This window comes from Ambystoma mexicanum, chromosome 2p, assembly GCF_040938575.1.
Source record: "Ambystoma mexicanum isolate Mex_15411 chromosome 2p, UKY_AmexF1_1, whole genome shotgun sequence".
Taxonomy (NCBI): Eukaryota; Metazoa; Chordata; class Amphibia; order Caudata; family Ambystomatidae; genus Ambystoma; species Ambystoma mexicanum.
In genome coordinates, this window is record NC_090923.1 from 664,700,083 (window position 1) to 664,844,261 (window position 144,179).

The 144,179-nt window shown below is 46.9% G+C and overlaps 2 protein-coding genes across 3 annotated transcripts; both read left to right on the forward strand.

The window, feature by feature from the left end:
* The first annotated feature begins 30,622 nt into the window (after window positions 1-30,622).
* Window positions 30,623-91,809, forward strand: NCCRP1 (NCCRP1, F-box associated domain containing). 2 transcript variants are annotated; one of them, XM_069644238.1, is made up of 6 exons: window positions 30,623-31,249; window positions 70,867-70,941; window positions 72,548-72,644; window positions 88,247-88,342; window positions 88,819-88,957; window positions 91,551-91,809. In XM_069644238.1, the coding sequence occupies exons 1-6, from the start codon at window positions 30,847-30,849 to the stop codon at window positions 91,686-91,688; spliced, it is 948 nt and encodes a 315-aa protein (XP_069500339.1). In that variant the 5' UTR covers window positions 30,623-30,846; the 3' UTR covers window positions 91,689-91,809. The 2 variants fall into 2 exon arrangements, with proteins under 2 accessions (XP_069500339.1, XP_069500341.1); XM_069644240.1 differs by lacking the exon at window positions 88,247-88,342 and having other exon boundaries at window positions 30,716-31,249.
* On the forward strand, window positions 41,166-43,175 carry LOC138566094 (protein IWS1 homolog). The gene is made up of 3 exons (XM_069643105.1): window positions 41,166-41,228; window positions 41,983-42,512; window positions 42,700-43,175. Exons 1-3 carry the CDS (start codon window positions 41,166-41,168, stop codon window positions 43,049-43,051), a joined length of 945 nt encoding a protein of 314 aa, XP_069499206.1. The 3' UTR covers window positions 43,052-43,175.
* Window positions 91,810-144,179: the final 52,370 nt, after the last annotated feature.

Below are 144,179 nucleotides of genomic sequence, written 5' to 3' on the forward strand. Positions count from 1 at the left end.
AAGTATGCTGAAATGTGGGCATTCAGTAAGAGGGAAAGTATGTGGGAAGCCATTGATTAATGTAACTCGGCAAATAAAAGGCAGTAATGTCAAAATAAATGCTGCCTGTCGATTAAATCATAGGTTCTCATGGTCTGCACAAACGATGCTGGGGAAAATGCCAGCAGGCAATCTACTGTGTGCAGCTGCATCACTTTTTAGTGGCTCCAGTTTTAGAAAGTTAGAGGCTTTCTTTCAGTTTGTGGGACTCCATTTCATTTCTAAATCGCTGTACTACATATACCAACGTGATTATCTGTTTCCGGCCATTAGTGATGCTTGGAAAATTGAACAATTGTCTCTAGCAAGTACATTCGAAGGGAAACGTTTCAGGCTAGCCGGCGATGGACAATGCGACAGCCCTGGATTTTCTGCCAAGTACTGCACCTACCACTTTCAGGACATGGATAGTAAGAAAATTGTGAGTTTGGTGGTCGTGCAGGTAACACAATGTACATCCTCAGTGGCCATGGAGAAACTAGGATTTATAAAATCAGTGGAATATCTACAATCAAGGGGAATGCACATCGACCTCATAGCCACGGACAGACATGTTTCAATTGCCAAGACAATGAGAGAGCAGTTCCCGCTTATTAATCATCAATTTGACGTATGGCATCTTGCTAAATCAATCAGTAAGAAAATCTCAGCTGCAGGAAAAAAAAAAGGTTTTGAAAGTATTTTGCAGTGGTCCCAGTCTATCACCAACAATCTTTGGTGGAGCTCAAAAACTTGTGAAGGGTCAGTGGAAATACTACTTGAAAAATGGCGGTCACTGATGCACCACTGTACTAACGTTCGCCGCTGGTCAGAAAACCTACATTTCCACCAATGTGAACATGACCCTTTGTCCCCAGAGGAGGCAAGGAAGAAGAAGTGGTTGATTCCATCTTCACTGACACACAAAGCCATAGAGAAGATTGTTTTCGACAAAACTCTATCAAGAGATTTGAGAGGACTGACAGAATTCTGTCACAAAGGAGATTTGGAGGTGTTCCACAATATGTGCCTAAAGTACAGGCCAAAGCGCTTGCATTTTAGCTTTCGGGGCATGAAACATCGCACTCTACTAGCGGTCTTGGCCCATAACAGCAATGTCGGACGTGAACAATCTAGGACTAGGGGTAAAGTAAGGATGCCTCGCTACACTAAGGTCTTTTCAAAACGAAGTAAGCAATAGGTGATCAAACCAGTCTATGATGAAATGCAGTTCGACTTTGTGAAAGGCCTTTTTGTTGCTGTGTTAGAGAAGCACAGATATGGAATTTTGGACGTTTCTGTGCAGAGCAGTGATCCATTGCCACAGAACATTGCAAGTGTGCCATGTCCACCAGAAGCACAGCTGGTTGTGAAGTACAAATCCCGGTTTAAATAATTGCAACACGATTGTCTTTTTGTAAATAAATGTTATTGTACAGTGTACCTGTAACCCTAGCCCCTACCTTCACCATCATGGGTGGCGAACAAGCTGGGTGTCATCTTTGAATTCTCTCTATTCACCTCATATATGTGTATGTATATATTTTTCTCATGTCTCATCTCATGTAAATGTAAATGCTGCGCACTGTTGCGCACTGTTAACGGAGGGGAGGCTTGCGTATTGCAAATAATAAAACAAACAAACAAACAATAAATCTCACTTTTAACTCATCTCCTGTGGTACTTTATACTTTCCCTGACCTTCCGCCAAAAATTAAATGTCTCCATAGTTATGATTCTTTGGGGCTGCAAAGCTCGCAGACAACAGGGACAAAATTGGGGGCCTTAGAACGCGCCAAGCGGGCCGTGGCATTTGGGAGGGAAGCCAGTTCGCATTTGCACATTGTGGCACACGACATAGAGGGATTCTAAACTTCAAGTTCTCACAGATGCCTTTACTACGGGATGTTGCAAATAAAGAATGCGAAGGACAGCGGCTTTGATTTTCAGCTCACGCCCAGAAGAGGCCCACAAGTTACACTGGAAGTATAAGGGTCTATTGTTTTTTGACCTTGAGACAGGGACCATGCCGAAAGACCTTCATTTGAAGGGGGTGCGCAATAACGTAAGAGACGATAAGGCAGAAAATTCAGAAACTAGACCGAGTTTCCTTTTAGTTCAGTATACGAAAAATCCTTGTCAAGAGCACGGTCAGATTTACAGATTGCATTACCCAGAGACACAATGGAAATTTCAAATATAATGTGAGTAAATCTTTAGACGCTTTTATACCGGAATGAAGAATTAATGAATGGATGCATGAATAAATGAATGAATGAAGAGCTAGGAAAAGCAAGGAACACGTGTTCGTAGTGGGCACATGGGCATGCAGGTCCACAGGTCTCACCGATCTCGGTCCTTGGCACAGCCACTTTTCCCTGCACTGCCTACCTGCACTACGGGACTGTCTCTGTATCCTTCAACCCCTTCTCCCGGCATTTACCTTGCACTTGCCACCAGCTGGCCCTATTATTTATCTTGTATTCTACTAACCATGTACCGCACTTTTACCCCCCTCTCCCCTTCCCCTTGCGTAATCTGAAAGACACCTGGCCTAGTAGGATCGTTGTCTGTCTGCCCTTGTTCCCCCCCTGCCTCGTAGCGCCTTGAAACACTTGTGTATAGGCGCATTACAAATGCCATATCATATATCATATCATTCCACACGCATGTAGACTAACTGTTGTTTCTCATTGTGTGTTGGCCTCGATTTATTTTGTTACTTTTCGCATTGATTTCATAGCCGAACATACTCCATTGAACTATCTTTGCAAGCAAATAGTTTCTGATCGGCCGTAATAAATAAAATATTTTTTTTGTTTTCATAACAGGTATTTGATCCCGTTCTGCTACTGTCATCGGTTTGAGACACCGGCAGACGGATTCTTCAATAGACACCTGCAGATTCGTGTGAACAACTGGAGCACGTTAACCATATTGTGGGACGATCGCCAAGGGCCCACATGCCCTTACGCTGTACTAGTGGCTAGAAGCAACATATCAACCTTTACGGTGGACTAGTGCCTAGTTGATGGAACAGCCTTGCGGTTCACCGTGCTTCCAAAGTGCTTCTTTTAATGAAAAGCAACACCCTGTGTACCATAAAGGAACAGCGCGTGACTCAATATAAACTTAGACGGATTTGCGGATACAGATGAAAGAAAATAAATGGCTTTTGGAGTTCATATGGCAATTGCTGAATATTCTCTAAACATTTAATGTCAAATAAATGTACTTTACCAAATGTACCGTGTTGCTGTTTGATTTTAAAGTACAGTTTCATATTCCGAATTGTGGCGCGCTGTGTTGTGAGATGGTCTGTGTTGGTTTCCGGGTTCTGTGTGGAGTCGCGTAGAAGACGACTGGGCGCGTTTGCCTACGCAGCACAGTAACGTCACGGAGAGAGGCGGGGAATATGAATGTTTTGATAATGTCAGGCTCAGGGGAGGGGGATTTGATTTAGTGCCGCAGAAGCAGGTCAGCCAGGGCGATGTGGCAAGTGATAGCATTATCACAAAATGGCGGCTCCCTGGTGCCTGTTTTCACGTGCGTTTAATAGACGAAAACTCAGGTAAGGTCCATAGGAAAGTTTTCTAAAATCGAGCCACTTAGGCTTAAAAAAACATGGCCGACCCGTAGGGACAATACACATTTTTACTGGACCATGCCTTTAAGCAAGCTGTGCCTGGTGCTAACACCCCGCACCCCTTCTATTTGTTATTTGTATCCCCCGAGACTTCCCTCTAATATTGGTTTCTAGAGACGCCACTGACTATATGGCAGTGCCAGACTGTATGCTAATGTGTGTGTGTGTGTACAGGTGTGTGTCACTGCGCGCGTACATGTGTTGTGGTGCCTGTGTTTTTTAGTGAATGTCTCTCTGATTAAGCAAGCCCGTCTCTGTCTGAAAGCCTGCTATGCTTCCCCACCCCACTCTCCTTTTAACGTAACTCAGTGTCTGAGAGTGCTTTTCTCTCTCTGGCCTAAGCATGTCTGTGTGAGTATGTTATTATATACCCCAGGGGTATTCCAGAGAAGGTGAGTCAGAGCAAGAGTATCAGTGGGGCTGCTGTGATGCATGCCGGGACATGTCGGTAATCTCTGCCTGTGTAGAGTTTCGTGTCGCCCACAGGCTGCTTCAGGGTGCGGAGGTGCCTCTCCGAGAGTAAACAGGAGTGTCCTTGGGAATGCGTGACCGCAGTGGGAGGCTTTGTCCGCCTCTTCACAGCGGCAAAGGTCTTTTTAGCTGCTGTTAGGCAAGCGTGCCCCCTGCATCCACGCCCTCAGCGTAGAGCTCGTTTGCGCTCCTGTATGGAGATGCTGTCATTATTTATGAGTAACCCAGGGGATGCTGGGTAGCACTTAACTGCAGCCGGTCAGAACCAGAAGCCGAATGCATTTGCAAGGGAGTGTCGGAGCGAGTGCGGACTGGGAGAGGGGCATTTGTGGCGCGGGGTTAGGGCAGCGCACCAACATGCATTTTTTTTCTTGTCCAGCAAACTCTAGATGGATTTGTACACCTTTTTATAATTCCATGTTCCTGCCGCTGGGGAAATACACATGCCAAGTATACTGGCAGAAGAGCAGCACAGCACACTTTTGCGTTTTGCCTATTAGGTGTCGTCGTGTCGAAACAATTGGAGTACAGATAGAGAGGAATGGCATATGTGGAGGGATACACAGCCTGTATGTGTTGTTGGTCATGTGCCCGCTCATTGCCATGCAAATCCCTATTGCCCTTCCCAACCCAGTTATTGCCCCCCCAAAACACCATCTGATGGGAACTCTTTGAGCTCCCTTTAATCAAGCCTTACCATCAAACTTTTCATTCGAAGTACCTGCCAGTGTTTTTTCTAAGCAGCCTTCTGAGAGTTAATGACTGAATTGGAGTTGTTAACCCACTACTAGTGTAATATAAATGTCTTAACCATGTTTGCCTTAAACCACTCGATTTATAAGCACTATGTGTGCCCTTCACTGAAGTCCTGTTAAAAACAAGGGTTGGTTAATCCACCAGTTTTGGCTTGTTTATAAGTATTCAGCACTTGCCAGGCAATGGTATTAAATGTATTGATTTATTTATTTTATTTATTTATTTATTTATTAGGCACCGAATGTCCACAGGTATCAGGGGCGCCACGAGAAGACAGGAACATAACCTAAAGTATCAGACGATGATGAGACAAGACTCTTAGCAAGCCAAGAACAAAGAAGGAGCTGCCACATAACTACAGGGCTATCTTCATTTGAATAGGATCCTTTTCAACTTCTTTCTGAAAGTGAGGTGGTTGGATTCCAATCTCAAATTCTGGGGAAGTTTGTTCCAGCTAGCAGCTGCGCAATTTGGAAATGCTCTTCCCATGTTGGACTTGTGGGAAAATGTGTCCCCCCAGTGTACTCTTGATATTCTATCCGCGAGGAACGAGGTCAACCAGCCAATTGCCTCCTTAGAACAGTTGGCAACTTTCTCCACTGCCTGTTGCAATAGCTGATGGTCCACCAGATCGAAAGCTGCGCTGAGGTCCAGTGGAACCAGGAGACCGGCCTTGCCTTTGTCCATGATTCCTAGCATTTTAGTGTGTAAGTCAAGCATGGTAGTCTCAGTGCTGTGACCAGCACGGAAGCCTGATTTCTGAGGATGCAGAATCTCGTTAGTCTCTACATATGCCTGTAGTTGTGCAGTAGCAATTTTATCAATAACTTTCAAGGTAAAATTGCAGTTGGTGATAGGTCTTAGGTTACTTGGTTCGCGTTGGTTGAGGTTGGGTTTTTTAACCAACGGTGTAATTGTAACCCTTTTGATGTTCTTATGGACCATTTGGTCCCGAAAAGAAGTGTTGACAATTCTTGTAAGCAATGGAGCAAAGATATCAGAGTTTTCAAGAATTATTTTGGGAGGGAGTTTGTTCTCAACACATGAAGATGGTTTCATTGAGGCCAGCATGAATAGCATGTCCTTTGTGGATATCTCATGCAAGTAGAATTTGTCTGTGTGTTCATTTGGCCTACTCGGAGATGGTTGGTTTTGTTTGATCTTATTGAGTTGGGCATGAGCTATCTTTTCCCTTTCTTTGGAGATATTATTAGTGAAAGCTGCCTGGGTGTTATCGCACTCTACTTGGGATGGTATAAATGTACAGACTAATGCCGTAGGTTTGTCAATGGATTTGAGTATCTCAAAGACTTTACCTGGTGCGTTTGAAGCTGACTGTATTTGGGCACTGAAGTAATTCTTCTTTGCCTCAATGATATTCTTTTTGTAGGACTTCTCAGTTTCTTTCCAGCTTTCCTTGTTGAAAGTGGATGGATTCTTCAGCCATCTTCATTCTCTGTGCCTTTTTTCCTTTTTTTGCATCGATAGGTCAGGGGTGGACCATTTTTGGTGTTTAGGGCTGGGTATGACTAATTTAGGTAAGAGGGGAGCTTTCTGGTCTATTAATGACGTGAAATGCTGATCATATAAATGACGTGAAACGCTGATCATATTTAGTTATCATGGTCTCGCATGTATCCTCTTCCTTGAGGTCCGCCAAGATTTAGTTCCAAGTGTGGTCTTTCAATTTTCATAAAGTTTCGGGATAGAACTTTTTTTGCCTCATTTGCGCATTTCTTTACTGGGGTTGGCACAGACAGTGTGAATGTCACTCTGTAGTGGTCTTTCCAGATACATGTGGTAGTCACATCATTATTTGTCTACAAGTTGTTAGTTAGAACCCAGTCCAGCTGGTGTTCATTAGCCATGGTGGGGCTAGAGTTCGTAACCTGGTAAATGCCCATGTACTTCCACCATTTTGCCCCTGCTGCCAGCAATGGCCAGTTAATACCACTACGGCCGTGCCTGGCAAGTGCCTCTCCCATGCCTACACAGAAGCCCAAACTGTTGGCAATGCTTGTTTTCATTCTCCTTATATGGACGAATATAATTCACTTTACTTTGGGAGCACAGACTTTAAAGATTGCCAATGAACTTTTGCAAAACATATATATTATGATGATGGCCTCATTATTTATAAAGTGCATAAGCACTTTAAAGATCTAAGATTCTGAGACTTGAAACTGCCTTTTTCACATTGGGGTGTTGTATAGAATGCTCCTGTTCACTGCCTTGGTGCCCAGATTCATATATGTTTTAACATAATCTTCGTATGGAGAAAAATAAACTACAAATGTCATTAGTCTCAAAATCTTCTTTTAATTAAACCACTTCTAAGTCTCATCTCTCTGCGTGGCTGTGTAGCGCCTCAGTAGGGGCAGCCTCCGCCTCCCACAGAACTCGATGGGCAGTACAGGATGGAAGCACAGGATCACACAGGGCCCCTGGGCAGCCCTTCGATTGTGGGCCTATTGTACGCCATCTTTCTTGTGTTGGTGTTGAGTAGGACAATGGCCCTGCGGCTGCGGCTGGGGGCCACAGCAGGTCCTGAGCAGTGTCGGTGTGGACACAGTTTGCATTTGTCTATGAAGACTCGAAATGCCAGTCCCCTCTTAATTTTCAAACGTGCAATGTGCTTATGCTGCTTGTTGGTTCTCTTGGATGTGGGGCCGCAACGGATCATGTAAATCATTGGCATTCCAGTCTGGGAACCACCTATTAACTACTCAAAACCTTGAAATTTCAACACTGCAAACGAACAGGTGTGTTCCAGTCTGCACACCACAGGGCCAAACAGCGGGCTGTCCCAACTCAGAAAATTCCGGGATCAAACAGGCCAGTGGCGCGGCTACAGGACAAGAAGAACACATTTTCTTCATCTTCCTCCTCTCCCACATCATATTGCGTTCTCCTTTGATCTTCCGCCACTTGGATCACAGCCACTCTGGGGGCCTTTCTCCCCTTCGACTGACTCCCCCCCGATTCTCCCGCCATGCTGGCTGGAGTTGGGGCGAGGCACACCCGTGCAAAGTGGTCCACTTTCCAGCACCTTCCACAGATGTGTCCTTTCGCAGGGCACTTCTGCGGGTGTGGAAGATCCCACCTGCACTGATGGCACACTGTGGCACTGGGGTCTCTGCTTGGCCAGTCTCCCCTCCTCATCGTCTTTCCTCCTTGCCACTTGCCGACAGCTACCACCTCCTCGAGCTTGACCCGCTGCATGGGGGTCTCCAGCTTGAGGTGATGTCTGGATGAGTCCATGACGGAGGCCTGCTCCTCTGCCAGTTCCTGAGCATGGCCAAGGTCTAGTATCCGGTCGAGGGTCAGTGCGGGGTCCCTCAGGACTTGCTTGTGCAGCTTTGAAGAACTGCAGCCATAGATGATTTGCGCCCTGATTTCGTCCTCCTCAAAATTGCCCAGGGCACAGGACAGTGGATGCCGCACAGCTTCCCATGAAATGCATCAAGGCTTTCCCCTTCCTCTTGCCTCACGCACCTCAGCCTGAACCGTTCGTAGTCCTTGTTGAGCATTGGTCGGAAATATTCGTTCAGGGCCGCGATGGCGGCATCATAGGACTGATTTGCAGGCCTTAATGTCTTGAATAGCCTCTGAACAGCCAGTCCGGCAGAGTAGAGGAGGGTTGGGCGTTTGGCTGTGTCCTTGATCTCCACCACCTCAAAATACAGCTCCAGTTTCTCTACCCAGGCTCTCCACTGGGGTCCCAAACTGGCCGGCGAACCCACCACGTCAAAGTGGTGTAGTGGCGCGAGCTGTCCTCGACATACCCCGTTGTTGTCATCGTCCGTCATGATGGGCACTGGGCGGGCACACAATGTAGGTACAGGAGGTGGGTCTTAGAGTGCCTGCCCCTTATGGACGCCTTTGAGGGTGCACGAGCACTCCCTCTGGGGAGCTGCTACCCTTGGGGTAATGTAATCGGTCCGTGCACGTGGTGCACTCACCGGTCTTTGGCCCTCTTGTGCCGAGATTCCAGAGGGCGCACAAGCAATCCTAGTGGAGCCACTACCCTGTGGGACGTCTGGGGCGGGAGTGGGGACTCCTGGAAGTGTTAGCAACCCCTGAGCCCTCCTGCTTATTGCCACACCATTGCAAAATTGGGACCAAGAAGGAACATGAGAACCAGCACAATGACTTCCTTTCTTTTCTTTGCCGCCTGGTACTGCTGGGCCATACACAACCCGCTCTTTTTCAGGCTCAGTTGGCTGCTTTTGTTCACCGCCGCAGCTCAACGGGCCGATTACGAATGGCCCGTTGTTAGCTCCCTGGTCCCCTCACGGGACCCGGTAACGATGCCTGGTTTTGCCAGGTGTCCTTCCGGGTCCCGCGAGGGGACCTCGTAATCGTGCGGAATGGTGTTAACAGGTACGCATCCATTAGCGGAACCCGTTTACCCATTCTACACGGGTCGTAATGAGGCCCAAAGTCTTTCTTCTAGTCGGTACAAATAAATCCCCAAATCCGACATATGTCATTGCCTAGAAAACAAGCACAATCAATGCATATCTGATGGAAGATACTTCTTCAGGGAAATGGCTGCAAGTTACAGCCAATGCAGGACATCAGAATAATGTGACAAAATGACCTTACAGAAACATTGACATACCGTATGTGTAGAAGCAATTGTGATGAAACGTGTAAAAAATAAAAGAAAACAATGATGGTAAACAAACAATGTCCTATTAAGAAAAGGTCACTTCAAGAAAAACTCGACCTGCTCATTGCGACATTGCTTCTAATAATGTGTGTGCAGCTAGGGAAGAGATCAAACTATCTGAATGACAAGAGTAACTGAAAAACACAAAGACATCAAGTAATAGAAGTAGCACCACTGTCTAAAACGTTGTTGCTGGATAGTTATGTCATGTTGGTAGTGCCGGTTCTGATGCTCCACTGGCTCCTTTATTGAACAATGTACAGGACACTATCCCACATCATATACCGACACCGGATGTTGCTCCCCATCATATTGGGGATTGTGAGGGAACCATTGGCTCTAACTCATGCTGCTTAGGTCTGAAACGTGTCCTACTTAATACTAGACCCCTAGTGTTGCATGCTATAGAAATATCAGATATGATATCTACTCTGAACGTGGACTGTTTGAAACATGGTTACATGAGGCTGCCACACATGTAGCACTACTGGCCACACCTCCGGTCTTCAAGACCTTTAGAGCAGATCGCAGCAGCTGTAGAGGAGGGGGCGTTGCCATTATTGCTAAAGAATAGTGGAAATGGCATTCATATAACACAGATGAGCTCGATAGTTGTGATTGCTTATACCTTAAGCTTAGCGTCAACTGTAATACCACTGTAGCATCGATCGTTCTCTATAGACCACCTCAAACACACCTTGTTTTGAAGAACAAATCTTGTCACTCCTGAGTAACTCACTGAAGGCCTCTTCGCATATGTTGGTCCTTGGCGATTTCAACCTTTGGGCACATAACAATGCTGACTTGGAGGCCACAACATTAATGTCAACCCTCTCTGCTAGTGGCTTTAGCCAGCGTATGGAAGTCCTAACACATATGGATGGCAACATACTGGATTGGGTGCTTAGCCATAACTTTTGTATTTCGAATCCGATTTGTACCATCTGCCCCTGGGCAGACCATGTTCTAATCTCCTTTGATATCTCTCCTCTCAGTGCTCCTAGTTGGGTCAACTGTCATCCTAGACTAACCCAGAGAGCACATGATCTAAGAAAGGCTACCCCTGAAGCCTTTGCTGACCTTGCCACACCATTGCTCATGGGTAAGCCTCCGTCTCCGGATACCGAGATATTAGTGGTGCAAGTTCAGGAGATTACTTCCACTATAATTGACACTCTTGCCACAGGAAAAAAAACAAGAATTGTTAAAAGTGAAGTTAAAAACAAGACCTGGTTCAATAGCAAAATTACATTGCACAGAAAATTGAAAAGGTCCTGTGAACAATCATGGCCTAAGGACCCCTATCCAAGACTAAACTTACTTACCAGCTGGCCGCTGCTGCCTATAAAAAAGAGATCTTAATGGCCAAGAAGGATGGTTACAATAGCAGAATTGCAGGGTCTAAACCAGGACAGGGGGAATTATTCTCGATCCTTAAAGAGCTTGAGGGTAGTCAACAAAATGACAATGAGTGTCACTGGAGCAATAGCACACATCCAGCTTGAATTTGTCAAAAAAAATAGTCGCACCAGCATAACATCAAAACCCCACAAATATAACTTCAGACTAACCCCTTACTGTTATATACATGGCTAAGGCAAAAGGGATACCACTCCCCCGTTCGACTTTCAAGTTAATTCATCCTTTGCCACCTCCAGTGTACCCATGAGTCTCAAAGAGGTCTGGGTGTCCCCCTTGCTCAAGAAGGTGATACTTGATCCTGGTAATTACCATCCAATAACCAAAGTCCCTTTTCTCTTAAAAGGCGTGGACAGGACGGCTTGCCTGCAGCTTCAGGAACACATTGAATACAACTGTCTGCTCGGACAATGGCAATCGGGTTTCAGGAAAGCTCATGGAACTGAGACTGCATTGATTTACCTCAGGGCAAATCTCACCAAGATCATAGCTAGGGGTCGAAGTGCTTTACTCATGTTACTCGATCTGTCTGCAGCTTTCAACCTTGTGGACCACTCACTACTGCTTAAGAGGCTTACTGAGCTTAGCAACTGCTCTGACTCACCTACGGCTTGGATTAGCTCTTTTCTTGGTCCAAGAATTTCTAGGGATCGGTAGATCGGTAGCAGATTTCAAGGCACGACCTGTCTCAGTGTCATGCAGTGTTCCACATGGATCATGTTTGTACCCCACACTTTTTGATCTGTATGCTCGCCCATTGTTCGATCTTCGTGATGATGCGGGGCTGAAATATGACACACAGTTGATTTTTGAATTGATTGAGAATGATGACACTAACTCCTCGGTTATTGAACACATCGACTCGCTGGTACAGGCCTGGATGGCCTTTAACTCCTTGGCTTTAAATGCCAGCAAGAGAGTGCTGCACATAGTTGGGTCTGCTCATCGCTTGAAGAAAATGGAGGAAAGAGACGACCAATTTGTAATTGCTGACTGTAATTTCCCAGCGGTATCATCTGTTAAAACACTGGGAGTTGTTCTTCATGCAAACCTAACCATGGAAAAACATATTGCACACCTTAGATCTACCTGCGCATACACTATTAAGCTAGCCAAGAAGATTAGGCCTTATATTTCTATTAACAACTTGGCCTTGTTATTGATTGCTGGTGTATTGATCAATCCAATTGATTACTGCAATGGCTTACTAGCCAGTACTTCCAAAACTAATGTGAGGTCCCTACAGGTAATTTAGAATGGAGCAGTAAGAGCTGTGAAGGGCCTCAAGAGGATGGAACATGCCACTGAGGCCAGGAGAATGCTTCATTGGCTCCCTCTGTGCCATAGAGTCTAGCATAAAATCATGACATTGACACACAAATGTCGAACAGGTAGAGCCCTGAGCTATCTTGTGAATTGTTTGGAGGAAGCTTTGGCACCAGGGTGCTTAGATCTAGTGGAAACAATAAGCTCCAGCAGGCATGCATCAAACGTAAGGATTTTGGTGGTACGAGTTTTGGCTATTGTGCCCCAGAGCTCTGGAATCAACTTCCACCCAATTAGCCGGATGCTATGAATCTTATCAGCTTTTAGAAAGCGATAAAAACTCACCTCTTCAACTTGAATGATGGAGTTGCATTTTCCGGGAATTCTTAGTCTCTCCCGGAGTTAGAAATATTTTTTCTCCTAACGGATGTACTTTTTGTTGTTTTGTTTTTGACTAGCTTTATGTGGCACTGAGGCATCACGGCAAGTGGCACGTTATAAGAAAATAAATAAAGACTTTTTATTGGGGGCTTCTACCGCGCACCGCTGCCACTTTGGTAGTCTCTTGGTGCCCTGGTGAATCCTAAAAGGAAGAAGGGCAGGGAGGGCTTTTTTAGTGGGATTGAGATGGAAAAGTACAAGTGAGCTTTGATGTGCTGTTGGTAGCTTCAGTTCGGAAAAACTGGTCACGGTGTGCTGGTTTGTTTTAAGTTGTTAGCTGCTATTTGGTGCTTGGTGTGTGTGTGGAGATTTGCATGTGGCTGGCTTAGTTTTTTGTTTGGTGTGTAGTGTGTACAGTTTGTTGTAGTTTGTGGTGGTTTTATGTTTTGCTGTGGTAGAGGTATGGCATATTTTGTTCTGTGTTTTAGGGTGAGTAAGCAGAATATTTGAGAGTTGTTAGTGGGTTCATGGACAGTTGCATCACGTGCAGCTAAGTTCAATGCATTGGCTACCCTCAATATTCATCTCTATTCAATAAATTGGCTACCCTCAAAATAACATCTAGGTTCAATACATTGGCGATTAAAAGGGTGCAGAGGTAAGGCTCGGACACAAAGGTGGGGTAGTGTAGGTTATACACCTTTATTAACCAGTAAAAGGGTTGGGAAAACAGCCTCTCTGTCCCTAAAGCTAAGAGGGGTTTCCCTGCCTCAAGGAAATCTAAGAAAAACTTCAGTATGTCAAACAAATAGTCATTGTCGTGTCCCAAAAACCCTACTTCTGACCCTAACACTAATAACATAAATCTAATGTGCAAGGGTATTCCTTTCCAAACTAAAGTGGTAATGGCAGTTCTTGCCAAGGAAAACGTTCCCTTTGTTTCGGGTGGTGAAAATGAAAAAAAAGAAATGTTCCAAGATATAGTACTCCAAAGATTAGGGGTTAGCTCCTTTCCCCAGGATTCCTTCTGGTTCTATTTTAGGAGCTTGTCTCATCCTTATATGGTCTCTTGTCCCTTTCTTATATCCTTGGGTCCCAGACCCCATATCCTCTTGAATGAACTTCAATGTACTATTCGATTTTCATACTAGTGCGAGCCCCAGACTCGCACTACTGTATTATAGCAGCTTGGTGTACTCTCCTGCCTGGCGTATGCTTTCTTCGGATCCGTCTCTTTTGCTTTCAGGGTCCCAGACCCTCTTATTCTCCGATTCTCATATGGGTCTGGGTCCCAGACTCGCAGTGCGTGGTTGCAATAACTTGGTTTACTCTCCTGCCAAGTATATGCTTCCTTCTGTACTGTCTCTGTTTCTCTCAGGGCCCCAGATCCTCTCGCTCTCATATGGGTATGGGTCCCAGATTAGCAATGTGCTGCTGCAATAGCTTGGATTACTCCCATGCCAAGCATAGGCTTCCTTCTGTATGTCTTTGTTTCTGCCAGGGTCCCGGACCCTCTTATTCTCTAGTTTCTGCAGTTGTTCCCCTATTTCTCCTGGATCTCTAGCACCTCTCAGTCAGTCCACACACATGTTTGTGTGGTTCACGTCTTCCGAGCACCGCTGCATTGTTCTGAGGCTCCAGTAGCATTTGGGCATTCTCTCCAGTCAGCGGCGTCTCAGCCTTCCAGTTATTCTTCCTCGGGTTGGACCTTCTGTCTCCAGCTGCTTTTGGGTTCCCCTTCTAGTCAGTGGTTGCCCCGCCAGTCTCTGCTCCCTTCTCGGTCTACGTTTTTGCTTTCTGGTGGCTTGTTGGACTTTGGGACCCCCAGAGGTTTGTACGGGCAGCGTGCAAAGTAGCTCCTTTTCCATGGACTACCTTTGCGCTCCCGTTTGCCTCCATGCACAGCATCTCCTGCTGCAGTCCCCTGTTCACCGGGTCAGCGTCTCCTGGATTTTTCCGTCAGAGGATGGCTCTATCCATGTTGGTTTCCCTCTGATATTTTATAGTTCCTTTGACCAATCAAATGATGTGAGAGACTAGATTGTTCACTTCGGTTCTCTGGAGTGATCTTCATACTCCTGGTCATCTTCTTCACAGTGCTTGTATTGGAGCTATATGGAAAGCAGTTTGTATTTTCAGGGTCGCTAGTCGGCCTAACACACTAGGTTGGTTGACCTTACAACAAAGGACATTGGCACTGGTTAGGAGCAGGGAAGGAGAGTTTGGCGTGGGGAAAGAGGGAGGGTGTAACCAAGCAGAGGTATACCGCGTTATCTGGGAAGGGTCGATCCTAATCCCATAAGGGGCTTCCTCTCCCATGTGATCCTCCCCTGGTGCACCGCCCCCAGGGGGATTATTGTACTGTGGATGCACCTACCTGGCCCCATGGGAAAGATCTTCCCCTAGGGGAGAAGGGACGACATCCACAGATTCGCCACACTACCCTAAAAAAACATCTAAATTCAATGCATTGGCTGAACTCAAAAAACATCTAAACTCAATACATTGGCTACCCTCATAAAGACATCTAAGTTCAATACATTGGTTACCCTAAACAAAATCAAAATTCAATACATTGGCTACCCTCAAAATTCTAAATTCAACTCATTGGCTACCCTCAAACTGCATCTTACCTCAGTACAAAAGGATAGGATGTGCCTATTTTATTTTTTGTTTCATTTTATTTATTTATATAGCACTAAAGCCCATGGGCATCAAATCGCTGTATCATAGAAACAGACATCGATAGGCAATGATAAAAACAGTGCAGTAGAGCTAGGATATCAGGAGATGGGTTCCTAACTCCAAGACAGTGGCTATGCTCTAAGTATGCATCTAGTTTTGGTGCAGTGGTTGTACTGTACATGTGCAATTGTATTCAAAAGGTTGCTATACAGATGAGTGCTTTAGTGAAAAGCAGGCATTAACAGTACTACATTTGTTATGTAAATCAGAGGGGAATAAGAATAAAGTTGTCGTCTCTTACATGAAGGTTGCTGCAGACAGTTTTGGGCTTTGCTGGGGTGTCCCGGGTGAACACGGAAAACAGGGAAAGGGGATCTGCCTAAGGTAGCTGCCCTTTGCCTTTGGCCCTTCACCGGCTGACCGGACAAGACTGCCCTGAGAGGGCCTGTGAAAAGGGCTCTTCCGGTCATGTGGCCTTCTCTCACGGACCAATTCCATGTGCAATGGGCGGGCAGGGGAAGGCAGGCGGCAGGACTGGGAATGAACTGGGTCGGGGAAGGGAGAAATGGAAGAATGGTCAGAGGAGCTTCAATGGATTCCAAAATAACACTAAAATGCAGCAGTCACTTAAAGAAGCGTGGTATCATGCCTGAAAGCAGGCAGGATTGGGGTTACAATCTCCTCAGCACAGGGACACACAACCGTGATCTGTGATCCTTCCAGTCACGTGGACTTCTCGCATGGACCAATCCCTGTGTAGTGGGTAGGTAGGGTGATGTGGGAGGTGGGATTGAGAAGGTGCTGTGTCGGGGACGGGAGAAATGGAAGGAGTGTCGGGGGAGCGGTGAGGGATTCCAAAATAACTCTAAAAATGCAGCGGTTGCTTACCGGTGTGTGCTATCACAGCTGGAGGCAGGCAGGAATGGGCTGAAGGTTTCCTCAGCACATGGACACACACCCATGATCTGTGACACTTCCGGTTATGAGCATTCTCGCACGGACCAATCCGTGTGCAATGGGCGGGCAGGGGGAGGTGGGATTGGGAAGGCTAAACATAGGCTAAAATCATAGAATTAGGTTTGTACCTTTATGCCGGAAATAACCTCTCTGGCAATAGTTTATTGCATGCATTTAGAGCACGAACTGCTAAAAATGTAATGAAACAGTGAATAAAAAGTACATTGTTCAGCAAGACAAATAAAAGAATGTAAAAAAGTGAATTCACTTCAAACAGCAAAAAGTACATTTCTTAAGGAGGAGGATGCAAAGAATTGAAGAAACAAAATTGTCCCTACCTCTTTGCTTAGTGGCTATCCCACCGAGGAAAAGATGATAATAATGGTAGCTTACGGCGAAAAACAAACCCGCAGGACTGTGTTCAGAATGCTAATGAAGTAGAAAAATGCTGGTAAAATGTGAGGTCAATGCCTTAAAAGCTACTGTGAAAGACAAGATTACCTGGGAGTTGTTCTTCCTATAATTGACCCACAAAAATTGGAAAAACCTTCTTTAAACCCTGACTTCAGAAAAACGTGAAATCGTGGAGGTGACCGCATTGATGATGTCAAAAGGTCATGACATCATTGTGCGAACCAGAAAACTGTAATCAAACTGTGAGCAACAGCCTGTGCACACATGTAATGGTAAACAAAATACGATAGTAAAGGCAGGTTATTTGGAAATAACTAGGTACACATTAAAACATTATGCATAAGACATTAACAGCATGTCAGCATTATTGCTTAGGAAGGTATATGAAACACATTATATGTATGATAAAACACCGGTAGCCAGATCAAGCCAACAAATTACTCTAATAGTTGCATTCCTTAAATCTGCATCCCATTTTTAAACAACATGCATTAAAAAAGATTACAAAACAAAGAAATCAGCATGGTACGACGTCCTTTCATCGCCTGCTTTTACATCCCCAGGCTTTTAAACGTGCACATTACATCGAATGTGCTCATCGAATTTTTTTAGGGGGGTGGGAAAGGGCAAATAAGGATTTGGGTGGGTGGACAATAGTTAAAAATAAGTGTGGGTGGGGTGTTTCGGGGGGACCCCCCAATTATTATTATTTTTTTAAAACGATCAGCACATTCGATGGAATGTGCACGTTCAAAAGCCTGGTGATGAAAAAGCAGGCGATGAAATGAGACTCTTAATATATGTAAAATAGCGTTGTATGTGCTTAAATGTAATTCTACATAAAGTCACAGACAAACAGCACTATGGTACGTTCAGGCTTGAGGCCACGTCTATCCCACTTCTAAACTTTACACCATGTAGAATACTGGCCATGAAACAATCTTTTAAATGTGGCGAAAGAAGTCCACAATTTTATGGCAGAAAAAATTCAAAGCAATCATTCAAAGGTAACAATGTGGATTGCTTCCTCGCTCATTCCACCTGGTATGACAGCATATCATTTGTCAATCCAGTATGCTTCTCTTAGACTGAGCAATTGAGATGCATTAGTATTTTGAGAATGTGATTGCACAACCTCTAAGAACTGAAAATATATCTGAGACATTTGATGTTTACACACAATAAAATGTCTTGTAAATTATGACTTAAGGTTCTTGGTTCAAATGTTAAGAGTGGTGCTCGTTCTGTCACAACCTATCCTGCATGCTAGATTGACCAACACAATATAAACCACAGTGGCAAAGCTTACTTTAAATGATATTGGATGTTTTGCAAGTTGCATAGCGTTTTGTGATGAGATGCCATCTGTGAGGATATGAAAGCCTCAGCAGTTTTGATTTTGTGATTAAAATGATGCAGGTAATTGTGATGAATCCTGCAGAGTCTTCACTGATCCCCACGTAAAGTCTCCTCCCATGTGGCCAGGGGAAGGCAGCTGCTACCTGATACTGACCCTGGGTGTGGTATTCGGAGGGTGGATCAGATGGGAGGAGATAGCTGTCAATGTGGAGTGGTAGATCCTACAGGAGAGAAGCAGTGTTCATCCCTTTCTTGTTGTGAGAAGAATCCCTCGATTCCAGAGTTTTTGATGGCATGTTGTCATTATTCAGAACCATTTAATTATAAAGACCTGAAACCTACTTTTGTCAAGTCTTTCAAACAAAACTCTTCTCTCTTGATATGTGCATAATAGGTCTAAAACACATTTAACATCTAATGTTTATGATGATTGTTGTTTAAATAAAACTGTCCAACAAAGTAACTTAAAACCATTTGAAATTTCCCTTGACTCCAGTCTCAGAAATTACTGAGACGAGGAGGAGGAGCAAGGAGTCAATGTGGAGTGAATGTGACATCAAGAACAGTGTGCAGTCTAATTGTCAGGATCAAAGCCAGCTACGCAGGACATTTAAATTTGGAAATCATCTGCAAGTATCAGATAGATGAGAGGAGAGAAGCTGCAAAGTCTGATGGGGAGAGCAGGAAATGTTTGCCAGTAAAAGTCTGGAGGCGATTAGGACCAGAGGAGAGGAACTCCAGTGGAGCCATAGTGGGTGCCCTGGAGGGTCCGCTGAAGGTGAACTGTGCGCATTGGTTCCATCGGCGAAAGAATGTAAAGCCGATGCGGGAACCGAAGGAGACTCTGCCAAAAAGGGGAAGCAGCAGTACGTTACACCGGTGAGTCAACTTAGCAGAGAAGGGGGCCCCGGGACGTGCCAACACATTAATGCACACTGTGATGAATCCTTGCGGAGTCCTCACAAAAACCCTACCTAAAATCTCTTCCCAGGTGGTCAGCGGAAGGCAGACACTTCCTGACCCTGGGGGTGGTATTAGCCAGGAGGATCAGCTGGGAGGAGAAGGGCCCCAGGGAAACTGGAGGACTTTGTAGGATGAGAAGCAGTATTTGTCGTCCTCAAGGAGAGGGATATCATTAACACTGGAATATATAATGGCTTGCTGTCAGAGGGAGCTTTTATTTTCTCAAACTAACTTGTCGGAATGTAGGTGAAGACAATCATAGCCAGTCATATATTGGGAGTAAGAGAACCCGTTTTAAAGTCACTGACACTCACATATATGAAAGCTCTTATGAATCCCAGGGAAATAATAAAGAGGAGTCTTTAAAAGATACCAATTTAGACCCTGATAAAAACATTATTCTGTGAAGCCACATACCTCATTGAATCCTTATAATACTGCTTTAGGGAATATGTATAAGGAGGGAAGTGAACTTTGTGATGACAAATCATTAAGAAAACTGAGTTTTATAGTGTGGACTTCAAGTCCCACAATTTCCAAAGTAGTGGGATGAAGAAGAGGACTGCAGAGGCACAAGACTGCAAGTCGCAGTCTATTAGGGGTAATGACCAACACCTGAGGGAGACTGAGAGGCATAAGAGGCCCCCTCAGATGCAGACCATTAAGAAGAGCCGTAGTAGATGGTGGAGTAGTTTTGACACCTCCACAGGGCAGCAGAATGTAGATGAGAGCCGGGACGCTGGGACCATCATGGTGTGTTAAATGGCTACCAGTCCCTTATGCTGTAATCCTTAGCTGAAGAGGTTGCACAGCAGAAATCGCATCATTTAAACGTTTTCCTCATTGTCAGACAAGCACCATTGCAGGCGAGCAACAGAGAGCTGTGGGAGTCAGGAGAGCTCTGCTGTTGACAGACAGGTGCTATGCAAAGCTGTTTTGGAGAGGTAAACAGGCAAAGCGGGAGAACCAAAGCAGAGGACCTGGAGGCAGTGAGGCGAGCTGACACGCACACCAGACCCGATGTGTTTACTGTTAGATTGGGACCCCGGAGTCCACGGGCCTTAACCTCAGAAATAATATAAACTAAGTAAAAGTGAAGAAGAGGAAAGGATTTGAATACTGAATTAATGTAAATCAGGCTAATTCCTCTGTTGCAAACTAAGCTGATTTAAAAAGGAGAAGATGGGAGAACAAGAACCTAATTATCAGACCCAGAGGCTGTGATTATAACATTGTGGGTCATGTTAAAAGGCAACAAAAAGAGAGGGCAATATCCCAAGAAGAAAATAAAAATCACTATTGCCAAAGTCAGAAGAGAAACACACCAAGGCCAATCATAAAACACCAGTATTGCCCAAGCCAAAATAAGGCAATTGAGAATTTCAATGTTTGTAAAGACTATTGCCCATATGCAAAGGAAGTCATAAGAGGAAATGACATAAACCCGCATTACCAAACCCAAAGAATTGTGCAAGTAAGACAGAATCATTATCATCATTTGGTTAGTACTAAAGGGGAGAAACAAGAGTGGCAGGAAGGTTACCCTTCTGATAGAAGGTATTTAGAAGGAGTGGAGCTTAACCTGCATTGTGTGGGACAATCACCAGGGTGTACCAACTAGCACTGATGTCTTTCTTGTTCTCCCAGAAATAATACTTGAATTTGATGTTGTGGAGCAGAAGTGGGGAGAAACAAGAGTAGCAGGGAGGCTGCCCTTGTAATAGAAGGTATTCAAAAGGAGTGGAGCACAACCTGTATTGAGTGCATCAATCACAAATGTGTGACAGCACCAGTGTGATTCTTGTTTCCCCTGAAGAAATTCTTAAACTTAATGTTGTGGGGCAAATATTCTTTGCTGATGAAAGTAAGTTATTTTCAAGATCTTTGTCGAAAAAATGGAAAAGAGGAAAACTTTGTTGAACACTTTTGAACTGTTGGTTGAATTCAAGTTGGAACTTTGGGTTATCAAGTTGGAACAAAAATAGAACTGAAATGGAACTTTTGGAATGAGACAGTATTTCCTTAACCTTTTGGAACTGCTGAATACAATTCTGCTTGAATGTGGGAAGGGGAATTCGCCCAGATTACAAGGAGAAACAGTTATCAGATGTGAACTTAACTGTTACATTTGTTGCTTATGAATTGGCATATAGAACCTTGTTAAGTTGATGTATGTATAAGTGTGAGGGAAAGAACGCTTTTGTTAGAGTGTTTCCTTTCGTTCACTTTAGGTAGGGAAATCCTCATCAGGGTAGGGATAGTGAGGCGTTTATCCAACCTTTTGATGTAATAAAATGACATATTTGAAAAACCTTCAGAAGGTTGTCCGCCTCACATTTCTGACTCCTCACAACACTTGGGAAGCATTTTTGAATACCGCCCAAATAGAACTGAAAGGCAAAGGCAAACATTGTACAATTCTCTTAATATGAGATGTCAATTGGGGGAAACCTGGAACCAGCATTGCCATAAACCAAAAGAAATTACAGAAGAAACAGAAGGGAAAAAGTGGTACAATTCGCCTAATATGAGATATCAATTTGGGGAAACCTTGACCAAGCATTGCCAAGAGCCAAGAGCACCTGGGTTTTGCTGTTAACAAAGGTTTGGCAATTACTAACGTGAAGCATTTCACTATTAGTACCTGCATTTAAATGCATAATTCTTTAGGCAAATGAAATCTTGATGCAGATTTAGTACTTGCATGCCAGGGAAGTGATTGTAAGGGTATAGAGGGGACAAGAGACCGCTTATTCTCACAGCAATCCATAAGTGGGTGCTTTCAGACTTAAAGGAGAGGGTTAACTGCTTGCAACATTGAAGCTGCACTAGAATAGTCTCATTAGAATGCATAAAGAAGTTAGATGTCCCCACACAAATAGGTTTGCCCCTCCCCAACCACCTGTGAAGTTAGCACCTCTCCCAACATTTAAAGGGTTAGCCACCCACCGGAAATCTAGGTTTTCTTGTGCCCCTGCACACAATCACACACACTATTCACCATACACATACACATACTCCCAACCACCCATACATTTAAGTGTGCACCCTTTCACCATACAGGCACACCCAGGCAGCCACCCATGCATTTAAGTGTGCACCCTTTCACCAGACAGGCATACACATCCGGGCAGCCACCCATACATTTAAGTATGCACCCTTTCACCATACACTCTCGTAGGCAGCCACCTATACATTTAAATGTGCACCCTTTCATCATTCAGGCACATCCAGGTAGCCACCCATAAATGTAAGTGTGGACCCTTTCACCATACACTCACACAAGTAGCCACGTATACATTAAAGTGTGCACCCTTTCACCATACAGGCACACACAGGCAGCCACCCATACATTTAAGTGTGCACCATGTCACCATACACTCGATACGCCCACCCAGCCACCCATACATTTAATTGTGCACCCTTGCATCATACACTCACACAGGCAGCCACCCATACATTTAAGTATGCACCCTTTCACCATACAGGCACACACAGATAGCCCGCCATACATTTAAGTGTGCACCATTTCACCATACACGTGACACACACAACCAGCCACTCATACATTTAAGTGTGCACCCTTTCACCATACACTCGCACACGCACACGTCATGGGGTTGAGGGGAGCACTATTACTTCAAAAAGAAATGGTTTCTTTTTGAAGTCACTCCGACTTCATAAATAAATTGTTTTCCGTTAAGGACTGTACCATAATAGAAATAATTTATTTATAAAGGCAGAGTGACTTCAAAAAGAAACTAGTTATTTTTTAAGTCATAGAGCTCCCCCCACCTCATGACATGGAGGCCTACAGCCTAGAGGCTTCCATGTCATGGGGTGGAGGAGCCCTCGGAAATCAAAAAGAAATAGTTTATTTTTGTAGTCGCTCTGCCTTCACAGAGACATTATTTATAATATTATTGAAGAGTGACTAAAAAGAAAAATCGTCCAGAACATGTGGTAGCGGGGCGCCCATTACGCCAGTGATTGGCCTACAGGGCAACCAGGAAATGACTGGAAATGGAAATGACTGAAACACTGCCCCAACATGCTAGTGTGGGAGTGTTCTGTGGGCTAACGGCGGTCAATGTGGTCATCCAACTGATAGTTTTCACAAATGTTTATAGTTCTGTGAGCCTTAACCTTTACCACTGAGCCACATTTTTCCTCAAATAGAGACCCCAGTAAAGCTTAAACAGCATGTTGCTAAAAGACATGAATTTTGATTCACAATTGATAGCCACTTCTTATGTTGCACTAGACTACTGTTTGGACTAGCCTCACCCTTGGTTTACCCCCCTCCCCAACCCCAATTAACTTTAACAGACACATACACATGGTAGGTTTGCTCCACAGTTCACAGTTTGCATATATTCCATTTTATGTTTTGGCACATGTGATGGCTATTTAGCACTTCCCTGTGGCCAAAACAATGCTACAGGTAAGGATAGAAGAGAAGGTATGTTGAGAAAAGGACTATAGCTTGGCATTGCAACTGGCAATGCGCGTGCCATGTATAGCCCATAGAACCATTTGTTAATTTCTGCTTTTTCTGACAATAAATAATAATAATTCTATTATAGTAATTTGTTTTTTTATATAGCGCCTTAATCTAAAGCGCTTTACATAGGACATATTTACATGCATGACTATTATCACCCAATCGAAATTGGTACTAATAATACAATAAATGAGGGGTTGTTTTACTAAATGAGCCTCAGACCCGAATTCCTGTGGACGGATTGCTGGTGCCAGAGTACAAATCCCGGTGCCTACCTATAATGTATTGAGTCTCAGTCACAGTGCCTCTGTAAGTGTGTCACTAATGTCTCGGTTTAAATGCCTCAGTCTCAGTGTCTCTGTGTCAGTCTCTCAATGTCTATATCAGCTTCTCAGTCTCATTGGGCCTCATTACACGTTATGCGGTAAACCATGGTGCTATTGGCACCATGGTTGCCGCCGGTACCATACCGGTACCACCATGGAGAAAAGGGGAATTACCACCCCATTCCAAGGTTGGCGGGGCGGTAATTCCCCCTTTCTCCATGGCCCTTCCCCATTCCCATTTTTGCCCCATAGGGCTCAATGGGAATGGGGAAGGAGCTAATTACGGTACCACAAATTGTGGTACCGTACTTAGCACCAAGGTCCCTTTGCGGGTCCCAACTTTAACGGCTGGTCTACATCAGCCGTTAAGGTCGGGTCCTGCAAAGGGACCTCGTAGTAAGGCGGTAAGGGTTTACCGGTACCGGTGCCCTTACCGGTACCGGTAAACCCTTACCGTCCAACCGTGTAATGAGGCCATTGTCTCATTGTGTCAGTGTGTCAATGTTAGTGTCGTAGTGTCCACTTTCGGCCCCTGTGCCAGTTTTTCAGTCAATCTCAGTATGTGTGTCAGTCAGTGTTAGCGCCTCAGTGTGTTAGGGCCTCATTACACGGTAGGCGGTAGGGATTTAACGTTACCGGTAATGGAATACCGGTAACGTTAAATCCCCATGCGAATTACGACCCGGCTCACCGCTATTAGCGGCACCGCTAAGTACGGTGCCACTAATAGTGGGCAGTCCGTGTGCGCGCGACCCGCCATCCCGTTAATAACGCCATGCCGCTAATAGCACAGCATCATAAGGCAAGTGGACATGCCAATAGCGGCATGGTAAAGCCCCCAAAACCCCTTACCGCCATGGCGCTAATACCGGCATCGCGAACCACCCGTTAAGAGAACTGAGCAGTGTTCCCACCTGCCACAGGTGGACACAATCAGCACAGGTGGAGGCAATGGAGACTGTGGCAGCTCAAAAGGAGCACACCACACCACTTCCCACACCCCTTTCCACACCAAGATGGTTCCAATACTAGCAGCATTACATGGGCAGGAGGACATGATTGCTGCGCAGCAGCAACCACAACAGGCAGCACAGAGGAGACGCAGGAGGAGGAGGAGGAGGAGGGCAAGACAGGCACAGCAAGCACCACCACGGCACCTAATCATACCACAGAGGCACCCACCAATCCCCAGGATCAGAGCCAGTCCATTTAACCTAACCCCTGCGCAGATACACACCCTGTACCGTCTGGACCGGGATACCATCACCAGCATCGTGGTCATGATACACAACGACATTGTGAGCCTCATAGACATCGGAACTGCCATGCCCCCTCTACTCAAGGTGGTGACTGTGCTCCACTTCCTAGCCACAGGCACCTGCCAGCATACAGTGGGGCAGATGCATGGCATCTCACAACCAGTACTCTCACGCACGCTGAACCAGGTACTCGATGCCCTCCTGAAGCAGGCACCTGAACACATATTCATGCCACGGACTGGCCAGGAGATTGCAAACACCAAAGTTGGGTTCTATTCACTGGCAGGCATCCCAAGTTGCATCGGGGCCATCAACTGTACCCATGTGGAATTGGTGGTCCCACATCACAATGAAGTAGTCTACCGAAACAGGAAGCAATTCCACTCCATCAATGTCCAAATGGTATGTGACGCCAGCAAGATAATCACACATTGCTGTGCCCGATTTCCCAGATCAACCCATGATTCCATGGTCCTGCAGAACTCAACTATCTCACGCTACATGGAGCGACAAGCCGGACAACGTTCGTGGCTACTTGGTGAATAGCAGGGCAAGCACATGGCAGTGTGATTGGGGGGGGGGGAGAGATACATACGCCAACTGGGTGTGATTGGGGGGGAGAGATACATACTCCAACTGGGTGTGATTGGGGGGAAGAGATACACACTCCAACTGGGTGTGATTGGGTGGGGGGATACATACTCCAACTGGGTGTGATTGGGGGAGGAGAGATACATACTCCAACTGGGTGTGATCGGGGGGGGGAGATATACATACTCGAAATGGGTGTAGCTTGTCGTCCGTCGGACAAATGCACATACAGATGTACGCCAATGTCCATCTGGGAAGGCCACAACGTACTTGAGATGAACAAACATGCAAGTATAAGCTACACAACATAGATGACAATCCAGGTCTAGAAACGTTAAATATCCATCCACATCCCACACCATTCCACGCCACAAAATACACAAATGTCATACATGCCGTCAAGATAGTCATACAGAATTAGTCCAGCACAACATCAATAATGCAATGTGCCCTTGAATGCATGCAAAGGGATCACCCCTAGCCATAGCATTGCACCACGCATCAATAGCACCACTCTCAGCATGGCAACATCAATGTTGGAATGGCAGTACACCAGCAGTGTGGTACCAAATCTGCCTGGGCCCAGGGACACCTAAGACCTGGCCTCACCCAGGACATGTCAATTACTGTTGGAGGCATTAATGGGGCATGTCTACTTGCAGGGTCGAGCTCACCTTTGCACATTGCAGTCACACAGACCATCTGCATGTACGCTGTTAATTGTGTACTTCAATCACAATGCAAAGTCAATTTGTGTGATATGAACAGGCTGCTCTTGAGGTGAACAGTAACAGGACCCCATTCGTCCCCCCATACAGGTGATGCCGGTTATCCCCTGAAGAGGTGGCTCCTCACACCTGTACGGAACCCACAGAACAGGCACGAAGAGGAATACAATCGTGCACATACCCGTACCCGCATCGTGATCGAGCAGACTTTTGGCCTTTTGAAGACACGGTTTAGGTGCATTAGCAGGTCTGGTGGTGCTCTCCTGTATGGCCATGAGAAGGTGGCCAAGATCACCATGGCATGTGCCATGCTGCACAATATGTGTATCAGACGGAATGTGCCACTGCCCCCTGACGTTGAAATAGAAGCACCTGATGAGGATGATGATGGTGATGCGGACGGAGGTGAAGGGGATGCAGGTTATGCAAGAGGGGATGGCCAGGAGGGATGTGCTGTGAGACAGCATCTGATCAACCAAATATTCTGAGTAACATGGTTTCGTACTGTCACATGGATATGGGTAGTAATGCACTGGTGTCTGTTTTATGGGCGAACCAGATCCACCTGCTGTGGCAATGTTGTGGTTTTCTGCAAGGATGCTTCTCACCCGGAGTCTGAGGTCATCCCACCTCTTTCGGCACTCACGCACATTGCGGGTGGTGGTGCCCACAGCACTGACTTTCAAGGCGACCTCAGCCCAGATTACCTTCTTTTTGATGAGTGTCTCCCGCCACATGTCGCTGGCAAAGACCACGGCGGCATTGTCAGCTAGGGTCTGGGTGAGCATTAATAGCTCCTCTGTGGTAAACTTTTCCTTCCGCTGCCGGTCAGTGTTTTTTTTTACTGCCTTGGGCATGTCGAGGGTGTCCCTGTGGATTTCCTACTGCAAACTACTCAGAACAGGTCCAGGGGGCAGAGGATGGCAATGGATTGTGTTTTTAAAGATGGCCGCCATGCTCTTTCCCGTTCCTGTGCGATGACGCTGTTTCCGGTTCCGCAATTTAATGGTGATCGCTAATAGCGGTGACCGCTATTTGCATGCAGCGTGAGGGCGGAGGTGCTATCTGCACTTTCGTCGAAGCCGGTAAGAGACTTTTTGGGGACTTTAGCTGCATGGCGGTAGGGTCATTACCAGCATGGCGCTATGCTCATGTCCGCGTACTCGTACGCTATTAGCACCCTCTTGCGAGGGCGGACACGTTAAGAGCGCCATGCCGGTAATTTGAGATTTTTAGCGCACAACGTGTAATGAGGCCCTTAGTGTCCATGTTACACGGGGGGGGGTGGAAGGTCAGATTGTCCATTTCAGACTCTTAGTATCTGAGCCCAGGTGTCTCCTTTTCTCCCCGTCTATCATCCTCAGTGACTGTGTCTCTGTTTTACAGACTCCAACTCTGTCTCAGTCTCTCAATGTCTGTCACAGTCACTCAGCTACAGGCTAAACCTCAACCAAACCCTCGTCACAGTCTCTCATTCAACAAGTCTCACAGTGTCTCTCTCTCTCTCTTCTCTCTCCCTCTTTCTCCCTGTCACACATACCCTGTTACCTCTCTGCATTGCTTCCTCTGTCGTCTCTTTTTCCCTGCATATGAACCTCTCTCTTTCTCTCTTGCTTGGTCCCCTCTCACTGGTGAGTGCGGTGCCAGGAGGGGTGGAAATGGTGCAAGCTAAGGCTGAGAATAACATAAATGCCTCATGGAGAGATTGTAAGGGGATGAAAGATGAACGCATAACATGTAATGTCATCTGTGAAGATCTTCTTTCTGCTTTGCTTTAACATCCCCCCTTAGCCTGCATAAGGATCTGTGCATGCGAGTTCTACATGACATAACTAGGGGCCTCACTTGGTTGGAGGGTTCGAGATAGGCGTGGAATGTAAGCTCTGTTATTAAGCATGAAACTTGCAGCCTGGCAAACACTGAGTAGAGGAGCTGCTTCATGTGTGCCAGGTGGAAACGGTGAGGCATTCAGGCTGCTCCAATGTGTTTCAGCCAGCAATGGGCATACACTGCATCTTCCGTACATCAGTTACACCGCGTTGTTTATATGAATGATGCTGCCCTGTTGCAATGCTGCTGGGTCTTGGTGCAGTAGCATATTTTGTATCTTGTAGCAAACGGTAGTTATCAAGCAGTACGTGCATGCCTTCCTAAACATGGGCTTCTATATCATCCACACCTATGGTGAGTTTTGGAGTGGGGTGATCCCAGTGCATGGCCCTGCAGTGATCGGATTGTTAGGGGTTACAGCATTCTGTTGCACAGCCATGGGTAACTGGGTTGTGTATCTATGTCTATGTGCTGCCAGAATAATGCTGCCTGCACTTAATGCAGGCCTCATTCCATTGGCAGAATAAGATAAGCCTCATTGCTCCTCAGCCAGAATTCCCCTGGGTCTGCATGCCACTGGTGCATTCCTGTCATTTGAATTCCTATCGGAGCACACCTGCTAAAACGCCCACCCTTTCTTGTTCTCACTTTCTTTCAAGGTTGGTACACACTTCTGAACCCTCAATCAGTGGTGGAAATTGACTTTTATTACTGGGCATCACACCTAGCGCTGATGTACATGGGGGAGGTGGGCCAGCATGGGGCGAGTTGGGGGGAGGTTATTTTAGTCACCATAAATATTTGCCCCTCAAAAGATGAATCATGAACACCTCGGAAACAGACCAATTTCTTCTAATGTTGTCAGCGAAGTACAAAATGGACACACCTATTAAACTCCACAAAAATGTGCATACATATTTCCTGTACAGTGCAAATTTGACATTTATTTTATTTTTTATTTATTTACTGTGCATTTGTAAGGCACTTATAAAGCAAATAAATTGCGTTTCAAAGCGCCCACAGGGCAACAGGGAGGGAACATGGGAATGAAATGAAAATATAACAAAGAAAAATAGAGGCGGCCCTACTGGGCCTTGGGTGCATTCAAAACATGCAAGTGTAGAGAGAGAGAGAAGGGAAGAGGGGGGAGAAGTGTTAGTAATAACACGGGGGGAAGTGCTGGGGGTAGCAGCTGTTAAGTGACTTGTGGTCAACTGCCAGTAAAATAGTAAGTGCCGGCCTGTGATAGCAGGATTTCAGAGCACTCCAGTTCGCACCCTCAAGTGGTCTCATGGGGAAGTGTCTTGCCTCTCATCCTATCGACCACGGTTCAAATCCTGGTCTCAATACAACTGCACAGCAGCATTTGAAAGCAAATGTAGAGTGCACATGGATTGCTCAGGATTGGGGGGCTGGATCTGGGGAGAAATGTTTTGCCGGATCCCAGATCCGGGAAGATCTGGCCCAATGACAGCACTGCCCACAATGCTATCTTCCCCATCCCCCTGCTGCCCTGTGCTTCCTCTCCTTTCCCCTTCTCCCCGCTGCTCTGCTCTCCCATCACCACGGGAAACCCTACTGCTGAGGGCCACCTCATCTCACTTATGGCCCCATGTTAGCCTTGTCCCTAATTCCTATCTGGGGATGAACAAACTGCTCCTGTGAATGCCAGCAGCATTGGTGTCCATGGCATGCACTACACGGTTGCTTTACTGCAGGTGGCATGCCTCGGTCTGCCTTTAGAACGCCTGCATTCTAGCTGTGGCGTTTAGACTGTGTGGGGTGTTTGGTTGGTACAGAGATCAAAGGCATTTTACGGCCCACCTGTAAAATGCTGCCTACGCTTGGGGCTTCGTGCCTCACCTGCCCCGAGAGCATTTTAGAAGTATGTATTCAGTCATCAGAGGTCGCAGCTCGCGTAATAACCGCCACTTGCTGACCAGGTCCTTCCGGGGCATGTTCTTTGAGCTGGGCAGGTCCTCTGTGCTGCTGACAGAAATGCATCCATATGCATTCAGGCACATATAGAGGCTGCATTCCTTAGTGTGGTGTCTCTGATCACAAAGTATGCATGCAGATTCTGCTAACTGCACCCTTTTGGATCCCTACAAATGTAAAATGCAAGAGAACCTGCAAAGGCCAACGCTTTGCCAATGCTTGTTTTCGCCCATGCACACTATCGCTCTGAAGCGACGCTATACAACAGGGAAATGCAACCTTTGGCTCCCCTGATATTTTTGTACACCTCTCATAAACCCTTTCCAGCATGGGCAATGGTGAGGGGGTCACAGTCCAACTCATCTGGCGACCCCAGGTGGCAGACCCCGGGCACTGCAGACCCCTTGGATACATAAACAGTCGCTTGATTTCCCTGACTCTTGGAATGCGAATGGGCAGTGTTTCGGCTTTAGAGGAGCCCCCGCCTGTGGTAGCGGTACTTCCTCCTTAAGAGAGAGAGCTCCACCTTTACTGGGCAGCGCCGTCGTGCGCAGGGTGGGGCACCGAGCAGGAATAAGGAGTGCGCCGCCCTGACTTGCTCTTATCTTTTAGGAAAGCTCCGAGAGCACCGACAGTCAGTTCTCTCGCCCTGTCTGCAGAATGAGTGCACCAGAGGGAGAGCCGCAGGGGGGCCGGCAGACCTGTTGGGAGACGGGGTGTGAGTCCGAGCAGGGAGAGGAGCCAGGAAGCTATGGAGAGAAGCAAGTGTGCGACAGAGGGAGCCAGCAACCTGTGCGTGAGAAAGGGCGGCAGCAGCCGCCTGTGCGTGAGAAAGGGGAGCAGGGTCCTGCGTGCAAGAAAGTGGAGAAGTCTGCGTGTGAGCAGAAAAAAGCTTCGGTGAGTGAAGAAGGGGAAGAGGGAGAGACTGACTGGAAACTCAAGTGTGAGCGCGCCTGGAAGCTGAGGGAAGACGGCATCCCCACACCAGAGAACCTAGACTGGAAAGACATCTACCACAAGAAGCCCTTCGGCAGAAACCTTCTAAAGAGCTCCAACCCCGAAGGTAAATATACCTCCACTGGCTGCCGCCCTCCACTCGCCCCTCACCCTAAAATACCTTTCCTTCCCTTCCCCGTGCCTGCTTCAATACTTGTAGCCCCCCTGAGCCTGCTTCCTTGCCTTTCTCTTGCCTCTGCTTGTCCCTGTCAATTATCTGCTGTAATCCTCCCTCCTCTCTTTCCTCTTTGTTTTCTTCTAACTGCCTGCTTCCTTCTCACTTCCTGCTTCCTGTTTCGTCTGCATGCTTCTCCTCTCAACACGCTTCCTCGATTCTTCTCTCTCCTCGCTTCTTCCACTGTTCTCCCTTCCTGCATCTTTCCAACTTCCTCCACTCTCCCCTCTGCCTGCTACCTTCTCTCTTCTCACTTCCCCCACTCTTCCCCCTGACTGCAACCTTCTCACTTCCTCCACTCTTCCCTCTGACCGCTACCTTCTTTCTTCCCCCTTCCTCCACTCTTCCCTCTGACTGATACCTTCTCTCTTCCCACTTCGCCCACTCTTCCCCCAGACTGTTACCTTCTCACTTTCTCCACTCTTCCCTCTGACTGATACCTTCTCTCTTTCTCCACTCTTCCCTCTGATTGCTACCTCCTCTCTTCTTACTTCCTCCACTCTTTCCTATGTCTGCTACCGTCTCTCTCCCTCCACTCTCCCCTCTGACTGCTACCTTCTCTCTTACGATGTCCTCCACTCTAACCTCTGACTGCTACCTTCTCCCTCCCTCCACTCTCCCCTCTGCCTGATACCTTCTCTCTTCCCACTTCCACCACTCTTTCCCTCTGACTGTTACTTTCTCTCTTCCCACTCTTCCCTCACTCTTCCCTCTGACTGCTACCTTCTGTCTTCCCACTTCCCCCACTCTTCCTCCAGACTGCTACCTTCTCACTTCCCCCACTCTTTCCTCTGACTGCTACCGTCTCTCTCCCTCCACTCTCCCCTCTGACTGCTACCTTCTCTCTTACCACATCCTCCACTCTTCCCTCTGACTGCTACTTTCTCTCTTCACACTTCCTGCACTCTTCTATCTGCTTGTTTCCTTCTCCCTTCCCACTTCCCCCATTCTTCCCTCTTGCTACTCCCTTCTCTCTTCTCACTTCCCACATGCCACTCTTCCTTCTGACTGCTACCTTCTCTCTTCCCACTTCCTCAACTCTTCCGTCTGACTGCTACCTTCTCTCTTCCCACTTCCTCCACTCCTATCCCTGCTTGCTTCCTTCTCCTTTCCCCCACTCTTCCCTCTGACTGCTACTTTCTCTCTTGCTCCACTCTTCCCTCTGACTGCTTCTTTCTCTCTTCCCATTTACTGCACTCTTCCTTCTGCTTGTTTCCTTCTTCCGTCCCACTTCCCCCCACTCTTCCCTCTTGCTACTCCCTTCTCTTTTCTCACTTCCCCCACGCCACACTTCCCTCTGACTTCTACCTTCTCTCTTCCACTTCCTCCACTCTTCCCTCTGACTGCTACCTTCTCTCTTCCACTTCCTCCACTCTTCCCTCTGACTGCTACCTTCTCTCTTCCCCTTCCTCCACTCTTCCCTATGACTGCTTCCTTCTCCCTTCCCAAATCCCCCACTCTTCCCTCCGACTGCTATCTTCTCACTTCCTCCACTATTCCCTCTGACTGCTACCTTCTCTCTTCCACTTCCTCAACTCTTCCCTCTGACTGCTACCTTCTCTCTCCCCCTTCCTCCACTCTTCCCTATGACTGCTTACTTCTCCCTTCCCACATCCCCCACTCTTCCCTCCGACTGCTACATTCTCGCATCTCACTTCCTCCACTCTTCCCTTTGATTGTTACATTCTCTCTTCTCACTTCCTCCACTCTTCCCTCTGACTGCTACTTTCTCTCTTCCTCCACTCTTCCCTCTGACTGCTACCATCTCTCTTCCCACTTCCCCCACTCTTCCCTCTGACTGCTACATTCTCTCTTCCCACTTCCTCCACTCCTCCATATGATTGCTACCTTCTCTCTTCTCACTTCCTCCACTCTTCCCTTTGATTGTTACATTCTCTCTTCTCACTCCCTCCACTCTTCCCTCTGACTGCTACATTCTCTCTTCCTCCACTCTTCCCTCTGACTGCTACCATCTCTCTTCCCACTTCCTCCACTCTTCCCTCTGACTGCTACCTTCTCTCTTCCCACTTCCTCCACTCCTCCATATGATTGCTACCTTCCCTCTTCTCACTTCCTCCACTCTTCCCTTTGATTGTTACATTCTCTCTTCTCACTTCCTCCACTCTTCCCTCTGACTGCTACTTTCTCTCTTCCTCCACTCTTCCCTTTGATTGTTACCTTCTCTCTTCCCACTTCCTCCACTCTTCCTTCTGACTGCTACTTTCTCTCTTTCCACTTCCTGCACTCTTCCCTCTGCTTGTTTCCTTCTCCCTTCCCACTTCCCCCACTCTTCCCTCTTGCTACTCCCTTCTCTCTTTGCACTTCCCCCACACCACTTTTCCCTCTGACTGCTACCTTCTCTCTTCCCACTTCCTCCACTCTTCCATCTGACTGCTACCTTCTCTCTTCCTCCACTCTTCTCCCTGCTTGCTTCCTTCTCCCTTCCCCCACTCTTCCCTCTGACTGCTACCTTCTCTTTTCCCACTTCCCCCACACTTCCCTCTGACTGCGACCGTCTCTCTTCTCACTACCCCACTCTTCTCCCTGCTTGCTTCCTTCTCCCTTCCCACTTCCCTCACTCTTCCCTCTGACTGCCACCTTCTTGATTCTCACTTCCTCCACTCTTCCCTCTGACTGCTACCTTCTCGCTTCCCACTTCCTCCACTCTTCCCTCTGACTGCTACCTTCTCGCTTCCCACTTCCTCCATTCTTCACTCTGACTGCAACCGTCTCTCTTCCCACTTCCTCCACTCTTCCCTCTGACTGCTACCTTCTCTCTTCCCACTTCCCCCACTCTTCAACCTGCTTGCTTCCTTCTCTCTTCCCACTTCCCCCACTCTTCCCTCTGACTGCGACCGTCTCTCTTCTCACTACCCCACTCTTCTCCCTGCTTGCTTCCTTCTCCCTTCCCATTTCCCTCACTCTTCCCTCTGACTGCTACTTTCTTGCTTCTAACTTCCTCCACTCTTCCCTCTGACTGCAACCGTCTCTCTTCCCGCTTCCTCCACTCTTCCCTCTGACTGCTACCTTCTCTCTTCCTACTTCCCCCACTCTTCTCTCTGCTTGCTTCCTTCTCCCTTCCCACTTCCCCACTCTTCCCTCTGACTGCTACCTTCTCTCGTCCCGCTTCCTCCACTCTTCAACCTGCTTGCTACCTTCTCTCTTCCCACTTCCCCCACTATTCACTCTGACTGCTACCTTCTCTATTCCCACTTCTTCCACTCTTCTCCCTGCTTGCTTCCTTCTCCCTTCCCACTTCCCCACTTTTCCATATGACTGCTACCTTCTCTCTTCCCTTTTTCCTCCACTCTTCCATCTGACTGCTACCTTCTCTCGTCCCACTTCCTCCACTCTTCAACCTGCTTGCTTCCTTCTCCCTTCCCATTTCCCTCACTCTTCCCTCTGACTGCTACTTTCTTGCTTCTCACTTCCTCCACTCTTCCATCTGACTGCTGCCTTCTCTCGTCCCACTTCCTCCACTCTTCTCCCTGCTTGCTTCCTTCTCCCTTCCCCCACTCTTCCCTCTGACAGCGACTGTCTCTCTTCCCACTTCCCCAGTCTTCACCTTACTTGCTTCCTTCTTGCTTCTCACTTCCTCCACTCTTTCCTCTGACTGCTACCTTCTCTCTTCTCACTTCCTCCACTCTTCCCTCTGAGTGCTCCCTTCTCTCTTCTCACTTCCCTCACGCTTGCCTCTTCCCACTTCATCCACTCTTCCCTCTGACTGCTACCTTCTCGCTTCCCACTTACTCCACTCTTCCTTCTGCCTGCATCTTTCACTCTTCCCATTTCCCCCACGCTCGCCTCTGCCTGCTTTCTTAACTCTTACCTGCCTGCATTTTTACTTCTCTGCGCCCCTAACCTGCTTTCCTCCTTCTCTCTCCCTCTAGCAGGAGTCCTTTGTTTTGCATTCCAGTGCCTGTAATTCTACTCGTGTAATCAAAAGAAATGCAAGGACTAGATTGCAGATCAGGGGAGCCACCACCACTGAAATACTGAGTGGGACACACAGGGTCGGACTGGGGCATACAACTCTCTCAGGCCCCAATAAAAAAGTGGCCCACAGTTGCAAATGGCTATTTATTCCTTTTGTAACACTGTTTGAATAGTACCCAAGGGGTCGTTTTTTGATAAAATGTGATGCAAATAGTACATCTTAAAGAATATTTAATCAGCAACACTGGTCAAAACGATTAGTGGTATAGTGAAGTAACTCATCAAACTGGCCCACATTGGCCAAAAAAGGCGCCCACTTGTGCCACAAAAAATGCGCCCACACCAGCAGTTTGCGTTTTTGGTTCGCCCATGGGCCTATTGCCCTATAGGCCAGTCCGAACCTGGGTACACATAGGGCCATAAGGTATGCGATGGGGCCTCAAGGGGCCACTTTTTTTTGTCAGGGCTGTGCAAAGACTACCATCTCTGCCCAACCTCTGATTTCCCCACGAGGGGAGCAGCTGTGCTGGATCCCCACCACCTTAGAGTATGACGTGAGAATGTCATTGGCTGGAGGGTGGTCAGGCCTTGGGGGGGGGGCCTTCTGTGATCCCTGGGTGTGGGGGAGGGTGGTCAGGCCTTGGGCGGGGGGGCCTTCTGTGATCCCTGGGTGTGGGTGAGGGTGGTCAGGCCTTGGGCGGGGGGGCCTTCTGTGATCCCTGGGTGTGGGGGAGGGTGGTCAGGCCTTGGGCGGGGGGCCTTCTGTGATCCCTGGGTGTGGGGGAGGGTGGTCAGGCCTTCGGCGGGGGCCTCCTGTGATCCCTGGGTGTGGGCGTGGATGCGTTGCGGGGGAAAGAGTCGAGTCAATTCCCCTCTGCTCATTCCTCAGATTCTGAAGGAAGACGGTTGCGCCAGGCACCAAAGCTTCGTGGAACTGCAGGCTCTCTCAAGCGAGGCTCGCTTGTAGGGACATGGGGGCTCGAACCCTCGTGCACTGAGGCTTGGCTCCTGTGGGAGTTCTCTGCATAGTCCAGCCTTTTTCTAACTTCTCTGAGTGAGCTGCACTTACCTGTGGCGAGTGCAGCTAGTTGCTCTTGGGCGGCCTACATCTCAAAGTCTACTTTAGGCCTGGAGGACCTTTTGATGGACTCATTCCTGCTCGTGTGTCATTTATTTGGGTGTGTTGTGCAGTAGTAGGCCTTGTGGACGGTGAGAAGTCCGAAGGTTCAGGCCTCATATTGATATAGTGCCCTGATTGTGTTATCAGTCGATGGCTTAAGTCCCCTGGGGTAGAGAGCGATCGGCAGGGTGTTCTCCGGTTGGTGGGACCCAGTGCCTTGGCACAGGTCCAGGTTTTTTGCATTATTGGACCTGTACCATATCCGTATTCCATTGTAAATGCAGAACTATAAGGACCAGAATGCACAGCAAATCTGAATTGGATGTGTTCCTCATTTAGGACATTGGACAACTTCAGCGGTCTATGGTATTTGCAGACCACTGTGCAGCGCAATGTTCAGAGCAAATAACCCAGAAGATCTATGTCCCCTGTGAGTGGTTAGTGGTGCACTCTGAGCTGCTTCTTTCTTTCTTTGCATTACGGCACTTGCAGCTTTGCATTTTTGTTATGTGAGCAAGTCTGCAACTGGCAAAATGCAAAGAAAGGGAGATGTGCCATTCTCACAGCTTGAGACCGCTGTAAACCATCCCGACGATTGGAAAACTCGCCTCATGTTATCATTATTTTAAAGAGGTAACACAGCTTATTAGGCATTACATTGATGACGTGTGCGGTGGTGCACGAGGAGTAGACTTTCTTTGCTTGTTAATCGAGCTACTAAAAGTGTGTATCGTTTTTTTTTCTGTCTCCAAAAGTGAATTATTGTACTCCAGGTTGCAGTGAAGATTTGGTGTTAAAGGTCCCGATGGCCCATCACAGTCTTGACACCATGAACATTAGCACTTTTGGAACTTTACGCACTTAAAGGGTCCCTTAAAATGAGTTTACCCATTTCCGCTTTCATACTGCCTGCCAGACAGCCCCTAAATGACACAAAGCTGTATATTACACCACTGATATCATTAGAAAGGTCATTCCGAGCACAGCAGGAAGCTTTTGCAGGGAGCCCTAGTCATGACCCCTCTGGACCTGAGACACAGCCACCTGACCAGGCAGGACCCTCTTACCAAGGTAAATGGAAGCAGTGTTGGGAGAAGCAGGGAGTCCGCTATCAGTGCACTGCTCTTAAAAAAACACGTTAAGAAGATGTGGAACTTAATGAAAATGATTAAACAGGAAAAAAGATAATTGCTGCGAGGTCCTGCTGTTAGTGGCACAACTCTCAGACACGTCAGCAGAGAAGGCAGTAATGCAAACGTTGGGGGAGGGGAGACAAAGAGCACCTTTCATAATTGAAGGGGCAGGCCCCTCTTAATCTGTTTGGTTATTGCATCAATGTTGCAGTAGAAATTCCAGGATCGGGAGAACACTTGGCCTGTGACAACTTGAAATCTTTGCACAGGGATCTCTGCGGGCGCCCTGACCTCTCACGACTCATTTTCGCATTCCTGCCTGCTTTTCTTCTCGTTCCTCTTTCAACTTCCTTCCCTCTTTCTCCCACGTGCTTTCCTGCTTCTTTCCCGCCCATCTACCTTCCCGGTCACTTGATGCTTTTCTTCTCACTTCTCTCTGACTAACTCCTTCCCAGGCTCCTTCCTTCCCTTCGCTTCCCCTTCTTATTTTTGTCTTCTTTTCTGTAGTCTTCAATTCTTCGCTCCCAGTGACCTGCCTGCTTCCTTCTTTTTCAGTCCCCTCACCTGCATGTTTGATTTCAGGGATTGGTGCAATTGGGCAATTTTTTGCTTTCGCCCATATTCCAAAAATTGCACACCAAAATTCACCAGGTGCACACAATTGGCCAAAACTGTTAATTTATGAAAAAGATAAGCCAATGCATTTGTGGTGAATAAAGTCAGCAGAGAATGCTTTGTTTTCATAACCTGCAGAATTTCACACAAAAGTCAGCAAAGTGACAGTTGCAGGAGATGTTCTCAGCACGCTAAGTTACAAGGTTTTGCCTTTTTGTTTTTTTATTTTTTTGTATTTTTTTGAGGAAATGTTATTTTGATAAGCACATATATAGTTGCAAAGAGTAGTTATGGCATTCCCACAAGAAAATGCCCTTTCATAGCTTTTGCACATTACATAATAAACCGCATGATGTTAGTGGGTGTCAATGTGTGTGTGTATAAACACACATGTTGCTGAAAGGAACAGAGGATTCATGGTTTAGGTGGGATAGTGCTGGGCTCCTACACTGTTGAGCAGACTGAGCATTAGGCGAGGTCCACCTTGAGTTCAGGAATGCTGGTGGTGCCTTTGATTTCAAGAGGTAAGAAGTTTTAGCGATTGGGAGGGAGAAGTAGCGAAAGAGAGAGAATGCGCAGGGTGCGTGAGGGAGGGAGACCTTCAGCACGATCCTAGCATGGAGTGTCTGAGGCGGGGAGCAGTGTGAGAAAGAAGCAGCCTGGTGGCGCAGGCGAGAACGGCTATTCAATGGCTCAATTTAACAAGCAATAGCAGGAATGTGCATAGAGATTAGTTGTACATAGAAAGCCAAGCACTGAGATGGTGGGCGAAAAGTGAGTGCGATTAAAGATGTTGTCAAGAGGGGCAAAGAAGCAAAGGTGTCGAGAGGAAGGTCCAGCAGTAGGCACTTAGTTTTAGGAGAAGATCTAGACCGAATGTTTAATTGTAGTTTTTGTCTCTCCATCAGTGACCAACTCTTAGAATGAGACACCTAGAGTTAAGAGTTGTTCTAGGAATGAGAGGCTTGGTGTTAAGGGCGACCCTGGGAAGGAGAGACCCAGGGTTAAGGGCGACTCTGGGAAGGAGAGGCCTAGCGTTAAGAGAGACTCTGGTAATGAGAGGCCTAGTGTTAAGGGCGCCTCTGGAAATGAGAGGCCCAGTGTTAAGGACGACTCTGGGAATGAGAGGCCCAGTGTTAAGGATGACTCTGGGAATGAGAGGCCCAGTGTTATGGGCCACTCTGGAAGGAGAGGCCCAGTGTTAAGGGCCTCTCTGGGGAGGAGAGGCCTAGTGTTAAGGGCGCCTCTGGAAAGGAGATGCCTAGTGTTAAGGGCGCCTCTGGAAATCAGAGGCCTAGTGTTAAGGACGACTCTGGGAAGGAGAGGCCTAGTGTTAAGGGCGCCTCTGTAAATGAGAGGTCCAGTGTTAAGGACGACTCTGGGAATGAGAGGCCCAGTGTTAAGGATGACTGGGAATGAGAGGCCCAGTGTTATGGGCGACTCTGGGAAGGAGAGGCCCAGTGTTAAGGACATCTCTGGGAAGGAGAGGCCTATTGTCAAGGGCGCCTCTGGAAATGAGAGGCCTAGTGTTAAGGAAGACCCTGGGAAGGAGAGGCCTAGTGTTAAGGGCGCCTCTGGAAATTAGAGGCCTAGTGTTAAGAACGACTCTGGGAATGAGAGGCCCAGTGTTAAGGATGACTCTGGGAAGGAGAGGCCCAGTGTTATGGGCGACTCTGGGAAGGAGAGGCCCAGTGTTAAGGGCATCTCTGGGAAGGAGAGGCCTAGTGTTAAAGGCTCCTCTGGAAATGAGAGGCCCAGTGTTAAGGACGACTCTGGGAAGGAGAGGCCTAGTGTTAAGGGCGCCTCTAGAAATGAGAGGCCCAGTGTTAAGGACGACTCTGGAAATGAGAGGCCCAGTGTTAAGGATGACTCTGGGAATGAGAGGCCCATTGTTATGGGCGACTCTTGGAAGGAGAGGCCTATTGTTAATGGAGACTCCGAGAACGAGAGCCCCAGTATTAAGGACGACTCTGGGAATGAGAGGCCTAGTGTTAAGGGCGCCTCTGGAAATGAGAGGCCCAGTGTTAAGGATGACTCTGGGAATGAGAGGCCCAGTGTTAAGGGCGCCTCTGGAAATGAGAGGCCCAGTGTTAAGGAGGACTCTGGGAAGGAGAGGCCTAGTGTTAAGGGCGCCTCTGGAAATGAGAGGCCCAGTGTTAAGGACGACTCTGGGAATGAGAGGCCCATTGTTAAGGACGACTCTGGGAATGAGAGGCCCAGTGTTAAGGGCGACTCTGGGAAGGAGAGGCCTAGAGTTAAGGACGACTCTGGGAAGGAGAGGCCTAGCGTTAAGAGAGACTCTGGGAATGAGAGGCCCAGTGTTAAGGACGACTCTGGGAATGAGAGGCCCAGTGTTAAGGACGACTCTGGGAATGAGAGGCCCAGTGTTAAGGGCATCTCTGGGAATGAGAGGCCCAGTGTTAAGGGCGACTCTGGGAAGGAGAGACTTGGTGTTAAGGGTGACTCTGGGAATGAGAGGCATAGTGTTAAGTGCTGCTCTGAGAATCAGAGGCCTAGTGTTCAGGGCTGCTCAGGGTATGAGATGCCCAGTATTAAGGGCGACTCTGGGAATGAGAGGCTAAGTGTTAAGAGCTGCTCAGGGAATGAGAGAACCTAGTGTTAAGCGCTGCTCTAAGAATCAGAGACCTAGTGTTCAGGGCTGCTCAGGGTATTAGAGGCCTAGTGCTTAGAGCTGTTCTGGGAATGAGAGAACCTAGTGTTTTGAGTTGCTTAGGGAAGGAGAGGCCCAGCGTTAAGGGCGACTCTGAGAATGAGAGGCCAGGTGTTAAGAGTTGCTCGGGGACTGAGAGGTCTAGTGTTCAGGGTTGCTCAGGGAATGAGAGGCCTAGTATTCAGGGCTGTTCTGGGAAGGAGAATACCTTGACATAGGCAGAATGTTTTTGAAAACGGGAGACCCTGTGTTGGTATGGTCCTTGCAGGGAAAGGGGCCCTGTGTTCGCTCTAGGAATGCTGAAGTCAAAGCAAGAGTAGCTCCAAGAATAAGATGCTCCGTGCTGGGAGCACCTCTGTGAGTGAGGATGAGAGTCCCTCAGCTGGGAGCACCTCTGTGAGTGAGGATGAGAGTCCCTCAGCTGGGAGCACCTCTGTGAATGAGGATGAGAGTCCTCGGCTGGGAGCACCTCTGTGAATGAGGATGAGAGTCCCTCGGCTGGGAGCACCTCTGTGAGTGAGGATGAGAGTCCCTCGGCTGGGAGCACCTCTGTGAGTGAGGATGAGAGTCCCTCGGCTGGGAGCACCTCTGTGAGTGAGGATGAGAGTCCCTCAGCTGGGAGCACCTCTGTGAATGAGGATGAGAGTCCCTCAGCTGGGAGCACCTCTGTGAGTGAGGATGAGAGTCCCTCAGCTGGGAGCACCTCTGTGAATGAGGATGAGAGTCCCTCAGCTGGGAGCACCTCTGTGAATGAGGATGAGAGTCCCTCAGCTGGAAACACCTCTGTGAGTGAGGATGAGAGTCCCTCAGCTGGGAGCACCTCTGTGAATGAGGATGAGAGTCCTCGGCTGGGAGCACCTCTGTGAGTGAGGATGAGAGTCCCTCAGCTGGGAGCACCTCTGTGAGTGAGGATGAGAGTTCCTCAGCTGGGAGCACCTCTGTGAATGAGGATGAGAGTCCCTCGGCTGGAAGCACCTCTGTGAGTGAGGATGAGAGTCCCTCAGCTGGGAGCACCTCTGTGAGTGAGGATGAGAGTCCCTCAGCTGGGAGCACCTCTGTGAATGAGGATGAGAGTCCCTCAGCTGGGAGCACCTCTGTGAGTGAGGATTAGAGTTCCTCAGCTGGGAGCACCTCTGTGAGTGAGGATTAGAGTTCCTCAGCTGGGAGCACCTCTGTGAGTGAGGATGAGAGTCCCTCAGCTGGGAGCACCTCTGTGAGTGAGGATGAGAGTCCCTCAGCTGGGAGCACCTCTGTGAATGAGGATGAGAGTCCCTCAGCTGGGCGCACCTCTGTGAGTGAGGATGAGAGTCCCTCAGCTGGCAGCACCTCTGTGAATGAGGATGAGAGTCCCTCAGCTGGGAGCACCTCTGTGAGTGAGGATGAGAGTCCCTCAGCTGGGAGCACCTCTGTGAGTGAGGATGAGAGTCCCTCAGCTGGGAGCACCTCTGTGAATGAGGATGAGAGTCCCTCAGCTGGGAGCACCTCTGTGAGTGAGGATGAGAGTCCCTCAGCTGGGAGCACCTCTGTGAGTGAGGATGAGAGTCCCTCAGCTGGGAGCACCTCTGTGAATGAGGATGAGAGTCCCTCAGCTGGGCGCACCTCTATGAGTGAGGATGAGAGTCCCTCAGCTGGCAGCACCTCTGTGAATGAGGATGAGAGTCCTCGGCTGGGAGCACCTCTGTGAGTGAGGATGAGAGTCCCTCAGCTGGGAGCACCTCTGTGAGTGAGGATGAGAGTCCCTCAGCTGGGAGCACCTCTGTGAATGAGGATGAGAGTCCCTCGGCTGGAAGCACCTCTGTGAGTGAGGATGAGAGTCCATCGGCTGGGAGCACCTCTGTGAATGAGGATGAGAGTCCTCGGCTGGGAGCACCTCTGTGAGTGAGGATGAGAGTCCCTCAGCTGGGAGCACCTCTGTGAGTGAGGATGAGAGTCCCTCAGCTGGGAGCACCTCTGTGAATGAGGATGAGAGTCCCTCAGCTGGAAGCACCTCTGTGAGTGAGGATGAGAGTCCCCCGGCTGGGAGCACCTCTGTGAATGAGGATGAGAGTCCCTCGGCTGGGAGCACCTCTGTGAATGAGGATGAGAGTCCCTCGGCTGGGAGCACCTCTGTGAGTGAGGATGAGAGTCCCTCGGCTGGGAGCACCTCTGTGAATGAGGATGAGAGTCCCTCAGTTGGGAACACCCCTGTAAACGTGCTGGCCTGTGTTAGGAGCATCTAGACAAGTACACCACAAGATGACAGCTGCTCTAAGAATGAGGGGTCCTGACTCTGGGAATGTGAGACCTTGAGGCGTGAGTGGCTCTCGGAGTGAGGGTCTCTGATTATGACTGACTCTAGAAAGGAGGTTCTCCGAGTAAGTAGAGGCTTTGGAAATGAATCGACCGACCCACAACGTGGAAATAGTTCTGGTGGCAATAGAGCGGTCTTAGGTTTAGATCTAGAATAAAGTGATCTATAATTAAGTGATTTACAAATTTACAAATCCGATACTGTGACACTCTAGAAATCGAAACAGTGCGACACCTACTTCTTCACTGTTCGGGTACAAACAGTCTCAGAACGACCTATTTACGACCGACCACATAGAATGAAACATCTTACCACCAGTGAAGAAGATTGGTGGAACATGCTAATGAGCGGAGAATCCACAACATTGACAGTAGCAACAGCCAAGTTCTTCGAAGGGTTAGAGTTGGAAGAAAAATCAAGTCGAGAACAAACAGAAAAACAGAAAAATGATGATTTTTAAAGAAACAAGCACAGAAAGGGGAGAATTTTAATCTCACAAAATCCTGGATTCACAATCACAACTGCCTTAAAATCATAAGTCAGGAGAAAGATTTTGTAAAAATTGTAAAACAATTAAATGCAAAAAAAAAAAAAAAAGTACAATTCTGAGACAGAATTGTAAGGGATTTGGTTTCTGCTGTTGAAATTGGTTTTCCCACCCCTAGGAAGTCATTTCCAGAGGAAGAAAGGTGTAACAACACATCAAAAACGAGAACATTGCACATTAACATGCATTTAGAACAAGAGCCATTCCTCCGTAGAGCCTCATTTAAAAGGAGGCTGCATGCGCTTACAAAATGTGGACAAGGAATTGCTGTATCTTTCTAACACATGCACCCTTGGAATGCATTGCTGTTTGCGGAAGTTGGCCCCTATACCACGAGACTACATAATTATAGAAAAACACAGGCTGTGAACTCAACACACAACTGTACACTTCTGGGTTAAATAGTTACAGCAAAACATATGCCACACAGTGCCAGAGTGCTGGACCCGGCTCACCCCGAGCGCAGATCGCAAATAATACAAACGCTGTCGATCAATTTGCAGAAACACACTGGAGTTCTGGGCTCCAGCTTCCGCCAGATTCCTGGAAATATTTAGCCTGCCCAGGCCCAGGCCCTGTGGACACGCAGGATGGCCGTAAGGACCATCCAGCTGTCAAGCCTCTAGCACGCACTCACACTGTCAAGCTGCACACATTAAGGCACGGACACCAGGAGCTTGCAGGCATGTCCTTCTTTATCTGCCTACGCAGATAAACTGACCTCCCTGTAACACCCGCCTCCCTAACCCCAACGTCACTTCTCAGAGAAGTGACCTCAACGGCAGCCGTCCCCCACAACAATGTGGTGGGGCTGTATGGGTGCTGCTGGCACACCTTAACATCTCCCCCTTTTTTAAAGCAGTGGATCACTCGCTGTTCCTTACCCCATCGTCGGCGGATGCAAAGGTTCACCTCCACTACCTCCATCTTCATCGGACGATTCCCCGTCACCCAGGTAGGGTTCATCTGGCCATCTCTCGTCAGGGCTGGCCTCGAAACGTTCCCACTAAGGCTCTGGCGGGATCGCAATTTCTTGAAGTGCGATACGTTTCACGTCACTGACGACTGTCTATCTCCACGGGCTGTGATCTCCACGGGCTTTGCGTCACTGTCAAGCGTTCTGGTGCAAAGGTGGCATCCTCCTTCCGGCTTCTCGGTTGCCGTATCAACACTTGATCCCCCGGTTCCAAGGCCGATTCATGAGCCCGCCTCCGAGCATCGGCTCTGCCCTTCATCTTGCTCTTTCCCTCTTAGTCCTTGTCCCCCGCTTGCTGTTCTAGCGGGGTTGGAGGTGTAAGATTTGGGCCTTCCAGTAGCCTTGCCTTGACTGGTCTCCTGAACATCAGATCTGCCGGACATACCCCGGTGGTGCTGTGTGGGGTGTGTCAGTATTCCCTCAGCAGCTGGTAGAGGGCCTGCTCAAAAGGCTTGTTGAGGATTGTGGCTATTTGTAGGGTCCTCTTAATGCTTGCCATAAACCTTTCAACAATGCCATTGGCTTGGGGACATCGTGGGGTTATTTTCCTGTGCTGAAAGCCCATGTACTTTGCAAAGTTCTGAAAATCCTGGCTGGTGAAGGACGGGCCGTTGTCAGACTTTGACTCTCAGGACTCCATATATGGACAGCATGCGGTCCATCACCGGGTTCACACACGTGGCAGCTGTGCTCTCGACCAGCTGAGCTTCCGGAAAACGAGAATGCTCCTCTATAAGCACAAGGACATAGGCACCACTGTGGAGAGGGCCAAAGAAGTCCACCGCCAGTTCGTCCTACACGTGCTCAGGGAGTGGAGACATCTGCAACAGACTTGGTTGTGGTGGCGGGGCCACTTGCGCACACATCGAGCAGCCTCCTACAATGTCTTCCACCAAGGCGTCCAATCTCGGGAACCACACCTTTTGGCGTAGCAGCCGCTTCGTTGATACCACCCCCCACTGGCCTTCATGCACCAGCCGGACTGTCATCTCTCGTAGCGCCTCCGGAATCACAGTGTTACAACCCTTTAAGACGACGTGGTCATCTACTATGGACAGTTCATCTTTGACCAGGTCTAAGCATGGAATGTCGTCTCATATAGATTTGCTCTCAAGTCTGGCTTACTATCTGAGATGGGCCCGTCTTTCCGACTGGATGCAGTGTCGGACGACACGAAGGGCAGGATCCTGCTCCGACTGGGTGATAAGATCAGACCATCCTACTTGGAGTGGCTGTAAGTGATGGACCACATAGTTGATGTAAGCGCTAGCTATGGACGGCTGTGCACGAGCTGGGCTGGTGGGGTGGCGGGGCAGATAGTCCGCAAGGTTGTCTTCTTTGCCTGGCCGGTGTTTGAAATCAAATTTGGAGTCCTGGAGGTGCAGCCCCCATCTAACGATTCTGGGGGGCATCCTGGCCTTGGGTCCCCGTAGATTGTCAACAGGGCTTGATGGGCCGTTACCACCGTGAATGCCTTCCCATACAGGAATAGGTAGAAGTATTCAAAGGCCCACACCACTGCCAGGCTCTCTTTCTCCACCTGGGAGTATGCCTTCTCTTTGACTGAGAGGCTCCTGCTGGCGTAGACCACGACAAATATGTTGGCTGGGTCAACCGGGTCTCTTTGTGTCAGAATGGCCCCCAGACCCACAGGACTCAACAGGGAGACCATAGATGAGCTGCTCACCACAATCCAGGGTGACATAAGGAGCAGGATTAACATCCAGACAGCTTTGCCCGCACTGCTAAAGCTAGTGTCTGTCCTACAATTCCTAGGAACCGGCACCTTCCAGCACTCAGTGGCCATGATGCACGGCATGGCACAGCCCACATTTTGTGCAGTGTTGGCCGAGTTACTGGACGCTCTCCTGCGGCATGTTCCATGCCACATCTCACTTGCCACCACCCAAGCACAGGATCACGCCAAGAAGACACAGTTCTATGCCATTGCTCAAATGTCAAATGTCATTGCAGTCTTGGACTGTACCCATGTTGCGTTGATGGCCCCCCAGGCCCACGAAGCAGTGTACCGCAACAGGAAGCACTACCACTCTCTGAATGTGCAGGTGACCTGCGACCCCAACCTGTACATCAGCCAATGCTGTGTCTGCTATCATGGGTCCACCAACGATGCCAGAGTCCGATGGAACAGTACATTGACTGGATACATGGAGAGGGACAGAGGACAACGGACCTGGATAGTGGGGGAGTAAAACTGTCAATAAGCAGGCGCTGCAATGCACCTGACCAAATGGGGGGACGTGAAAAACTGCACAAAGCATGGCATGACAAGTGAATTCAAAAGTCGGACCTGCTCACCTCCCGCACCAACACAGTACAGCCCAGGGAATATGTCCTCTGCCCTGGCGATGTTGTTGAGGATGGTCTCGAATGCTTTTTGACAGTGCTTGGACTACTGGAATAGCTGATTTTTGTGGGTGAGCAGCCAGCGAGGGTTGCTAAGGTACCTCAAGCAATAGCTCGCCAGGCCCAAGAAGGATCGTAGCTCTGTGGTGTTTTTGGGAGGTTGCCACTTTGTCTGGATCTGGCCTCATACCTTTTTCAGAGAATATATGTCCGAAGAACCTCAGCGACCCTTTTCCAAACTCGAACTTTGTCTTGTTGAGCGTGAGGCCTGCCGCTTCCACTGCGGCACACACCCTGTGCAATGCTACATCATGTTCCTCCTTTGTCTTCCTGAATACCAGGACGTCGTCTGAGTAATTTAGGCAGTTAGGTATGTGTCGTATGACTTTGTGTATTTCCTCTTGGAATATCTCGGCTGCTGACGAAATGCAGAAACTGAGTCTCTTGTGTTGAAAGAGCCCCAAATGAGTCACGAATGTTGTGATGTAACGTGACTCGGGTGCGATCTCGATCTGATGGTAACCCTTCGTGAGATCGAGCTTGGAAAACACCTTCGCTCCGTGGAGTAGGTGGATCATGTCAGTGATCCTCGGTGTCTGTGACGCTCCCTTTCGATTGCTTCGTTTGCCCTTTGCATGTCCACGCACAGGCGTATGGACCCATCCGGGGACATCTTGGGCACAGGGACTATGGGTGACACCCATGGCGTTGGACCAGTGACTGGTTCGATCACTTGTAGTTGGATAAACTTGTCTAGTTCTTTCTCGACTTGCCTCAGTATGTTTACTGGTATGCCTTGATAGTGTTGGGCTACTGGGCGAACTTCTGGGTTAATGTGCAGTTGGAATTTCCTGTGCTCCAACTTCCCCAGTCCTTTAAACAGGTTCGGGAAAGCTGCTTCCACTGCTTCCGGCCTGCAAAGTATTTATGGGCCATCAGCTGATATAAGATGTGGACTAGTCCCATGTCAACGGCTGTTCTAAAGCTTAGTATGCAGCCACTTTTGGCCTCGGTCTTGAGTACATGTAGCGGGATCTTCGCCATATGTGTCTTGTGCATGCACCAGGCCGTGATGGAACCCTTCCAGGGCAGTGGTGTGGCCGCCCCGTATGGATAAATATCTACTGTTGCTTTCTTCAGCCTTGGGGGTCGGGCAAGAGAGTTGCACGCCTCCTCGCTGATGATATTGACGATGGCCTCTGTGATGTGGTGGGGCTGTATGGGTGCTGCTGGCACACCATGACCGGCCCTTACTTGTTATTTCAGCCTGGATCGTGTGCTATAACTAGCCGGGGATTCAGGCCTCTCACGTCTGACCCTCTATCCACGTGCATTATTGAAGCAGGATTTCTCCTAATTTTCTCTCTCCACCTCCGTCTCCCACTAGTAAAGGGAGTCAGGGTTCTGTATGCAAAGGGTTCTTACTTATGTTCCGAAAACGTATAGTGCAGTGGGGTAAAGCCACTGGAGTACAATGGATACACATTGACACATCACCCTGTAACCGTTAGCAACAAATTGCCAGCACACTTTATCTGCTGCTAACAGCTAGTCCATAAAGTGTCACTGTATGTGAACACTGTCAATGACCGCTATGGGTATTGTAAATAAACTGTGACCAAGTCCCATGAGGACCAGGGAAGACCACTTGGTTTGTGATGTCATCCCCAGAGGAACCATACAGCAGATCCCTGCAAGGTCCTTTCCCCATTCCTAGCATCCGTGCAAGAGCCAGCTATCATCCTCCTGCAAAGGAAGATGCAGTGTGGCACAGAGCATGCAGGAACACAGATCGGAACTGCAGCCTCCGAAACAGAGCTACTGAATTGGAGAACTGCGAGCGGACTGCAAATTGCTGCATACTCCAGGGCCACCGAATCAGTGGAGGCGGCACAGTCCACCAACACCAGACACAGGGGAGAAGGAAAAGCATGCAGGGGATACAGAGAGAGCCGTGGTGTAATCAGGCGGCTACTGTGACAGGGCCACCTGATTCCAAGATGTACAACCCTGCATTTTATGTCCTTGACTTGCTAAGCGGCAGGTCACCACTTGGGATTTGGGTGTAGATTATATGGAATGGGTGTGGAGCCAAATGACACAAAGTTTGGCGGAAGAAGGAGAGAGAAGGGAGAGGAACGCATGCTAGGAGGGAAGGATGAGAAGAGAGGAGAAAGGAGGAAACCATCAGGGGAAGGAGGAAGGAAAGCTCAGGGGAAAGAAAGGAGTAGAGAAGGGAGAGATGAGGAGGAAGGAGGAAAGTACATTGGTGGAAGAAGAGGAGTTGGAGGAAGGAAATATTGAGTGCCATCAGGAGGAAGGGCAGTACGTTCTAGAACAGTCCATTATTGGCTAAGCTAAGAGGGCCAAAAGATAGAGGGAGAGCTAAGAGGTGTAAGGGGGAGCCAGTGGGGCACAGGTTGGAGAGGAGCCAATGTTCCAGGGCTGGACAGTTTCAAACCTTGTGGACATGGGGTGGAATACGCTGCAGGGCCCAAGTACAGACATACTTAAGTACGCAAACAGGTAGGATAAGAGTTCAGCTAGTCAGGAGCCATCTTCTGGATCTGGTAGGATTGGCATCTCCACCAATGAAACGAAAGAAACGAAAGCTTGCCACCGAGTGAGAAAGAAGTCCCGGTGTCTTGGAAGTGGGGGTTACAATGACGACGGTCTGAAATCTACCTGAGATCCAGGGGGAAGAAATCAATGCTCATCTGTCACAGTGAAGAGGCGTCTCCCAACAACTTAGAATCTTCAGGGGCAGTGGACCTCAAGGAACTGCGAGTGACTTTGGTTTTCGGGCCCAGTTCTACCTAACCATCCTGCCCGTGACGCCACCATGGCAGAGACTGGTGCTGAGTCTTATCAACGGTCCCTGCACTTGCTTAGTTCTGCTGCCCATCACTTTCTTCAAGGAGATGCACCCCACCTTGGTTTCCACTTTTGCTTTGTACCGCAATAAACTGGTTTTGTTAAACCATATCCTGCCTCTCAGGTTCTCAGTTGATCCCCCTCACTGTGACAGCGCTCACTCGGTCGCTACCTTTTTACCGTTTCCTTCCCTCTTGTGGACCTTGCCTACCCGCCTCACCTCTGTGCACCTTTACGCAACCTGTTTGCTTGTATTTTAGCAATTGGATTGCAAATTCTGGAGGTCATCAATCATGCGCAGTCAACCACCATAACCCTTCTTGTCTCATTGCCAAAATGAGGGAAAGGTAGGCCTGTGGCGGCAAATTGATGTGTACGAATGCAGGGCGGCTCCAATTATACATTTATACAATTGTAGGAGAGCAAAGTGGAACGGAAATTCCAGAACCTCCCAGTGGTTACAAAACTGGTATTCCCACATCACACTCTTGGGATCAGCCGACGTCAGCACACCTGCTACTGGAACAGCCAGCCTTATTCTCAGAGCAGTAGACCAAAGAACTACAGGCCCAGGTAGACACATGAATTGCAAGAATGAAACGCATGCAGCAGTAACAAAAAGACATTGTGGAAACTCACTTGCCAGGCACATGGCAATTGGTTGCGCCAGCTTTCTAATGGGATTTTGCACAGTGGGCTGGGTTTATATCAATGAGAGGCTGCGTGCACCTGGAATGGGAGGTGTGTGGTGGATACGTGTGACGCAGATAAGAGCTACGTGGGTCACCGCCAAGAGGGAGAGGGACTTGTGAGTTCCACAAGTCACATCGGCGAACCCACGCACGGCTGCTAGCTTTACCCGCAGGAGGACTCTAGACTGCTGTTACCTTCTCATGGCGGCCGGTGCAGTGCATTCTGGGATATGCAGCTCTGTCTTAACAGGAAATAAGATGGTTTCGGTTCTCTTTGATGCAGTTCTTTAAAAGCATCAATGACTCATATCAGGCTGTGTAGCGAAAACGAGGTACATGATTCAGGCAGACGTGTTTCAGTGGTGTGGAGATGTGGGGTTAGCGCTCCATGCAAGATTTTAAGATTGGGGTATTGTACTTGAAGTTGCTTATTTGGTTCAAATGCGGGCTTTCTTTGAATTGAACCATTCCTTTCATTTGATAGATGTACTTTTATCTTTAGGGCCTTCTTAAGGGCAGGAGAAGACATTTGCAGAGCTCCTTTTGTGGCACAGATTCCACTGGTCGCAACATATCATTGGAGCAGTGCAGGTGGTATCAAGAGCCCGACATCCTTAAATTCTCCAGACCGACACCCGTGTACTGTTATTTCCTATTTTATATTCTTAGCAGAATTGTTTGGATTTAAAAGAGCAAAATAGACAGGCACTGCTTAAGTGGAGTCCTGGATAGAGTGCCAGCCTGTTTGAGTGTGTCTGTGTGGGAGGTGCCATCCTCCTGGCACAGTATTTGGAAGTGAGAACTTCCCACAAAGGCATGCAAGCTTCAAACCCAATACATTAGAAAGGAGTCACTGTAGAAGTTTGATGAACTGGGGCTGTTACCTGTTGGGGTCATCCTGCATCGCAATGGGGTAAGTAAAGACCCACGCATTTCCTCCGTGGTACCGCCGCCACAACTCTACACGGTTGAGAGAGACCTTAAAAATACCATCCATGCAGAACATGGAAGATGTACCGAAAAGAAAAAGCAAATTCTTACATAGATACAGGACTCGTACTGCTGAACACGGGAGCCCAACAATATAATGGAAGACATAACTAAAGAAGGTCCAAGGCAATAATGCTGAATTATAGACTGAGGGAGAGGCCATTATCATGGGATAACGACCCGTGCCTCGAGCCAGAAGTTGGGGAAGGGTCAGTTTTCCAAGCAATAACGACCCCTCCTGAGGTCTATAAGGCTGTTCGTAGATAATGGTAATAGAACACATCTTTTGGAGTTTTGGTGGTGAGGTAACAACGTTACTTTTATACTGAGCAAAGTAAATAGACAAACCTGGCTAGCAAATTAAATGTGTTTTGTTTTGTAGTATTTAAATAAGGTTCTCTTAATAAATTAAGCATTTAAATTGCAAACTTGGTTATAATATAGTTGGTTTAACATATGTGGTAGGGCAGAAGAAGGAGATAGACTAGGCTGTGTCATATCCAACAAGTTATTTATTGAAATAAGATGAAAATGGCCTATCTATTCCTATCATATGGGTTTCTCTACCTAATAAAACTAACTAGTGCACTCATCGTTAGTAGCGAAGTCCAAAAAGTAAACAGTCTGTCCTCTGTTTCAAAGCTAATCTCTTCTGGCCCTACCACTAAGGAAAAACAACAAAAAAGTCCAGGAGAAAGACTTCTTTCTCCTGTATAGGCTGTTCAGCCCTAATAGGTGATTTTCAAATAGTTCTTGGGGTGTCTCTTTAATTAATTCCTTTAGTTCTTTGCATGGACATTTCCACCCTCCTGGCGTCCCCTTTCCTTTTAGAGATGACCCTTTTCTCCTTGATATATTTGAGTGTTCACCCTGTCCCCTTGAAGCGTCTCTGTAAGGTTCCCTTTTTCCAGCACTTTGGAAGAACCCAAATGTCCCTTCTCCTGGTCGTGATTCTCAGCATTGCTTTGCTTTCTTAATAACCCATGGAAAACGTGTTTTACACAAATCTTCTCCTGTTCTATTAAGCTGATTTTCGATTTGGACTGAATCAGATATTCACAACTACTGCAAGGATTTTGTTGCTCGGTTCCTGTCTTGTAGTGCTTAGTGAGACCGGTACCACTATGTCTCTCTTTAGGGTTATTCTGGTTCTTAAAACCACTTGCCTCCTCACTCTTATAAACACTTGTGTGCCTGGGAAGAGTAGGCTGAGTCCTGTAGTCATGCTCGCTCTTACAAACACTTCTTGTGTCACTGGGATGAGTAGATGAGTCCTGTAGTTATTACTGCTCTTACAAATACTTATTGTGTCACAAGGACGAGTAGGCTGTGTGTGTCCCTCCTCCCCGTATCCGTCTACGGCTCTCCCGCCTCTCCTGTTACCTTCTTGTTCACAGGCTAGCATCACTGGATCTCTCTAAGGGATCATAATAACCTTCGATTTTGGAATGGCTCCTGCACTCCTGCCTACTCTTTGTGGTTCTTTGGTGTGGCCTTGCTTAGCCACGACTGCAGCGGTCTTGGTCTCCTTTCCTCTGGGTTCTCTTCCTCTGCATGACACGGACCACTGTTTTCCCTGTGCCTCTTCGATACACCCACTGGCTAGGTCCTCACCACCGAGTATCTCTCAGTTCTCAGCAGTTCCCAGCTCTTCCGAGGTTCGAACCTCCTGGGCTTCATCTCTCGTCACATCATTGACTCCTCCCTTTTTTATGATGCTGCTCTGGGGCTTTCTGAGCATCATTTGGAAGTCCTTTGTCAGTGTCTGAGCCATACTTGTTATGACTCTTTGATCTTAGTCTCAGTATCTAACAGGCACTTGTTCTTTATAACTGCAGTAGTTTTCTTCATCTCAGTACCTATGGGAAGTTGATCTTTTCTTAATAGCATACATACTGAAGACCCCCAGTCCGGAAAACACAAACCTTACGTTTACTGGAAAACCAAACGACCTCTACTTAAGTAAGGTCCAAAAATGACTGCTTCGAAATAGACAAAAATATGTTTTATTTCCAATTAGAAAACAACCTTATATGTTTTTTAAGAATAGAACTAAATTGCATGTATAATGTTTCCAACCATCTTCCTCAAAAACAAAAATTTTAATGTGCAAATCATAAAATCAATATAACAGTGACAACTGCAGAACATATAGAATCGGAAAAGGAAAGAACTGAAACACCTTCACCGCATTGAAACACCCCTTCGTTATATCAAAAATGAAAAACAAATAAATGCTAAAAGATTAGCAACATTTCAAATCATGACCCTAACATTGTGATATTATATCTTTATTTAAGGCATAACAATAATACATATATTTAGATTCATCAAGTTTTATCCCAGCAGGTTTGAGTATATGGTATGGTTGAGTGAGTTGTGAAGGGAGTCTCTCCCTGTGAGGTCCGCTTGCCGCCACCGCTAGGGGGAATATTGCATAGCGGGCTCAGCTTCCTAACCTCACAAGAAAAGGCTGCGCCCTGGGGAGAAGTAACTGAATCCTGCGATTCATCACAGATGAACATGCACTACGAGTCTTGTAAAGGTACAAGAGAGGAAGTGTCTTGTTGAAAAAACCTTGCCTTGAAATTGCAATTTTGTTTCCGTTTGCTTTTGAAGACAGAATGTTCAGAATGATGCAATACCACTAGTTATTGACTGCACTCTAAACATTTTGATTGGCTGAGAGGAGGTGAATAATGATCTCCGTGTGACAATAGACTATAGCACAGAAATGCTACAATGACACTGACTCACCAAACAAGTACAGGGATTCACCAATAGAAAGGCAAAGTGCTGATTGGGGCTCAGGGCGGAGAAACAAGCTTGAAAGTTGTGGGCAGAAAGAGTAAGATACAGGAACATTTAGTGCCAGCTATTTGGTGCTAACACGAGCATATAAAGGAAAGGTAGCCTGAAAGCAGAAGGGAGACTGGGGAAGATGTAAGAAGACTGGCAGGATATCCCAGGGAACCAGCAGGGCTAGCAGAAGATCAATGAGCTGGCACCAGCTGCGCTGCTTCTTTAGCATGGAAGGAAACGACTGTGCCATATAAGCAAGGGAGAGTGCTTGAGAGGTAGCCTTTAACCTTGAAGATGTACCAAGCCACAAAAATAAGCTCTGGCAAAGTCAAACTGTCTATTACATGGCGACAAGCTTTTCTGTGTCCACATTGAAACAGAGAAATGCAGGAGCAGCCGGTTGGAAAAGGGAGGGGGAGGTAAGGCAGAGAGATGGAGTGCAGAAGAATAGCAATAATGGCACTGGGACACAGGGCAGGTAGGGGGAAAGGGTACAGTGGGAGGATGGGCAAGTGAGGGCCGTAGAAGAGGGGGGCGGCAGCCCTGTAAGCAGATTGGGGGCAGGAATGCACAGATCCATCACTTCCCTGGTTCAGTAATGTGAATAGCCCCTTGCACTTCGCGCTTGGCCAGTGTGGTTGCTCACTAATTTAAAAAGAACTGTCCATAAAATTAGTGTCCCAGAGTCTTGAGGCAGTTGCTTGTCCAGTTTATTTGCTGGTAGTAACTTGTGCAAAAGGACAGCCAACTCGCGTTTCGACTAAAAGTCTTTCTCAAGGCCAAGGAGTTCTTTTTGGTTCATCAGAATTATTAGTTCAAAGCAGTTGCCTCCGATGATATATGTACAAATGAATAAAAAAAGTCTCCCTCTTTGGAAATGAAATTTGTGAGGAGGTGTCAGGTAGGGAATCACCTCAGATGTGCTCCTACGGTGCATGGGCGGTGGCCCTACTGCGTGTTTGGTGTTTGGTGTGGCAGATCATCATTTGCGTTTTTCAGAATATTGTTTTCTGTTTGTCCCTCTGCGCCTTTTGGAATGTTCCTATGTCAAGTTCGATGCATCCTTAACTAGACCTTTTGGTCAGTGATACATTTGCTCATTTTTAATTAGATAAACGGTTTTGTTGAAGCTGGCTACTGGACCTAACGGGCCATAGTGAGGGAAAGAAAGCAAGACTAAGGATTCTGTTCCTCTAGGACCATTCATTATTGCCAGTGCCTTTTATTTTTTGAACCAGTATAATTGATTATTACATCTTTTTCAGAAACCACCAAATTATGTAATGCCATAGAGATAGAACAGGGGCCCGTGGTTCCCCGTGGTACCCAACCTTACAGATTAGTGGCATACCAGTCACGTTTGCTCCATAATACAAGCAACTACTCCCAAAACAAAAAAATAGGTAGTAAGTATACTCCGATGAAAAATAGAAAATGGACACATAAAAGCATGGCCACCTGCTTCCACCACACAACTCCACTGATGTATTTAGATGCATGTTACCAGTAGAGGAGCACCACAGGTAGGGGCTGTGATAGTATTACGGCCTAATCTAACATTCAGGTAATAGTCTTTCTTTTAATTTGCAGAAATGTCTATGCTCAAAGAAATATGAATTACAAAAGATATCTTTTAGACGAGACCCAATAGGGAATGTGAGGTACTTTTTTCCTTCCTTGAAAACCATGTTACCCTCAACTTCAAGAAATGGGGAGTAAATTACTCCCACTTCAAAATCTGTTCTGTAGATCTGATTGTTCTAGGCATTAATGTATATATCCAGGGTTTGAAATTTAGATTCGATGAGCAGTAGCTAAAACGAGTTCCTGGGTGCCGGGCATCACCCAGTAGGAGGGAGCTACTGCTGTAAAACCAGAAACAAGTACACAATGTAGCACAACATGTGGGTGCCCCTCTGCAAGCCATGCCAAGATCCCCACCCTCTTCAGCCTTGGCAACAAATTCCGGGCAACACCACACTTTGTGCCGGCCTGGACCATCACGCATGCACAATACACATGATGATCATGTGAACATGCTGCTGCAGGGGCATGTCGAACACTGCACTAGGTGAAAGATGTAAGTATGTGTTTCAATCAACCCTTAAAATGTTTCATTTAGTGTAGAAACAAGGGGTTGTGCCTGGCTCCTGAGTCCTGACACCCAAAACGTACACGCCAATTCTGCAAGTAACCAGAAATATTACGCACAGTAATAATTCCATGGGAAAACATGTTCATGCTGGATCTGCCAGTATATGCCAGTATCCCTATGCACAGTCATTCTCTTGTTGCCAGTAACTCAACCACCACAGGAAGAAAACATGTTATTGCTGTGGCAGAAATGCCTGCACAGCTCCCATGCCACCATGTAAGAATACTCTTCATCTTGACTTCACCCTTAACACCAGTAAAGCATGCAATGCACAGTGATAAAACATGCACTTGCTGACTGCACACGTGCCCCCACCAACCCCATGTAAGAACGCACATCAAATTGGCCTTTCCACTTATGTGAGCAGTGAGTAAAAAATACCAGTGTAGCCACATAATAACCCTCATCCTTACTTTACCATAGATGCCCACAAAAAAATGCCACAGTATTGTAAGAAATCGCTAGACTGGAAGCATTAAAATGTCAATCTAGCCAGGTAATAACGCATATCATGCTTGCTGTATTTTAGGCTAGCTGGGGTACCCAGCGTTGCCCGTGTCCTGATTGAGTGGTGTCTCATGTGCCCTGGAGGATGTTGCTCTTGTCCTCTTGTCAGCAATTCTTGCTTCAGTTTTCTCTGGTGTCTCGTGTGCCCTGGAGGATGTTGCTCTTGTCCTCATGTCAGCAAGTCTTGCTTCAATTTGCTCTAGCATCTCATTTTCCCTGTAGAAAGTTGCTCTTGTCCTCTGGTCCGTAAGTGGTGCTGCTGTTTGTTGTTGTGTTTCAGAAGCTCTTGATATTGATTTTCGCTTTGCATCAGATGGAGCTTTTCCAAGTAATGTTCGTTTTTTGTGCGGCATGTTTCAGTCACTTAATGGCTTCAGCACATTTGCGAAAATGTCCAAGAAAGATTGATTGATTGTTCTCTCTTCTCGTGAATGAACTTACGTAAACTGCAACTTTGCTATTTCCCATATTTGGAGTGGCGTGATAAAAAAATGTAAAATTCTTTTTTTTTAAATCCCCTGAAATGAACTGTATACAGTAGTCATACATTTTAAAGGAATAACCAACATATCGACCATTTTGCTTCAGGCACTTTTCCAAATTTTGCCTCCTTCTAGTACCTAGTGCAGTGAATCGGGGTGAACATCAGTAAATGAGGGTGTGTATGGAGTACATTTATTTGCATCCAAACATAGACTACAATCTTGCCCCAGACAAATGAGGAATCCATGAAAAATTTGGTAGCAGCGGGTTCAGTGGTGTCGATTTGTAAAGTCGGACAAACACACAAACACACACACATACATACATATAGCTTTATATATAAAGATGCCCAGTAAATAAATGCCATGTGAAAGTAAGAAATTGCTAGACTGACTGCACCAAACTGCCAGTCTATCCAGGTAAAACATGCCATGCTAAAGAATGAAAAGGCCCAGTCTGCCTGCCCAGTGGTGCTATAAACCCCCACCCCAAAACCCTCTTCCTTGTGATAACATTCATCAAGTTCACTTTGTCCAAAAATAGCAGTAAAATAAGTAAGAAAATGCCCATGCTCCAATTACCCCATGCCTAGGCCCTACCCTTGCACGCACACATTCAAAGCCATTCAACCACCAGCCACTCGCTGGTGAATTTTTTAATTGGAGGAGCATAAACATTTCGCAAATATATGCGACTGTGTGTAGCGAGGAAACCAATCTAAAGGGGTTCACAGGGGTTCCCCCGACCCACATTTTTTTCGAATAATGGGTTAAAATGGTGCGACAGCACACTTTCTGTACAAAATTGGGTAAAAAGCCAGACAGTTGGCAATTGGTTTTGCAGGGTAACTCCAATCCAAAAACTCCATAGATGGAATTCACTATAAGTGCACTGGTGCATTTACCAATGCGTTGTCATGATGCCTTTGCCCACAATATATGCCAGTATAAAAACATTTTCAAGCTGACTGTGTCCATACATGTCCGTGATGGCTACACTAATATATTTCATTATTCCCATAGAAGAACACACTCCTGTTGGCTTTGCCATTAAAAAGGCCAGGTCACAATGAGATAACATGACCAAACTGGCTGCACCAAAATACCAGCCTAGCCACGTAATAACATTTATCATGCTTACTTTACCACATATGCCCAGAAAAAAGGCATGCCACTGTAATAAATAGTTAGACTGGCTGCATTAAATTTCCAGTCTACCCATTTAATAATACATATCATGCACGCTTTATCATATATGCACATTATAAATGTCATACCACAGTAAGAAATAGCTGGACTGGCAGCACCCAAATGTCAGTTTATCATGCTTGCTTTATTATGGATGGAAAATGCTATGGTAGAGAGAGAGAACCTTTTCTCCGCTCACCCACTTCCTAAATCAGCTCCTCGATTCCCGGCCCAGCACAAACACACATGCACACATATTCACAAAGCATTCACTCACTCATTTACTCACATCATTCACTCGCTCATTCACACACCAAAATACTCATGCACAATGCTGGTGACTTGTTGCATCTATCAGATTTGTACATGGTTAACGAGTATTGTATGATCGGACCGGAAAAAAAAGGTCCGACCGTACAATACGACCGGAAAATGCTACCAGCAAAGGTTCGAACACCAAAAGTTCGAACCTTTGGTGGTAGCATTGCAGCTAAGTAGAAAAATAAATAAACAGACTGCCGGGGCTGCAGGGGTGTCCCCCGCAACACCCCGCTCACTATTCTGTGTGGTATAGTGAGCGGGGGTTGTGGAGGAAACCCCTGAAGCCCACGTAGTATGTGTGTTCACATGAGTACGGTGCAAATTTTTGGTAGTTCACACCTTTCTCATGCAAACTTTCAGGCCGCAGCAAAATCAGCCGCGGTCGGATCACTTAGAATCGTTTAACCTACAAAACACATTGCAAACTGTGGCTCTTTCCCCACATTTTCACAGAAAGTGTGCTTAAAATACACGATTTTGACTCAATATTTTAAAAATATTCTCAGGGAAGAACCCCCAGCGGTTGCTTCAGGTTCCTTCGCTACATAAGGTCACTTTGCTTATTCAAGGAACCCCTTTAAACCGCTCTAATTAAACAATTAACCAGCCGTCACTGCCAGCGGATGTTATAATGTTCCACCTTGAGACGTTAGCGCCAATTCTGAAGGCTTCTTTAAAAGAGGGCATCATTCCTGAGGCTCTTAAAGGTTGGATCACCCCACATTTCAAAAAGTATTCTCTTGATATGTTAGTTTGCTCTAATTATCACCCGATTTCTAACTGCCCCTCTTTATTAAAAAATTGGGACCAAAGCTGCTTATCTTAAACTCAGAGATTTTGTTGAGAGCAAGTCGTTGTTGGGTAAATATCAATCGGGGCATAGTACAATACAGCACCAATACAGTACACATTAAGGGCCACCTCCTTCAGCTAATGGAAGTGAATGGTGCTGGTTTCCATATGCTGTTAGATCCATCTGCAGCATTTGACACCATTGATCATCAGATTCTGATGGATTGACTTATGACAGAGCTTGGGCTCGAACAGACGACAAGCAAGTAGTTTCTGGATTTTATAACTAACCGACTTGCAACAAGAGAATTAAAGGTCACAAATCACGTCCCTCCAGTCAAACTTGTGGGGTGCTGCAGGTTTCATTCCTGTCACCATGCCTGATCTGCTGGCCAAGTCTGGTGTCACTTTTCATAATTTCTATTTATTTATTTATTTAAAATCTGTTTGTTGTCATTTAGGACAAGAAAAAAGTAACTCAAGGAACAATTGAAACAAGTTCCAACACCCTATCCCCCCTCGGCCCCTCTTCCCAGCCCTAACCCGTGTATGAGCCATAGTGTGTGTCTCCATCTATCCCATGCAAATAAATCCAAGCCCGTTTGATGTCCTTTGCAAGGTCTATCTTTCATGGTTCCCCATTGGCGGCCCCTTTAATGTCCTTTTAATGTCTGTGTCCTCCCACATTTTAAAGGTGGTAAATCATTGGGGATGGTTTGCAAGCCATTGAGGAGTATACCCTATTCCAGCGCTAAGTCACTCTCTCCCCCCCTCCTCTCTTGCTAGTTTATTATCAATTCTCCACTGCTACCAACCTCTGCAAATCTTGCACTTATTGGCTCAATAAGGGACCCTTCGGGCACTTCCAAAATAGATGGCCATTTGGCGTCTTGCTAATAATAGTTAAAAAACTGCTATTTTCTTTCTGCGTCCTCTTTATTTCCCTCCTGGTAGGAACCCCAACAAGCAGATCTTGGGAGAGCATTCCAGCTGTACCCCTATTAGGCCATTTGGTTTGGTAGTCACTTTGGGCCAGAAGTTATGTATTATTGGACACTCCCATACCATGTGCCAGAACACAGCTGAGTACCATCAACACCTGGGACATCTATGTCAGTTATCTGGATGTTTCATGTGTCGTTTCTGGGGGGGTTATGGAAACACGATGTAAGATATTGAATTGTGTTAATTTAAATTGGGTGTCCTTAGATGGCTTACTGATCTATGAGCATATTTTAGACCATCCTTTTTCCTCGAACGCCTCTTCCATAATTATAATTATATCCCTTTCCCACTTCTCTTTCACCTTCAGACGTGGAAGGGTTTCACTATCCCGCAGTGCTGTGTGTACCCTTGATATTGCGTGTCTTTCAGTGCCTATGGTCTGTATAGCGTGTTGAATTGAAGTGGCTGGGGGTTCCTCTGGTATGGAGATCCACTTAGTCACTAGCACCTTCATCAGGAATTGCCCCTCGGGCACTAGAATTTCTTGGCCCACTCTGAAGTGCTCAAACTCCCGCCTTCAAATTGGTCTCCTACCCTCTGGTAACCTGCAGTAGTACATCTGGCATCGCCAATATCCCCAATTATTGCTGCTACCCTAGCATTCCCCCTCAGGGGTATGTTGGGACTGTAGCCCTTGATAATTGGGAATTCAATGCACGTCTTCTTCCATACCTCTTGGATCCCCCGTGTTATACAGGATGCATCTAATCTTCCAACCTCTCTCCAGTGTAGTTCCATCCCTGTGTGGTGTCTCTGAGGTTCCCATATTAGCAATCTTTCAGTTTCAGCATCTCTAGTGTCCTACCTAGTAGCATGTTTTCGCTGGGACGCCAAGAAATAAAACTCGAGGTCGGGGAGGGCAAGTCCCCCATCTCAATGCTTCCTACGCAGTGTACTAAATCCTACCCTATGTCGTCCCCCGGCCAACAGGAATTCTGATATCTTGCTCTCCAGTGCTTTAAATAAGGAGGGTGGTCTAATCATGTATGTGTTGTTGACGAATAGGTACAGTTGGCTGGGTAGGACAACCATTTTACAGATCGCTATGCAACCCATTAGATACAGAGGGAGTCTCTTCTAAAACACTATTCTGCCCTCCAAGCTAGTTGGTGCCCTGCCCACATTATACTGGAATATATCTGCTGCAGTATGATGAATCTGTATGCCTAAATAGCTGAAGGAATCAGTTCCCAACTATATTCCCACCTTCGGTAGGTCCGCAGCTGCTTACCCACTAAGATTTCCCAAGGGAAAAACACGGATTTCTCCATGTAGATCCGAAATCATATATGGTATATACAGTTGTGGGTTCTGTATGTACAAAAGAGCATCATCCACGTACAGAGAAAATCATGTGTGGTCCGCCATCTGCCAAAATGCTTGCATCTAGCAGAACACACTTGAACTAGCAGAAATGCCGACAGGCCTAGTATGCTTATTATTGTCTATTATTCGGAATTCTCCAAGGCCTTATGAATGATCCCATTGGAGCGCTTTGAAATCTCTAAATTGTTGCTGGAAAATATTCGCTAAGGGCTCCAGTGCCAGGGAAAACATGATAGTATATAGGGGGCAACCCTGTTGTGTGCCCCTCTCTAGTTGCCATCTGGATGAAACCTTCCTACCAGTCCTCACCCTCACGAGTGTTTCTCATTATAGTAGTCGGATCCACTTCATCATGTTCAGAGCCAATATATACTTTTTAAAGACTAGAAAAATCCAGTCCAACTCTACCTGGTCAAATGCCTTGACTGCATCTAGGGAAACCACAGCCAGTTCCTTCTACGTTTCTTGTACACTCTCCACAATGTTCTGGAGCCTCTATGAATTCATGGCCGTGTTCCTCTCCCACAAGAAGTCGCATTGATCTTAGTGAACCAGATGTGAGGTCTCCTTCCATAGCCTGTTGGTTATCACTTTACCCAGTATTTTAGTGTCTAAATTTAACGATGAGATCAGGCGATACGACTCACAATGTCATGGTTCCTTCCCTGACACCAGTATCACTGCTATATCTGCCTATTTCATGGACACCAGAAGGCATCCCTTCTAAAAGGTGAATTTGGAGAGCTGTCACAGCTTGGGAACCAGTATGTCCGAATAAGTTTTATAAAATCCCACCGGGAGGCCATCCCTTCCAGGTGTTTTCACGTTCCCAGGAAAATCCATCGATTGCTTAATCTCACCTTCCATCGAGGTGTTCCTCCATAGCTTTTGCTGCTGCCTCCCTCAACTGTGGTAGAGAGGCCTGACCCAGCACATCAGTCATATCGTCAGGTCCGCAGGACCCTCGCTTTTATTTAAGTTCTCATAATAGTTTTGAAAGACCCCCATTTATGCCATCCTGCGTCATAACTAAGCTACTATCCTTGGGTTTTATTTGGGTTATGATACCCTGGTGTTCTTCCTTTATGAGAAGCCAGGCTACGAAGCATCGTACCTTGTCTCCATGAACCTTCACTGTACATTGTGTATAATCATGCTTCCCCCCTGTACTTGTTGTCGGAGGACGCGTTCCCATAGGAGTTTGGCCCCACATATGGTCCCCTGAGCCATCTCCCCTTCCAACATCCTTAACTGTTTCTCCACCCCCTGCAAGGTAGCTTGAAGCATAGAACGAATCCCACAAGTAGTAGCCAGGCACTACCCCCTGATGGTAACCTTAAACGCCTCCCAAACTATTACATAATTGTCCACGATCCCTCATTGATGTCAAAGTATTCTTCTATGGCCTGATGGATCTCTCTCACATGATCTTGTCCCTTAATTACTCCTCTCTTAATCTCCAGCTGGGTATTACCCTGTTTGACTTCCACAGATCATTGTGGTATGGTCTGTTATCGTTTTCTCCAAGTACTCAACCTCCCTTAAGTTTTGGAACTGGTCTTTTCCCATGAGTATGAAATCGATTTGCGAGTATGTGTTATGTATGTGTTATGTGGTGGGTGAGAGTAAAAGGAGTATCCTCTCGTGTCCCTTTTTTGTTCTTGCCACAGATCAACTAAATCGAGATCCAATATAATTTGGTCCAGGGATTTTGAAGTAAGCGTCCTATATGTCACTGTGGGCTCTGACCTGCCAAGAGGCGGGTTAAGCAAACAGTTAAAATACTCTCCCCATATCAACTCCCTGTGCCTGTGGCCCCCTATCATCTGGTCGACCCCAGGAAAATATTTGTCAATGTTGGGGGCATATGAGTTGGTTAAGCATATCTCCCTCCCATCCAGCACCCCCAGGAGTACGAGTGTCCTTCCCGCCTCATCCTGCATAATTTTAGTGATCTGCAAAGGGTCCCCTTTGGCTATCCATGTTAGAAACCACCTTGAGTAGGAAGAGAATGTGGTGCCATGTACTTCTCCACCCCAGTTCGACTGGACCTTCCTGAGTTGCACTGTGGTGAGATGCGTATCTTGAAGGAACGCTATTTGAACCCCCTATCTGTTCAGATATCCGAGAATTTCCCACCACTTGTTAGTCCGCCCCATTCCTCGTATGTTCCAGGTTAATACTGTGAAAAAACCCACATTACTGTCAATGAGCCCCATCTCCTCCTCCAAAGTACATTCCATGGCACAAAGTCTGGGTCTTGGTATCTCGGGCTGGATCTATACCCTTTTCACCCCACACCACCTTCCCTTAGGCATCCCCCTCTCCCTTCCCATCCCCCCAACTCCATAACTTAACAAGCAATTCAGTGCATACCCATCAACGTGAGGGCACCCCCAACTCAATACCTGCAGCCTGGGTGCTCAGCAGTTGCCAGTCTTCCCACAAGGAGGAGTATATGGCCCCCGTTTCTGCGCCAGGGGTTTGGCACTTCAGCATTCCTCTTTATTAGATGCCAAAATCAGTCAAGGGTGAAGCAAATGGCATGGAGGCTCGTGAAGTGCTTATCCAGCACCTTCTCCCTCACCCACTCTTAATGACATGGGTACTCCTGCAGTCGTATCTTCTGTCTCTCCGGGATCATGCCCCAGCTCAACCCTGCTCTCTTAAATGTTGAAGTCATGGCGTTTTGCCCTCGTAATCTGTACCCTTCATGGTTACCTCAATCTCTGCCCCACCTCATTCTTTCCCCTGATCAGCTGTAAAGTTCAATTTTCCATCACAGTGATTCTCCCAGTCCCAGAGCCGGTAGTTTTCAACTCTTCTTCTCCGGGGCTTGGGCGACCTCTGGGTTCCTGTCAATCGGGCAGCTTACCACTCTGTTTCTTCATAGACAATTTAGTCGACCAACTTCCCTCTCCTTCCCACCATTCCCATGCTTCTTCTGGGGAGTTACAAAACCAATGTCTGTCGCCTTGTATGATCTCCAATCTGGCCAGGGTATAGCAACATGTATTGCATCCCATTCTCCCTTAAGACTCGTTTTATTTCACCAAAGTTCTGCCTCTGTTGTTGCACACGTTTTGTGTAGTCTTGGAATATCATGACCGACGTGTTGGCAAATCGTATCAGACCTTTCTGCCTAGCCATCCGCAGGGGTGCATTGCAGTCTCAGTGATTAAAGATCCTGGCCACCACTGGTCTGGGTCTGATTCCAGGCAGTGGCCTATGTGCGGGGACTCTGTGCACGTGCTTCACTGCAAACCATCTTGAGAGCCCTTTTGGTCCCAGTTTATCTTGTAGCCACGTCTCCAGGAACAACTCCATGGAGTCTCCCACTTTGCCCTCAGGAAGGCCAACTGTGCGCAAGTTGTTTCTTCTCAAGCACCCCTCTGCTTGTGCCTCTAGGATCTTGGTTGTCTGCAGCAGTGCAAAGACCTTTTTGAGTGCCTGTAACTCTGAGGTCAATCACTTTCTGCTTCTCTGCAGTTCAGTGCATATCTGCCCGTATGAGATTCAATTCTCTGCCAATAGTGGCAATTTTAGACTCTAGGGCAATCCGGGAATTCTGTACCACCTGCAGAATTTCTGCGCTTTTACCCTACAGGTTGGTAGGGGCATCCCCCTTGTACATGGGGAATGTCATGTATTCAGGGTTCTGCAAGCGTGCTGCTGAAGTTGCATATTTACCCATTGTGGTCCCTATCCGTCCCTTCACTCGTCCGTGACTGCGCAGTAGGAGACCAAAGGTTGCAGAGCTCAGGCAGTGTTGGTGCGCCTCCCAGTCCGGGTCTCCACCTCCCCTCTTGCTCTTCTTCTACCGGCGGAGCTTTAGCACATACTGTGGGAGGCCCCTGTCTTCAGAATCCAGCTTTTTAGGATTCAAATGTTGTGTCTCCTTCTTCACAGCATGGCGCATGGAGTGAACCTTCACTGCTCTGTCCCGCGCGTTGTACCTCAGGGCGTTAAGCTATGTTAGTTGCAGTATAATTGGGGAGGTTAGGTTGTAAACAGTATCTGGGCTCCGAGTATCAGATTCTTCTTGGCATCTGTCACTCTAGGCTTCAGCACCTGTGTTAATCCTCCTATTGGTTCTGTGCGTTGCTGTTGTGACTGTCCATGGGCGGTGTCACAGAGCCTCTTGTTGTCTCCCCCGGTCCGCTTTCAGCCCCTGGTCTGCCTGCCGTCACCTTCTGCAATTCCCTAACCCACACGGCCAACACCTTGAGCCCCCTCCAGCCCAGTTCTCCCCACCTGCTCACCGTGCCAGCCGTATGATGATGTCTCCCTATGTCGGTGACTGGATGTTCTGGTTCCCTGCTCATCTCACTGCTGCTGCCCAACCGAGTATCACAATCAGTAGCGACGATCTGTGGCCATCTTGGTGTCAGGCCTCTACTTCTCCCATCGCGGGTCTTTTGGAGTGTGAGGGGGAGTTGAGACAATTCGCTGCTAGAAAAAGGAAATTTTCGGATTCCTGTGATGTTCCCCTCTCTGAATCGCTGCACGAAGTTGACAGTCATAAGCCGCCGACAGTAGCGGGTGGTTCCGGGAATCTCGGAGAGTCGGTCCGCATCCGCTGACTGCCGGCCGTGACCCTGTCACTTTTTATAATTATGTGGACGATACTCAAATTGTGTTCAATGTCACCAAACCCCCCGAAAAAATACTGATACGTATTGATGGAATTTTAAATATCGTTGAAGCTTAGATGCGAGAAAACTGACTTAGTCTGGACCATTCAAAAACGAAATTTCTGCTCCTCCGTTCTGGTGAAAATGCTGGCAGGCTATGCTCAAATCTGCCTAGCCCAGGATTTCTTTACAAAGGTTGGTAAAGCCAAATTGCTTGGTGTTATATTTGATGATAGGAGGTCAATGCTTCCCCAGGCTATTGTGATGCTTAGCATCACCTCCTATTATCTGGTCATGATGAGACAGATATTTCTAGTTCTTTCTTTGGAAAGTCCTATCATCCTTGCTTGGATTCATTTTTTTTGTTGCTAAATTGAATAACTTTAATGCCCTATTTCTGGCGGCAAATAAGATTGTGCAACGGCTTCAAATTCTTCTCAATTCAGCTTCCCATATTGTGACCAATGCTGTGTGGTAAACTCATATCACCCGCCTGCTTAGGAAACTACACTGGCTTCCGGTTGAGGCATGGGTGGAATTTAAGGTTAAGACTGGTATATAAAATGTTGTGTAAACCGCCAGCATATACAGAGGGTTTGATCTGATATCCCCCAGAGCAGCGGACCAAAGTCTCTGTTCCTTTTTTTAAAAAAAAACATTCAAGAGCTCTTGGCTTCTACTTTAAGTCCTGGCATCTTCTGCCTGCAACTCCTTGCCGCTTCAATTGCAAGGAATGAGACCCTTATTGACGTTTCCTTTTTTCAGTCTCCTGTTCCCTCCTCCTGATTGTTGCCATGTTGCTGCTTATTGTGATTCTCTAGTGCTTAGTTTGAATTGTTACAACCGATATAAATGTTGCAAATCGAATCTCTAAAAGGTTAGCTATGGCAGGGCAGTCAGGTTACATTCGAGGTGGGAGGTAGTCAGTGATTTGTAATTAGTCGCAATAGCTACCCTCAAAGAATATACGATACTGGTATACTGAAAGATATACCCATCATAAAATTACACATAAAGTAGCCATGAGCTCAGATGCATTCTTTGAGTTAAACATAATACATAAGCACAGTGTATGTATGAAAACGGTGATGGACCAAAGTGTTCACACTCCAAGCTAAAGGTATGAGCGTTACCTTGTGGTAACCTCAGTACATATAAGGGGTCTGGAGAGAAAGGCATAAGAGATAATGACCACCCACACATGCCAGTACATTGTCGGCCCCTATATCACAAGTAACCTCTAGTATATAGCAAACAGAGGTTACACTAATAGATCATATGCTACCAGTAGCACCTAGAGATAGAGAAGCGTACGAGCAAGGCCAGGCTAACAATACCAGACCTATATGGTCTCATTACACTCCTTGAAATAAATAGATACAAAAATGACCAGCAGTTCTACAAAGTAACCTAGGACATTTCAGAAGGCAGGAGTGGAATGCAGTGATTTTGTTGTCTCTAGAAATTATATTGTAGAGGCTAAAATGGTAGTTGTGGTAGAAAACGGTAGGCAGTGAAAATGTCGAAAACATTATGTCGAAAGACATAATGTCGAAAAAAGAAATGTCAAAAAAATACATTTCCAATATGTCATTTTTTTAATTTTACATGTTTTTTGTTGCTTTTGTGTGTTTAAAAAAAGGGTTTTAAAAAACGGGGGGATTGGGAGGGAACCCCCCCCCCATTTCGAACAGAAAATGTTAAAAAAGGACATTCGAAATTTTGAAAAGGACATTCGACATTTTGACTTTCGACATTTTGTAATTCCACTTTATCACTATAAACCGTAGAAAACACCAGTAACGTGACCAATCCAATAGGCAGAGCCACAACTATGGGGAAATGGCTGGTAAATCTTGTGTCCTATCCCATGTGTGGAGAAAGATGCCACCAACCCCAGAGGCCATCAGAGTAGATCCCCTCGAAGAGCTGCAGTTCCAGGTTCATGACCCAGACAGAAGGAAGGAAGGAAGCAGAGCAGGATTCGGGCCAGTGCATTCAAATGGTCAACTCCAGGGGAGACCTGAAACACCCCACCTCACCAAGAACCAGGGGACTCCGATGGATAACTCAGCAGCCCAGGGCGCAGGGATATGTACTCACAGTGCCAGGTTCACAGGGCCTGGTCCAGGAACAGTAAAACAACCCAGTGGAAACAAGGCTTCTTTGACAAGTGGAGGTACAGGATTCAGTGGCCAAGGACTTTGCATCCCACACCAGCGATGACACAAAAGAATAATAATCAGCCTTCCCGGGAGGGTGGCCCACCAGCCTAGTGAAAAAGCAATGATGAAGGCACCAGGAAGGCGTAAGAAACTCACCAAGATGATCTGCATGGAATAAAGGAAACAACAGGGCAGCCAGCCAGCAGTAAACGGTCCTGCAGCAGGGGCAATGGTGGAGGCGACCGAAGACAGACGAAGCAAAGAGCAGAGGTGGGGTAGTGGTGTTCCCACCATTCTGGATAACAGGCTTTCTACCTCATTGTGCTAGGTCCAGGAAGATAATCCGGGATGACAGCGATAATACGGTTCTATGTCATAAACCTGCATTTTAAAGCCCGCACAGAAAAAAGGCACATTTCTTTTTTTGGCCCGTTTTTGTGCTGGCTTTAATATGTGGTATTATTACATTGAACCCCTCTCCTTCCCTAACCCCTTTCTCTCCCGCTCATTCTCTCGTTAAACGGGCGGGTTTAACCTCTGAACCTCTACTTTCACCACCCAGCCCCTACCCGCATCTAAACACACATACTCATACAAACACAGTCACGCAGACAGACCTACAGTTTCAAACTTACCTGTCGCTCCCGCATCGAGTCTGCTGGGAACCAGACCTGTCAGCCCCTGCCTGCAGTCGTGTGTGGCAAAGCTTGATAGTCCGTTTTAGAAAGACCCCTCTGTGCAGTCACCGAGCAGTCTTTCTAAATTCCATTCCATTTTCCATTCGGAAAAAAAGGTCTTTTGACCTAGGACCCACAACACAGCCCATATCTGTCCCAGTACGGGACATCCATTTCAGACAGTGAGGAGGACCAGAAGGAGGCTGGAGAACAGACCAGGATTGACGTCCAGCAGCCAAAAGAAGAAACCAGAGCTAAAGACAGAGGAGACAAAGCCCAGCCATTTTGGGCAAACTTGATCGCAGAGATTCAGCATCCCATCATCATGGCAACTCCTCCAGCAGTTCAGGTAAGAATAAGCAGATGTGAGGAATGCATAGGGTTTCTCCCTGGTATACACAGTTGCTCATGGGCTGGCCCAAAACGGTCCTCCAATCACACACCAGGAAAACACACAACGGTTTTGGCAGCCAACCAATCAAGGTGGTCCTAAAAACCACCAAACACTCTGGTCCACCCTCACAGATTGTGTATTGGGGCCGTCTGGGGAGGGGGGAGTAGTTTACACCACTACAGAGGATGCAAGGCTGTGTGCTCAGTGTGAGGCTATGTCCGCAAAGCGTCCCTTTAAAGCCTGTCTCATGGGCCAAAACAAAATGACCAAGGCTAGAAAATGCATTAGTACCCCAGAGGTCACCATAGTGGTGGATACATTGGGTTAATAATACGGTTAAGGCGGCTTCACCCATGGTGAAGCCTGAACCAAATTACAGCTGTCACAAGCATACTCCACAACACAATTGTATCGTTATATAACCCCTTAGAGCCAAAAAACGGTGCTTAAAAAGCACCCCTGTCCTTGGGGCCATATGGGATACCACGTTATAGTTTAAGAAAAAAGTGTTGAATCGGCAGAGGGACTTCAGTTGACGTCCGTCGACCCAAAAAATAAAGTCAAAGAACCAAGAAATTCAAGAGGAAAAAAAAGCAAAACTTTAAGGGGCCCATAAAATTGGTCGGCAGAACCCCCAAAATGGAATTCAGCCCAAGCAGATGTCAGGGGTTCTAGAAGATTGAGAGTATGACTTGCAGGCCCCCAGAACATGGAATGCTGCTGTACGGTTGACGTTTAAATGCCTGTCACTAACAGATGATTTCTCTGATGCATTTTGTGATTGGTAGCTAGTTTGATATCACCTGCAATATTAATTTGTACCTGCTATCACACTTTATCACCTCCAAAGGTTTATCAACAAATGAGCCTCCTCCGCCAGCCCCAGCTGATGCGCCCCCCCCAAGGATGCCACTGGAATCATACGGTAAGAGCCTGAGCTTGGTGCCCTTCAAAGGATAAGAGTATGAGCAATTGATTCTTTCTGCCTCTACCCCACTCTCGCCCGCTTGTTGAAGACCCTAGCAATAGCCCAGAGACACTTCTTAACACCCCCATTAGATTACCACCCCATTAACTCAATTGATGGCACTAACTACAAACCAGAAACCCAAATTACAAGCCTCGCTTTCACTGATGCAACCTGCCTGAGAGCAAACAAGGGAACCTCTTCCATATATATAGTTCACCTCTTAATCACCAAAGTCGTATATTTTGCAACACACAAGGGTGACCACAAAGAGCACCAAGCACTTTTTAGGCTTAGATTTAATCAACAAACTCTTTTTCTAAAGCTGTTGCTGTCCCTCTAAGAAGAACTAAACTATCCCTGGCAGCCCAAGATGGCCATTGGGAATGGTGTTGCGCCGCCTGTCTAACAGGGATAGCAGAAGCAATATCCCTCCACTAAGCTCAAAACAAACTCTCTAAGCGACTTAACGGACAAATGTAGGTTTCTTACAATGTCTCAAGTTGCCAATAGTACAGGACTTCCTTTACGATGATGCAGGACCCATCCATCTAGCATTTAAAGGGGGAATGTTTCCTTATGTTCCATCCAGCCTTAAATATGCGTCCATGAGATTTGCCCTTGAATCAGTTAATTTACTGGCCTATAGCAAACAGTCCTATAGCCATGCACAATTTGCACAGCAATGTTAATAAAATGAAGAATAAATGAAGAATGAAAAAGTGAAGTAAAAAGGTCTTATTCCTATAAAATGAGTCAAAAGGGATATACAAGTAGTCGGTCAACCGGTTTCAGTGACATGTGGGTAGTCACTTTCTTCAGAACCCTCAACAACGGGGACAATACTTTTATAGGAACCCCTTGCCTTCCTCCGGCAGTGGCAACCAGGCAAGAGTTAAGCAACCTATATGAGACCCAGGGCTGCTTGCGGTCTTCTCTGTGGGTGATAAGTTCTAATTCTGTTACAGCAACGTATATGAGGCTGCCACCTGCAGTTAGTGCACTTCTTGTGCAGCTTATATGGAAACGCTGGCTCGTTCTCTCGCCTCGCCAGCTCCCGTATGAATCGAGGTACCTGCCTCAGTCCACTGCCACCTGCAAGAGATCCAATATTGTGTCCCAAGACTCTAGCCACAGACCATAGATTACATCATATGAAGATGGCAACAAACAACCTGCTCCCTAAAGACACTAGCCATGAATGAATCCTAAGACATTAGCTATAGTCCAGAGACCCACTCAAAAGGCACAAGACCAGTGATGCAGATAATTTCTTTGGACACTAACCATGCATCAATGCATGGTTAGTTATCAAGAGACCCATTAATGGGATACCCAGGATATGAACCAAAGGGTAAAGACCTACCCAATGCCATCAGAACATTCACCATGCGCTGGAAGATCTAACAGCCAACACATAGTCCCAGTGACACAATAAATCCTCTAAGGGGTAATATCAGCAACCAATCCCCTCATGTTACATTGGCTGTGTTTTTCACATGGTGGTCTCGATCTTTCTTTTTATCGCGCTCTTGCTGTGGACCATCTGTTTCCTGGGATCTAGGGGACTTCAGTGGTTGGAACGTGAGCACCGAGAACATACCAATGGACCGGAGTGGGATACCTCCTGGAGTGGTGGTGTGCTACCTGCCCAACTACAGGTGAGTGCAAGCATGAGTCAACACTCTTCAGTAGTAGACCATATCACTTGCACATCATTCACAAAGAGGTAAATACCAGAGACACCGACAGGTCCTGGCTCAAAGCAGCAGTGCCAAGTGAAGTAGAAATACCTGCAGTCCAACGTGCTTGGCAGTGTACATTCTGGAAAGCTGAAATTATGTTCAGCTAGTATACGGTCAAACAAGCTTTCCCACGCCAATGTTTGGGGAACATGTCACACTTTCCTTGCAGACCCTTTGGATACAGGATTGAATTACGTAGTGAGTGGCATGCTTTGTGTTCTTTAGTTTGTGCTGGTGCAATTATCGTAACCCCGGCTACAAGAAAGTCCAAACAAAACAGTCATTGATGAAGAAGTGAAGTTGTTATTTTGGGTCTCTGCTGGTGCATGAGTAGTTGACATGAGGATGAGATGTTCAGAACAAAATGGGATGTGATGCTTATAGGTTTGGTATCAGAAAGGAGGTGTAGAGCTGCTCTTAACAGTGTACACGTTAGCACCCTTTGTGGCGCCGTCCACCAATGAAAATGCTTAGAACACTGGCTGTATTCACTAAGGAAAGCCTGCGCTCCAAGCATTTTCATTAGTGTAGGCCGCTTCCCTTCCCCACTCGCCCTTCACCTTAGCACCCGCTCTCTACATGGGTACCAATGGTGTCTTTTACTTTTGCAAATAAAAAATAAACTCACCTTGGCTGCGCTGCCCGGTGCCGTGTAGTGCTGTTTTCCATGAAGTCCGACTTCCAGGAATCCAGCACTGTGCCGTGCCGGGGCTTGCAGCCAAGGTAAGTTTCTTTTTTATTTACAAAACAACAAAAAAAAGACACCATTAGCACCTGTGTAGAGAGCTACATGGGTGCTAATGGCGATATTAAACTCATCGCTGGTCCGACGCTGCTGGAAACGGCATAGCTGCCCGCGTTCAGGGACCCTCATTTGGCTCAGTCCCTTAACTCAGGTGGTGCGCCACTATCGACAGAGTTGGCCTGCCGCCTCGTTTAATATCACCTCGATATATAATGATGTCACTCTTTTGAAGGAACTGAATTCTGCAAGGAACTCGCCAACCCTATTGCAGTTTCCACTTCTCCTCTGCCTTCCCTGGCCCACTGCACTTCTCTGGCCTCTCACTTCATTTCTAAAACTCAGGACATCCTGTCCTCACTCTCCTCTACATCCTTCTCCCTTACCCGCTCTCAGGTCTTCCTTGGCCCCCTTGACCCACCCTCCTGCTCCCCTCGTTTTCTCCCATAATGCCTGATGACGTTTCTAGACAAGTCCGCTCTATGAAAGTCTCATCCAAACAGGTACTCACTTTCTCCTCCAGAACTATCAATGACAACATTGTCTACCTTGCTCCAGCCTTTGCCGATTTCTGCCACTGAATCCTTCCCCTCACCCCTCAAGCACTCCCTTGTGCACCCTCTCCTTAAAAAGCCTTCTGCCGACCCTTCCTATCCAGCAAACTACTGCCCTATCTCTATTTACCCATTCCTGGGCAAACTCTTGGAGAGGCTTGCCATCTCCCAGCTTATCCTTCACACTGAATCTGTTGGTTGTCTCCACGACCACCAGTCTGGCTTCAAAGCTACCAGAGGCATGGAAATTGCTCTCCTGAAAACCTGTGAAGACTTAACTCTCTAATCTCGACCCCAGCTCTCCCTCTGTTCTCATCCTTCTTGAATCTTCCTCTGCCTTTGATACAGTCAATTATGCCACCCTGATAAATCGGCCCTGTGATACTCTTGGCATCACTGACCTGGCTCTGGGCTGGCTGACCTCCTTCATCTCGGACCGAACGTCCCAGGTTCAACTGGGCCATTTTCTCTCCACCACCTCACTCTCCACCTGCGCTGTCCCTCAGGGCTCTATCCTCTCGCCTTGACTTTTCAACATCTACCTTGCCCCTCAAGCCCATTTGATCTCCACCTCTTCTCCTAACTTCTAGTGTTATGCTTATGACCTGCAGCTCCCCTTCAAGCTTCCCTCCTCTGCCTCCACCTCTTCCTCTCTCATTCCTGACTGCCTGTCTTGTTATTCAGGCATGGTGCACTGCTAACATAATGCCTTAATGCCAGTAAAACGGTGATCCTTCTCAATGGTAACCCTGCTCCCTCTTTCCATCCCGGACTCCTGGTGCTCTCCATGGGCCCCCTCCCTTCCACCTCCTGTGAGGTAAATAACCTTGGTGTCAACTTCGACTCCTCTCTCTCCTTCTCTCCTCACATCAGAGCCCTTGTCAAGAAGGCCCACTTACAACTGCACTTCCTCAGAGGCTTTCTCCCTTTCCTCACCTCCACCAGAAACTCAATGTCTCCAGAGCTCTGGTCCTCTCAAGCTGGACTACTGAAACAGTCTCTTCCTCAATCTGCCTAACTCCTTCCTTTTCCCCCTTAAACTAATCCAGAACAGGACGGCGAGACTTATCATTGGCCTTAAGCCCAAGGACCGCATCTCTCCAGCCCTAAAATCTCTCCACTGGCTCCCAGTTGCTGCGGGTTGCACAAGGATTTCTGGGCCCCCGCAACATCCAACTCTCTCTCCCTAAATACCTCTGTGCTAGAGCCCTTCAGTCATCTAGTTATAACTCTTTGCAGATCAGATGCTTTTCCAAGCAGAGAGTGGGGGGTTTATCTCTCTCCTCTTCAGGTGCCTCCCTCTGCAATGGCCTCCCTGCCCCTCTCAGACTTGAGCCGGATCTCCTTAAGTTCCAGTAGCTTCTCAAGATCTTCCTTTTCTCTTATTCCTTCCCTCTCCCCCTTCCCTGCTAATGTCCCCATCTGCCTCTTGACTGGCTGCCTGGTTACTACTGCGTTTTACAGGGCACCAGGCCCCCCTATACCAGTCTACTCCTGCACTTGGTCTCCCCTGACCCCTACCCCCTCAACCTGCATTTGTCCTTCTGGCCCCTCCCCCCACACTAATCTAGCTGGGCCCTTTTAGCCCTTCCAGCCCCTTACCTCGCACTTAGCTTGTGGACCTCCTTCCCGTGCACTCTCTGCTTTCCCCTGGCTCTGTCCACTGGGCCTCCCCTGGCACTCGCTTTTTCTTACAGGCCCTCTGACCTGTCGGCAGTCCACCCACCCCTTCCCCCGGACTCCTGCACTTCTCTTCCTGCACTTGCACAATCCGAATGTCACAAGGTCTAGTAGGATAGTTTTTTGTTTTGTCCTCCCTGTTCTCCTACCCTCTTGTCTTGTTGCGCCTTGAAACACACTGGGCCTCATTAGGAACATGGCGGCCGCAGAATGAATGGTTCCGTAAGGCACCGGCACCGTTCATTCCGGCCCGCCCTATTACGAGGTATGCAGCGGGTCCCGCTAAGGAACGCCTGGTCAGACCAGGCGTCCTTAGTGGGACCCGCTAGCAGACCAGGATGCTAACAACGTGCCCGTCATTAACGGGCTCGTTGATAGCATCCTCCCCATTCCCATTTGAGCCCATTTGAGCCCCTGCGGGGCTCAAATGGGAATGGGGATATACCGGGTCCGGGTCCCACGAAAGGGATTTACCGAGCCCTCCAAGGTCGGAATGGCCCGGTAAGTCCCTTTTGTGGGACCCGGACCTGGTACCCGGTATGGGGGTAGCCATGCCGCTAAAAGCGGCATGGCTTCCTCCATACTCGTAATGAGGCCCATTGTTTATAGGCGCATTATAAATACCCAATAAATAAATAAGAAAATGTAATAAATAAAAAATGTAAGGAAAGCTCAATAGTTTCTACTTGACAGATTGTTGAAGGGCCTTTCTGCAGCTTGCAGGTTTCTATGCAAGCCTGAGAGAGGGGGATTTGCTCACAGGATCATACTTCAGAGGGCGCTTGTGCCACCTGCTGAAAGCGGGGCATCTAAAAGCCCCTTCCAGTGTGCACCTAGTGAGGTGCATTCGCGTACTACACTATGGCAAATCCAGCAATCCCTCTGATGACTGTCAGTGTCTCTGGATATGCGATCCCACCGCTGCGAATGGAGTCAATAGCTACGAAGCCCTTTGCACATTTGCTTCATTTGACACCTGTTCAACAGCAGATGCAACCTCTTGCTACTGCACTTCCACTTGGAGGTCTGGTTGCCGTCTAAATAAGATCCATCTGTGGGTTTGTTTGCACTGGAAGCCACACTTCCCCCACCTTGCAGATCATGGATTATTCTGGGATGCTTTGCATTGACAACACTTTTGCAACCATTAAGCATAGCAAAGCCAGCGAAATTGGCAGAAGCTCAGTGTATATATGACCCCTCGATATTACGTTACTCTACATCCTCATTCAAGTAATACTAGCACATTTACCTTTCACCTGGTTTGCAGTGGGTACATTACAGAACAACCTCATTCATGCCCCACTAGCACATATGGTCGCCCGATTGCCTTCCGCAGGTCTTTCTGGCCATGTGCTTACCTGGTTCTCCCCTTTTCTTTTTGGCCAGACTCAATCTATTTTTCTTTCTCTTTTTTCCTCTAAACCAGTGCCTCTGTTGTGCGGAGTCCCTCAAGGCTGCTCTCTGTCACTTATCCTGTTCAACATATGCATCCAGCCACGTCTGGCTCTCATCCACTCCCACGGCTTCCTATGCTATTCCTATGCCGACGATACGCAGATTATTTTACGTCTTGATCTGTCTCGGCCTAATATGGCGGCTCTGCTCAGGGATTGCTTGGAGGCTGTGGGTGGATGGATGACCAGGAACCGGCTGGAACTGAACGGTGAAAAGGTATAAGTGCTGGTTGTTAGCTCCGCTTCCTCTCTGAACCCCTGACTTTTGGCCTGCTGGTTTTGGACCCTGCCCAATACCGGCTAATTCAGTGAAAGATCTGGGTGTTAAAATGTCGGCATCTCTGTCAATGTCTGATCAGGTGGCAGCTGTCAGTGAAGTTGGCCCCCTTAAGTTAAGGACCCTTTGTAAGGTCCTGCCATATAATTCCTTCTCAATATCCTTTTCCTGTTGTCTCTGCCCTGGTTATGAGCAGTATCGACTACTGCAACACCCTCTATTTGGCTCAACCTTCCCACTTAATTCGCCAACTTCAGCTCTTGCAGAATATGGCAGCAAGAGCTGTGCTTCACCCTCCTTTTGGATCTCATATGACCCCCTTTCTATGTCAGCTTCATTGGCTCCCCATTGGAAAGCGTGTGGGGTTCAAATCTCTGTGCATTTTCCGTAGAGCTCTTTACAAACTTAGGGCTGAATATCTCCAGAAACAATTCTGTCCCTACGTCCCCTCGAGAGCACTTTGCTCTCAATCATCTTTAACGATTTAAGTCCCATGGATAAAATACTCCCGGATAGATGGACACGCATTTTCTGTTGCTGCAGCAAAAGCTTGAAACTCTCTTCCATTTGCCCTCCGGGCTATGGATAACCATCTCTCCTTTCGGCGCTCCATGAAGACTCTTCTTTTCTAATTCAGATCTGACTCTGCCCTTGCTGGTCACTTATGGTCCCTTCAGCGCGAAGATGCCCCCGGGCGGCCGTTGCGCTTAACAGATTCTGTTAGCATAACATAACATATGTCTTTCACCTGGCCTTGCAGCAGGTACATTATAGAACATCCTCATTCATGCCCCACTAGCACGTGTGCCTTTCACCTGGCCTTGCAGCGGTTACATTATAGAACATCCTCTTTGAATACTCATTGAATACACACTAGCACATATGCCTTTCACCTGGCCTTGCCTTTCACCTGGCCTTGCAGCGGGTACATTATAGAACATCCTCTTTGAATACACACTAGCACATATGCCTTTCACCTGGCCTTGCCTTTCACCTGGCCTTGCAGCGGGTACATTATAGAACATCCTCTTTGAATACACACTAGCACATATGCCTTTCACCTGGCCTTGCAGCGGGTACATTATAGAACATCCTCTTAAATACACACTAGCACGTGTGCATTTCACCTGGCCTTGCCTTTCACCTGGCCTTGCAGCGGGTACATTATAGAACATCCTCTTTGAATACACACTAGCACATATGCCTTTCACCTGGCCTTGCCTTTCACCTGGCCTTGCAGCGGGTACATTATAGAACATCCTCTTAAATACACACTAGCACGTGTGCATTTCACCTGGCCTTGCCTTTCACCTGGCCTTGCAGCAGGTACATTATAGAACATCCTCTTTGAATACACACTAGCACATATGCCTTTCACCTGGCCTTGCCTTTCACCTGGCCTTGCAGCGGGTACATTATAGAACATCCTCTTTGAATACACACTAGCACATATGCCTTTCACCTGGCCTTGCCTTTCACCTGGCCTTGCAGCGGGTACATTATAGAACATCCTCTTAAATACACACTAGCACGTGTGCATTTCACCTGGCCTTGCCTTTCACCTGGCCTTGCAGCGGGTACATTATAGAACATCCTCATTGAATACACACTAGCACGTGTGCATTTCACCTGGCCCTGCAGCGGGTACATTATAGAACATCCTCATTGATTACACACTAGCACGTGTGCCTTTCACCTGGCCCTGCAGCGGGTACATTATGGAACATCCTCATTGAATACACACTAGCACGTGTGCCTTTCACCTGGCCTTGCAGCGGGTACATTATGGAACATCCTCATTAAATACACACTACACATACCTGGCCTTGCAGCTGGCAATCTCCCTCTGCCTTTTTTTCCTTCCTTCATTTTCTTTCTGGCTTCCCGGCATCCTCTTTTCTAATGTTCTGAGCTAAATAATACTTTTACACAGTGTATTAAGTGTGATAGGAATTCGGGGGCGGGGGGAGGATTCCTAACAAGTGATAACTCAGTTTTTGGGGGCGTGACCTAAATAACGACCTGCACGTGCTACGAATCACAGGTAACTAAGGAACCTTTGAAAGAGGCCTGGCACATTCAAATATAGGAGTGGCTGCGTTTGTACTTTGCACGAAAGCAGGGCCCGCAGCAGCCGAACAGGGGACATTTTCAAAGCGTTGCATGGATGTCCCCTGCCTGTACGCTTGATCAAGTTTGCCAGCCCAGCATACGTGCACACTTTCTTGGCAATGCCAATGTTATTCCTAACGCTCCGTTGATTTGGGTAATAACTATGCCTGCCATTCAAGCATGAAGAGAACATTCACTTTCTTGTGTGCACCATTACTTCGTCATATTTTTCTGTTTTTATCTTGACACAAAAAATTGAGTGAGTTAAGAAACAGCTCAGGTTGTGGTGTTGACTGGCTAACTGATCAATGGTATTATGACGCATCAAAATACAATTTTATACGGAGCAACACTATATCCTGTTTATTTCTACAGCTGAGCTGAATCATTTCTCGCTGATCCGCATGTTGACTGTTAAGTAAAACAAGGCATATTGAGGTAGTGATTTGCTCAGGATCACACAATTTGACCAAGCACCACACGCCGTGGGTAATAATAAGCAGCGCTCAGATACCTGAGGGTTCGTAGCGCTATATAAATGCTAAATTATTATTAAGTGGGGCCGTTGGATTTCAGGCCGGTTTTCCTGGCGTCATAGTTTGCAATTTAGGTAGTAGACCAAATCTCCTCCAATCCAATATTTAGTTTTAAACCAAGAGGAATTACGTTCTGTAGAGCTGTTTTTTAAAAACCTAAAATAGTACTCTGGCTACACTAAATTTGACTTGCACAGTGCTCCTTTGCACTCCTGCTCAATTTGCGCATTTTAATCACATAAATCTATATTTATAAAAGTGAAAATGTGTGGGTTTGTGACTGGGTTTGTGGTGAAGCATTGTTTCTTATACTGTTTCACCAATCTGCACCAAATTTTGCATAGTTACTTATAAGGATCCTCCGGACAAAACTGGCTACATGGCATTTGGATCACTCACCCCATTCCTCAGATTTCAGCACAAGTCAAAATGTGTTTGTGGTTTTGTGGCTTGGCGAAGCATTGTTCCTTATACAATTCCACACTGTTTCACCAATCTGCAAAACATTTTGCATAGTTACCTGTTAGGACCCTCCGGACATGACTGGCTACATAACACTTGGACACCTCATTCCCCCGAGTTTTCAGCACCTTCACACATGAGATGGTTTCAGCTCTTTTGTTTTGCTTAGTTACCCTGAATGGGATGTGTATGCCATGACGTGGGTCGCGTGCCTGATGGGCCTAGAGACCCAAGCTACTTCTCACTAATGAGGCCGAAACATGTCTGGGGATGCATGTGGTCTTGTGCAGAAGGATGTGACCAAGCAGTTCGGCCTGGACTGCCCCCTTTGGGTTGGGACCAGGCCTGATTTGCATATGGTCTTTCCCCTTTTGAAATGGCTTGGCAGGTGAAGAACAATGGTTTGGAGGGTTGCCCAGAGCAATGCCAGAGGTTAAGATTAATTATAAACCTTCTAGCCATTACCTCAAATGTTGCGTTATTCTCATCCCATCGTGAAGACTACAAATACCAGAATGCAATTCTACAAAATTATACAAAAATGGCTTGTAGGCTGTGTTTCAAGATTTAATTAACAAAAGATAATGGGAAATGGTAACATTTTGCATTGTTTCACAAAGTCATGCGTTATATGATGCGAGTGAAATGCGACATTCTCCCAAAAATAAATGTATTGAACACACCAATGCAGACAGATGAATACTAACTCCTTTTTATCAACATATTTTAATTGTCTTCAAAGAAGACAGATTTGGAGGGCACCTCGTTTTTGTTTATGTGCTTTCAGAATAAAAATTCCCTATTCAAGTCATTGTCCAAAACAAAGGTTCTTAAATGGACTATTACTTTAAACAAAGAGTGTGATAAGCCCTAACTGTTAGGCCCCACGGGTCTTATGGGCTGTTGGGGGTGAGCTATTTGTCTCGAGAAACACGTCACATCTGATTGGGAGCTGAAAGCACGGCCTCGCTAAAACAGGCACAAAGAAAAGCCCCGTGGCTGGAAGCAGCCCAGCCCTCGTTACTGCTTATACTCAAGGCAGCAGGTAGCTGCGGGCCCCCAAGAGCGTGGGGCCCCGGGTCGACGGTAGAGACTGCCCATGCCTCGGGCCGGCTCTGTCTCCACCCCATAGCTCTGTTCAGTGATTGCTAGAAGCCTTTTATCTCCTGGAAATTAGCATCTCTTCGCGAGACTAAAAAGCCGTAAAAGCCTTGTGTGTGTAATTCCTACATAGAGACACTGGCATTGCTGAAAGGAAGGCTTCGACACAGGGTAGGTTATAAAAGCATTTTGTTGTTGCTTGCTTAACAAAAAGAGCCAGAGACTTGCTGGATGAGTAGGAGGTTGCAGGGGGAATAGGTGGTAGACATAAATAGATGGCCAAAGAAGGCAGAATATATGTGTAATGGAGACATTAGTATTAATTTTTGGGCTTGTAGCCGAGGACTAGGCTAATTTTCTTGGGAGTTGTATGTCTGAGGGTTTTAAAAAATGAGTGACTTCCTTGTCATCCGGACACCACTGGGGATTTTTTTGAAATTCATTGTTTTCTAGTATGCTAACCAATTGAAGCCAAATCAAGAGTTCATCTCCCAGAATACATTGACTGATAACTGGACTGGAAAACAGGCGTCATGTTGACATAGTCACTTGGCCAAAACTTGTTTACGGTGAGGCGAAAAACAATTGTTTAAGAAGGGAACAAACTTGATGCAGACTTGAAATCCACTGCTGCAAAAAGGAAAGGACCAGAAAACAAGCCTTCTCTGCCTATACACCAAGACTATGGAACCTCATCCCCGTCAGCATCAGACTCGCCCATATGCTCCTACAATTCAGAAAAGAACTCAAGACGCACCTCTTCAAGGAGTCTCTCCTCCTCAACACCTACATCATCAGGTCGCCCCTTGCGCCACGTGACTCGCTAGATGATGCCCGCCCCTCTCCTCCCCGCCACCCAGTACCGTTGTACCCCTCCTCTATGCCCCTCTATATCCTACCCCCCACTGCATATCTGTTCTGTTTTCACCTCTGAAAACCACTCCGTTATGCAGCTGCAATGTTGTACACCTCTGTAAAGCAATCCGTTATGTATCTGTATTGTTGTATACTTCTGTAAAGCACTTTGTTGCTTCTCGAAGCTAGGTCTTCACTCAACAAATACCATAATAATAATGATAATTTAAAAAAACAATATTGTTGTCCATTGTGTGCGTTGCTCGTTTTCAAGTTTTAGGCAAAGGTTCCCGGCAATGCAAAAATCGGAGGTTAATAGTTTAGGGTAGAGGGAGGTTTGAAGACTGAGGGGATTGCACTTAGGGGGATAGCTTCCATAGCAGAGCTCTCAAGTTTCCGAGTTCCATGCGTGAGAAAGACATCCAGACCTATTTGTTTCTTTGGAATTTTGGGATTTGTAGTCCTATATTTTAAAATGGAAAATACAAAACTAAAAGACTCAGAATTCCTTTAAAAATATTGACTGGATGGCTTTCTCATTAATGGAGTTGGGAAACTTAGACTGCAGGTGCTGTGTGTATGTGTGTAAAACATGCATGATCAAAGCCAACTGCTGTGGCTTATACATACTGAGAATGTGTTGTGGTTGCCGTTTTCATTGAGCTCACATGCCCATGTAACCCCATGAGTTGTCTATTGTTACAATCACATGTGAAAATTACCATCATTTGCAGGTTTTGCCTTAACATGCTCACAATCTCTCATCATATTACGGTATTGATATCATACAGGTAACATAACATATCCTGTAGGAAGGTACTCGTGTTATTGCTAGGTACTCATACAAACGGCCAGCATCAGACAATGGCAATTTGCGGAATATACAATGTATTTCAATAAACAGGCTTCGTATTTCTATCCTATAAGAATAATTTAGTAATTGAAATAGATCTTCCTGTAGACGAACCACTTATAAGCGCAGTAATAATCAGTGTTCTCATTACCCATTTTGGGTACTCGCTTTATCAACCTCAGCAGTTTGAAGGGGTTTGAACCTGTGTTGCATGGCATCATCCCATTGCTGAAGCGAGCAGTTGCACCTGAGCTATTTATCCGGCATGCCATCATTTGCCAGGTATTAGAATGATCTACCCATCATGTTCCTATGTACCCCTGCCATTCTGTTTTCTAGATAGTGGCATCCTCTACTCAGTGATTCTCACCATATGCCAAGTGCTGCCATTACCACACCATTTGGTAGGAATTGTTATAATTTGTCTGCATACTCACATTATATGGCAACATGGCTGCTTCATCTCATAGCCTACCTCCTTCTCTTGTTTATTTTATTTATTTATTTCATTTGTTGGCAGCGCCCAAGACCCGGAGGTATCACAGCGCTGGTGAATATTGTGAAGGCATAGACCAGCCAAAAGGCACATAGGAAATGTCTCGGGAGGAAAGCTCAGGGGCAACATGCTTGCCTTGGAAGCAAGCCGACACAGAGCAACACAGGTTCGATCCCCGGGTACGCGCTTAGAAACCTCTGGGTATTGGGCGCATTATAAATAACCTATCATATCATATCAAGAGGTACAGCGGAAGGGAGGTACATTTAGAAATATTTGTTGAAAAGTAGGGTTTTCAATTGGTTTTCTGAAAGTGTGGTATGAGGGTTCGTCTTGGCTGCAGGGTGATAGGGCATCGCACAGAGTGGGTGCTGTGACCGGAAAGCTGACTCCTCCAGCTCTTTGACTCGTGAATTGTGGGCAGTGCGTCAGAGGAGTGTAAGCAATGCAGTTTCAGTTTTTTGGAAATGTGTTGCATGAGGAAGGTATATGTAACATTGTGGATGCACCAGTGGGTGATAGATTAGATTTTAAATTCAATTTGGGCTTTGATGGGAAGCCAGTGAGCCTCCCGTATCGTTCTGGATCAGTTGAAGTTTTGCTACGTTTTTGGCAGAAGTGCCCAAGAGGATAGCATTGCAATAGTCCAGTTTGCTGCCAATGATGGCTCGGGCTAATGTAAGGCAATTGTCGGCAGTAAGGAATTTTCTACTGAGGTTGATTAGCTTGGTGGAATAATCTGCTGAAGAGGCAAGGGCCCTAACATGCTTGCGCATAGAAAATTCTACATCCAGGTAAACTCCTAGGGTTTTGACATGGCTGGAGACAGCGGTGATATTGCTATTGATGGAGACGGATGCATAAGCCGATGAGGGGAACCCACAATGAGAAGTTCTTATGTCATCATTCAGGCAGAGACGATGACCAGCCATCCAGGCCTGGATGATGCTATAAACATTATTGATGTTAGAGGAGTCAAGGCTGTGATTCCTAGTGAGTTTCAACAGGATTTGGGGATCATCAGCAATGCTTGTGTAGGGAATTGTCAAGGTGGTCAAACAGGGGCTTAGTGTACATATTGTAGAAAGTGGAAGATATGCAAGAGCCCTGAAGGATGCCATATGGTTTGGGGATAGGGTCGGCTGCTTCTGAGCCAGCAAGGAACCTGGAGGAGTGCTCGCTAAGAAAGGATTTGATCCAAATAGCGGCTTCCCTAGAGAAGTTGAACTTAGTGGTGAGGTGCTGACACAGGATGTTGTGGTCCTCGAGATCGAAGGCTGCGGAGAGGTCGAAAAAGGAAGAGGATGGCGAGATCACTGGTATTGTGTATGCCGTCCAGCTAGATCTTGAGGTCAAGGATGGCGGCCTCTGTGCTGTGTCTCGGTCTGAAGCCCGATTGGCATGAGCCAATAAAGCTATGGCTTTCCAGCTGGGTTTGAAATTTGGTGTATGCAGTACAATCAAGAATTTTAAGGAGGTAGGGTACTGTTGTAATGGGGCAGTAGCTTGTGGGGAGGGTTGGGTAGAGGGAGGGCTTTTTTAAGTAGGGGGGTGACCCACACTTCTTTGATGGCTTGTGGGACAGAGCTCAAGGCAAAAGAGGATTTGATGAATTTGGATATCAGGGGGGCTGCGCACATTTTGACAGCAGTGGGAGGGGCAGATGCCTCCTTTGCAATTGGATGGTCTGAGGCGCTGAATGATGGCAGCGGGATGGTGGTGGGGGGTTCAGCCTGGTGAGTCATATCTTTGGCAGTGAGCATCATTTTCTTGAGGCTAGTTTTGTTTCTAAGCTTGTGGGTTTTGTCAGCCAGTGCTGATTGGACGTCAGTGCATCAGGCTTTGTCTTTAGGGAAGATGGTGGTGGAGGTTGCCTGGGATTCCAGTTCTTTAAAGATTGTAAAGAGCTCCCTGCTGTTGGAGCTTGCTTCTCTGATTCTGGTGTTATAGATGCTGGATTTGGTTGCAAAAATAGTCGCTTTGTAGATCTTGGCGGCGGCGAGGAAGGCCACTTTGTGTGCAATGGAGGGGTTCTTCCTCCAGAAGTGTTCTTTGGCCCGCTTGTCTCTGTGGAGAGTGAGTAGCTTTTCTGTAAACCATTTGTGGTTATTGGGCTTTTGTTGGAGTGTGGTTTTTAGCGGTGGGTGTTGGTCAAGTGTGTGTAACAGCGTGGCGTTGAAAGCAGAGAGGATAGCATTGGGTTCATTGCTGTCGGGCAGTGATGAGAGAAAGGTGTGTATTGTAGGTTCTAACATCTCTGTGGTGAGTTTGCGGGTGTGTCTTGAGGTTGGCGGGTGGCATCTTTGCAAGCAGTCGAGGATACGTGTGGTAAGAAGAATTTGATCAGGGAACGGTCTGTCCATTCACAGTTCGGTGGTGGCAAGTAGGTCGAGGTAATTTTCTAGTATTAGGTCATGTACATCTGCGGCGTGGTCGCATAAGGAAGTCACGTTAATGAGTGCACATGCAAACATTTTGGGTAGTAGTATGGACAGAGGAGGGGTGGGTGTTGGAGAGGGCTCCTGGTAGGGTGGTAGATATGGCAACGAGAGGTGATCAGTGATGAACGGTGATCAGGCAGAAGTGCGCAAACGCTGTCGATTCTGTCTTAGTGTGCCACTTCATGGTAAGAAGGTAGAGGTGTTTATAGGCGGGAGTGTAGGTGCATTTGTCTGGTTGGGCCTATGCAAGGTTTAGAGGCAATGGCTGTGTCAATTTGGTCGGTAGATTGAGTGATGGGAGGTGCTTTGTATCCAGACAAGGGTAGCGGAGGAGTCTGCATGCCTGGTTTGATGCTATTGTCTCCCCCTATAGCAATTTGCAGGAGCTTCAAGGCAATTCTTGGCGCCAATTATGTGACCCAACCCTAGTATACATTGAATCGTGCCTGTTTTTCCCCAGCGCCTAACTCCTTCCCTCTATTCTACACTGCTCTTCCATTCTTCCCCTTGAGTGAATGAGTGGTGTGTTCACTAGCTGAAGAGAGATACTGGCTTTTGCTACACTTGGGAATGAAAGCAAAATCCATAGAAACATAGAGGATGCGGCAGCAATGGACGTTTTTGTGGCAGCAGCCTCTAGGAATGTGCGATTCCTGTTGACCGCAATTCACATAAATATGGGATCATTAAAATGAACTCCTCTATGCAATATTGTTTTCTGTGTGGTCTACTTGTATGTGCAAGTAACTAGGACGTTCGTTAAATTGCAATATTTTAAGGATGTTGGAGAGGGAGAGCAGTGCAGAGTTTAAGGCATAGGAGCAACGTGGCGGGCGTATTCTAGTGCTTCGCCAAGGGTGCACCATTATCTAGAAACTGCTCCGATCCGCTGATGGTGTCTCACATTCTGCACTTAGCTGTCTCTCTGGTCTCGCTTCCCTCTCGTATTTCCTATGGCTTGCCTCTGTAAGATGTGTCCCAATGCATCTCCCATTGGCTGACCTTTCTCTGTGCTGTGCAATGCTCCTGCATGTTCTCTTTAGACTCCTGTCTCTATGCTATCACTATGCTGATATCTTTCTATGAAATGTTCCCGTACTGCAGTAGCAGCATGGGTCATTAGCAGTATATCCAGGGCGGGGAGGGGTGTGGAGGGGTCATTGCAGGAAGAGGCAGGCAGGGGGCGGCGTTCATGGTGATTGGCACAGAGGGCAAGGTGAGCATGCGGGGAAAGCAAGAGGTAACAGGTAGTGCACATAGGCGGTGGTTGGGGGCTGAAGGGACTGAGATGAGGGCTCATGGGGGCACACCCCTACCAAGAGATAGCACAGATGACAGGTGGGGGAGAAGCGGGTTCTGCTTGTGCGTCCTTGCAGCATGGCAGGAGAATCAAAAGGCAGTATGCCAAAGGGCGCGTGGCAGAGACCTGTGCAGCAAAGAACTGCACAGTCAATCCATGGAAGTGCAGTTTCCCTAGGCTGGACTAGCTATCGCTTACAACTTCTCTTACCTGACTATTTACAAATATCCTCAGCTGATCTCTTTCAATGACTCAGCTGAACCCTCTCTATGCAGTTCGTCTTTAAGCATCTCCCTCTCTGTGATATCCCTGTTCAATCGCTTTATGCTGTTTCCCTAGGCTAAACCATATTTCTATACAGTTCACCCTAACCACCCTTTTTGAATGTGACCCCTCTCTCTCTTCTCTCTATCTCTCTCTCCTCTTTTTCTTTCTCTCTCTCGCTCTCTCTCTGCAATTCTCCTGAATGTCATGGCTTTCTCTAACCAATACCCTATCCTGTTCTCTATATGCAGCTTCTCTAAGCTGACTTCTTGATATGTCATTTTCTTGGCTGACTGCTCCCTCTCTCCCTTCTTTTTTCCATCCTGACTTCCAACTAAACTCTGTCTCTGCAACTCCTTGCTGAACCCAATCTGTTCCTCCCTTGCAGCTGGTGCATTAAGGAGCAGTTGATTGACCTGGTGTCCGAGGGCATGTGGCCGGAGCTGCTGGATTCATTTCAGCCAGAAATCTGTGTACTGGACTGGTAATTATTTCTTCAGAGTGCATTTCTATGTCAGCAGCTCCTCCTGCCACGGTTCAGACTGCATGAAGGGTGGCCAAAGGGTCAGAGGACTGTTCTGTGACCTAGGTCAGGTGAGGGTTCAGACACAGGTTGGACTCGGTACCAATCAGGCCTCGGCCCAAAGGCAGATGAGGGGCCCGAGAAGGAACGCACGTTCAGGTATGATGGGAGTTCTGTGGTCTAAGTCATCGCTCCCAACCTGGATGCAGAAATATGTTTAATGAGATTCCAGTTGAAGCCGATGGTGACGATCCATTTTTGTGAAGGTTTTGATGATCCCAGTAAAGTCCTCGGGGGAATGTTGAGGATGATGAAGATTCGCAAGAGGGCGAATTGAGTGTCATGAAGGGTAGTAATTACAAGGGTGTTCAAAGTAACTGCCTGTTTGTAGGTCTGTGGGATGTGACGCAATGCTCTCTCATGAATTTTCCCTCTAGGTACGAGGACAGCAAACTACACCAATTTGTGTATGAGCTCCACGTGAAGCTACTCGGAGCCGATAAGAGCACAGTGATTCAGGAGTTCTCCCTGAAACCCGAGGACAGCATGAGCGGTGACTCCACAGGATGGAAACATGTAAGGAGGCAGCCTGGAAACTCGGGGGGCCATAGAGGCCATGTCCATTAAACCAATGGTGATTCCAATAACATAGAGGCAGAAGGGAATGCTTGTCCATACAGTCCATCCCTGCTTGTCCATACAGTCCATCCCACTATGGACTATAACAGACCAAGAGGGACTCATGGCCCATTGAGTCCATCCATATTGCATGCTGTAACATAGAGGCAGAAGGGAATGCTTGTCCATACAGTCCATCCCACTATGTACTATAACAGACCAAGAGGGACTCATGGCCCATTGAGTCCATCCATATTGCATGCTGTAACATAGAGGCAGAAGGGAATGCTTGTCCATACAGTCCATCCCACTATGTACTATAACAGACCAAGAGGGACTCATGGCCCATTGAGTCCATCCATATTGCATGCTGTAACATAGAGGCAGAAGGGAATGCTTGTCCATACAGTCCATCCCACTATGTACTATAACAGACCAAGAGGGACTCATGGCCCATTGAGTCCATCCATATTGCATGCTGTAACATAGAGGCAGAAGGGAATGCTTGTCCATACAGTCCATCCCACTATGTACTATAACAGACCAAGAGGGACTCATGGCCCATTGAGTCCATCCATATTGCATGCTGTAACATAGAGGCAGAAGGGAATGCTTGTCCATACAGTCCATCCCACTATGTACTATAACAGACCAAGAGGGACTCATGGCCCATTGAGTCTATCCATATTGCATGCTGTAACATAGAGGCAGAAGGGAATCCTTGTCCATACAGTCCATCCCTGCTTGTCCATACAGTCCATCCCACTATGTACTATAACAGACCAAGAGGGACTCATGGCCCATTGAGTCCATCCATATTGCATGCTGTAACATAGAGGCAGAAGGGAATGCTTGTCCATACAGTCCATCCCACTATGTACTATAACAGACCAAGAGGGACTCATGGCCCATTGAGTCCATCCATATTGCATGCTGTAACATAGAGGCAGAAGGGAATGCTTGTCCATACAGTCCATCCCACTATGTACTATAACAGACCAAGAGGGACTCAAGGCCCATTGAGTCCATCCATATTGCATGCTGTAACATAGAGGCAGAAGGGAATCCTTGTCCATTCCGCCCATCCCACTGTGTAATATAACAGACAGAGAGGGATTAATGATCCATTGAGTCTATCCATACTGCATGCTGTAACATAGAGGCAGAAGGGAATCCTTGTCCATTCCGCCCATCCCACTGTGTAATATAACAGACAGAGAGGGATTAATGATCCATTGAGTCTATCCATACTGCATGCTGTAACATAGAGGCAGAAGGGAATCCTTGTCCATTCAGGCCATCCCACTGTGTAATATAACAGACAGAGAGGGATTAATGATCCATTGAGTCTATCCATACTGCATGCTGTAGCATAGAAACAGAAGCAAAACATGATCCACTGAGTCTTCCGCCACCGCACAATTTAACCTTGGAAAAAGAGGAGACTCCTGGTCCCCTGAGTCTGCTCCCATTGTGCAGTGAGACAGAGGTGATCATTCCTATATCTCCTCACCATAGTGTAACAGAGACATAAATGACCAATGGTCTATTGAGTCAACCCCCCACTGCAGATAAATAAGGGGGTTTTGGTCCCTTGAGTTTGCTTACTCTGCACTGTGTAGTAGCAACAGAGGAACTCATGGTCCCTTCAGTTTTTTCTCTCTTCGATGTGTAGTAGAGAGAGGAACTCATGTTTCCTTGAGTTTGTTCACTTTGCATTGTATAGTAGAGACAGAGGAACTTGCCTTGAGTTTGCTCACTCTGCATTGTTTAGTAGCAACAGAGGAACTCATGGTCCCTTGAGTTTTCTTCTCTCTGAGATGTGTAGTAGAGACAGAGGAATTCATGGTTCCTTGAGTTTGTTCACTTTGCATTGCGCAGTAGAAACAGAGGAACTCATTTTCCTTTGAGTATGTTCACTGTGCATTGTCCAGTGGAGTCAGACATACGCATGATCCTGTGAGTGCATTCACTTTGCATTTGGTAGTAGAGGCAGAGATGCCCACCTTGAGTTTGCTCACTCTGCAATGTGTAATCGAGACAGAGGAACTCCTGGTTCATTGAGTTTGTTCCCTCTTCATTGTGTTAGCTTACACTCCTTCCGAACTACCCTCAGCATAGTGCAGCAGAGACAGGTGGGCCTGCCTCCGCCACACAGTGTAAACGCAACTTTCACAGTCGCTAAAATGCAGTGTGGCGAAGGGGGAGGTTTCCCAGCCTCGTGATGTCTTTACACTCTGTCTGAGGCTTTGCCATGTAGAGTGAGTGATTAACACAGCCTGCAGCACTGTTAGATATGATATGATAGGTTATTTATAACGCGCTTACTACCCAGAGGTTTCTAAGCGCTGACCCGGGGATCGAACCTGTGGTGTTCCATATAGCCCCACTGGTCTGTTGGTTGTGGATTCCTCAATTTCTATGTTAGACCCTTTAGTCGCAAGTTTCTTATCTCTATCCTATGCCATTTCCCACACAAACAGCCTTTTCTTTCTCTCGGCCTCTGTGATCCAGTGTCTTACTGCAATTTCTGTGTCTTTTCTCCCGCAAGGTTTCTCATATCTTTAAATCATACGGGCCTGGTGTGCGCTACGTCCATTTCATGCACAAGAGCAAGGACCTGTTTGTGGTGGGATTCCATCGCACTCGGCTGACAGACACGTCTGTGTTTGTGAAGTTGAGGGAATGACCGACGCATTGATGAAGAGGTGATGGGATCTGGCTGCTGGGACCTCCTAATTTATAAAGAGACTGGTTTCTGATCTTTCTGTAAGCTTTGGTGCTATGCAATAAACAACTTTCCAACTTTTGACGGTGCCTTCAGTACTTTCTCAAGCCTTTTGTTGTAAGTCTTAGGATGAGAGGTCACGGTACCTTGGTGGGTACAGTTTGAGTTTACAAATGCACTTATGCCTTCAAGGGGCAACTTTCAATATGAATGTCCTAGTGACTCTGGAAGCCTGCAGCAGGCATTGCCTGCTGGCCTCGCCCAGCATTCACCTTGCTCCACCTGGAGGACATCATTCTCATCGGGAATAACTCAAAGCAGTATAAGCCGTGCCTCATGAAGGCATCCATAGATTGCACTGACAAAGGTCAAAGAGGACCCAGTATTGATCTTTGAACTTTAAGGACATCGGCCACAAAGTGCTCATAAATGGCACCGCTGTTCCTCCCTCAAAAGGTTCACACTCTACAGAGCAAACAATAGCAAACCAATGAAGCAGCTGCAGAGCTTATTAGGCTCTTGTAATTCATGTGGAACATGCCAGCCTTGACACTGTTTACAGAAGCTTTTCTCATGCTGAAATGGAAGCTTAATGTTCTGCTCAGCCTCCATGGTGCACCTCTCATCATCTCAGGAGGGTGTAGTTCCGGGAATGCTTTGCTTATTTGTGGGAAATCCATGAAGTGACAGAAAGGCTTGAAAGTGCCTCTGTACTGGGCTCCGCAGACCGGGAAGAGCCTTGGCTACTGCATGGGAATGGCAGCCTTGAATGCAAAATAGACTCAACTGTCATAGTTGTTAGTGATATCTGTGGTAGAGTTTACACCTTAATGACCTGTGAGTATCTGAGAATCCTTCCAACACTATAATGATTTAACAGATGTGGTATGTTCAGGTAATGTAGCCTCACCTTTAAGAGTTATGTAATAACTGCAGGCATGTGCCTGGAATGGAATCTTCAGATTGTCATCTAAGACTATTTGCCCAGAGTTCTTTGCAGGCAGCTCGCCAAGTGTGAACTGGAACACCAGAGAATGTAAATGAGAACTGCTAAGAAGAGAAAATGTTGTGTACATCATACAATCACAGCAGGACTAAGCTTCTGCCACCTTGGCTTATAGCATGCAGCAACATATATGATATGATATATGATATGGCATTTATAATGCGCCTATACACAAGTGTTTCGAGGCAGGACGAGGCAAGGGAAGGGGAACAGAGGGAAGACAGACAGCGATCTTACTAGGCCAGGTGTCATTCAGATCGCGCAAGTGCATGGGAAGGGGGAAAGGGAAAACTGCAAGGGGGAAGGGAGAGGGGAAAAGTGCAATAAATGGGATAGTAAAATAGGATATTAGAAAGGCCAAATGGTGGTAAGTGTAGGTAAGAGCAGACATAAGTGCTGGTAGGGGTGACTGTAGGGATACAGAACAGTCGCCAGGTGTAGGGGTTGCCAGGGAGGCAGTGCAGGTGTGCTAATTGCAGGGCCTGGGCCCGAGATCAGAAAGGGTGGCCAGGTAACCGGTGCAGTTTCAACCAGGAATTTAGCAGGGGCGAGGGGGACAGAGGCAGAAGCAAAGAGGAAGGTTTTGAGGTGCTTTCGGAACAGGAGATGGTTCTCCTCAAGTTTCAGGTAGGCAGGAAGGCTGTTCCAGAGGGAGGCGGCTGTCGAAGAGAGAGAGATCTGCCACCAACTCGCTGCTTGGAGAAGCAACTGACCCTGAGGGAGTTGGAGGCGGATGAGGGAAGAGCTCAAGAAGGAAGATATTTGGGAAGAGAGTTGAAGTGAGTCACAAAAACCAAGTATAAATCATCACCACTAAAATGGGGCAATCAATATGAGATATCTTGCTGCATTCAAGTGGGGTTATCCATGAGTTATTAATCCCTCACAAGTGTGCAGTCACTATTCCCCTACGCCCTCTTTTCCAATATTCAAAGACACCAGTGTATCTGTGTACCAACAACAATGTTTTTAAACCAGGTATCCCACATTAGCAGACATCCTTTTCATGCTTATTTTATTTATATTTGTATGCAAAAACAAAGCCACCGTGAAATAACCATGGGCAAAGTTCTGGCATCTACAAAGTATTGCTATCATATAATGCCACTGGTGGGCAGATATGCACAGCATGGTATGAGCTCCGCTGCACTCTAATATCCACAAAAGTTGCACGTTGGTGGCCAATCAGCCAAAGCTAGAAAGACGTATGACGTACTGCATGGTCAGGAGGGAGAATGGGTGGGGAGCAGGATCTTTGATCCTGTATGCAGAGGTACTACCGTCACCTCCTGCGCAAGAGCATGTATATCAGGTTAAAAAAAAAGACAGACTACAAACATTCACTGGGATCTCTGGTAGGAGCTTCGCTTCACATAATTATGGTCTGGTAAAAAGGGGAAGTTGGGGCTATGGTTCAGGTGTGAAAGCAGGGCATGCCGTCGCACCCACACAAAGCAGTATCTTGTTTAACATCCTGTCCCAGTTAATTTAGCAGTTTCAGCGAGTGAAAACTAGGACTCCGTTCCATATGAATCTGCTACATTGAACAAGCTTCCATTTCAACTGCACATTAACGCAAAGATGCAATTGCTGTGCTTGCAGAGTTACAGCACTTGTGCCAAAGATCTTCGGTAAATGAAAGATGCAATTCTGGTTTTCTGAGATGAGCCATGGGATTGGCCATACTTGCAGCACTATGATCGGAGCACATCTCTGGCAATCGTATTCGGATTGTAATTGGTTATTTATAATGCGCTTAATACCCAGCGGTTTCTTAGCGTGGACCCAGGGATTGGGCCTGTGTTGCTCCGTGTCGTCTTGCTTCCAAGATGAGCATGTTGCCCCTGAGCTATCCTCCTGAGATAATCAAGTATGGCACACCCTACTGGCGCTCAGGACACTCTCATACCACTTTCCTCATCCCCAGGCGCCCCTCCTGCATTATTGTCCAGCAGGAGTGACTTGGCATGCTTATGTCAATGCCTAACACCTCTTGCAGTTACCTTAGCATGGCTCAGATGGAGCACGACGATTGCAGCACATCTCTGGCCCTCATGCCCAGTATCTTACATAGCTCACATAGGACTCTCTCTAAGCACACATTCACTACAACAGCACACCTAGACTGTGGCTTCAACTTCTCACTGGCGAGCCTGCATCACTATGAGGCCACACCAGTGGCAGACGCAGGGTCGGACTGGGACAAGAAATAGGCCCGGTCACCCAAAATAAAGTGCCCCACCCCTCGCCTCAAAAAAGTGGCCCACCCCTTGCCTCACGACCCTTGACCTCTGATGTCATCACCAGAAGTGATGTCATTTCACCCCACCCCAAAGAGACATCCCGGGAAGCGATGAAACACAACATTTCACCCTTTGACAAAACAGGAAGTGTCATCAAATAGCATTGTTCCTAAGTACACTAAATTACTGTGAATCCAAGCAGAGGTCCAAGGCCAAATGATAATATGTTACTTTATAGCACTTACGCTTAAGCACTTTTTTTATAGAACAAATATGCATACAATATCACCCAACCTGTGTTGGTACTTATTTATCGACCTAAGAAGGCTTTTTGAAAAATGAAAGAAATATGTATTTTTTTTCAATTTCTTTTTTCCAAACCGGCCCAGGCATGGCCAGAAACCGGCCCCCACTCCCCAGGGACGATTTCGGTCCGGCCACGGCCCGAAAAGGCTGAGGGGCCAATCCGACCCTAGGCAAACTATAACACAACTTCGGACAAATGTGCAAAGTAGCGAACAGTTTAATTTAAAAAGTAGTCAGGCCTTCAAAGCAATCAATAGCACATATATTAGCATCCTTAAGACAAGGATGTGTGATTTGCAGACAACATAAATATAGCTCTTTTTGAGGCAGCGTTAAATCTCATCATTCGCATAGCATTGGCAATTGTCCAGATATGAATTTGTGTTGGATGAAAACACTCACATGACAACCATTGTGATACAAAATAGGTGCAGGTGTGACCTTTCCTAGGCCCAGAGTGTTATGTTCTGAGGCTAACAGAAATGCCCCGGGGCTGTAAAAGTGCTGGTAATTGTAGAGGCGAATGCTGAGGATCCACTGGTTCATGGCTGGAAAGTTAAAGAAGCACAAGCGTGGCGGAGGACTTTGTGTTTAGTGTTCGTGATTGGTGAGCCAGCGTTTCAGATGACTTTCAAATCTTGTTTGTTCGTGAGGAACTCTATTACAGTGTTTAGGACCTAACAATTCAATGGATTTTCCCTCAATGTCTCATTCTCTTGAACCCGGTTATTATTAGATTATTGACCTTTGTGGACCTCAACGTTCTCATAGGGCTTTAAATTATAATAAGAATTTAGAAATGTTGGCCTCCAAGATCCCAACCAGCAGGAAATGAGGCAGAAGACTTTGTGTAGCATTCCGCAGGGATCCTTTTGAGGGCTTTCAAGCCATGTGAGATATGACCCTGCGCAAGCCTTGCTGCTTTGTTATGGATGAGTTGCCGTTGTTTTAGTTGATTTTGTTTAACCACAGTTTGAGACTATTACAGTAGTTTAGGCGTTTACTCTTGTAATTTAAGTTTTGTGATTCGTGTCATTCTTCCAAGGGAGGTGTAGCTGGAAGGGGGACTTTGGTGCCAGTGAGTCCATTTTAGGCTGCAGTGAAAGTTTGTCAAAGATTATTTCTGTGTTTTTCTCTTGGTCTGAGGGTCTAGCACTTGCCATTTCATCATTAGTAAAGCAGGGGTCAGTAGACCAAAGAAAATCATCTCTGTCTTCGATGCAGAGACAGAGATAATTATCTAGGGCTCGGCCCTGGACGCTCTGGGTGAGTTTGGTCAAATGTAGGTTTTTGTTTTTCGATTCCATGTTCAGGAAGACCTGTGAATCCTATCCATTTAGTTGAAAAGAGTTAGTAAAAGGGTTGACGGACGAAGCCTGCCAAACGTTTAACATGCATATTAAACAACCAGGGGTAGGGTGGATCCTTCAGGGACCTCGCGATCAGGGGGCAATTGGCTGATTTACTAACTGTCATTTTTACCTGTGAGGTACGGTCTTCAGGATAATTGGTAATGCAGTCCTGGGCTGTTCCTTCAATCCCATTTATGTGTTTAATATTTTGTATTAGTGTGTTGTGGTTGCCACATTCATACAAAGCTGGTAAGTGTAGTGATACGGGGGACTACTGTGTTATTTTTGTCAAGCGGCTTCAGAATGCCTTTTATGAATATTTGGCTTCTTTTATTTTGGATGGTAACATGATTGTTCATGGAATTGCCAGTTATTTTCTTTGTCGTGTGAGTAGGGTGGTGGTTATCTTTCTTCTCAATTTCATAAAAGGGAGGAATGTTGGGGGTTGATATAATGTTTTTGGGAATAAATCGATTAGGGTTGTATTACTTTTAACAGAGGAGTACTAGCAATTGTTTGTAGGGAGGCCAGAGTACTCCCTGCCGTGAGGGAGGCCGATATTCATATGACATTGGTTTACCGACGTTGACTATGTGATCTGTGTGCCAGGACATGGGCCACATTCTTCGGAAGAGGCATTTCATTTTTAGTGGTTTCAACAAAGTCTTCAGGTGTAATTACATTTAAATCACGAAGCGAAGGGGGTTGGCCGGGGATGGTTGTGGTTATGTTATTTGATCTTTTCTGGAGGTTGATGATGCTTTGGATTCAGAGATTTTACTCTTAAAGTCCATTTCTAGTATGTTGGCTATTTTTTATTTCTTGTTGTCGTGTATTTTAGGCTTCTTTGGTGCAGTTTGGTCCTGGGCTTTAACAGTTGCTTTGTTCAAATTGTCTAAAAAGGATGAGGAGGAATTGTTACCATATTCAGGTGGTTCTTGGGAAGGAGGCATTTTTCGTTGGTTTTCTTTATTAATATTGTCTTATTAGGATTCCATGTGTTTGTTTTCTGCATTTTGGTTTGGTTGTGTGTGGTATGGTGTGGATGGTTAAATTCCATCATGGATAATTGATGGACTGAACAGGATAGTCCTTGTTGAGTCTGATTTAGAATGATTCCATAGGAGTTGTTTTTGAGATGTGTCCCTTTCTGTGAGCGACTTTGTCTATTCCAGGGCTTAAACCCAAGTTGTTTGTTGTTTCATTAAATAAGATGGCGTTTGTGTTAGCTGGTACTTAGAGCCAAAGGATGTTATTTCCCAAGCTGATGATGCAATGAGCAGTGGTGTAAATACTTTCCAGCTGGTCTGCTCTATACTGTTTAAAGAATTGTTTGTGACCTGTTGTGTGGTATACCAAAGTGGTAGTTGCTGGTTGTTATCGTTGACCCTTACTACAGTGGTTTGCCTATAGTGCAACTTATATAGACTGCCTGCATCGGTTCTGTTTCTTGAAAGAATGAAATGTTCTACTAATTCTCCTAGACATTTTGTCAACCAGACCGTATACACTGTGTAAATCACGGCTTCTGCAACCTTTTCTCTTCACAACCTTTTCTCTTCACATGTTTTGTACTACAAATCCCAGCAGTCGTAGTGAGCCTAGTAAATGTTGAGGGATCATGGGAGTCATAGTCCAAAATATCTGGAAAACCGCAGTGTAAATACTGCCATTTCATTGGTTGACAGCAGTACATAGTGGGGAATTTTATAAAGGATCTGAAAGTAACCTCCACAGCCGGAGAAGAAAACAGAAGACCATCGGAAAAAACACTTTTCAGAAAGGAAAATCTCTGTCACGTTAGCAGATTAAATCTGTGATATAGACCCTGAAGAAACGAATCAAACCAATTCTATACAGTGTGACATTTTTCAAACCAATTTAAAGGTAAATCAGTAAATGCACGGGCAACAACCTCATTTCAACTACTCCACAGTATACAGAGCTGCTTAGTATTTAAATCAACGCTCCCTAGTTGTTTAGTCCCCACACAGCAGCCTGAGAAGGCAAATATAACACCCCTAGGCGTTTTTATAATAGACTAGTTCACACCCACATTCAAAGTGTCTCATTCGTAATAGGTATGTATTGGCCAGGGGGTGTAATATGGACTTCAGCTTCAGGTCTGTACTGTCTAACACTGGGGTAGTCAACCTGCGGCTCACCTGATGTTTGGACCTGCAACTCCCATGATCCCTTACCATTGACTATTTTAATTGAGGCTGAAGGGAGCTGTAGGCCAGAATCCATCGAGTCTCATAGGCTGCCTTCCACTACTGTAACTCCACCCTGGTCACTGATTTCCTGGGCATACACACCACCCTCAGATAATTTTCAGAAAAATTAAGAACAAAAATGTGACCTTGAATCTCTGGTTCTATGTTTAAGAGACGTGGAGCTCATTATACTCCGGGAGGTGCGGGAAATGGAGGTATAAAACCAGGGCATGTTGCTTTTACCACTCCATTTTCCACTGCGCTTTATTTTCTTGCTAAAACGGTGCAGAGAAGGGGCACAGAGCAGAGTTAGCATCTCTCTGCTGGGATTTCCTCCTCGTCTTGAGTGAGTGCTTCGTTTTACAGCAGCATGAACTTTTCATGCAGGAGTAAAACAAATGGATTGCTATTGACTCCACGGCGAATTAGCACCTGCTGCTGAACAGGCGGAATCCATGGGAATCCATTATAAAGGGTGAGTAAAAGTAAAGTGTAAGGGGGATTTCGCCTGGTTTTACTCTTTAGTATTATAGTCCTCCTTGCAAAAGTTGAAAGTTGCATGAAGGGGACTCAACAGCACGTGACTTTGAAGGTCCCCAGCATGCAATTAAGATCTGTTTAAATGACCCTGACAGAGCACCCTTCACCTGCAAGGCATAACCTAAACAGGTCTTGTAACCCAGGAGGCAAGCGTGTAGACATTCTTTAACATGTGCCAAAAAGGCAAAGTCCAAATGCATGCATAAGAATGCAGAACAGATAACAGTTTTGTCCAGTGAAGAAACAGAATAAAATATGATCATTCAAAAAGAGCAGTGAGAAATCGGAAAAGAGCCGGGGGTAAAGTCCGACACCAGGTGGTTAAGGAAATGGCCACAATGGAATAGCCTGCCGGCTTGCTTCTGAACCGCGTTCTTTGAATCTTTGTAAATCGGGAGCGTCTTGGAGGACACTACCACACACACACTGATAACTCTTGGCTCTGTTTATTATCTAGAGCAGTGGTCTTCAAACTGTGGGCCTAGCCCCCCTATGGGGGCTCAAAGGGCGGGCAGGGGTGGTGCAAGGTTCTTCCAAAAGGGAGTACTGTGACTGATTTTAATAGAAGATATAAGCAGAAATGACATCTAGGGTGCCCAGCAGCAATATTTTTACTCAAGGGGGGGGCACGGCAACAACATTTTTGCTCAAGGCGCCTTGGCATTAAAAAAATGGAATGCCACTGCCCTACAGGCATGATGTACACTAGGACTGCCTCTATTTCCAGAGGGGATTCTCCTTCGATACACTGTGCTTCTCTGTTCTCGTAGCCAAGCTCAGGACGACACCCCAAGATGTGTCTCCAGAAGAAGACTACGTAGCATTCAGAACATCTCTGGCCTGTGCACTTGCCCCTCCTAGCACAGCCCCTGGACAGACCTGAACATCCCTAAATATTCAAACAAACCTCAACCAATAGAATTCCCCATCTCAGTGACATCAACCAGCTGCGAACTGCGACATACATGCACGTACAACTGCTTAGGCCATGCACGTGAGATCTTTTTACAACATAAACATAAAAACGCATACATTGATTAATTGATGTTGCTTAAATACACATACACAGACCCAAAGATCACCCGGTGCAAAGAATGACCAGAAGAACAAACTCACAATGCAGGACAAAACCGAGATGGGATCATCACTGCCTTCTATTACCAGCATGGCACATGCCCGCGTCCATCACTCAGCCAAGGAAGTCAGGGGCAGAGACTCAGCTGGGCCAGCCTCCCTGTGCTTGCCATTAAAGGGAATGGAAGGGTAAGCCTCCCTGTGCTTGCCATTAAAGGGAATGGAAGGGTAAGAGCCATTCATTCTGTCACAGGGAGTGGCCTGGGGTGGCACATGCTACCCCTGGAATCCGATTGGCCACCCCAGGCGCCACCCCATTATCCCATACTATGATCATTACGTGTGTGTGCGCTCGCACTTCATGCCACCTCTGCATAAATCAGTGCCCCACTTGGGTCACCCCAGTCAACAGCGTCTGGACGGTTCCATGTCATTTCATCGCCTGCCTGTTCATCCCCAGGCTTTTTAACGTGCACATTTCATTGAATGTGCTTGTTTTTGTTTTGAGGGGGTCTCCCACCTAATCCCCCCTCCCGCACTTATTTTTTGCTATTGCCTACCCGCCCAAACCCTTATCTGCCCTTTCCCACCCCCCCTAAAAAATTCGATGAGCAAATTCGATGGAATGTGCACGTTAAAAAGCCTGGGGATGAACAGGCAGGCGATGAAAGGACGTCGTACCGTCTGGACACGCCACTGTCTGATGTGCAAAAGCTCAATTGCCACACCATTTGAACCTCAGACTGAGACTTAAAAGGTACAATCTAGCCTTCAAACACCTATCCGAGTTTTCCTCGGTAACTGAATCCCCTATTCTACCTCCACTAAAAGACTCCTGTCTCCATCTGTTAGCACCGTAGGCTATTCACTCCGACAACCCCCGCGCATGGCAGCGATCTGCATGCAAAATACTGCTTTAACTGAGCGATGCCACTGCTCACTTCTCTGCTTCTATCTCTACCCTTCCCCCACTCCTAGAAACTGACCTGGTCTCACAGTGCTGACTAAGCTCTCCCCTCCGGATGAAACAGACGCCACAGATCAAACTCTTTTGGCATACAAGATGAGGCAACTTGTGGCCTGAATGCATCAACACCTCAAGATTCACATCTGCATTCCTTTCTACATCACTAACCCTCCCCCTTTTATTGCAGAGCCTCGTGAAACGAGACTGCCAACATGGCACAGGTGAGCGATACAAGACCACTTTACATTCTAAAAGGCCGCGCAAGGAAAACATTAAGGGTTGCACTTTACCGACATCGTTCTCACATATGAGAAAAAAAGTTTATTAGCGTTTAGGTGGTGCGCGGACTGGAATGCACCAAATGTTTGCGGTGGGTTTTGTTGGTTTTTGTTTGATTATAATAAAGGAGGGATGTTGTGTGGGGGTCTAGTGTTCTGGTGGACGTGGGCGCCGTGACTGTCATGGCGCTCACGTGCGTGTGTAATAAAAGGGGCTCTGCTGGCGCTGCTAGGAAGAGCAGCAGAGCCCCAGGAAGTGGCAACTCGTGTCTGTGTTTCTGTGTGTGTGGGCCTGCCACGTGGACGTGGCCCGAGTGTCCTCAGAGCCGCGGCTGAGACAACTGGGGGTGGCACCCTCACACCGTGAGTCTTGCGCCCGTTGTGACTGGGCGCCGTAGGGTGCTACCCTACACGAGGTTTGCCGGCTGATACCCGGCTCGCCTCTCGTGTCGGGTGATCCCGACACCAACGGTGCGCTGCCCTGGAGAGCGGTGGCAGCCCACAACACTGGCGACGAGGAAGTCGCTCCACCTGCTGATTTTCGCGGCGGGCGGGCGCACAAAAGGACCTGCGCACGCGGCCGCAGTCGGCGGCCGTGTGGGGAGAGAAGCGCGGTGGCGGCAGCGTTGAAGGGGGCCCAGGGACCTGCTGGGGTATTGCCACTCAGTTTGCCTGGTGCCCGCGGTGGCGCTGGAATGGGTGGCCGCCCTACCTGGAGGGAGCGGTGCAGTCGTCCGCTGGGCCGGGGATGTCTGGACTGCGGCGTGGGCCACGTGGAGGCCCAGGCCCCACAACAAAGGAAGGGGGCCGGGTCGGGAGATTCGGCCCACGGCGGCGTTCTCCAGTGGGGCGGGGAGAGCATCCGCTGTGCCCCGGGCTGCCGGCGGTGAAAACGTCCATTTTTTTTTAAAAAAAAAAAGAAAGAAGAACCTTAGACCCGTCGGGCCTTGATGTTCCCCAGGCGGAGGACACACCGGAGGTTGCACAGAAAAGGGGCGTGGCCCAGCGGCGGCCAACAGCGAATCAGGGGCGTGCCCCCAGTGCTAGCCTAGCCCTGGGGACAAAGGCGTGGGGCGTGTGTGAAGAGGAAAGGAGCCCCTGTTGGGTCTCTGGCATATGTGGACCCCGAGGCTGGCCAGGCAACCACAAGTGGGGCGTAGAGACAAAACGCCAACCCCTCCTGCAGGCCACATTTGCACCGAGGGTAGCAGCTCCACACGGAGTGCTTGTGCGCCCCGGCAGGAACTCTGCATGTGACACCACTGCACCACTGAGGCACAGTCCAGGGAGTGGTACTGCGAGGAGGGGTCTGTATTGGAAACCTTTGCTCCCATACACATCCCAAGGGAGCAGCCGCCACGGGAGTAGGTGGACCCCTCGAAAGGACCTCACCGCAGGGGGTTAAGATACCTGAAGCCCGGGAACAGCAGGCATACATCTACACCGGTGACTGTACCTGGTATCCCCAACTGCAGTCAGGATGGCGGATGACGAGGGGATATGTCGGGGTCAACTGGCACCAATACCCCACTTCGATGTCCTGGGTACGCCCGCAAGTCTGGGACCCCGGTGGACAGCCTGGGTGGAAAACCTGGAGCTGTACTTTGAGGCGATGGAAATCAAAGACGCAGCAAAATGCCCGACTCTCCTGTACTCGGCCAGGCTATCCGCCCAGAGGCTGTTCAAGACATTAAGGCCCAGAGATCAGTCTTACGATGCAGCCATCGCAGTCCTGAACGAGTACTTCAGACCCATGGTCAACAGGGACTATGAGCGGTTCAGGATGAGGTGTGCGAGGCAGGAGGAAGGGGAAAGCCTCGATGCATTCCACGGGAAGCTGTGTGGAATTGCACTCTCCTGTGGCCTGGGGAATTTCGAGGAGGACGTGATCCGGGCGCAGATCATCTATTGCTGCAGCTCCACCAAACTGCGCAAGCAGGTTCTGAGGGACCCAGCGCTGACCCTTGATCGAATATTGAAGCTTGGCCGGGCCCAGGAACTGGCAGAGGTGCGGGCCTCGGTCATGGACTCCTCTAGACACCACCTAAAGATGGAGGTCCCCATGCAGCGAGTGAAGGTTGAGGAGGTGGCGGCGGTCGGCAGGTGGCCAGGAGGAAGAGTGATGAGGAAGGGAGACTGGCCGAGGAGAGACCCCAACGCCACAATCTGTCATCAGTGTGGGTGGGATCTTCCACACCCGCAGGACTGCCCGGCGATGGGACAAATATGTGGAAGGTGCGGGAAAGGAGATCACTTCGCACGAGTGTGTCTCGCTCCAGCCCCAGCTGTCATGGCAGGGGCATCAGCGCGAGTGATGTGAAGGGGAGAAAGACCACCAAGTTGGCGGCGGTCCAGGTGGCGGAGAGTCCCCGAGAAGCACTGTATGATATGGGGGAGGAGTACGAAGAGAACATATTCTTTTTGTCCTGCAGCGGCGCCCGGGGCCAGTTTGATCCCGGGATTTTCTGAGGTGGACGAGCCCTTCATGGGGCCCCCGCTGCGTGAGGACTGGAACACACCTGTTTGTTTTGAAGTATTGAAAATGTTTGAGTTTATTAGCGTTTAGGTGGTGCGCGGACTGGAATGCACCAAATGTTTGCGGTGGGTTTTGTTGGTTTTTGTTTGATTATAATAAAGGAGGGATGTTGTGTGGGGGTCTAGTGTTCTGGTGGACGTGGGCGCCGTGACTGTCTCATGACGCTCACGTGGGTGTGTAATAAAAGGGGCTCTGCTGGCGCTGCTAGGGAGAGCAGCAGAGCCCCAGGAAGTGGCAACTCGTGTCTGTGTTTCTGTGTGTGTGGGCCTGCCACGTGGACGTGGCCTATTGTGTGCCATGGCCCGACAGTCCTCGGAGCCGCGGCTGAGACAACTGGGGGTGACACCCTCACACCGTGAATCTTGCGCCCGTTGTGACCGGGCGCCGTAGGGTGCTACCCTACACGAGGTTTGCCGGCTGATACCCGGCTCGCCTCTCGTGTCGGGTGATCCCGACACCAACGGTGGGCTGCCCTGGAGACCGGTGGCAGCCCACAACACTACTCTCAGCCTATTTTACTACTCAATGAATAGGCGCCATTGTTTTGACATTAAAAAAAGAACCAATCATGATAACCACTGGCTTGTTTTTCATTATCACTATTTGGAGTCCCTTCTTAGCGCTGTACCCCCTTATATAAAGCAAATCAGATCTACATGTATTTGCAACTGTTCTGTTCACAATTCTTTTGGTGGCCCCAAGTCTTCTAGAGGGCAAGTAGAATTAGTTACATGTTTCGACTCATATGAGCTTAAAGCAGTGCAGGTCTTTATCAGGAGGTAATTGTTTCTGGATAAGTTCCAAGCCAGGTGTGGCAGACGTGATTAGAATTGTTTACTCTATCGAGTTATACTGATGCCCTGCTCCCCTACTTCTAGGTTAGGTCGTCACAGATCTATTGATTGTCTTAAATGGCTAACCCTGTTCCCATTTTCAGGAAGCTTTGCATGTGTAGATCACTTGAAGTGCACAGCCATCTTGTATCAGGGCATGGCTCAAAGCAGACATTTTGCATTGCCTGAAATGGGCTGTTACTGAGCGGGTTCGGGCTGTTTGCCCATAACGGAAAAGTTTGTGACCAAAAAGACCGTAGCTAACTTGACAGTTACAACCCAAAGCAAATGCCTCCCCAAACATTCCCCACAATTATCCTCCTGACTCCCAACCCCCTTTACTTACCTTTTGCTTTTGGCGGCACACATCGTTGTGTGCTGCCGACTCCCTGCAACACGGGTCCCCTTCACTTACGTGCTTGGGAACCGGCGCGGCAGGGTCCTTTCCTTTATTTTTGTTTAAACTTTTTTTTGTACCTTTTTTTTACATAGGGAATGTCCCCTATGTGGGGGAAACCCCTGAATCCGAAAATGCCAAACATGGGGAGCGGGGTACACCCCCGCAATCCCTGCTCCTCGTGTTCAGTATTTTCCCATTCGTACGAATGGTACAGGCCTTTTTCAGTCTTTTGCACCATTCGTACGAATGGATACAGTCTTTTTGGACGTTTCCTTACTGAGCTGGTTTCTCTTCTACACGTTCTGTGTGCTGCACCCAGTCATCAACACACCATTGATGAGTTTCTAGAGCTGTTATTATTCCCTTTCCTGCCAACACTGCATTTAGGTATATTAGTGTCTAGTCACGTCAGAGCACCACCAGTCTATTCAATTTTCCAGTTTGAAATGTTGTGCTACCGATGTAACCGTGTGCTGTGTTTAATGTTATGGAGTGAATTCAACAATAATACAAATAATATATGTATCAAAATAAAAATAGTTAAATATCAAGGAGGTTCCTCACAGGTAACCCTATTTGTTTGATAAAAGTAGCCCGCCTGTGTGGGACAGAATGCAAAGGCACCCCTTTTTAGTATATCAAGAGTGGAACCAGGAAATATTCCCCTCCCCTATCCCACAGAACCTAGAAAGACTGCGACATAGCAACATGACATATCCATATACTATAACCAACGAGCATAGCATAACCTATCCCAGAAGATTGCCAAGACACTAGATCACATATGATAGTGTAGCATACTAGACCCAGCAAAGCATTTGGAAGCAATGCACAGCATCATTTAGAATCAGGTACCTTAGTGCAGCATACCAAACATAACATAACAAACCATACAGCACAAGTAGCATGTCTCAGTAGGCCTTTAATGCGGATGCTGGTGAGTGGTTACGGGGTGCCAGGGTGACGCATGCCAGGGCCTGCAGTCCTGGGGATCGAGACATACAGAAATCATAAAACTGAATGTATCACAACAAATACCTTTACTTCATATTTTCTGCCCGAAATACATATGATGAGTTCCAAATACAGAGACTAATAATAGCAGAGTGCATAGCCTTTTGAGCATTCTCTACTGGCCTATATGTAACCTGCTCGCGCCCTCTGTGTGAAGCGGGGGATGGGTGTGGGCAAAGGCCATTAAGCTGTTCAGCATTATCCCTAGTACAGTGATATAGCCAGCATTTCACTACAAGGAGGATCTGCAACTATGTGTGTAGGACTAGGGCAAGGGCCCCTAAAAACGTAAGGAAGCTATATTTGTTTGATTGTAGTGTTTTTTCGTTGGTCTGCTCCCATGACCATCCCGATGTTTGGGCTTTTATATGATATCTTCATTGCATTTAACATCCGAGATGTTACCATCACCCAATAAATGACCGAGTGAGGATGAAAGGTAGGAAGCACTCTGCTAGAATTCTAAAATATGTCTTCAAGTTCTGGAGCGCTACATATATGATAGGATAGGTTATTTATACTGTGCTTAATACCAAGAGGTTTCTGCGCACGGACCCGGGTATCGAACCTGTGGTGCTCTTTGTCGTCTTGCTTCCAAGGCGAGCACGTTACCCCTGAGCTATCCTCCCGAGATATGTGATAAACGCTATTAATTAGCCTCCCGGCTCTCTGCTGTTAACACTCTGTTTTCTCCCTCTTTTATTTACATTGCTCAATTAGCCGATATGCTATATACACAACATATAAACTGTCATGTAGCCAAGTGGCACACATTTGGGTTAAAAATGTGTTTTATTAACAAAAAACGATCTCCTGGGTAAATAAACAATTGCCTCTACAGCAGTCTTTCAAGTTCCAACGGCACTGGTTCTTCCCAAAGTTCTCAAAAGTGAGGGCAGCAACCCCGTGAATCAGAATCTCTCTGGTAAATCCTTGCTGCTCCCTACTTGTTGCGTCTCCATCTGCGGTCCATTCTTCTCAGGTTCATTGTAGACCGCCTGGAACAGGAGCTTGGTTTCCGTCAAGAGGTGAAGACACAGTTGCAGTTTCTCTTCAGCGGGTGGATGTAGCCAACTGGGTTCACCTCCCCCCGTTTCCACAGATGGAGTCCTGACTTTACCCGCTCCTGCACCTCCACGACCGCCATGAGCTTATTCGTCCTCCCAGCTGGGATTCCACACCTTCAGACCACGGCTTCACCCATATACTGCTCCCTTTCTGACTTGCCAGTATTGTCACCTCCTCCTGATCTTCCACCAACTCCTTTCGTCCTCCTCCTAGCAACCACCTTCTTTTCTCCTCTTCCCACATCTCCATGTTCCTCTGTGACCACCATTGCTTGATAACCTCTTTCCTCCTGCTGTTTCTCATCCTGTCTCTTCCTGTACACCATCCTTCAACCTTTTGTACTCCCATCTACTGCACTCCAACCTCCCCCAATATTCCAACTTTCTAGTGCTTTCTAACCCCTTCATGTACTCTGCGCTGCCAACTCACTCCAACTGCCTGCCTTCTCCTACTCACCCCTCTGATCTAGCCCTGTGCTGACCTGATCCTGGGCTGCACCATTGGTAGGTGTCTGCTGGTATGTGTGGGTCTGGCTTGGTAGGTGTTGTGAAGTGAAACAGGACTGGACTACGTTAAGGGAGGACCCCCTTAAGAAATGAAAATGGACGTCAAGGACATGGGACTGAGGGAGGAAGAGGAGGGGCTACTAGAGCCCAGGCATCAGAAGCGCGCAGAGGGAAATGAAGGAGGTCGCCCCTTCAGCTGGCTCCATGAGTGTTATTTGAGTAGCCTGTCTCCATTCTCTGTGGTCTGGCATGGGCCACAACAACTAGCAATGAAGTGGCCCGCTCTTGCCAGTGGGGAATGCCTGCTTACCCAGCACCAGTGCATGAAGGAAGTGAAGGCGGCGGTGTTGGGCGGAGCGGCTATGAGTGAAGACCAGCTTCTGAGGAGAGCGCTCAGTGAAGCCAGAGCTTCCAGCGGGTGAAGAGCGCTGTAGGAAAAGCTCCAGCAAGGCCGAGAAGCACAGTAAGGAGACCGCTGGCTCAGTGGGGATACAATTGGTGCTGCGGAGTGGCGCACAAGTGGGTAAAAAACGTTAGCACAGGACTGAAAAAAGAAATCTAAAAACAAAATGGGGACAAGCTGATCCAGGAGCGCGATAATAGTTACAGAGCCTGAAGAGCAGGACCCCCACAGGCAAGGGGGTTGAGAAAAAAAAGGAATACGTAATAATGAGACAGGCGAAGGATACAGCTAGAAGGTGGGAAAGCATACAGCCCCCACAAGTGAATGGTCACGACACACACTAAAGTCCACAGGAAAGACCAAAGACCCACAGTAGAAGGAAGCCCAGAAAGGAGTGCAATAGGAAAGAACAGCAAGGGTCAGGAGACCCACAATAGAAGAAAGCCCAGAAAAGAGGGCCACAGGAAAGAACAGGAAGGGTCAGGAGACCCACAATAGAAGGAAGCCCAGAAAGGAGGGCCATAGGAAAGAACAGCAAGTGTCAGGAGACCCACAATAGAAGAAAGCCCAGAAAAGAGGGCCACAGCAAAAAACAGGAAGGGTGAGAAGACCCACAATAGAAGGAAGCCCAGAAAGGAGGGCCACAGGAAAGAACAGCAAGGGTCAGGAGACCCACAATAGGAAAAAACCCAGAAAAGAGGGCCACAGGAAAGAACAGGAAGGGTCAGGAGACCCACAATAGAAGGAAGCCCAGAAAGGAGGACCATAGGAAAGAACAGCAAGGATCAGGAGACCCACAATAGAAGGAAGCCCAGGAAGGAGGGCCATAGGAAAGAACAGCAAGTGTCAGGAGACCCACAATAGAAGAAAGCCCAGAAAAGAGGGCCACAGCAAAGAACAGGAAGGGTGAGAAGACCCACAATAGAAGGAAGCCCAGAAAGGAGGGTCACAGGAAAGAACAGCAAGGGTCAGGAGACCCACAATAGAAGAAAGCCCAGAAAAGAGGGCCACAGGAAAGACCAGGAAGGGTCAGGAGACCCACAATAGAAGGAAGCCCAGAAAGGAGGGCCATAGGAAAGAACAGCAAGGATCAGGAGACCCACAATAGAAGGAAGCCCAGAAAGGAGGGCCACAGGAAAGAACAGGAAGGGTCAGGAGACCCACAATAGAAGAAAGCACAGAAAAGAGGGCCACAGCAAAGAACAAGAAGGGTGAGAAGACCCACAATAGAGGAAAGCCCAGAAAAGAGGGCCACAGCAAAGAACAAGAAGGGTGAGAAGACCCACAATAGAAGAAAGCCCAGAAAAGAGGGCCACAGCAAAGAACAGGAAGGGTGAGAAGACCCACAATAGAAGGAAGCCCGGAAAGGAGGGCCACAGGAAAGAACAGCAAGGGTCAGGAGACCCACAATAGAAGAAAGCCCAGAAAAGAGGGCCACAGGAAAGAACAGGAAGGGTCAGGAGACCCACAATAGAAGGAAGCCCAGAAAGGAGGGCCACAGGAAAGAACAGGAAGGGTCAGGAGACCCACAATAGAAGAAAGCACAGAAAAGAGGGCCACAGGAAAGAACAGGAAGGGTCAGGAGACCCACAATAGAAGGAAGCCCAGAAAGGAGGGCCATAGGAAAGAACAGCAAGTGTCAGGAGACCCACAATAGAAGAAAGCCCAGAAAAGAGGGCCACAGCAAAGAACAGGAAGGGTGAGAAGACCCACAATAGAAGGAAGCCCAGAAAGGAGGGCCACAGGAAAGAACAGCAAGGGTCAGGAGACCCACAATAGAAGAAAGCCCAGAAAAGAGGGCCACAGGAAAGAACAGGAAGGGTCAGGAGACCCACAATAGAAGGAAGCCCAGAAAGGAGGGCCACAGGAAAGAACAGGAAGGGTCAGGAGACCCACAATAGAAGAAAGCACAGAAAAGAGGGCCATAGGAAAGAACAGCAAGGGTCAGGAGACCCACAATAGAAGAAAGCCCAGAAAAGAGGGCCACAGGAAAGAACAGGAAGGGTCAGGATGCCCACAATAGAAGGAAGCCCAGAAAGGAGGGGCACAGGAAAGAACAGGAAGGGTCAGGAGCCCCACAATAGAAGAAAGCCCAGAAAAGAGGGCCATAGGAAAGATCAGGAAGGGTCAGGAGACCCACAATAGAAGGACGCCCAGAAAGGAGGTCCACAGGAAAGAACAGGAAGGGTCAGGAGACCCACAATAGAAGGACACCCAGAAAGGAGGGGTACTGGAAAATAATAAGACCCAGAAAGAAAGTCGAAGACCCATAGGGTAAGAAACAGCAAGGACCAAGAAGCCACGGAGGGAGGCGAGGTGACTCAGAGCTGACAATTTGCATAACTGGGAGGGGGTCAGAAGAGGAATGGACGCCGTCTGGAACAAGCAGTCACTGCGTGCACCACTGACGGCAGTCAGGATCTATGCACGGCAACATCAGGCCGCCAGGCATCGTATGTTGCACCAAAAGTCGGAGCAGTGTTCAGAAGGACCAACCAGATCGACAATAAGCACAATTCGGCACAACTATGCACCGTACATCAAGTAAAGCACTGAGGAGCACCAACAGAGGGATTGCACAGCCCCAGCAGACATTCACACAAGTTGCAGGGTGCTCTGTACCATCAAACAGCTGTATAGGTTTCAAAACAACTGGGGACATCCAGCATTGTGAACAGAGCAGAGAGGTGTCAGAGAAGAACCAACTCCCAACTAATTACTGAGTGCACCAGCAGATGAAGGGTAGGGTGTACAGCCCACCATGCAGCCAAACCTCTAGTGCCGCTACGACAGAAAGTGAGGCACGGGGGAAGCACCATTACACAGCTAATGACCGCATACAGGGCAAAACAAGCAACACAGTGCCCTTCATAGAACTATGTAACAAGACTGCATGCTGTATGTCACAAAAGGTTGTTCAAACACGTCACAAACAAACCTTGCACACATCAGTGAATAAACAGCCTTTCACTGCACCGTCCAGCTTTCAAGGTTACCAAGTTTACGGTATGACATCATCGAACAACTTGGGTTCCAACCTAACACGATCACGTGACTATTGTGCAACAATCACATCAGCAGTATGCAAATGAGTATCCTGCAAGGAAACGACATCAGCAAAGAACGGTATGCAGTCATGAAATCGCAGCAAAAAGGTCACGTGAACAATAAATCGCGGCAAAAATGCTGTGGTTTGACCCGCTAAAGGTGTACCCCATTACACCATTTAAGGGGAGCAGGGGTTGCGGGTGTGTCCCCCACATCCTTTACATGGATTGCGGCGACAAAACCACAGCCTTTTTGCTGCAATATTTTGTGTTCACAGCCATTTTTGCCGCGATTTTAACACATGGAACAAAAAGAACACTGCAGGACATCTACGGATAAGGAACAATCTACAATAATGAAGAGAACAAAGGAGGAGGGCCCAGGAGTGAAGATAGGTGGTTTGGGGGCATCACAGCAAGAAATTAGAGAAGGGTGTATGTACCCAATAGATGCAAAAAGGACACCTGCCTCTACTGAAGCAAAAGAAGTGCAGAGGGCAACGACAGCAACAGTGGAACACAAAAATGCATCACCAGTAAGGTGTTACCGACCACATCTTCCCTTAAACACCCACACGGGCAAGTAACTAGAGAGATGACACATCCACTATCTAGCAGAAGCAGCAGGCAGCAAGTGTGCCAAGCAAAGGCAGGCAGGAAGACCATGACAAGCTTCCAGGAGGGGGCAGCCCAAATAATGAGGACCAAGCAACACCCTAAGAAGACCGCAGCACACTCAAGGAAGGACGAGAGCAGATACGTGCTCAAAAGAAGCATCAAGACGGGATAGAACAGCCTGCTGCAACAGAGGAAGGAAAGCAACCACAAGGAAAGTTCTGCGACAAAGAGTACAAAAAACGAACTCCGGAAGAAGTGACAAAAGTGGCACCTGCGGATCAGACAAAGATCGCAGAATACAAGGATCAAAAAGAGGGAATGAGATGAGGATCAAGGAAAAGGGAGAGAGTAAAGAAAGAAAGTGTTGTAATGTTGTATTGTCTTGCCACTGGCCTGGATGCTTGCTGTAGAATGTTGGTGCATGAATGCAGCTCAGGAGAATGTTGGGTGGATCTGTGTGTGAATGTTCTGTGAGTGTCAGTTGGGGGCCTGAGCTGGGTTGAATGGATGGCCGGTGGGTCTGCTCCTTTGTGAGTGATGTTTATACCTTCCCATGTCCCTGTCAATGTCCACGCGTGCTGTAACTATAACAAGAGTAACTGGAACAATGTACAGATTGTACATATGTAAAATAAAGCCTTGCCTGGAAATAACTTAAGTCTCCACAGCTGGTCTGTGTGTCCGGTGTGACTAATAAGAGACATCTCTACAGAAAGGGAAGACGTGAGAGCAGTGATGGCCACAGGGAATTGGCCGCAGGAGGAAGAGGTCACCCTTGACAAGGTAGTTGAGGAATGCCGCGAGAGGACACAAGGGTGTGGACAATGAGCAAGAGTACTGATGGACGAAGATCACACCACATGCAGTATTCCGGGTAGGACACACAAGTCCCGGGGTGACCTGAGAGAAGAGAAACCATGAAAGGAAACGAGATCAAGGAGAACACTACAATGACCCCGAGAACACAGTAGAAGGAAGATCAATCCTTACAAAGATGATAAGCAAGGGGGAGATGTTGTGACATGAAACAGGACTGGACTACCTTAAGGGGAGAACCACCACAAGAAATGGAAAGGGAAGTCAAGGACATGGGGCTGAGGGAGGAAGTGGAGGGTCTACTAGAGCCCAGGAGGCTGAAGCATGTAGAGGGAAAGGAGGTCGCACCTTCAGCTGTCTCCATGAGTGTTATTTGAGTACACTGCCCATGGGCCCTCGAAACAGTATTTAGCCTGTCCCCATTCTCTGTGGTCTGGCATGGGCCATAACAGTAGGCACTAATGTCCTTATTTATTTTGGTTCTACCCATATTCAGCAAGGATGGACTCCTCAAATTCATTTTCAGCGAATTCGGGTAGCTGAATCCCCAGGCCACCGATTGGCCCACACAGTGAAGAACACTGTAGGACTGAAAGTGTAGTCTGCTTTCTTTATCCAGTGTTCATCATGCGAAGCCAGGAAGTGGAGTAGCAAGTGCTGGAGCAGAGAAGGTAAGGAGATTGTGGGACGAAAGGAGAGGGGGGTTTAAGTGTGTAGCATGGGGTTAGGGTGGTGTGGAGGGGTCATGTAGGCAGGAGGGATCATGCAGGCTGGGTCACAGGGTATGGGGCACGTGGGGGCAGAACCAAACCCATTATGAATAGATACAGGTGGGAGGCGGATGCAGAGGGAGGCGTCGGGGTGAAGCCCTCCTTTAAGCAAGGATAGGGGCGACAGGGAGCAGGGGTGAGGGATTCAGTGAGTGGGTTTTGGTGGGAGGTCTTTCAAGGGTCTGTGATTGGACTAGTTGTACTTAGGTCGAATCACATCCATCCATTTATTTGAACTGTGCTCATTCTGATCATTAGCTCTTGATTGGGAACTCGGGCTGTGGCTTCAACTGAGTCTGCCATCTTGGATCAGCAAAGCTGGTCCACCTGTGCGTGCTTGTGCACCTCTGGATTCTGTAGGAGAGCCATGTCTCCGTTCATCCTTGCCCATGTGCGAAGAGGCTTTTAGTCGGGTTCATTGTCTCTCGTCTTACTTCTGCATTGTGCACACTGGTATGTTTTTGGAAGGATCCGTTCACTGCATTCATAATGACAGAGAGGTCGGCAAGATTCAAGCACCAATTTCCTAAAAGGGCCATTGTCATTATTGGGTGTCTCTCTGTTTAATCAGGCTGTATTGCTAGGAGAGTGCCTGCCAAACTGACAGGTGCATTAGAGAGTGATACATGTGATTGTCCTCTGGCCTGTCCCGGGTGCCTATTTTCACCCAATGCATGTCTCCATAGTTAGATAGGGGACTTCATCATCCATCCTCTCTTCTGGTTCCCCATTCTTATTGGATTAAAGGATAGTTCCGGGACTTTTTTTTTATTGTCCCTACGGGTCGGCCATGTGTTTGTAAGCATAAATCGGTAGATCGTAGGAAACTTTCCTATGGACCTTACCCGACTTTTCGCCCCTTATCGCACTCGAAATCAGCCTCCATTTTGTGATAATCCTATCATTCCGCCGCATCGACCTGGCTCACCTGCCTTTGCGGCACTAAATCAAATCCCCCGCCCCTGAGCCTGACATCATCAGACGCGTACTGCCCATTTCAAGCACGTCTCGTGTCAACAATCGCTGCGCCTCAGCTATTGACGTGTTGCCATGGAAATGGCAGGACGCCTCTTTCCCCAATAAGTATAAACAGACCGTTTCACAACACACAGCAGCAGATTTTCGATTCCATTCCTCTCTCTGTGTTACTTTGAGTATTCTGTGACTCGTTTCAGTGCTCTGGTCAGCTACCTTCGCCGCTTGTAGCCCGTGTGAACACCTGTACCATCTCTGTAAATTATTTTACTATCTTTACCGCACAATGGCCACAATAATGCCGTATATGTACGAGCCCGAGTACACCGAGGAAGAACTACTGGAAAGTCAAGCACGCGAAAACGATGGGGATTCGGACGGCAGTTGGGAGGACCAGTCAACGGATGAAGAGCCTGGACCATGTCGCATGGACGGCGTCTCCACCTGGTGCACGTGCAATCGGTGCGAGCTAATGCCAACTGAGGAGGAGAACTGCTGCTGCCGTGAAAATTCCGGGTGCTTGGCCTACATTTCGGAAAGCGAGCAAAGTCTGCAGGAAGGCGAGCAAAGTCCGCAATGCATCACCGAGCTGCCAGAGTTCAGGGAAGCCTGCCTCTCACGGACCGTGTTGAGGATGATGATGGTGCTTATGCACGAACTTCGCGGCACTGTTCGTCCGCGTAATCCGAGTAACGAGTAAGTATACTCTGTTTGTGATGTCAGTAATGCCACCACTATTTCATGGTCGTCTCCCACATATAAAATTACATTTACATATCATTCGAACGCATGTAAATTTGTTCCATATAGTGCATTTTCTAGATATAATTTTTTTCTAAGAAAAATGACATGTGTTACCTGAATCGACATTGATAAGAAAGTTTGGTCAGTTTAATACAGTTTGCATCTTTTTTTTTCACAGGTGGTACAGGCTGGTGGCCTATCGTTGCTTCACTTGGTGGCTTCACGGGAGGCTCGGACACCGCGTTCGGAGAGTAATACCTGCCTGTGCGGTACTTGCCATTAGACAACATTTCCCCAGTGACAGTGGACAATACCGCGGATTTTCCCTCGATGTGCTGCAACCTCAACTTTACAATGTGTAATGTTTATTATTTATGTTTAATTAAAATCTAAAATAAAGCCCAACATATATTTTAACAATGGTTGTTTTGATTTTTTAAATGAATCTAGTGTATATTCTCCTGGGAGGGTGAGGTATTTATAAACTCACCCCCCTGCATTCCATGTAGTAGATCCTGCAGCCATCCTCTTACATTCAGTTAGATGGCCTCTCCTTGGTGAGGCCCTGCGGCAAACGGGTCTTGTCTGCACGACCACCGCCCCGATCCACCCCCCGCCCTATCAAAGGCAGTTCGCACTGGGGTACTTGTGCTGGGAAGTGGAGCTGTCAGGGAGCGATAAAGGCCAAGAGGTGCCAAAGACCATGTACACTTCAAAGTGGTCTATAGAGCATGGGTTGTTGTTCCCATGTCTACCTCCAGACCCCGTGTCTCCTGCCAAGCATCCCCCCTCACGCTGGACGGCCCCCTGCAATCCACATAAGTGTGTCTCCATTCACGAGTCTTCCTGTGTCTTGTCTGCACGACCACCGCCCCGATCCACCCCCCGCCCTATCAAAGGCAGTTCGCACCGGGGTACTTGTGCTGGCAAGTGGAGCTGTCAGGGAGCGATAAAGGCCAAGAGGTGCCAAAGACCATGTACACTTCAAAGTGGTCTATAGAGCATGGGTTGTTGTTCCCATGTCTACCTCCAGACCCCGTGTCTCCTGCCAAGCATCCCCCCTCACGCTGGACGGCCCCCTGCAATCCACATAAGTGTGTCTCCATTCACGAGTCTTCCTGTGTCTTGTCTGCACGACCACCGCCCCGATCCACCCCCCGCCCTATCAAAGGCAGTTCGCACCGGGGTACTTGTGCTGGCAAGTGGAGCTGTCAGGGAGCGATAAAGGCCAAGAGGTGCCAAAGACCATGTACACTTCAAAGTGGTCTATAGAGCATGGGTTGTTGTTCCCATGTCTACCTCCAGACCCCGTGTCTCCTGCCAAGCATCCCCCCTCACGCTGGACGGCCCCCTGCAGACCGCATAATGCCACGACATATACACGTCATTCATTCACAAACACACCCCTGTTTCGAATGCTTTATAACCCACTTCATATTTCTAATGAGAACTTCTTTGCGCTTTGCTAGTCAACCCGTGAAGGTGCTGGTTATCTGCTCTTCGTCTCTGTGAACTTCCGTGACCACTTTGAGCAAACTCGTCAGTTTGCAACCTGTGAACTGCTCCCTGTTCTACGACAAGAAACTACTCTGATCCCTGCATCTAACTGTTTGTTCGTCAAGGTAAGTCCATGTACCATAATCATTTTGCGTCCAATTTTTAAATTTATATCTATTTGCTAGTAGTCATCAAATTGCATCCATGTTTTCTTTTCGTTCACGACAGTACATGCAAGGAACTAGTCACATGTTCTGAGTTTAGTCAAATTACTTTTTCTATTTTTTGAAAGTTATTGAAATACTTATCCGCATGTGAATAACATGTATAGTTCCAAGAACCAAAACGGACCTTGCATTGAACCTTTTATGTGTCATTTAATGTTTTAACACATTGGTATTCATAGAGAATTGTTGATCTTTACTTTTCAGAACTTTCCATAATGCCTGCCTGTTCCATTGGCGGTTGCCCTTCGAAGACCCATAACAAATCTGAAGGTACTATAATGCATGTTTTCCCTAAGACAATAGATCAGATAAGAGAATGGGTCCGATATTGCGGATATCCAGCCTCTGAGATAGAAAGTAGAGTCCTAGAAGTCTTTGCGGACAAGAGGGGTGATCGATACCGCATCTGCAGCAGGCACTTTAGCCCAGACATGTACTCCACATCATTGCTAATAAGGACGAAAACACCGCGAGCGAGGCGAAAATTGCTCTCAACCGCTATTCCCACTCTATTCGTCCACATCCCTCCACTGGTGAGTCAAGTTTACGTATTTATCTCTCGGCATTGCGGTAGTGTGTAGCATTAGCTAACAATAATTTCCCCATTTATGTATCCACTCAATATGAAGGCTGAAGATTCTCCATCCGTGTCGTTATTGCAGTCATCAGCCACTTCAAGCGCCTATCGGGTAATCTTACTTAGCTATTCTGACACTGACTTGTTTTAGGCATGTAAATCAATAGTTTTAATTGATCGTGTAATTATTTTACCTAATGGTACACCACAGTACTCGTCCTCTAGTCTTTGTTTTCAGTTATAATTATTGTTATCCAAAATAATGCAAGTACTGTCTTTCAGGGAGATGCTGAGGAGTCCAACGCATTGACGACAACCGTAGATGTCACTCAGATGCTCAAGGTACGTTTCCGGACAGTTCCATCGATGGAGATCATCAGATCTTGCATTCTTGTAGCGTGATTGTTACACACAATGTTTCTTTCGTTTTTAGCCATTGGTATGTCCTTCTGTCGTCGCCCTCCTATGTGTCTTCTTTTTTCAATATTGTGTTCATTACTAATGAAAGTCCTATGTTTCAGGGAGTCGATGGAGCATTAGTCCAAGAGGAAGGGGGAGCATGCAGTTACGGGTCGGCGCAACAGCTTGCAGAAGTGTGCACCGCAGTTACAGCGTCCCTTGATGTTCTTATGCATTTCGAGGTATGGATACTGACAGATCAATCATGCGAGATCAAATGACGTGATTACATCCGCTATACTTCCTTCTTTATTAACGCAAGTACTATGTTTCAGGGAGCTGACGGAGCTTCTTCAACAAGAACATCACCCCTAGTAGTTGATGCAGATCTCTGGGTGGTGACACTTCCAACGATGGAGCAAATCGAATCATATTTAGATATCCATTATTTATTTTAGACAACTGATCATTTGTGCAGGTCTATTTAGATGAGCCGTTGACGCCTGCAGAAAGTTTATGTTCTTTTAAACAAAATAGAAAACCATACTAATGCAATTACTGTGTTTCAGGGAGTTGCTGAAGCCTCATCTTCAATAATATCATCAATGGAAGTCTATGCGGAGCCCGAGGTATGGATCTTGACAGTTCAATCTAACTAGATCAACAATGCGTGAACTATTGTCGTTTGAATGTTCTACACAATGCGTTCATTCGTGTTTTGCTATTGAGATGTACGTATGGGTATTGGTCCCCAAGTACATTTTGTGTTTTCAATATTATTATACATACTAATGAAAGTTCTATGTTTCAGCGAGTCGATGGAGCCTCAGTGAGTGATGGATGTGCTTATCATGAAAGTATAGTCGTTGCAGCGCGAGAGGAAGTGGAGACATGCACACACGAGTCGGAGCAACAGCGTCCAGATGTTGAAGTTCGAGGAAAGAAAGTTTCAAAGAAAAGAAAGCAAAAGAAGGTTAGTGTCCTGTTCACTATATTATGTTGTCTTTCACTGTCAATAGTTCAATACTGTAAGTTGTGTTTAAACTGAACATCCCTTTTCTAATCTGTCCTCTAGTTGCGAGTGGGTGTAAGAACTAGATCTACACAGACAGTGAAGCGAACGAGAGATGTTGCTTGTCAAACCTTTTGGCAGGGACTTGAGACTGGAGATGCATCGTGCCAATGGGAAGAATATGAAGTGATTGACAACGGAGCTATACCACCACCAGCCATTGATAGTGAATGTCCTCCTGGTAGTTTGGATGCAGTCGTAGATCAATTCACAGAATCCACACCCGCAAAAAATAAGAGCACGCGAAAGTTGAAGACATTGTTTTTTTCTCCCATCTCCGGACAAGGAACAGATGTTGCAATGGAAGAGAATGAAGTGGACGACAATGAAACACCATCAATATCACTCAGCATAGCGGAAGACGATATCAGAGATTGTACCTTTCATGCGAGTGACATGTCCTCAACGTTACAGGCCGAACCAGCTGGGATGCAGAGTGACAGTATAAGGAAAGAGGCCAAATTCATTGTATTCGATAGCTGTTTGATGGATATTATTATGATGATGAAATGTGGGCATTGGGTTGGTGGGGAAGTATGTGGGGAGCCATTGATTAATGTGACTCGTGCAATTCGAGGCACTAACCTTAAAATACATGCCACCTGTACACAATATCATCCGTTCGCATGGTCTGCACAACCCATGCTGGGGCAACTGCCAGCAGGCAATCTACTTTGTGCAGCGGCCGCACTTTTTAGTGGTTCAAGTTTTAAAAAGTTACAGTATTTCTTTCAGTTTGTGGGAATCCATTTCATTGCGAAAAGTCAGTTCTACAAATACCAAACCGATTATCTATTTCCAGCCATCAGCGAAGCTTGGAGAATGGAAAAAATGTCAATGGAAAGTACATTCGCGGGCAAACGCTTCAGGCTAGCCGGTGATGGACAATGCGACAGTCCAGGATTTTCAGCCAAGTACTGCACCTACCACTTTCAGGACATGGAAAGTAAGAAAATTGTGAGTTCGGTGGTCGTGCAGGTGTCACAAAGTACATCCTCAGTGGCCATGGAGAAAGTTGGCTTTGTAGCATCATTGCAAGAACTACAATCGCGGGGAATGGTGATCGACCTGATAGCCACGGACAGACACGTTTCAATTGCCAAGACAATGAGAGAACAGTACAAAAATATAAATCACCAATTTGACGTTTGGCATCTTGCAAAATCAATCAATAAAAAATTGTCGGCTGCAGGAAAAAAAAAAGATATGCAAGGTATTTCACAGTGGTCCAAGTCAATCAGCAACCATCTTTGGTGGAGCTCAAAAACATGTGAAGGGTCGTTGGAAATTCTACTGGAAAAATGGCGGTCAGTAATGTTGCACATAAGCAACGTACATCGATGGTCGACAAATGAGCATTTCCACAAATGTGAACATGGCCATTTGTCCACAGAGGAGGCACGGAAGAAGAAGTGGTTGATTCCTTCATCACCCACCCACAAGGCCATTGAAAAGATTGTATTTGATAAAACTATAACAAAAGCTTTGAGGGGACTCACGGAATTCTGCCACACAGGAGATTTGGAGGTGTTCCACAATATGTGCCTCAAGTACAGGCCCAAAAGATTGCATTTTGGCATGGAGGGCATGAAAAATCGGACTCTTCTAGCGGTCTTGGCACATAACCATAATGTTGGCCGTCAACAAAGTAGGACGACCGGAACTTTAGGGACGCTTCGCTACAATAAGGCCTTCACTAAAAGAAGTAAACAATGGGTGATCAAACCAGTGTTTGAGGATATGCAATATGAGTTTATTGAGAGACTTATCGTAGATGTCCTCGATAGGCACATACATGGAGTGGTGAACGAACCTATGCAGGGGACAACTGCATTGCCACCCAACATTGCCTCTGTTCCATGTCCACCTAAAGCAGAGCTCATTGAGAAATACACATCACGGTTTAAATGATTGTAATTCGATTGTCTGTTCTCTCGAGTCTCCTCATGTTGCAGGCCCATTGCAATTAAACCAAACAGTAATATAAATCATTTTTACAAAAATTATACAATGTTTCCGTATTACAAACACATGGCCGACCCATAGGGACAATAAAAAAAAAGGCACGCAGACAAGATGCCCTTACACTAACTGGAGCTAACTAGAAATGTGTGCTCGCTCAAAGTGAAGGTCAGCTGCTTTGATGTTTTGCTCGGGTGGCGGAACGGCCCACGACCCAATATAAGGTTCTATTGTGATTTGACCTTGACAGGCCGGGACCATCCTGAAAGACTAAGAAAAGATAATGAATACAATTTCAGAAACGAAACGATGAGCCACGTTCATTAGAAGAAGTAACGTCCGCAAAGAAGGAGTGGTGTTTCGGGTCTGCCCTACACAGAGACACAATGGAAAATGCAAATATAATGTAAGTAACTTTTGATGAGTTTATACCGCAATTTCATTACTATACAGTGGCTTTAAAGACGGGTTCAGTTGTACTTGTTCGTTCTATGTGGCATAGTGTTTTCTACCGCGCACTATCTGGAGGAGAAACATCTGCTTTTACTGAAGCACCTCAAAACCTTCCTCTTTGCTTCTGCTTTCTCTCTCCCTCTCCCCTGCTACAACTGGTCCACTGTCTGCGACCTCGGTCCTGGGCCCTTCCACTCTCCACCTGCACTGCCTCCCTGTCAACCCCTGCACTGGGGGACTGTCTCAGTATCCTACAGCCCCCCCTTCCCAGCACTTGTTCTGCACTTACCTTGCACTTGCCACCAGCTGGCCCTATTTATTTATTATTTTATGCTACTTACCTTGTACTCCACTCCCCCCCCCCTCCATGCCTCGCCACGCCTTTAAACACTTGTGTACACCCAGTAGCGCTGTCCTCGCTATGAAATGAATAATTTTAATAAGGATCTGATGGTGAGACTAATTTCATTTTTTATGTTTTTAGGTACATCATTCACTACTGTCTCTGTCACGAGTACCAGACACCGGCGGACGGCTTCTACAGCCGCCAGTTGCTTCTCCGCGTGAACAACGTTACCACCCTGACCATTTTATGGGACGATCGCCAAGTACAAGTATGCCCTTACGCGGTACTAACGGTTAGATGCAACATACCTACCGTTGTGGTGGCCTAGTGCCTCGTTGTTGGAACAGCCATGCGATTATCAGTGCGACAGAAGAGCTTATTTTTATCGTAAACCAACACCCTGTGTACTGCACACGAACATCGCTTCCCTCAAGACGAACTAATTTGGATCGAGAGCAAAGAAAAATGCAAATCGCTGAATATTCTCTAAACATTTGATGTCCAATAAACGTACTTTGCCAAATGTACAATCTTGCCGTTTGCTTTTAAACCACGGTTTCACATTCCGAATTGTGGTGCTGTATTGTGAGATGCTCTAAGACCCTGTGTACAGCAAAGGACCATCGCGTTCCTCAATACGAACTTTTTGGAACATGAGCAAATAAAAATGCAAATCGCTGAATATTCTCTAAACATTTGATGTCAAATAAATGTACTTTACCACATTTACAATCTTGCGGTTTGATTTCAAAGTACAGTTTCATATTCCGAATTGTGGTGCGCTGTATTGTGAGCTGATCTGTGTTGATTTCCGGGGTCTGTGTGGAGTCGCGTAGAAGACGCCTGGGCGCGTTTGCCTACGCAGCACAGTCACGTCACGGATAGAGGCGGGGAATATGAATGTTTTGATAAAGTCTGTTTCAGGGGCGGGGGATTTGATTTAGTGCCGCAAAGGCAGGTGAGCCAGGTCGATGCGGCGGAATGATAGGATTATCACAAAATGGAGGCTGATTTCGAGTGCGATAAGGGGCGAAAAGTCGGGTAAGGTCCATAGGAAAGTTTCCTACGATCTACCGATTTATGCTTACAAACACATGGCCGACCCGTAGGGACAATAAAAAAAAAGTCCCGGAACTATCCTTTAAGTCCTCTATGCTGGCTTTGAGCTTACCGCCCCTATGTTCTATGGTAAAGGAGTACGGCTGCTGTGCACAGGGCCACCTCATAACCGTAGAGTTGGTGCTTTCTGATCTAGAGCGCGCAGTCAGAGTGGAATGATCAATGAACTTGTGGCTCAACAGCTGCATAACTCCTTTCTCATGGGTGAAGTTTCCTGCTTGTAAAGGTTTTGGCTGCTCCACATCATTCTTGCCTTGAGAACCTATAGCCCATAAGCGTATGTGAGAGGTCTTTAGAGGAAATGGTTCATTAAAGATTAGCTTTATTAGTAGGGGGGGGTGACAAAAAGATAGCTTTAACAAACCATGCACCTTCTAGGTACTTACAGCCCATTAGATACAATCAAACGTTGATCCCTTCAGCTGGTCCATCAAGGGTCCCACAACAGTTGAAAAGTGGGGACTGATTTGTCGATAACATACGACAAGGCTATTGAAGGCTTGCAATTCCCTCTTCTTTTCGGGAGTGGGATGTTCTCAATGTTGTTTACCTTCGTTTCCTGTGGTTGAACGTCCCTTTTCCTGTCTGGGAGCACAGATACTCGACAGTTGACACCGCAAGGTGGAATTTTGCTGAATTTGCTTAAAAACCCTAATTCCACAGACTTTGGGTGACGAAGTACAGATGTCACTTGTGGCCCACCCAATTCTGACTGTAGACAGAAATGTTGTCCAGATGGGCTCCTGCGAAAGCTTGACTCATCTGCAATACAGTGCCCATCAGACTTTGAAAGGTAGCAGAGGCTCCGTATAGTGTAAGACAATGAACTAAAAGAAGTCCATAGGGGTGATGGTCGAGCGATCCTCCTGGGCCACAGATCTGCCAATAACATTTTGTTAAGCCAAGTTAGTTTATAGATGTTTTTCGCTGGCCAAATCCTCTTCATCATGTCATCAATTGTGGGCATGAGATAGGTGTCAAAGTGGCAGATTTAATTTAATTTTTGAGGACTCTGCAAAGTGCCAGCTACCATCTGGTTTGGGCACTATGAAAATGGGCAAGGACCAATGCCTTTCCAAGGGTTCATTCACCCCAAAATTCAGCATCGTCTTTACTTCGTCCTCCACTGCCTTTAAAAGAGCCTCAAGACATTGGTAGGTCTGCAGTCCCACGGGGGATTTTGATGCACAAAGTTGTTGGCCCATCCAGGGCGAACGACAAAGGCATTAATGAAATTCTGTAGGTACATCCGTAGGTCCTGGTTTGGTCTATGGAGACTGTTGAAAATCTTCTTTATTCCTCCTGCCTCCAACTCTGTCATTGGATTTGGTTCCTCTGGTTTGCTCCAAGCCTTGAGCAAGTTAACATTATTTACCTGTGGGGGAGGGGTCTCTCAGCTGTCATCTTGCTGCAAGCCATAGGTGAGTTTGGCGAGAACTTGCATGACTCTATCTCAGTGATGCCATTTGATTAGTAATTTATTTTCTGATGTTGGAAGTAGATCTAGGGAGATTGTCAGTTTTGAACTGCTTGAGTTAGTGTTCTCAATCATATACTAATTTCTGATTGTCTTGACCAATTTGCAAATGATGTTTAATCAGTTTACAGAACACTTGATCTCTGACTGGAGTTTTTCTAACATATTCAGGCATTCCTCCCGTGTCATCTTGGCCCTCCCAACTTTTCTTCATTATGTTGAGGAAATTGTGAGGCTCTCTCCCATAGACCCACTCAAAGGGAAAGAACCAGGTGGAAGCCTGGTAAATTTTCTAAGCTTCGAACAGCGCTCATGGCAGAAGTTTGTTCCACTTTCTCGCATCGTTTGAATTCATTTTCCTAAGAAATATTTTTAGGGTTTGGTTGAAATGCTCAACAAAGACATCTGCTAGTCTGGGACCGGTAAATGGAAGTCCAGAGGGTTTTTATTTTTAACTTTCGTTTCAGGTCGTTTATAAGTTTAGACGTGAATAGGGTACATTGACCTGTTGGGAATTCGCTTGGTAACCCACCTATGTGAAGCAAGTAACCAAGTATTTCAAGATGTGTTGGGTGGTATTTAATTCACGAAGGACGCAGGATAACGGGTAGCATAGTCCGGTATAACTAGAATATAGCGGTCCCTTGCATTTGAAGGCGCCCAATAGATCCACCACATCCAAGCTAATCCTGGAAAAGGGAACATTGATGATAGGACATTGTTGTAGGTGGAGCCTAACCTGCATTGTTCATGGAAGTTAATTTTTGCAAACTGCATGGTCTAAGCAGTAATTCCGGAACTGTTGGGAGACACTGGCACAAATGAACCAGCATTGTGTTTTTGTTACCCACTGATGCTTAGCTGAAAATGGGAAAGATCGAGGACCTCTTTCCAATGAGGTAGAGAAACTAGTAACTGATACCTTTATTGGCCATCACCCTTTACTTTATTAATTACTTGCTTACGGAGTCCCCTCCATTCTAGAAAATAGGGACTGTTAGTCACCTTTGCCTCACTGTCATTAGAGTTACATCAAAGGCTGCTGGCAGAGAGGGGTCAGATCTTTGGTGTAATGCAGATTCAAGTTCTAACAGGATTTCATCTGCCTTACGCAAGTCTAGTAAGGTTTCCCGAAGGGTCCCTACCTATTGTGACCCCATATCATATGTTGTGGGCTGGTTAAGGGCTTTTGGGGTAGGCCTGTGGTAAACAGGAAGAGCAAACCTAGCTTTGCCCCTTACTGTCTGGTCTAGACTCTGAACCTCCTCAGGCTGCATGGGAAGGTACAGCTCACAGATCAGTTGTGCCATTGTATCCTCCTCTTGTATGATGAACAACTCTGACCAATGTTTTAACAACAACACCTTCACCACTAACCTACAGTTTCTATCAGTTACCCCGGCCTTCAAATGCTTTTTTCTTTCTAAAACCGACTTGGGTGCAATCCTTCTGTAAGTCTCCTCTGGTAACTTGACTTTGATCCCTGTGGAAGGTAGGTTATTATCAATACTTTATAAACCTATCCCATCACAATCGGGCATGGACTTTGCAGGTATTTGGGCCATCCTTGAGGTTCTGACCAGCCGTACTGAGCAAATTAGAAGTCTTGGGTACACTTTTGGATCAGTCTTTGTGGACTTTGCCTCTGAGAACATCTAGCATACTGCTGAGAAGGTACCGCAAGAAGGCTAGACACAGATTTGAGGTCAAAACAAATTTTATTTATGAAAATGATCAATTCCTGGGTAAGCAACAAACTGATAGGCTCTAGGACAGTCCTTCCTCAAATTTGCTACAGTATATGTTCTTCCCAAATTCCACAAAAAGGATGAGTTTCCACTCTATTACTCACAGCCTCTCAGGTAAAAAAATGACTACAAACATGTATCTTTTTTGACTTTATCTCAGAGGATCTCTGGGGTATGCCTAAGGGCCTCATTACGACCCAGGCGGTAAGTTACCGCCTGGGCCGTGACTTTACCACCATGGCGTAAACTACGTTTACGCCATGGTGGTAGGCGGACTTACCGCCCCATTCCGAGGTCGGCGGGGCGGTAAGTCCCCAATCCCCATTTACCCTTCCCCATTCCCATTTTTGCCCCATAGGGCATAATGGGAGTGGGGAAGGGGTTAATTACGCCATCGTAAATTATGGTGGCGTAATTAACAACATGGTCCCTTAGCGCCATGGATTTTAACACCTGCTAAAAGCAGGTGTTAAATCCGCCATGGCGCTAAGGGACCTCGTACTCCGGCGGTAAGGGTCGGCGCTGTTTACGGCGCCGTAAACCCCTTACCGCCTGAGTTGCAATGAGGGCCTAAGTCTTGAGAGTTTTACAACCCTTTGGGAAAGATCACTAGGAGTCCCATACCAGTTGTAAAATAATGTTAATATTAAAGGATATTTGTACCGTTCAGTATCAGCACTGGGGTGGTCCCCTGGCGGATCTTTAATAAAAGGTGGGATAGATTAAGCGTGTTAGTTGAACAAAGTTTGGAAAAGAGCAAGGGAGCTGTAAAGTACTGTTGGCAGCTTTGGTTCAGTTAACACCATTCGCAGAGCGTATTGGTGTGTTATTCGGTTCTGAGTCCGTTGTGTGCTGTTGTTTGGGGGTCGGTGTGGTGTGGATGTGGTTCTTGCGGTGTGGTGAAGTGCATGCAGTTTTCTGCAGCTTTAAGAGGTGTGGTTGTATTTGGTTAGAGTGTGGGAGGTGTGTGAGGAGGGGGAGAGGTTCTAGTACTTTTGGGGTTGGTTAGTATCCATGTTAGTGGAGATGCATATTCCCATTGCGTTTCCTTCGTGATTTTGAGAAGGTTGTTTCCTTTTCGGTGGTTAGGTTTCAGCGTGATAAGGCTGTCTCATCTCTTTGTCATTATGCTAATTTAGCTACTGTTGTGTTTCTGTCTATGTATTGGGCTAGTCCTTTTATCTCAGTTTGTCTTTGCTGTAGCCTAGGTTTGGATTGATTTACTTGCGAGTTACGCCCGTGCCTTACCTCCTTTCTGAGTGGGTTTCAATTTGGTTTCGAGCTGTTGAAGAGTCAGGTTTTTAGAGGTTTTCTAAATTTTCGGTGGTCTTTGGTGTTTCTTATTTCTCTCGGGAGGTTGTTCCAGGTTTTTGCAGCTAGGTGGGAGAAAGAGGAGCCCTCTCGGTTTTTCTTGATGTACGGTTTTGGTTCCAGGCGAACTTCATTGCTTGATCTGAGGAGTCTCGTTGGTTTGTAGATTGTTATTTTCTTTTGTAGGAATTCTGCTCCCTGTCCTCTGATTGCCCTGTGTGTTATGCACATGGTTTTGAACGTGATATGATGTTTGATTAGGAGCCAATGCAGTATTTTTAGTGCTGAAGTGATGTGATCTCTTCTAGATAGTTTGAGGAGTCTGGCTGCTGCATTTTGGGTGAGTTGTAATTTCTTCAGGAGGTATTCTGGCATCCCAAGATAGAGGCTGTTCGCGTAGTCGATTCTTGACATGATGAGGGCGACTATTGTCATTGTTTTGTTGGTGAAGGAGAGGAAAGGTAGGATTCTTCTTGTTGTGTGAAGGAGGAAGGAGCATTTCTTAATGATTGCGTTTACTTGTGGTTCTAAGGTTGGGTCGTTGCCCATTAGGACTTCAAGGTTTGGGATCAGCCAATCAGCCAGTGTTGGCTTTTAGGCTCACATCATATTGCATTCAGGAACATGTGTGCCTGTATTTATAAACTGTACAGCATAGTAAAATGACAACTGCTAACAAAGCATATTTTTGGGAAACGATATTGTAAATAAAGTAGTTCAATGAGCAAAACCGTGCAATGGTATGTCTGTATTGCTAGGGGTTGAATTACTGCAATCAGCAGTTATTTTATATGCTGATTACAGTTGTGTTGCAGAAGAGAAAACATTTATGTATTGTGATGGTGCCCCTTACCTATGTCTGGGGCCCTAGTGGGGTGACACAGGGGTTAAGGCACCTCCCAGAGCTAGTGGGTGATGCTAAGGTAAGACGAGGATCCCCTGGTCACCCTCACTTATTCCATGTCACTGGACAGATGGCAGTGACATGTAGCCCCCTCTCACCACATTGGCCAGTTTGACAAGCAGTCCGTTGACAATATTGCCCCTCTACATAGGCAGCTTCCTGCTAATAAATATAGCCCTTTAAGGAAATTGGTGTTTGAAACTTGCCGATGTGTGCATCATTATGAATGCTGAGTACGGGTCATCCAAAAACTCTCCAGTTGTTCAGATATTTCACTGCTGTGCCCGGGTCTGGCATCTTACTGCCTCCTCTTCCATACAGAGGTGATGGAAAGGGCTACTGCTCATTCCAAGATGGCGTCGGCGAGCACCACGCAACTGCATCATGACATCAGGACGTCAAGATGGCGCAGTGTGGTTGCGACCAGGCACAGCCATAAACGATGGCCCAGAACGGTAAGGTGCGTGTGGCAGCCTTGCCTTCTCCACTGATTGCTATGCCACTTGTTTCTATCTTTGTCCATGCTTTCTTTGTCCCTTCTTGGATCCTGCTTCCGCTCTCCTCTGCCTTTGCTGCATGGTCCTAAGCGCATGGGTTCCTGCTCTCACCGGTCTTTACAGTCTTCCTTTCGGTCCTCTATTCCCCCTGTCCTGGCTGACTGCATCCAGTGTCTTCATGACTTCCACCATACCTCAAGAAATCTGTGTCCTCGACGGCCTTTACCATCTAAGAGGTTTGTTCCCTGTATTCGTGTTTTTCCTCTTCTTGAGACTTGTTCTCTTGAGGTAGCCTCCGAGCTCTCCTGTTTTAAGTACAGGTGGTAAGGTGGCCTTGCCTCTTCACTATAAAGCATCATAAAGCTCCTAAGGTAAGGCCCGTTGCTGACACCAGTGCACACAGTGCAGCAGTTTGAAGTTAGACTGAGAAGTTTGAGAAGTATGAAGAATCTGACTGAGAGCTTCTGTGCACATAAGTGAGGAGACACAACTTCCCTGCAGGCGCCGGACACTTACACTCATGTGGCGGCAGACCAGCTTTTCCGATCCAAGACAGTGCGCACAGGCACAAAGCTTGTTGTCATGCATAAGATTGCAGTTCTTCAAAAATGTGGTTATGCGTATTTTATGAACATCAAACAAGCAAAAATGTATCTTCATAAGCTGCCATGAGCAAGTCGAGATGCCATAGGAATGCTGATCTGTGTGTGTGTGTGTGTGAGAATGAATGAAGACTGAATGGTGACGTTTCATTGCTGATGCACGTGTTGTATGAATCTCGCAATGAATGGTGTCATATGAATGCTAATGTGTGAGAGTCTGAGAATGAATGAAGAATGAATGATGCTATGGGAATGCTGATGTGTGCGTGTGTGAGAAAGTGAGAGCGAATGAAGAATGAATGATACTGTATGAATGCTGATGCACGCGTGTGAATGTGAGAGTGAAGGAAGAATAAATGATGCCTAATGAATGCTGATGCATGTTTGAATGTGTGAATGAAGAATTAATGCTATATGAATGCTGATGCGTGTGTGTGGCGGAAGAATGAATGATGCCATATGAATGCTGATTCTCGAGTGTGAATGGAGAGTGAATGAAGCATGAATGATGCTGTACTAATGCTGAATGTGTGTACATTTGAGAATGAAGAATGAATGATGCTGTACGAATGCTGATGTGTGTGCGTGTAAATGTGAGAGTGAATGAAGAATGAATGTGGCTTGAATGCTGATGTGTGTGTGCGAATGGAGAGTGAATGAAGGATGAATGATGCTATATGAATGCTGATGTGTGTGTGCGAATGGAGAGTGAATGAAGGATGAATGATGCTATATGAATGCTGATGTGTGTGTGCGAATGGAGAGTGAATGAAGGATGAATGATGCTATATGAATGCTGATGTGTTGTGTAAATGTGAGCGTGCATGAAGAATTAATGCGGTGTGAATGCTAATGTGTGTGCTACCCATCTGTTGATCAGTAGTTGCTGATCACGCCATGATTCTTGCACATGGAGGATGTAATCAAGAGTAAATATTGTCCAGCTCATGACCATGTCTGTGGATAGGATTGTTGAGCCGTTGTTTACAGCCTAGGTTAGACATTGCTAAGGGGCGAGATAGGACCCTCAAGCCAAATGTTTACATCGATTAAGATGAGAGTATGTTTCAGGGATACCTTAATACCGATAAGGTAACCATGCCATTTCTTTATGAACTGTCGGTTGGAGTATGGTGACTGGTGGAAAGCCACTATGATTTGAGATGTGTTATGATCCAGGTAGAGTCTGCACACACGTTTTTCAAATTAGCTGGTAGCATTCAAGTGCTGCAATCAAACTCTTAGGTACTGTCATGAAATGGCCGTTGGTGTTCTGCCTGGGTCAAGCAGACCGCTCTAGAACGCATTATTACATTAACTTTAAATTGTCTCTAAATGATTGCCCAGTCTATTTTTTATAATTGAACACTAAGAAAACTCCTTTCCGCACACATTCGTTGTCCCCCCCCCCAGTTACTGTACAGGTCAAGGTGGAAGTTATTGCTGCGTCCATTTGTAATCACATGCCCACTGTTGCAACAACCTGCCTGCCACGGCATCACGTGCCTTGCAACTCACCCAGTGTGCCATGTGCTGTCATATACTCACATACTCACATTACAGGTGAGGTAGTGCCATGACACGCATGTACTGTAATCACATGGACATCCATCAGAGCCTAGTGCCGCCACCGCCCGCATGGAATTGGCTTCATATGGCCTAATACTCAGGGTGGTCGACAGGGCTGTCATCTGCAGTGGCAGGTTTAAGGCAAAAGACTCCAGGGGCAAAAATGACAGAGGGCCCCAGGTGGGCGGGTCATAGAGGCGGCGTCTAGATTGCACAGAGTTACACAATGATGAACTTGTGGACAATCCAGAATTTTTTGGAGCGTGTTTTTTTTTAAATTGATTTTTTTACAGTTTTCTGTGTTCATGAGTCTGACTCTAGCTGGAGACAGCTGGGCCTCCTCGACTGGTTTTTCAGTCAATTGTGGTAATATGGATTGATCAAGCTTGAAGCTAATGTTGGAAATGATAGGTTTCAAGGCAATAGGCAAGGGGAAGGGTGGTGATATCAGGGATAATTCCTACAGCATGCAGATCCATTTTGTGCATGGCCCGGTGTTCTTACCCCACACACTTGAAATGTCATTTAACAGCACAGACTTAAAGGAGTGCACATTTTAATCTCAAAACATACCAGGAGTTACCTAATTCTGTTTGTGGGTGCTGCTTGTGCCACTTGAAAGACACCTTAAACTCCAACCCACCACCTCCATATCACCTCCAACTCCACATGGCTCTGCTGCAGGATAGTGCGGGAGAAAGGTAGAGTAGGGGCAAGGTGGCATAAACACTGATTGTACAGGAGAGTGGCGAGTGAAGGAGGGAAGAAGCGTGAGGGCGAGAGTGAGGGAAGGCAGGCGATAAGATGATTGAAAGGAACCAGGTGAGGGTAAAAGGGTGAATGGGTACAGAGAATGAACGAGAGCAGGAGGATGTGGCAATAGTTAATAGGGCACAGAGTGAGAGGAAATTCAGGATAAACAGATGAAATGGAGGGGAAAATAGAGGGCAGGGGGTTCAGGAGTGTAAGGAAAATAGGGAATAAAGGAGGGCTAAAGAGTCAGGAAGAAATGAAGAGTGGGGGAGGGCAGGAGAAAGGGGGAGAAGGGAGGCAAGTGAGCAAAGAATGGGGAGTGAATGGGCAGCGATGTAAAGGCAACTTGTGTGTGATGTGTGTAAAAGAGCAGGGCTCAAGTCGAGGGTACACGCGGGGGACGAGGTCCACCCACTTTATTCAGAGGGTGTACTCAGTCCCCCCCAGCTAAAAGAGAAACATTTGACGCCCTCTTTGAATTTATGAATTAAAGCCGATCTCGGGGATCAGACCTGTAGTCATCAGGTTTGGAGGCCACACACTTCTGGTTCTTGGAGTTTAAAACATGCACACCTTTTATTAACGTTTTCAAAAACACTATCAGAAGAAAATATCCTGTCTTGGTTTTGTGTGTGTGTTGATTTTATGACGGCAAATGCCATCCGTTCTGTTCAATTTGGGTGGTTATGCAAATCCAATTTAATGAAATGTCCATATTTCACCTTGATATGCTAATTTATGACGACGTCACATCCCATTGCGCTATGAGTGAATAGTGAACATTTGTGACTCAATGATTTGTGAAACCGTCGACACGTCACGTCACTATGTGTAGGCGATGTATGGGACAAGTGGGTTTAACAAGATTTAGTTCTTACGTGGTCCTGTGCTGCCATCGTGCGTCAGAAATACGGCCATGCATCTTTGGTCTTGCTCCCTCTGAAAATGTCAACAGGATTACAGCTGCGGCATGGCGCATACTCGTTACGTGCTCAAATGTCATCCGGAGGCGTTCAGACCCCACTGCATCACATGAGATGTCTACTTCAATTGATTAGTGAACGCTCTCTATTTACTAGTCTAGTAAAACATACTGAGTTTTAAAAAAAAGATACATTTCTGAAATTATATGCTCCCCTTGTTGTGAGTTTACCATAGGCGACAGGCCATAGGTAAGGAGGGACTGGTGTAGGTAGGGCGGTGGCTCGAGACGATTCCCTTGGCTCACCTATTGGTAGCAGTAGCCGAGCAATCAAGGTCCAGCTGTCACAGGAGAGAAGGGAGTCCCGTGGCAATAATGCAGAGAAACACATGAAAGTTTGAAAAAAGGGAGCTTCACGGCGAGGTAAGTTGTGTGTACTTTAAAGCTGATGGCAGTTTGCAGCCTTCTTATGCACTACAGGGCAAGGTAAAGCGAAGGAGTGTATGGTCCATGCAGATCAGGATGTACACACCTCGCTGAAGAAGGGTGACTGCATGTTTTTGATGTTCCTTTTCAATGGCCTGATTCGATACTCCTCCGCACTGCTGTCTATGAGACTAAACAGACACCCCACCCTCTGCCATCACTGACACTTATTTCCCACGGGAACAGGCCATGCACCATGATGTCCGTTGCGACAATTCTTAAACACTGTACCCCAACCGCTCACGAGCCCGTAACCTCACGCGTACCTTACCTTCCCCCTGAAACCAGTGACATCGTCGTCCAGCTTTGCCTTAAACCCGAGCATCTGTATCAAGGGATTGTGCCCGTCCCGCTAGAAACACCCCCCAATGTAATACCAGCTTACCCATCAACCTAGCTGCATAGCCTACATCGTCCTACTACAATCCCCAAATCGCACAGCCACCCATGCTATTAATTCTGCGCACCCCATGCCAGCATTGAAACCCCCCACTAGCCGACCTGAACTTAAAAGCCATTGCTGAAAATCCTCCACAGTGAGCTCCCTTTGACTCCCTTATGCAAACATGAAACTAAAGTTCCGGTGAATGTTCTGACAACACCTACCTATCGCTAGCTCACTAAATGGCAATGCAGGGACACTTCGAAACGCGCCTCCCAAAAGAACAGTTTTTACTAGTGCGTTCTGAATGAGAGCTTCCTCTTCAATAACCCCTTTGGCACTCGTGCCCTCTCCTCTGCCTGTGTTTCAGACATGTCCTGCAACCAACCGTGACAATCTCCTTTTTTGCCCTTAACTTACCTAGTGGCTAATGGGAGCAGGCGCCCCGCCACCTTACCGACTCAACGCTACTTAAGATTGGTGCAAGGACCAACCCTTCAATTCACATAACGATAACAAATTAAATGTGTGGTACGGAGGCCGCTTTCAGATCAAACCGAGAGGTGGCTTGGACCCTGCACCTTGTTGCCGGTGGACTCATGCTCTACCTGCTGAGCTACGGAGTTGCCCCCTGAAACCAATTCCAAAGTGCTCCCAAGAACTCCCTACCTCGTGCATTGTAGTCGGAAGCTGTTCCCCCGCGCACTGTACCTCATGTATTCTGTGCATGGTTTAACCATGCTAAATCAAAGGTAAGTTGACCACGGTATCCGAGTGTCCCGCGGCCCCATCACCCTCACAGCAATGCGCCAATGCTTAAAATTCTAGCTCGACAGCAGGGAGAGATCAAATATTTGCTCTCAGCAACAATTTACCACATTGCAACTGTCCCATACATTTCTCGTGATGGGCTCAAACCCCCAACCTTTCAGGTAACGAGTAACAGCCACATGCATTAACAGATTGTGCCACCAAGACTTCCCGGGACTCCACGAAGCACCCGCCGGCCAGGCTATTTTTTAAGTAGACCCCTCGATACCCAACGACATTCATGCACCCCAAGCTGCCGCAACCATCCCACTGCTGGCCCTATGACCAAAGCGGCCATCACATGCTATAAAACCCTATTGAAAACTGTTGTTTCCCACCTTGTCATGGCTTGGTTCTACTCAGCGTAAACGCCACTATCTTGCTCCTGGCGCACATGGTACTCAATTTACCCGCGGCCCCCTCACCCTCTTAAAGGTGCCAAGTTTAACTTTACGTTGCACCCGTCTGCCGGGCTATTCCTTCAGCAGACCCCTTGGTAAGTTTAAACGACATTCCTGCCCGCCAGGCTGCCGCAATCACCCCGCTGTTGGAACTAATACCACAAATGGCCATCCCATGCTATAAACCACATTGAACCTGTTTCGCGATACATTGCACCTTGTCATGTTATAGTTATACTCCGCAACACACACAGGGACGTCATTTCACCAAAATGCCCGGGGTAGCGGAAGAGACATCACACGACCCTTCACCCCTGATGACATCACAGGAAGTGATGTCATTTGACCCCACCCCGAAGTGATATCGGGGAAGCGATGGAACACGACCTTTCACCCGTTGACAAAACAGGAAGTAGCATCACATAGCATTGTACACTATGAAAAATATGTTTACGATATCACTATAATGTGATGTACATTTCATACAAGAATGGATCGCCATATGTATCGTTAAGATCAGTATGTATAGGCCCATATCACCAAATTACTGTGAATGCAAGCAGACGTCCATGACCAAATGATAATGATGTGTTATTGTATAGCACTTACGCTTAAGCGCTTTATATAGAAAAAATATACACCCAATATCACCCCCCTGTGTTGGCACTCATTTATCGACCTCAGAAGGATGAAAGTCTGAGTTGAGGCGTTTAAGAACAGTCTAAATCAGTGACTCACCCCCTGAAGTGTGCCTGAATAAACCTGTAATGAGTCTAGCAATTATTGTATAGAGTTCCAGAAAGACACATTATTTGGTATTCCTATTCTATCTCAGTTAGAGTCAGTGCTGAAAGTGTTAGACTTGTGGCACTCCTGTTCTTATTTTTCTTTTTTTTTTAAGGAGCCTGAATAAGAAAACCAGCCACTCCAGAAGTAAAGAGCCACATGGTGCCTGCCACAGCCCAGGAGCTTTCAAAAACGTAACTTTTTTAAGGTTTTTTTTTTAGAGGTCGCAAGGGAGACCTCAGAGGTCGCAGTTGCGACCCCTAAATGACGTCCCTGCACACACATCTTTCTTTCTCCTAATTTCAGCCGTGACAGATATGTGTGTGCTTCCCGCAGACGTTTATTACCTACTGAATGCCAGATTAGCTCCCTTAACAGATGGATAAGCCCCTATGTTGGCAACGCTGACATGGCAGAAAGGTCAGATGGCAGCTTTGAGGCGACCTTTCCAAACCTTAAAGTCTGATGTGGAACTTATTAGACTTAATCTTTATATTCAGGCGCATACACAAATATAACGCAGCAGAGAAGACCGTGTGCACACACTTTAGAATGCGGCCATCCTAACCAACGCATACATGAAAAAGGGTCGGTGGCAGTAAGGGTAGACATACATTATTATAACTGCGAGCCGTGAGCACCTCCTGGCTCCCAGTCTTCGCGCTACCCAAATAAATGACCAAAAACCAGCCCCCAAGCAACCCAGCGCCACCGAGTGCAGTGCATGCTGGTGTTTGTGGTCCTAGCACAACGGCAATGTCCCCGGCAATGCCCAACGCAGATAAGCCGCAAGTCGAAATGCTTCTTACTGCCTTCCTAGCCCTGTGCACCCCAGAGCGCACTCCAGCCTCACCGGGCGTTCCCTGGGGAATCTACAGACACTATTAATTATTACTAATTGTCGAGCGATGCTCCTTTGGGTCACGGTACAGATCCTATCCTGCACTAACTAACACTGGGCAACTCCTTACCTTACACAACAAGAAAAGAGTTCCCAAATGTAGGAACTCCTGTCCCTTGCACTCTATAGGTGGCTCTATGAAGAGTCCTGGTAATTAAATATATTTGATTGACTTGTTTGTTTTTACATATACATATGTATAAAGAACACCTGCGTTCAATTTAGCATCTGTATGTATACACTTATAAACCTATATCAGACACGCTGACACAGTTGAATATCTTAATCAAACTGGGTTGATTTATTTATGGCCCAACGCGTTTCGTGAAATCATCACTTCTTCAGGGGCAATTGAACAATTTTTTACAACAATATCTGGAAAAAATAATATTTAAATAGTACATATTAGTACAGTTCGTGTTAACGCTATTAACAGTATCATCAAAAGTAACATAATTCTTGACATGTATTCTCAACAAACACATGATTCTTGATATGTGTCCAGCATTTAATAATTAAGGCCAAACTTGGAGAACAACATACGCTACTAGGTTTTGACACGTGTCTTGTGCATTTTTGCATTTGAAAAAGTGTCTGTAAAGAAAAGATGTGAGGAAGCTGTGTTCCAGACCTGCCTTGGGGCTTTGCTAGATATTTGCTGCGCTTTCGCTTACATTTATTACCGAGCAGGGAAGACACATTCCGTTGAAAAGTGAGAGCTGTAGATGATGCCACGTGCAGCCGCTGCGTGAATTCTGTTGAGTCTGTGAATGGCCGGCTCTGACCTCCCTTCGGTATAATATCTACGGCCACTTTCTTGCGGGACTCAGACTTCCTCCTTGGAATTCACTTTGGGAGCGTATTTACCCGGATCATTGTAAATCATTTTGTTTTCCTTCTTTCCTTTTTTATTATTTTATTTTTTGTTGGAAATCTATGCAATCTATGTTATTACTACAAGTGTATGTAGCACTGGAGTTTTTGTGTTACGGCATATTCATTTAGGCTATAAGACACTAAATAAAAATAAAATATGAAATGAAGAAAAAATAAAGCGCTCGTCTTCTTGAAAGGGTGGGCTGGGTAGAGGCAGCACAAGCATCTCCCGAGCACAGAGCAAGTACAGTCATAGGCTTCATGAGGGAGGGGGCGGGCAGGTAGTACACGTTTGACCAGGCCCCACCACCAGCAGAGCTTTGCAAGTCTGCAGTGGTCTCTGACATGTCTTACCTCACCCTGTCTCTTACTGTGTTTTGAGCAGTGCCTTTGCAATTTGCAGCATTCACAGCAATGACCAGCGGATAGTTTGGCGGAGGTGCTGCAGTATGATGATTTATAGGGTGTCGCGCGAAAATAGCGTCATCACTTGAGCTGGCATACTAGTCAGGACATTCTACGGGGTTCGGTATTTCTGCGGGGTGAGTCCCTCTTTGGGGACCGTAGTATCTGAAAAGTCCCAGAACACCCAGATACAGTCGAATGCTTGGGCTATAAGCACTGGGATACGCACATCGCCCTCTAAGAGACAAACCCCAAGAGTTCAGTTAGCCAATCACACAGCACTTCTTACACCAAATTAGAAGCAATAGATGTTTCACTTTACATGTAGTCTATGCCTTGTCTCTTTGCTTGCATTCCGAGGCATAGCAACAACCCACAATCTTGCATGAAACGACTAACAAAATCCACTTATTCAAACATGCTCTTTTGCAATGTGTCTTTTAACCCTGAAAGTGCAACACAAAAGAGAGTTTGTATAGACCGAGGATTCCCAGACCATATTTGAATATCCCACCCAATTCTGTTTTTTTTCTTTTTAGTCCCACCTTTATGAGTGGTAAAGCACAACTGTATGTGAATAGTAATGATATCACATTTTAATATATTACTTGTAATTCAGCTGATAACAGTCATTTAATGAATTGAAGCCCATGGAGTGAAATCATTATGGGCCTCATTCCGAGTATGGCGGTAATGGATAGCGGCCACCGGTAACGAGACCGGTGGCGGTATTCCCTTACCGCCATACTCCGAGTTCCCTCTGCGCCCTCGCCTTTAACGCCTGCTTTGAGCAGGTGTTAAAGTCGAGGGCGCAAAGGGGCCTCCAAGCCAATAACGGTGACCGTAATGAACGGTCACCGTTATTTGCATCTTCCCCATTCCCATTGAGCCCTATGGGGGCTCATTTGGGAATGGGGAAGAGCCTTGGTGAATGGGGAATTACCGCCCCGCCAACCTTGGAATGGGGCGGTGATTCCGCCATCCACCAAGGCGCTGCCGTTCCGGGTACGGCGTCAACCAAGGCGTTAATAGCGCCATTGGTTAGCGCCGTACTCGGAATGAGGCCCTATGAGTTTGGTGGTGTCTGGGCGGTAGACCTATCCAGATACCATAGAACTGTATTGCCGTTACTGCCACTCAGTCTGGCGGTATTACAGCTAGATCACGAGTGCTGTCAACGGTTGTAAATCCCAATTCCATGGAGTTCATTTGACCCCACGGGGGGATTTGCAGGTATAACCAGCATCAGCAATATCAGCGATTTTTGCGGTTAAGATGCCTGACTTATGTTCAGCCCTTAGCTGAAGGTAAATCAGGTGCCCCACCCGCAAACTTTTACTTTGCCTATGTGGTAACACGCAGGTAAACATAATTACTGGCATGCTATTACCGCACTGGCAAAGTCATAATGAGGCGCATGTGTCTGCATGAGGGTTTTAATACAGATGCCTCTGGTTTACTCCATCAGTCTTCAGTGTTATATTTCTCTCCCTAGGTGGCACAGGTAGGCAGAGATGTGGCTCTCAAGCTTGCTGGGCCTAGAGACCTAAGCTAGGTCTCATTGATGGCGGCCAATGATGCCGAGACATGTTTGGGGTTGCTTGTGGTCTTGTACAGAAAGGATGTGACCTAGCAGTTCGAGTTGGACTTCATGTTTTGGGGTGGGACCATGTGTGATTTGCATATGGTCTTTAATTTTCTGTTGTAGCATGGCAGGCTGAATGATGGTTTGGAGGGTTGTCTAAAGTAATTCCAATGGCTATGATTTATTCCAAGCCTTACATCATCACTTTTCAATGCTGCTTTTCCTGCAGACAGATGAAGTGTGCAAATGTGTCAACACCCTGCTTACATGGCATACAACAGAAGCTTACCAAATGCCCCCTACAGATCCTCAGAGAGCAAACACAAGATCCTTATGTAGTTCCTTGCCCAGATTCTCACATAATACACTGCAGACCCTCATATAAGACACATCAGGTCTTCATGTTGTGGGCACAGATTTTCACGGAAGCCCAAAAGACCCTCAAACTACTTCCCAACACAGCTCTGAACATATACTTATATAGACACAACAATTCCAAAGAGCCCTCAAACAATCTCTACAAAGACCCATCATACAGCCTCACACTGTAACCGACTTAGACCACAACGCACCCTCACACAGCCCCTAAAATGCCCTCAAATAGCTCCTAACAGACTTTTCTACAACCTCAATCTTACCTTAATACACACCAACCTTTTTCTACCACTCCTAATCCGGCTCATCCTGACTGTAATACACAGAACAATCTGAAAACATCACACTCACCTACTATAAATACTTATAATTGCATAACCTAACCCTAGAGGTCTTCATGCCCTGTATTTCCCCAGACCCCTCAGGTTGGTACTTGACTGGTGGGAAAGGGCCATCATATGGTTATCCATTGTCTTCTTCCAGCAATTGCCCCAGTCTTCCCTTCCAGCCATTGCACCACTCTGCCCTTTCCATGAGCCTCCAGGCTATTCCTTCCAATCATTGCCTCTGCGTGTTCTTCCAGACATCGCCCTGGTCTACTCTACTGGCTTTTGCCATGGTCTGCCCTCCCAGTAATTGCACTGGTCTGCCCTTCCAGCCATCGTCATAGACAGCATCTTCTTCTCACACCTCCTATCAAGAGAAACACTGATCACTATTTTATGATTCTCTAATAACCAGGAAGAAGTGCTTAGGTCCAAACATACTTGTTTAGCCCACTGGCAATGGTACCGTGATTGCATTGGTAATTTCAATATGTGATTCAAATGAGCACCAGGGCTGGGTGCCACAGCCAATCTGCTTGCTCAGATCGCAGGCTGAATACCCCAATCCAAGCCCACGTTCCGGATAAGCTAGGAGCTGCAGCGTCTGCCCTTCCATCTCCCCCCCCATCCTCCACTCCTCATACCCCATTAAACGGATTCCTTTGGCGGCGCTGCCACTCCAGCCTCCCGGCCGCCATGGAAATGGAAGAAGGGCTCACTGCGTTTGGGCATATAACTTGGGCCATGGGCCGTTATCACTGATCCGCCATTTTATTGCTATATTTTTATATAGAAAATGAGAAGCAATGGCTTGATGTGATTCACGACAGGGCCACGTGATTTATTTATCTCACATAGAAAGACATATGACCCAGAGAACCTTAAGGCTTTCTGATGTCTAATCAGCCTATCGGCCATCTCATGGAAAGGCTCAAAGGTTGTTGCAGTAGCTAGCAACCTATACTCATATAAAAAAAGACTGAAATTATGGTAAATACTTACATCATTTCTCCACTCTCAGTTATTAATCCTTGACACTGTGCTTATAAGCAGCAATTGAAAACACAGAAAACTCTATGCTGTAGAATCACATTTGTTAGACAGCACCACCACCTTGCTTGTATATGCACACACAATCGAATCTGTTGCATTGAGAGGTTACGTTCAGCACCGCTCGTTAGCCCTTACATTGCCAGGCCAACTGAACACACTACATAATCAGTGTGTGATTAAAGCTCAGACGCTAGAGTTCCTGGTGCCCCCTACTCCCTTTGTTTCCTGGCATCTGGACTTCACTAAAACCTGGAAGGAGACCCCAGACAGCACTGCAGCCTTTTTTACACCGTGAGGGTGATCTTGGTTCCTAGTTGGACATCTGCAAGGCCATGCAGACGTGGTTCCCTGGGGTACTGAGGCCTCCAGACATTTCTGTGTCAGAAGGAAATGGCCTATCTACATCTAGACTGGCATGAGCAGACAAGGCCATGCAGACGTGGTTCCCTGGGGTACTGAGGCCTCCAGTCATTTCTGTGTCAGAAGGAAATGGCCTATCTACATCTAGACTGGCAAGACCAGACAAGGCCATGCAGACGTGGTTCCCTGGGGTACTGAGGCCTCCAGTCATTTCTGTATCAGGAGGAAATGGCCTATCTACATCTAGACTGGCAAGACCAGGCACGACCATGCAGACGTGGTTCCCTGGGGTACTGAGGCCTCCAGTCATTTTTGTGTCAGGAGGAAATGGCCTATCTACATCTAGACTGACAAAAACCAGACAGAGGTTGCTCCATGGGTGTCTAATGATCCATATTTCTCTTCTGTTGGAACTTGGTTATAATCCCTCTCCGGAGTTGTTTTAAGCCTAATTCTGCTGCCTTCGCAGAGAGTCTTCCTTGGGATCATTGACCACTGAGCTCTTTGAACTGTGGATCTCTTGAGCTGCGAGAATCTTGAAACACCGAAACTCTGACAAGTTGGAACTTCACCCATTCTTCAGGCATTATAACCTATTTACTTTATCTGTGCTCTGTTAAGACTTTGATATTTTTTTGATCATTTTAATTTATTGAGAAGATTTCATGTTCTCTTGAGAAATATGTCAAGATATTATGACCTTTCACTCGAGATACTGCGTGTTGTAATATTTTCACAGGCTTTGGATTATACTTTGTGAAAGTAGCAAATGATGCTTACCATTGCAGGTAGTGTTATGTTTTTGAAAACTTAACAAATAAGCACAGCTCTTAGCCAATGACTACATTTTTCTTTCTGAGTAGAGTGCTACAGATCCTGACACATTGACCTGGTCTGTCCTTCCACCTGTTGCCTGAGTCACTCTTCCTAACCATTGGCCTTGTTTAATTTTCCTGCCATTGCCCCTGTCCTCTGTTCTAGGTATTGACCCGGCTTCTCCTTCCAGCAATGGCCCCTTTCTGCAATCCCAACCATTTCCCTGGTCAAAGGTATCATCTCGGTGGGGGCCTGAAACACACCAGAAAATCATGTGGCTCGCTGGTCCACTCTGCTGTTCTCCTGAGGAGTGCAGGTCCTACACCCGACACAGCATGGCCTTGTGTTGTGCCGGCAGCTTGACACTCATTTTCATTTGCTGTCTCTTTGGTTTGTGCAATCTTTTGTTATGGGGACGTCTCTATGGCAAAAACGCGAGCTGCCGCCAGTTAGCTGTTGTAATTAGTAAAGAACAATAGAGGAAGTGACATTAAGAGTGAGCCAGTCTGGAAACAATGTCGGGAAAACCACTGGTAGTACCAGCACTGGCATTCTTTCCAGACTGACTCACTCCGAGTCTGCCGATAGGGGCAGTGAAATACCAGCAGGCCTGATGTGCCGGGAGTTAAAGGCATACTCTAGTAAAAACTTTTATTGTCCCTATGGGTCGGCCATGTTTTTTTAAGGCTAAGTGGCTCGATTTTAGAAAACTTTCCTATGGACCTTACCCGAGTTTTCGTCCATTAAACGCACGCGAAAACAAGCACCTGGGAGCCGCCATTTTCTGATAATCCTATCTTTTCCCCGATCGCCCTGGCTCACCTGCTTTTGCGGCACTAAATCAATTCCCCTGCCCCTGAGCCTGACATTATCAAAACATTTATATTCCCCGCCTCTCCCCGTGACGTTACTGTGCTGCGTAGGCAAACGCGCCCAGTCGTCTTCTGCGCGACTCCACACAGAACCCGGAAACCAACACAGATCAACTCACAACACAGCGCGCCACAATTCGGAATATGAAACTGTACTTTACAATGAAACAGCAACACGGTACATTTGGTAAAGTACATTTATTTGGCATCAAATGTTTAGAGAATATTCATATGAACTCCGGAAGACATTTATTTTCTTTTATCTGTATCCGCAATAACTGTTCCGTTTCATCTTGGGTCACGCGCTGTTCCATTATGGCACACAGGGTGTTCATTTTCGTAAAAAGAATCACTTTGGAAGCACGGTGAACCGCAAGGCTGTTCCATCAACTAGGCACTAGTCCAGCCTAAAGTTTGTTATGTTACTTCTAGCCACTAGTACAGCGTAAGGGCATGTGGGCCCTTGGCGATCGTCCCATAATATGGTGATCGTGCTCCAGTTGTTGACACGAAGCTGCAGGTGTCTGCTGAAGAATCCGTCCGCCGGTGTCTCAAACAGGTGCCAGTTGCAGAACGGGATCAAATACCTGTTAAGAAAACAAATAAATGATAATTAGTCTCACTAGCCGAACTTCATTAATATTACTCATTTCATTCATTACGGCCGATCAGAAACTATTTGCTTGCAAGGGTAGTTCAATGGAGTATGTTCTTCTCTAACATAAATGCGAAAAGTAACGAGATAAATCTAGGGCAACACACAATGACAAACGACACTCTACATGCATGAGGAATGATATGATATATGATATGGCATTTGTAACGCGCGTATACTCAAGTGTTTCTAGGCGTGACGAGGCAGGTGGGGAAC

Coding starts and splice junctions, on each gene's coding strand:
- NCCRP1 (XM_069644238.1), top strand. CDS start 30,847: ATGAGTGCACCAGAGGGAGAGCCGCAGGGGGGCCGGCAGACCTGTTGG. Junction 70,942..72,547: donor GATGCCACTGGAATCATACG/GTAAGAGCCTGA, acceptor CCTGGGATCTAG/GGGACTTCAGTGGTTGGAAC. Junction 88,343..88,818: donor GAAATCTGTGTACTGGACTG/GTAATTATTTCT, acceptor TTTTCCCTCTAG/GTACGAGGACAGCAAACTAC.
- LOC138566094 (XM_069643105.1), top strand. CDS start 41,166: ATGCTCCGTGCTGGGAGCACCTCTGTGAGTGAGGATGAGAGTCCCTCA. Junction 41,229..41,982: donor CCTCAGCTGGGAGCACCTCT/GTGAGTGAGGAT, acceptor AGTGAGGATTAG/AGTTCCTCAGCTGGGAGCAC. Junction 42,513..42,699: donor CCTCGGCTGGGAGCACCTCT/GTGAGTGAGGAT, acceptor CTCGGCTGGGAG/CACCTCTGTGAGTGAGGATG.